Source organism: Apium graveolens, chromosome 2 (genome assembly GCF_009905375.1).
Source record: "Apium graveolens cultivar Ventura chromosome 2, ASM990537v1, whole genome shotgun sequence".
Lineage (NCBI taxonomy): Eukaryota > Viridiplantae > Streptophyta > Magnoliopsida > Apiales > Apiaceae > Apium > Apium graveolens.
The window spans coordinates 12,270,614-12,405,560 of record NC_133648.1 but is presented as its reverse complement, the minus strand read 5'-3'; the positions used below and the strand labels follow the sequence as shown (position 1 = coordinate 12,405,560).

General features: G+C 35.5%; 5 protein-coding genes across 12 annotated transcripts; 2 read left to right on the top strand and 3 right to left on the bottom strand.

Annotated features, from left to right (window-relative positions):
• Positions 1 to 28,891: 28,891 nt before the first annotated feature.
• Positions 28,892 to 62,219, bottom strand: LOC141706971 (polycomb group protein FIE1-like). 4 transcript variants are annotated; one of them, XM_074509896.1, is made up of 14 exons: positions 62,017 to 62,219; positions 59,915 to 59,980; positions 59,665 to 59,787; positions 58,582 to 58,662; positions 58,393 to 58,485; positions 58,181 to 58,256; positions 56,301 to 56,380; positions 56,140 to 56,211; positions 55,982 to 56,041; positions 55,774 to 55,870; positions 55,612 to 55,675; positions 55,451 to 55,510; positions 55,254 to 55,326; positions 28,892 to 29,345 (listed from the first exon to the last, which is right to left on the bottom strand). In XM_074509896.1, exons 1-13 carry the CDS (start codon positions 62,182 to 62,184, stop codon positions 55,263 to 55,265), a joined length of 1,104 nt encoding a protein of 367 aa, XP_074365997.1. In that variant the 5' UTR covers positions 62,185 to 62,219; the 3' UTR covers positions 28,892 to 29,345; positions 55,254 to 55,262. The 4 variants fall into 4 exon arrangements, with proteins under 4 accessions (XP_074365997.1, XP_074365995.1, XP_074365996.1 ...); XM_074509894.1 differs by lacking the exon at positions 28,892 to 29,345 and adding an exon at positions 54,757 to 55,069; XM_074509895.1 differs by lacking the exon at positions 28,892 to 29,345 and adding an exon at positions 54,757 to 55,034.
• LOC141685557 (uncharacterized) lies at positions 35,972 to 37,561 on the bottom strand. Its single transcript, XM_074490654.1, has one exon. It carries the CDS (start codon positions 37,559 to 37,561, stop codon positions 35,972 to 35,974), a length of 1,590 nt encoding a protein of 529 aa, XP_074346755.1.
• Positions 62,220 to 70,871: 8,652 nt separating the features above from the next.
• On the bottom strand, positions 70,872 to 78,594 carry LOC141706970 (putative U3 small nucleolar RNA-associated protein 7). The gene is made up of 9 exons (XM_074509892.1): positions 78,449 to 78,594; positions 77,434 to 77,516; positions 76,931 to 76,996; positions 76,755 to 76,844; positions 75,755 to 75,887; positions 74,882 to 75,000; positions 73,730 to 73,797; positions 72,352 to 72,400; positions 70,872 to 72,135 (listed from the first exon to the last, which is right to left on the bottom strand). The coding sequence occupies exons 2-9, from the start codon at positions 77,488 to 77,490 to the stop codon at positions 71,104 to 71,106; spliced, it is 1,614 nt and encodes a 537-aa protein (XP_074365993.1). The 5' UTR covers positions 77,491 to 77,516; positions 78,449 to 78,594; the 3' UTR covers positions 70,872 to 71,103.
• A 13,254-nt stretch (positions 78,595 to 91,848) lies between these two features.
• On the top strand, positions 91,849 to 98,661 carry LOC141706969 (nifU-like protein 4, mitochondrial). Of its 2 annotated transcripts, none has more exons than XM_074509889.1 (7): positions 91,849 to 92,123; positions 94,637 to 94,798; positions 96,441 to 96,616; positions 96,882 to 96,985; positions 97,077 to 97,188; positions 98,008 to 98,075; positions 98,333 to 98,661. In XM_074509889.1, exons 1-7 carry the CDS (start codon positions 91,916 to 91,918, stop codon positions 98,361 to 98,363), a joined length of 861 nt encoding a protein of 286 aa, XP_074365990.1. In that variant the 5' UTR covers positions 91,849 to 91,915; the 3' UTR covers positions 98,364 to 98,661. The 2 variants fall into 2 exon arrangements, with proteins under 2 accessions (XP_074365990.1, XP_074365991.1); XM_074509890.1 differs by having other exon boundaries at positions 98,224 to 98,661.
• An 837-nt stretch (positions 98,662 to 99,498) lies between these two features.
• Positions 99,499 to 110,500, top strand: LOC141706967 (kinesin-like protein KIN-4C). 4 transcript variants are annotated; one of them, XM_074509888.1, is made up of 29 exons: positions 99,499 to 99,613; positions 100,042 to 100,170; positions 100,301 to 100,447; positions 100,621 to 100,773; positions 100,875 to 101,116; positions 101,739 to 101,914; positions 102,075 to 102,199; positions 102,349 to 102,385; positions 102,518 to 102,609; positions 102,704 to 102,820; positions 102,954 to 103,067; positions 103,170 to 103,253; positions 103,340 to 103,526; positions 103,802 to 103,902; positions 104,855 to 104,953; positions 105,099 to 105,212; positions 105,282 to 105,398; positions 105,485 to 105,565; positions 106,205 to 106,276; positions 106,361 to 106,454; positions 107,007 to 107,038; positions 107,344 to 107,429; positions 107,902 to 107,973; positions 108,129 to 108,356; positions 108,516 to 108,651; positions 108,894 to 108,992; positions 109,094 to 109,670; positions 109,755 to 109,822; positions 109,921 to 110,500. In XM_074509888.1, exons 2-29 carry the CDS (start codon positions 100,051 to 100,053, stop codon positions 110,239 to 110,241), a joined length of 3,891 nt encoding a protein of 1,296 aa, XP_074365989.1. In that variant the 5' UTR covers positions 99,499 to 99,613; positions 100,042 to 100,050; the 3' UTR covers positions 110,242 to 110,500. The 4 variants fall into 4 exon arrangements, with proteins under 4 accessions (XP_074365989.1, XP_074365988.1, XP_074365986.1 ...); XM_074509887.1 differs by having other exon boundaries at positions 109,746 to 109,822; XM_074509885.1 differs by having other exon boundaries at positions 109,094 to 109,822.
• Positions 110,501 to 134,947: the final 24,447 nt, after the last annotated feature.

Below are 134,947 nucleotides of genomic sequence, written 5' to 3'. Positions count from 1 at the left end.
GGTCACTACCGGAAGTTCGTTCAAGTTTGTAAAGATAGTAACCCCTTTAACGCGGCTTACTCGTAAGACTGAGAAGTTCGAATGGACAGAGAAATGTGAGAACAGCTTTCAAGAACTGAAGCAGAGGTTGGTGATGGCCCTTATGCTGGCATTGCCGGATGGAAAAGGAGATTTTGTGATTTGTAAGTGACGCTTCGCATAAGGAATTAGGGTGCTTCTTAGCACAGCAAGATAATCGCGTCTGCGTCAAGACAATTAAGGTAATATGAAATTCGATATCCCCGCCCATGAGCTTAGGCTCGTGGCAATAGTTTTACCCTAAAGATTGGAGGCACTACTTGTATGGAGAGAAGTGCGAGAATTACCTAAGCCATAAGTGCTCTAGTACATTTTCACGTAGAAAGAGCTTAACATATGCCAGAGGAGGCAGTTAGAGCTAATCAAGAATAATGATTGGGAGATTCTTTATCATTCGGGGAAAGCCAATGTGGTGGCTGATGCTCTTAGTAAAAAGGAGAGACTCAAGATGATAATGTCTTTGGGAGAGTTTATAAGAGATTTTGGAAATAGTAGTGAAGGTAACCGGAGCCGGTACCGAAAAGCTGTTTGAGATTGCAATAGAGACCGAATTATTGGAAAAGAGTATACGGTGCCAGAGAAGGATGATAAGGGAATAATGAGGTATTCCTACAGAATTTGGGTTCCAAATGTTCAAGAGCTTAAAGATGAGATCTTAGATGAAAGCTAGTTTGAGGAATAAGATTTAGAGCAAACCCTGAATGTGATAGTCAGGGAGGACGCCATCAAGATAGAAGGAACCCATAACATAATGAAGTGGAAAATGAGGATTTTAACGTATAAGATAACCCCAAGTATGGGGAGTAGGAAGAAATATTTTGACTGAGAAAACAAAAGTCGAGCGAGATAAGGAGACCCGAGACGGTACTCCTATACGGAAATTCATGGACCTGTCTAAAAAGAACTTAGACTATTATCCCCAACCACCACCTTGAGGAAACAATGCGGTAGGAAATTCTTTCATGACCTTTAAGTCGCTAAGCTCTCAGAGTTCCAAGGAACAGGTTGACCCAGTCGAGGCAAGAGCCTGGCTAAAGGAAATAGAGGAATCATTTGAGATTCTAAATGATTGACGAATCACAAAAGACTATTTTTATCACTTACCCTCCTAAGAGAGAGGCCACCCGCTGGTGAAAGACCAAGGAAGGCACGGAGCAAGAGATTATAATAAACTGATTTAAGTTCAGTCAATTGTTTTCAGGAAAGTACTTCCCAAGGTTATAGAGATAGAGTAAAAGCTTTAGAGCCAGAACAAAGGCAGACGAGTATGATGAATTGTGAATTTAAGTTGTAAAAGTTGTCAAGATTCGTTCTGAAGACACGAATCCAGAATGACGGAATGTTTGGAATCAATGCTTATGTTGTGTTGGTTCATGAAATAATGATAAGAGAAAGGAATATAACGGCAATAGAGTTTGAGGTATGATAAGGGAGTTGGGTATGAGGAAACCCTAACGACTCGTAGCAATAGAAATAGAAAAGTATGTAATCGTCAGGATGATGATGATCCACCATGAGTTAAAATTGATGGTTGAAGGCATAAGAGATACATATATTGTACCCTCTTTAAGTTGGGAGGATTCGAGGAAACCTTGAGATAGTTCGAAGGATAAATAATGAGACGCGGATAGACTGAGGAGACAAGAAAGTAAGAAATTAAGAAAATTGGAGGAAGGAAGTGACCTTCAAGAATGGGAAATGTAAGACCGGTGGCTTGATACCCAGAACGGGAGACGCCAGGTATGAAAGATATCCCAACATTGAGGTGACTGTTGAGATAAACAACAAAAGTAAATAAGGAATTATTAAGAAGAAGTTCACGTTGAACACGACCAATATCTTCCAGAACATCCTTGTTATCGTTACCAAATTAGGCAAGAAAAGCGGATAACCGTTGTTATCTTTTGGAGGCCATATTGATTGACCTCATTTTGAATACAGATGTTATTGTGAAATTAGGCATATACTATCGAGGTGGGAATGATTGAATAAGACACCCTTATCAGGGATATATGACTTGATTTATCCATGGAAGGATGCAGGTACCTTTTAAAGGTGGAATTAAGGATAGAACACTGGTAACTTAAAATGAATCCTAGGGGACTGCATAAAGGTTGGCATGTCACCCTTAATAGGGACAGTATGAGTTTTGACAGTATGATTGGGAAAGGGTTAAGGTAACAACAACCTTTAAGAATCAGTGGAGAAATTTTGCAGAAGTATATAGACAATGGTTCTACTATTAGTAAATGGTATTGTGATATGCCCTGTATCTAGGGAATACAGGAGGAACGATTGAAGGATAACCTTAGAGGTTTTATAAGGAAAAAGGTAATATTCAAAATTCTCAAGAATAAAAATGTTGATAAAAGGAAATATGACATGATTATAATGATGCCAAGTGGGGCACGTGTTAAACCACGAGAAAGTATGGATCGAACCAGTAAAGGTTAAAATTGTTCTAGGCAATTAGGACTTAAGATAAAAGATGTTCTAAGTATAATTGAGAGTCAGTCGTGACGGTGATTAACCTCTAAAGACTGAGGCAATAACTTATGGAAAAATGGTGATTTTTTTTTTTACTCATCAGATTTTAAGGAAAGCATTTTCACATAAGCTGTGATTGAAATAAGGTAGAAAATTTATTTGGAAATGGTTAAAGTGACATTGACTGTAAGGAAATTTTACTATCAGGAAAGGCCAAAGAGGTGGCCGACACTTTAAAGGTAAGAGGATAATTATAGGCGCTTGTGCCAAAAGAATACAGTGTTAATGGTTAAAACTGTGAAGGTTGTATTATGGTTTGGAAGATTGACATTCCTTCTGATGACTGTGCAATACCCAGCCGTAATAGTAGTTGGTAAAGGTTTAATTCGTGTAATCGCCATGAGCGGGCTATCTATCTTAGAAGGTACTATCTTGAGAATAATCCAGGACCATGTTTCATAAAGGACTAAACGAACCTTTGAATTAAGTCTTCTATTTAAGGCATATGATTAAAAATGGTATTAACCTGCTATCGTTGCTTTGATTGAAACTCTTCTGCAATTTTATCTGCTTCATGACATGAAAGTACGTCAGAGTTTGGAGTGTTCTTCATGAATCAGAAATGGTGATTATGTTACCTCCTTAGAAGGATTTGATACGACATGTATGGACTCCGTATGGTTAGCTAATAAGATTTCATGGAAAGTGAATGATGACAGTGGGTCAGTGGTGGACCATAGCAAGGCAGCAATGATTCTGCGAGTAGGGAGCTGATTACAATCGTGAGAGTTGTATTGGAATGGGTGTTGAGATTGAGTACCACTAATCGGGTCGTGGTAGTGTATAAGTTATCATTGATAGACTAATTAAGTGGAGTATCTACCTATCGAATATTTATTCCCTCTTATGAAAAGAGAGTCTTATTACTATATGAGGAAGGTTGCAGTGCAAGCATAGAACTCTAGTAACGATGATGTCTAGAATGAGATCCCAGATTCGATTTTCGATGTCGAGGGAGTTTCAAAGGTAATTGTGTATAAGCTCGAGGAAGAGCATGGGTCCATAGAATGATGGACGGGATAGCGAAAATATTTAGGCACGTGAAATGCGATGCTATAATACTTGATGTTGATATAAATACGTATATGTTTTGTTCTCCTATGACAAACCTCTATAATTCAGAGGTAGGTTCCAAGCCAGATATTTTGTGGCAGTATATATATATTTTTTTTATATATACAATTCTCTTCAGTTCGTTCTTTTCTCTTCTTTTCATTTCATGTAATCTGAGAAGAACAACCCTTCCAGAAGGGGAGGTATTGCCGAATGACTATCTATCTGTGTGATAGAAGCCTAGTAGGATACCATCTATTGTTTAATTGCTTGTCAAGTACTAAAGGCTGGCCACCTTCTGTACTAACTATGCAATATAACAAGTGTTCATGATCATAGTGATCTCTCAACAAATTCCTTTACTTCTATATGATTGATCAAGCTTCCAAAGATAGAAACAACTGAAAAAGGAGTAATAAAGTGGTGGTAGTATGCGGAATGGGAACACGTTCGTGATACTAAGGTTGACGTGGTTATTAAAAGGTTATAGAACGCTAACGAGCAAAAGTATAACCAGTATAATATTAGGAACGGAAGGTAGTAGCGATTACGAACTCGAAAAGAGTGGGTATTGAGAAGCAAAAGTTCTAATGCTAAAAGCTATAATGAGAGTCTGTGCAATAGACTTGAAAGAATTTGGAATGATCATTTAACGTGGTTGAGTTTTCTTACGATAATAGATCATATGTCAGTATTGAGGTATCGCCTTATGAGATCCTTGAGGGAAGACAATGTCGATCTCCCTTATGTTAGGATGAAGTTGTAGAGCGCAAGATGCTCGGACCCGCAGTAGTCCAAAGGACCAAGGATATGATAGATCTAATCAGAGGACGGCTGGTAGTAGCCCAAGATGGTCATGATAAGTATGTTGATTTGACACGAAAGGATAAAGAGTATGAAATAGGGGACCTAGTAATGTTATAGGTATCCCTTGGAAAGGATTAATGAGGTTCGGAAAGAAAGGAAAGCTAAGTCTATAATTTGTTGGACCCTTGGATATATTAAGACGTTTGGGAAGTTAGCATATGAGCTAGCCCTAACCCAGAACATGTAGCAGGTCGTAACGTGTTTCACGTATCAATGTTAAGGAAGTGTAATTCAGATGCCAGATAAATAGAGGCATATGAGCGCATAGATATGCAACCCGACGTAACCTATATGGAGCAACCAGGAAGGGTTATAGAGTGAAAAGGAACAAGTGCTTAGGAGAAGGATTATCAAACTAGGCAGAGTTTGGTGGTAGAACCACAATGTGGGAAAATTGACTCGAGAGTTAGAAAGTGCAATGCTAAGAGAGTATCCCTATTTATTTTCAATTTGATTCCGGGACGGAATCCTTTTAAGGAGGGGAGACTGTAATAACCCCAATTTTTGGAAATTTTTGAAACCCTTATGAATAGTGTTTTTGCTGAATGAGAAAACTGTTCATGCCACGCTATGTAGGGGTTCTGTTATTGATCTTATGGGATATTATTAGTACTCTAGGTGGTATATAAGTGTATGTAAAGATCGTCAGAATCCAATTCCGAACACTTTGATTTTTCCCGGAAATCCACAATATACGGAGAGAATTGAGTATAAGGTAACAGGATAAAAAGGATTTAAATTAAAGGATTATAAGAGAGGATCATAAAAGGAATACAATGTATTGAGAAAGGTTAAGGGGACCTAAGTAATAAGATCCCGGGTATGATCCTTCAAACGATAAATGAAAGCGAAAGTTAAGCGAACCGTACAACAGATCAGCGGTCATTAGGCAACGATTAGGAAGTTAATCAAAGGGATTAATGGGAATGATGTCATCCAACCAATAGAAAGAAGACAAGGAAGGAAGGATGACATCATGAGGATGAGGTAAGCATGACATGGGAAGGAAGGAGGTGTGGTTGAATAAGAACCACACAAATTCAAGGGCAAGGTAGTAATTTGCTAAATCAAATACAAATCAAGTCAACCAAGCCAAGTAAAAAATCATTTCCATCAAAAAATCAAAACAACCAAGGCATGAGTTCATCTTGCTCACGGCTTTTTAGCATTTTCAAAGCATAGATTTTTCAAAATCAAAGATCAAAGCTTCCTAAATTGGTAAGAAAATTCCCTAATCATCTTCATGCTTAGTTATGGCTATATCATGAGTTTAAGCCATTAATTCTTTCTCTAACTTCTTCATTTAATCAATGAAGAAGACAATGAATAGTGTTTTCAAGATTTTTAACTTGAAGTTTGTCTTGTTTTCTTGAAGATCCAAGCTTTCTTAAAACTTCTCCAAGCTTCTTAAGGCTTCCTAGCTCCACCCACCACTTCAAGGAAGGTATACCATTTCCAAACCCTAGGTTCATATATATTATAAGGTGATTTTGATGAGTAGGATGTTATTGTAGCTTGTTGTTATGATTTAGAGTTTGAGATTTGGTATGGTAGTGAAATGGAATGGTAATTATTGTGGTTTTGATTTAAAAGAACTTAAGAATGATTAAAGTAAAGTTTAAGCATAAGTATGAATGGTTAAATTGAATTGGTTGGGGTTGTTATGATGTGATAAGGATGGAGGATGGTTGTATGTTGGATTTGAGGTTGATTTGGGTTGTTTGTGAATGGGTTAAAATTTGGAAATCACGTAAACATAGCCGTCGTAACGTCCGATTTTCTTTGGACTGTTTTTGTGCATAGCATTAGGACCCGAGAACCCCCTGCTAGATTGTGACCACTGCCATGTTTAGATAGATCATGTTACGAGCTTCGTTTTGATATGTAGTTCGTCCGATTCCGATTTACGGTTTAGGAGAAACGACCGTTTCAAGTAACGGCGTTTCACGGACGAAACTTTTTCCCTCGCCTTACTTTGGAATGTAGGTTAAAGACCAAAAAGGGTGAATTAATGTATGAAACATTTATGGTAAGTGTGTTAGGCAGTTGGTAAGTCATTCGCGAAGGAATCGCTTTAAAACTCGTAAAGGTTAAATTATTAAAAATGGTGGAGCCGAGGGTACCCGAGTGACTTAAGCGAATCAGTGAGCGCAAAACAAGCGTTAGAGTCTAAGTTAGTTAAAGTATAGATTTACAAGTGACTTTGGTTTAATTCTAACTTACTTGTTGTTTATAGGTTACCAGACTCGTCCCGAGCCATTCGTAACCCAAGTCGCTCAGGCAAGTATTCTATCCGTTATACTGTTGTTGTGATGAATACACTTGTATATGCATTATCTTGGGATAGATGCATGTTGGTTATTTAGCAAATTCTTGCGATATATTGTAGCATGTGATATGGTATATATGCATGCCTGTTTCATATTCTTGAAATATATATCTGTTGGTTCAGTTGATAATACCTATGCTAGAGGATAGCGGTATCTTGCATATACCCTTAGTATAGGGACCCAAAGGTGAAAATATTTTCTAAAACCGGGAGTCGAGGATCCCGAGTAATCTTGTATATATGGATATGGATATATATATATATATATATATATTTATATATATATATATGGTTATAGTTTTCCAAACTATTAATCGAATAAGGTTTATTCGATAACTTTAAACTTTATTTTATTATTGAATATTATTTCGAATATTATTCGAGGGCTTATGACTCTTTTATATTATTTATTGAATATTATTTGAATATTCATTTGAGGATGTATGACTCCTTTATTTTATTTAATGAATACTATTTATAATATTCATTCGAGGTATTATGACTCAGCTTATTTTATTTATTGAATATTATTTGAATATTCATTTGAGGATCTATGACTCCGATTATTTGCTGAGATATATTCTTTATTTTATTAAAGAATAAGATGTCAATAATCAAACTTATTTTCGATTATTCAAATGAAGATAATACTTTCATATAAGTATATCTTTGGTTATTTAATACTCGTTTCAAGTATAAATTTTAATACTTCTACTTCAATTATTTTTATAAAGATTATTCTTTATGGGAATATTATTTAATTAATAATATTCAGATATTTTCTAATATTCTGGGGACTGATTTACTTCATTAAATCAGCCTTACTCCAAACACTCTTTAAAGTGTTTTCGAGTCTTCAAAATGATTTTTAAAAGTCAGAGCGGATCCCAAAACTCATTTTTATATTTAAGATCTTCCTTTTAAAGGGGATTTAAATACTCGCTCAAAACCTGGGGAATCCGGCTCTGTGGTGTATTTTATATTCGCAACGAGGTTGCAGATTTGGTAAATGAATTGATTACTTGCCCAACGTTCGGGAAGTAAGCCCATCTCATTGAGTCGGCATAAGCGACAGGCCGGGGTACGGTCTATTATTGTGTAAGTGGCTGGGTGGCAGTCCATCAACGCGTGAGGGACCGGGGTACGGTCGAGCGCGAGGTCCTAATGCGGCCAGGGTGATGACCGGTGAGGAATTCATCCATCTACAGTAGAAAAGGTTACTTATTGGTATCTTTGCCTGATCAGCGAGATATCGGGTTTATGCCAAAATTCTTTTCCTTTCCAAAATTCATTGGATGTTTCAAACTCTGTTCATACTTTGCATAACAGAGATTCCAGGAAATGTTTAAAGGGATATATATATGTGGATATATATATATCGGGACTAAATAAAGTATCTCATAACTTTTTCATTCAATAATATTTCAAAGATTGAATCTATTCAAGTCTTATCTTGTGGTCTCATCAGTGGGATGAACTTTTGAAACTGATTATAACTTGAATGGTGGTAGTTCAAGTAGTATTGGGAAAGATATAAGTATATTGGGGTATTTGGTAACCTCATCTTTTAAACTTATATCTAATTAATAATTGTCTTATGAATGACAAAGATTTTCAGAAAAACGTTGAGACAAGGTTAGATATATGAGATCACCTTGCAACGATATTTTTATACAGTTATACACTGGGATTTTGTGTATATTATGCATGGAAGAGGACTTCCAATATTTTGAAAAGTATATATGTATATATATACTGAATATTTTGCGACTTCATCGCATTAAGATATCAAACTTGGTTCATTTCTTTTGACCAAGACTTTCATGAGTACTATGAGAAGGCTCATATACTAGTAAGTATATACTAGTAATTATCTTACACACGATAAAAGATTCTAGTAAGTATCCATTTAGATACTTATATTATTGTTATCACTATATATTATCTTGCGAGCTGTAAGGCTCACTCTTGCTTTATTTCTTCATCACACAACAACAGTTAGGAAAGATGGCCAGACTCCAGCAGACCCAGCACAAGCGCGTGGGAAGCGTCCCGCGTCTTCCCGATGATGTTGTGGCTGCTATAGCTGCAGAGGTAGATCTATTGGTAGATCAGGCATTCTATTTTTGAGAATCAATTATGTATAATTATAACTTGTGGCAGATAATGGCAATTAACTGTAAATTTATCAAGTAATCATTTTGGGTTGTAATAATTTTAAATTGTGGATTCAAAGACTTGTACTTATTTCAATTTCATCTCTGAGACTATAACGGGTTGTGGTGTGTGTTAGTGTGGGGTCACAGCATAAGGTTATTATTATTAATTAAGTGAAGTGATATTGTGGAAAGAAAGACCGTGACGACCCGGATCCCCGACCCCGGATCTGGGGGTGTTACATCTATCTTGGCTGGATCTACTTTAATTCCTTCTTTATTGACTAAATGTCCAAGAAATTGTACTTCCTTTAGCCAAAACTCACACTTCGAAAACTTGGCATTTAACCTTTCTTTTCTCAAAATTTCCAAGGAAATTCTCAAATGCTTTATATGATCTTCCTCCATCTTGGAATAAATCAATATATCATCAATAAACACTATAACAAACTTATCCAAATATTTCTTGAACACTCTATTCATAAGATCCATAAATGCGGTTGTCGCATTCGTCAAACCAAACGCCATCACAAAAAACTCGTAGTGTCCATATCTTGTTTGAAACGCCGTCTTGGGTATATCCTCCGCTTTAATCTTTAGCTGATGATACCCAGATCTTAAATCAATCTTGGAGAAACACGTAGCTCCTTTTAACTGATCAAACAAGTCATCGATTCACGGTAGAGGGTACTTATTCTTAATCGTCAACTTATTCAATTCATGATAATCAATGCACAACCTCATACTTCCATCTTTCTTCTTTACAAATAGCACCGGTGCACCCCACGGGGATACACTCGGGCGTATTACTCCTTTTTCCAATAATTCTTGCAACTGCGCTGCTAATTCCTTCATCTCGAATGGTGCCATATGATAGGGAACATTCGATACTGGTTCCGTTCCCGGAGCCAAATTAATTGTAAACTCAATCTCTCTATCTGGAGGTAGTCCAGGTAATTCATCTGAAAACACATCGGGAAAATATCTTACTACCGGAATATCTTCAATCCTTATGGATTCTCTCTCTACATCCTTGACATGAGCCAAATAAGCTTCACATCCTTGACGTAATAATCTTCTCGTCTGAATAGCCGTTAGAAATTTCCTCTTTTGTCTTTTCCCCTTGAATATCACTTCGATACCATCTTTGGTCTTTAACTTCACCTTCTTGCTTTTACACTCTATTTGCGCCTCGTGGTTTGACAACCAATCCATTCCTAATATAACATCGAATTCTCCTAACTTAAAAGGGATTAAGTCAGCAGAAAAGTGCCGACCTTCTATAACCACATCACAATCGGGACAAACCTTATTAACAATGACTTTCTCTTGGTTTGCTACCTCTATAATCAAGTTGGGCCCAAGAGGGTATGCAACACAATTCAGTCTATCAAGAACACTTTCAGAAATAAAAGATCTAGTTGCTTCAGAATCCATCAATACTTTTACTTCTACTGATTTAATAACAAGCATACCTGCCACCACATCTACATCTTGCACATCATCTTTCATTGTCATATTGAAGGTTCTAGCTCTGGGTTGAGCTGTTGGTGCTGGGAGAGGCTAGGGCTGAGCATAAAAACCGAAATGCTACCGAAACCGAACCGAAACCGCTAGAAACCGACAAAAACCGAGCCGATAAAAAACGAGCCGAATTAAAACCGAAAAACTGAAATACCGAACCGTTACAAGCGGTTAGGTTTCGGTTTTGGACTAAAATCGAACCGGAAAAAACCGAACCGAACCGACAATTATAATAAATTATAATTTAATATATATTTATTATATTATATAATTTTTTTAAAATAAATAAATATATATATATGTTATAAATGTAAGTTATAGTCAGCAGTACATAAAAAATAATATGAGATATGTGTTTGATTAATTGGGTCGGCCCTCCTTAGTCCTTACAAGGCCCATGACCAGTACTCCAGTAGGCACTAGTTCACGATCCAAATAGACAATTGTGTATATTTTTAATTTTATGTCATACAATACACATCTCTTTTCTAGGTTTCAATTTTAAAGGTCAAGCTCGGTGTTGAATCCGCCAAAGCTGTACTACGGTGTTATAATCATGTCTGCCGAGCAAACTCAACAACAAGTAACAACCGATGTAGTGGTATGATACAACAATCTTGTGACTTTTATGTTTATATTGTTTGCTAGTGTACTTCTTTTTTAACTTTTTGTTTGGATACAATTTGCTCGTTTCCTGTTAATTTTCTAGAACTAGTTGTTAATTTGTTATTATTAAGTGTAGCTTATTTCTTGTTTTGATTCTTTTGGCATAGTTGTTTACTACTGTTTTTAAATATATAAGACACATATGTGCATATATAGGAACAAGTGAACTTGGTAGAAGATGAAGAAGTGAAAATTGATGATAAACAGGAGGATAAGGAGGCCAAGAACGGTAAAAAGATTTCACAAGCATGGGATTTTTTTGATGAAATAAAAGGGGGTCCAGTAGGTTTTGAGAAAGCAATATGCAAATTATGTAAAGTGCAGATTGGTTGTAATAGTTTTCGAAATGGTACAGCTGGTATGATGAACCATCTGAAAAATGTGTGTCCTAAATAACCGCTGGTCAACAACCTTGATAAACTGCTGAAAACTTTGCAGTTTGAAAAATTGTCCAAAGATGATAAATTTAATACTCTTAAGGCCCATACATTTAATCAAGAGAGGTTAAGGAAGAAGGTTGCTTTAATGTGCATCAAAGATAACCAACCTTTTAGGATTGTTGAGCACGAAGGGTTTAGAGAATTGTTGAATGAAGCGGAGCCGAAGTTTAAGATGCCAAGTAGATGAACGGTTGCAAGGGACTGTCTAAAGATATACGGTCAAGAATAACAGAGGCACTGGTTTGTAGTAAAGACTGGTTAAGCAATTATGGAAATTTGATTGATCTCAGAGGTGAACCAGAGGAGTACCTGCAAATTGAGAAAATGGAAGATGGTAAATTATTTTACTCATTACATTTTTTTATGTTTGTCCTATATTTATTGGTAGTCTGAAGTGTCTGTTTAGAGGTGTCGTGTTATGTTTCTGTTCTGGTTTTTATTTGTCCTTTCTAAAACATGGATATTACGCATTATTGTTATCCAAATGTTTTCTAATTTACAGCTGAACTCAAAATTGTTGGAAACCTGATGGAAAAGTTGGACATAGATAACTGAAGGATCAGAGGTACCTATATATGATATTCAGTCGGTAAGTTACTCAACTCTGATGCTCATCAGTGTCTTATAATAGTGTATGCAGAACTGTAATTCCACACAACTAATTGTCTGCTTGGAATATAATATAACTAATTATTCTGTACTAGTTTCAATATAATAAGGATAATTACAAAAAAATAGGACCATAGTTAAAAGTCTATTTACATTGAACTATCTAATTCTAATTTTTTTGGATGTACTAGTTTTAGCAGCTATTTACATACTTTTATACTTTTTAACAAAAGGAAACAGAACTGGTGAATATGCTAGTCCAACTTGTATTTATTTTTTGTTCATGTTTAGGTCTTTACCTTGTAATATATAATCCTATACTGGTAGTGCTTTTGTAGAGTGACTCCTTTTATCTTACAACTTCAGGATTTCCAAGTTATAATTTTTATTTTGCTCTCATGTTATTTAACAGGGACTCAGGAAGTGAATTTGGTGAAGGCTCAACCAAGAATTTTCTACAGGAAGTGCTCAAGTTGCTTTCAGATGACATTTACATGGTTGAATTTGTGTAACTTGTGTAACTTGAATGATATATTTTCCCTCTTTTTAATTAAGTAAATTTTGTGTATTCAAGTTGTAATATTAATTTTTTCATATTAGGTTTTAAAACCAAAACCGGGCCGATTACAACCGAACCGAAGCTTTTGAAACCGAAACCGAAACCAATAGTTCGGATACGGTTGCGGTTTTTGATTTTTAAAACCGAAGATACATGGTTCCGGTTTCGGTTTTAGCTAAAAACCGAGCCGAACCGAACCGTGCTCTCCCCTAGGAGAGGCGGCGGTCCAACAATCCTAAGAACATTGGCCTTCTGAACATACTCCTTGCAGTTTCTGGCCATATGGCCCACCTTTCCACATTTGAAACAGGTTAAATCAGGCTTCTTTGCTCCATTTGGGCACTCTGATGAGTAATGCCCTTTCTGGTTACACTTAAAACAAGTTACATCCAACTTGCTGCACCTTCCCGGGTGTTTCTTCCCACAAACTTTGCACTCTTGAATCTGGGGTCTACTATCCTTTCCCGGTTGTCCTGCCTTCTGGAAACGGTTCTTCTTAGCTCCGTTACCGGATTTAAACTTCTGAAACTTTTGATTTTGACCTCCTCCATTGTTTCCAAACTTTCCTCTGAATTTTGAACTTCCTTGCTCTTGCTCCGAGCTTTCAAACTTTCTTTTCCTACTTACATTTTCTCTTCTTGCAGCTTCACGCTCTCCTTCCACTATCATTGTCTTTTGTACTAGTGCAGCATAACTCTTGATCTCCAACAACGCCACTTGACTTCGAATCCATGGCCTAAGTCCCTGTTGGAACCTTTTGGCCTTCTTCGCCTCCGTATTTACATACTCGGGTACAAATCTAGACAATTCCGAAAATTTCACTTCGTATTCTGCTACCGACATATCTTCTTGTTTAAGGTCCAAAAACTTCATCTCCAACTGATCTTGCATATAACTTGGCAAATACTTATCCAGAAACATTTCAGTAAATTTCTCCCATAATACATCCTTTCCTTCAAGCAAAGCCTTCGAAGATTCCCACCAGAAACTCGCCTCATCTTTAAGGTAATAACTCGCATACTGAGCTTTCTTTTCATCCTTAACTTCTGCTAACTCAAACGCTTTCTCCATTTCTCTTAACCACGACTGAGCTTTTATTGGGTCGGGCAAACCTAAGAACTCCGGGGGATGAACAGATTGAAAGTGTTTGAAGTTTCCAACTTTAGGGGCTACGGATTGTTGCAAAACCTGAGCAAGTCGGCTCATCATAGTGGTTTCTTGATTTATTTTCGGGTCTTGGGTTTGGATTTCTTCTTCTTGGTGATCTGGTGAGTTGGCCATTTCTTACAAACCTGATTGAGCAATTATTTAGCAATACGATAGCATGACATTGATATATATAACAACATTTATTACGAAATCGCTTTTGCGGGTTTTAAACTTTACCCAATTTTGCACATGTAATCCTTTTCTATATAATTTCTCATATCAGTGTTGTTTTCTCATGGCACAGGGTATGATTTTACGAAATTTTTAAACACGGTTGTATGAAACATGGTACACAAAACAATTTATAAAGATTTCCAGGGTGCACAATAGGAAACAAGATATATGATTGATTCAACAAGCCAAAGGTACATAGATAAAAGTCTTATTATAACAAGTTCTGGAATAAGCTACAATAATATAACAGGGCTAAACAGAGGAAAAACTGGAAAATATCCCCCTATCTACCCCGAACTTCTAATAACTACTACTACAAAGTTCTGTGTACAATACAACAAATGAAAAGAGATCTCGACATCTGACCAAGTATCCTAAAGCCTACCGGCGCTGAAAACAACAACTACGGGCTCCACCAAAAGTCCCGCCTGACCAACACTAATCTCTAATCATTCAAAATCTCTCTCAACACAACCAACATCCAGCGAACGATCTTATGCAGCCTCCGGGCCTCAGCATCAGCATCACTAGTGGATGGTCCCTCATCCAATCTCTTCCAGGCTACCTGCTCCACCATCTTAATCCGAACTCTCCACTCATCATCCATAACTGAAGAGCTCTGCCTAGACTCTCGAGCTAGCCTATCCACCAAAGCTCCCAACTCAGGAATACGGGAGTAAACAAAGTCTCGATCCTAGGCTAACTTGCCACCAACACTGACATGCACAATCTTAGGCATCTCAGACTCTGGCTCAGGGGCTGGGGTCTCTGACTCTGGCCTCAAGGGTGATATCTGCATAGGAATCTCACTACTCTCAGATGGATCCTCCTCTGGATCTGAACTAACATACACAGGCTCCATACTTTCTAAAAACAACTATTCACAATCATTTTAATCAACAAAAATCAACTTAATTTCTTTTAGAATCAAAAACCCATTCGGTTTTAAACAAAACACCACATACAACTACAGAAAATCAAGTTTATGAATGTTAGAGCTCAGTTAGAACATCATCACTCACCACCGGTTCACCAGAGTTCATCACCGGTGGCGGTGGCTTCACGGTGGTGCCCCCACTCGGGGATTTCCAACCTTCAACCACCAATTTTCACAACAAATTCACACATGCAAGCACATATTATCACTTCAAATCATTTAAAAAAATTAAAACCCTTTTTGTCCTCATATGAACCGAATCAAAACCACCAACTTTAACTTCGGATTTTTCAATAACCTTAGAGATAGCAATATACATCTATATATCTAGATAGATGAAGCAAAATCTCACGTAATCATGGTCTTACAATCGAAAATAATGAAGAATCAAGGGAAGGGTTGAAGAGAGAGAGAGAGTACCGGGAGTGAGAGAGAGAAGACCTGAGAGAGAGAAAAAGAAATGAGAGAATGAGAGAAAAAGAGAGAGGTCGGGGTGAGGAAAGAAAATAAAGGGGGTGGGTGGGGTTTATATATTACCAAGGAAGGGTAGTTTAGTAATTAGGCAATTATATCACCAAATCATTCTTTATTCCTTTCCAAAAATGAATTTAATTAGTAAATATCTCTCTCGGAAAAGATGGAATTGGTACGATTAATAATTTTAGAATGTAGATCTCGAAATTAGATTTTCATCCATATTTTCAGAATAATTTTTGAGTGTACGGTTTATTTAATACGAATTTTACAAGATGGCACGCAAAATAGAATTTTAACCCGATAAAATCATTTTAAAATGCACCGGTCACGAAATAAATCCGTCTATCATTTTTAGAAAGTCTCTAGGACTATTTTGAAGATAAAAAACAAATTCCACGCTTTGACCTTACTCGAATAATTTTATAAAAATGTATAAAGGTTCAATAAACCTTATTTAAATTCGAATAAATCCCTTAAATCCTTTTAAAAAAATCAACAAATCACGTAATCATGCATATAGACAAGCAAGCACATATATTTACACATCACAACTCATGTATGATCATGAAATTTCCCTTTGTATTATTATTCCTCTTTTTGCGTAACGGGTTACTTTCTGCATGACGGCCCGACGCTAAGCGTTTCAATTACGCTTTACAATTATCTTTACCAACCGACACGTCACTAGAACATAATACTCACTTAAACATTCCATTTCACATATCAACACCTAGTTTACATTTGAACACTTTAATCCCTTTTAAAACGGGTTCCGTTCTATTTGACGGCCCGACAACACAGCTTAACTCCTAAGCCGACTCTTTAAATTGGAACGCATCTTTCTACGCTCCCAGATACTAATATACAACAAGGACAAATAACCACAAAATTATTTAATCACTTAATTTATAATTACACATCAAAAATCATACTTTATTCACTTAATTATGTCGCGAAATTTCCAGTCGTTACACCAAAACCAACTACAAAATGTACAAGGAGTAAAGCTTACTTCAGTATCTTCAGATAACTGATAGCTGTTTCCAGAAAGTTTTTCAATCTTTCTTCCTCGTCTTGTAGGACTTTAACAAGCTTTTTCTTCAATTCTCTCTTCTCTTTAGTGTCTTCTCCAAGCTGATAGATGGCTGATCTTAATTTAGAAATTGAGCTTTTATTTATCTCAAGATCACCAATCAACATAAAGCTTAAACTGACATCTTCATGATCATGACCGAAAGATAACTAAGGACTATTGAGAAAAACTTTTCGAACTACAACTCCCTTTTCCATCTTCATTTCTTGACCAATATAAGTTCTGTACATAGGAACATAATCACCATTGTATTTATCATCTTTTGTCATGACTCTTCTTATGATGACTTCAAGTATCATAGAAGACCAATTTCTGGTGACACTGTTCTCAACTCTAAGAGGATAGTGAATGTATTTCAATTCTGTCACAGTCTTCATTAAGAGTTGATGCAGTGTAAAGCTCTTTACTTTACCATCCCTCAAGAAGTACAGAATCTCTTCTCTGACATTATTATCATTTATCTTTTTATAAACAATCTTCACAACTTCAACTTTCTCATGATGTGAAGGAGAAACTGTTTCACCAAGATTTTCAGTCAGAGTATTTGGATCCAGCAGATCAGATCTTAGAATCTCCATTTCAGAATGACCAATGCCTCCTCTGGTTCGAGATTTGACAAGTTTCAGTTTTTCATTATATTCCACCCAAGAAGGTTTCTTGATGGACTTATCAACATCTTCCTGTTCTGAAATAGAATCCCTTAACCCTGCTGACACAAATTCAAAATGCTTGAACCCTTTAGGATAATCAAATGTATAAATGTCTTTCCATCTTTTATCCTTCTTGATGAGAGGAACATAACTTGTAGAGAAATCATGAATCTTCCCTTTTGCTTTATGACATAGCTCTCTCTTTGATTTTAAAACTCTCTGCACAAAATCTTTGCATGCTTGATCAGGTTTCCTTCTGTCAACTTTTTCTTTTTCATCAACCTATGAAATATGAGGAGTGACTACTGTAGTAAGAGCTGAATCATTTAATTCTTCGATCACTTTTTCATCAGAGTCAAAATCAGTTATCAGGTTCACAGCATCAGGATCTGCTTTTACCTCAGGATTTGTGTCTGCTTCAGGAGTTATATTCTGATTTGCTATATCAGCTTGATCAATGTCAGTGGTTGATCTTTTCTTCCTTTGAATAATCAACTCTTCTGGCTTCTGAACTTCTTCAGCTCCTTCATGTCCTTGTACAGGAACATAACCTTCTCTGGATAGAACATTTAGAAATGCAGAATTAAATGCAGTCACTTGACTTGGTTAAGAAATCCTTCCTCTTCCTCCTCTTCCTCTAGCTCTTGTTGATCTTCCACCTCTTTTTCCTCTTCCTTTAAAAGTGTTAGCTTCAGCTTCAATTTGAGCCATTAATTCCTTTTGTTGCATAACTGCTTCTTCAGCTGTTAGATCAGGAAATTCTTCAGTTATAGACCTAAGAGCACTCCTAGCATTCTTTTGCTCAAACCTCTTGTCTTTGTAGTACAAGATAATCTCTTCACCTGTTTCCTTATGTCTGTAAGGAAAGAATAACCCTTTAGCATCTGCTAAATTAGAGATTGTAACATCATCATCCTCAGGAGTATCAGTAGTAGTCTTGTGTTTAACTTTATGAGCACCAGTAGACTTCCCTTGTCCTGGAGAACCAGTCTTCTTGGAATGTTGAGATTGTTGAGGAGTGTAAGCAATTTGAACGTCTGTAACTGGATTCTTATCATCATCATCATCAATAACTTTATCCTTTATCTGAATAGAATCAGATGTACATTTTGTAGCAACTATCTTCTCCTCCTTTTTGGCATCAGTATTTGGAAGAAGAGAAAATAGAGCATCTAGTTTGTCAGCTATAGAAGAGACCTTATCTTCCAAGGAGGAAAGTCCAGAGTCTATGTTGTGTTGAGATTGAACAACACCTTTAATAGTAATTTTCACACTCGTGATTTCAGCCGAGGTAGGTGTGTGAAGCATAAATCCATCAATTTTGTCCTTGACAGCAGCATGGGACTTCTTCATATCATCAAGGTCAGAGTGAATTCCTTTAACAGAAATAGTAGAGGCCTTAAGATGCAACTTCAGATCAGGAGTTTGAATTTCATCATAGGCATGATGAATATGTTGCAGGCCAACAACAGATGAGATAGAAGTATTTGCAAGTCTCCATTTATAATCCCATTCTATTTGTCGAAAATGCTCAACATCAGCATTGTAATAAGAAGGATTTTCATTGAAGTGTGAAGAAGAACCAACATTGGACTTCTTAGATGCATCAATTGCAGTCTTAAGCTGAGCTGTGTCAGAATCATCCTTATCACTGTCATTATCAAAATCAGATAAACCCTCAGAAGAATTTGCAGAATTAGGCAGAATTGCCCTGCCTTTACAGAAATCCTTTACAATAGGTGCCTGTGGCTGATGAGATCCTGAAACAGAAACATGGTAACACCTAAATCTCTATTTTCTTTTCAAGTGATCTCATCACTTCTCACACAATATATTACTTTTAAGAGTAATATGGTAACTTTATAAGAGAAATTTTTTTTTATAAGATTCTTATCTCAAAGCTACCTCTCCTTTTGCCAGTATAGGAGACTGCCACTCAAAAATTTAATTTTCTCACATGATATTTTCGCACAGTCTCACAGAAATGCTCAATCACACATTTAGCAAAGAAATAGGAGATGGCTGAGAAGAGTAGTATGCTTGACATATAAATAGAGGTAACCTCAAAGAAGAGACTATTTATAATCATACAAACATGAGAACATATGAGAAAGTTAGCAATACCTTAAGGTGAGTCCTCAAGTGGAAGTGATGATAGTGGAGGAACAAACAACACATCAGGATGCTTTTGCAAACTAGCAATCAGTAGGGGATCATCAATAGTAGCTAGCTCAGTTGAAAGATGAAACTCAGTAGGAGCTAATATAACATCAGGATTTGACCTGTCAAAAGGAGGTGAAAGACCAACATCAGTACTTTGAACTGATGGTTCTTGTGGAGTCTGAGAAATGTGAGCTGCCTCAGCAATGCTTGGTGAAGGTTCTTGTGTGCTCTTCTCAAAAATAGGATCATTGATGATTGCATCCACCTTTGACAGTACCTCCTGATGAGCTTTATTTTCCTGTAATAGTTGAATAGAGTCAGCAAGAAGATCACTCTGAGCAATATCAACAATGACTTGTGCAGCCTCTTTGTCTGCATCTTCCCTTTGAGAAGATGGTTCTTGTGTGACTGAATGTGTTGCAGTTGCTAAATCCCTTTGAGACTTAGGTTCTTGTATAATGACATCCTTCGCAGGAGACTGAGTATTTTTCTTCTTTCTGATGTACCCAACTACTTCTTCACTTTTTCTTTTCAACTTGCTCTTTTCAATTATCTTGAGCACAGCAGTTGCTTTGATCACTGGAAGCTTTTCGAGTAGAGCACTAGCATCAGTAGTTGGCTCCTTGGTTCTGGTAGTGTCAACAGAGTCATCAGGATGTGGAAAAGTGGATTTCTTGGTTTTCGACAAAGACCCTGTTGGCATCTGGTCATCGGAGTTAAAATCTTCTTGCATGATTAGTCTTCTTTTCCTAACTGGAAAGCATTCTTCTTTCTTCCCACTATCACACAATGATGCTTGTTTAGCTTTCTGTCCAGATGTGACAGATTTCTTAACTAGCCTTTTTTGTTACAACTGATGTCTTTTGAGAGACAGCAGAGGAGGCTAATTTAGAAGTTGGGTGTGTTTGTTGTTTGGAAGAAGAAATGCTTGGGTTAGAAACAAGATGGGTAGTTTATTGATTCTCAGCATCAGGAACTGTGACAGAGGTGCCAACATCAGGATTTACAGGCACTTGTGTGGGAGGAGGTCTATTTCTTAACAGAATTGACTAACCTCTCTAAGCAGAAAGGGAGGTCCTGAAAATTTATTCTTTTCATCCCTTTTAATGTGATCAGTGATTGCTTTTTCAGAAATTTGAAAAACATGAAGTAATTCATCATCATCAAAAATAGCATTAGGGCATAGAAAATTGAAAATCAGTTGTAGAAATCTAGTATACCCTATAACTCTTGAAGCATATGCTCTTCTAGCAATTATGAATTGCAATATTGTATTACCATAATCAAAATTAACAGGAAATTATTTATCCTAACTAACCATTCCAAGCTCATTGACAAGCTTTGTAAATGTTGCTTCAGGTAATGGCTTTGTGAAGATGTTAGTCAGCTGCTGATCAGTAGGAACAAAATAGAGCTCAATGGTTCCTTCCATGACATGCTCTCTTATAAAATGATATCTGATACTGATATATTTAGTGAGAGAGTGTTGCACTGGATTCCCTGTCATAGCAATAGTACTTTGATTATCACAGTAAATAGGAATTTTAGAAAATGATAATCCATAGTCCATGAGTTGGTTTCTCATCCATAATAGCTGAACACAGCAGCTTCCAGCTGTAATATATTTAGCTTCAGCAGTTGAAGTAGAAATGGATTTCTGCTTCTTACTGAACCAGGAGACTACTCTTCCTCCCAAAAACTGACAATTGCCAGAGGTGCTCATCCTGTCTATTTTACATCCAACAAAGTCAGCATCTGAATATCCACACAGTTCAAAATCAGCTTCTCTTGCATACCATAGACCAAGTGATGTTGTGCCCCTGAGATATCGAAAGATTCTCTTAACTGCAATAAGATGTGGCTCCCTAGGATTTTCCTGGAATCTTGCACACAAAAAAGTGGCAAACATAATGTCTGGCCTTCTAGCAGTAGGTATAAAAGAGAACCAATCATACCTCTATAGCTTTTGACATCAACTGTTGTACCTTCATGAGGATCAAGTTTTGTAGCAGTTGCCATAGGAGTACTTGCAGTTGCACTTTCTTGCATATTAAACCTCTTCAGCAGATTCTTTGTGTACTTGGATTGATTAATGTAGATGTCATTATCAGTCTGTTTAATTTGCAAGCCTAAGAAGTAGCTCATCTCTCCCATCATACTCATTTGATATCTCGATTGCATCAACTTTGAAAACTTATCACACAGTGTTTGATCAGTTGATCCAAAAATGATATCATCCACATAAATTTGAACTAAAAACAAATCTTTACCTCTATTCAGATAAAATAAGGTTTTATCTATTGTACCTCTTTTGAATCCACTTTCAAGTAAAAACTGAGCGAGGGTCTCATACCATACTCTAGGTGCTTGCTTCAGTCCATAGAGTATTTTGTCAAGTCTATAAACATAGTCAGGATGTTTAGGATCCACAAATCCTGGTGGCTGTTCAACATAGACTTCTTCTTCAAGTTCTCCATTGAGAAATGCACTCTTGACATCCATCTGGAAGACTTTGAATTTTTTGTGTGCAGCATATGCCAAGAATATTCTGATTGCTTCCAGCCTAGCAACAGGAGCAAATGTCTCATCATAATCAATGTCTTCCTGTTGAGAATAACCCTTAGCCACTAACCGAGCCTTGTTTCTGACAATGGTTCCATCAGAATCAGTATTATTTCTAAAGACCCACTTTGTGCCTATAATTGACCTGTTTTTAGGTCTAGGCACCAGCTTCTATACTTCATTTCTTTCAAACTCATTCAACTCTTCTTGCATAGCCATGACCCAGCCTACATCCTTGAGTGCATCTTCTACTTTCTTTGGTTCTTCTTTTGAAAGTAGATAATGATAAAGACATTCATTTTAAGTTGCACTCCTTGTCTGTACACCTTCATCAGGATTTTCAATGATTAGATCAGGAGTGTGATCTTTGGTCTATTTTCTGGCATGAGGAAATATTCTTCTGGAGCTAGATGCCCCCCTGAATCATGTGCCTCATCAAATGCATTTGAGGCTCCCCCTGAGTCAGTGCTGTTATCTCCTGATGAAGTGTTAACACTTGACTCATGCTCTCCTGATATTGTGTCAACATTGGATTATGTTTGATCAGATTGGGAAGAACCTTGAGTTGATTCTTCTGTGTTGGTACCATCAGTTGAACCTTGATGTTGCTCCCCCTCAACATGTGCAGGTTCATCGGTACATTGATCATCTTCAAGATTTAAAGGAGTATCAGGACTTAAATCATCAGTGATTGATGATTTATTGGAGTCTGATGCAGAGTCCAACAGTGCATTTTCATTCTCAAAAATCAATCTTTCATGAGAGTCTTCTTCAAATCCAGGAATCTTTCTATCATCAAAAGACACATTGATGGATATAACTATAGTATTTGTTCTCAGATTGAAAACTTTATATGCTCTTGATGACGCATATCCAACAAAGATTCCTTTATCAGCTTTTGATTCAAATTTTCCTAGCTGATCAGTGTGAGTCCTTAGAACAAAGCACTTACATCCAAATATATGGAGATGTTTCGGACTTGGCTTCTTTTCTTTCAGCATCTGATAAGGAGTTACACCATGTCTGTTTATCAGAGTGATGTTCTGAGTGTAACAGGTTGTGTTTACTGCTTCAGCCCAGAAGTAAGTTATTTTTCCTCTCAACACACCATTTTGTTGAGGTGTACCATGAGCTGAGAATTGTTGTTGTATACCTTTGTACTTGCAAACTTCGTCTATCTTTGAATTCTTGAACTCAGTGCCATTATGACTTCTCAGAATTTTCACTTTGAATTTTGTTCCATTTTCAATTTGCTTTACATGATCCAAAAGAATTTCTGGAGTCTCATCCTTCCTGTGTAGAAAATACACCCAAGCATATCTAGTGAAATCATCAACAATTACAAGTGTGTACCTTTTCTTGTTGATTGACATTATGTTCACTGGTCCAAAGAGATCCAAGTGTAGCATGTGATATGGTTCGGTGATGGAGAACTCTGTTTTACTTTTGAAGGATACTCTTCTTTGTTTGGAATTTTGGCAGGCATCACAAAGACCATCAGATGAATATAGCATATTTGGTGTAACTCCTTCTTAACAAGTTCGTTTATAGAATTGAAGTTGAGATGTGAGAGCTTCTTATGCCAATTCCAGCTTTCATCTACCGATGCCTTAGAGATAAGGCAAGTAGCTTCCTTCTCAAGACTTTCATGCAGTATAGCTTCATATCTGTTACCATGTCTATATCATTTCAAGACAACACTCTTTGTCTTGATGTGAACAACTTCACAGTGAGAGTCATAGAACAGCACATGGTAACCTTTGTCAGTGATCTGACTAATGCTCAGTAGATTGTGTTTCAATCCTTCTACCAATGCCACATTTTCTATTACCACCTTTCCAATTATCAAGTTGCCATATCCCAGAGTGTGTCCAATGTTTCCATCCTGTTATTCCCTAACAATACAACAAGAATTACAGAAGGGGGGTTGAATGTAATTCTGGCTTCTTTTTGAGATTTTTTAAAACTGTTCTAACTCAATAATATATAAGTGTTTGATTTGCAAAGTACGGAATGAAAGAATTATATAAATCAAAACATAAGTAATAAAAACACAGGTCTTTAAAACTTTCTGGTGGATTTGAATGTATCCACCAGAGATATATATATATATCGAGAGAACCCTGTGAAGCTTGAATAGCTCACAACTGCTTTTACAAGTGAACAAACAAACTACAGAGAAATTCTTAACAGTTACAGCTTTTTCTATTTCTCATCTAAAATGTGTTTGCTTTTTTTTGTTCTACTAGCTATACTTGGTTTATATATCACCAAGTTTACATGGTAAAAGGACAGGATAATAAAACAAAACCTATCAAGTCTAACTCCATGTTGCTTCACTACTCTATTCCAGCATCTTTGAAAATCTTCATAACTTGCATGGAAATGGTAATGCTTCTTTGTTCTCATTTTCCTGCTAAACAGGCTGCCACATTCCTTTTGCAAACACCCAATGCATGTGACTGTGTTGTCACTGTCAATAGATATTTGAATTGATCATCCGTCGGGTACTTTTTTGACATCCGTCGGGTAGCTTTGTTGCTCATCCGTCGGGTAGCTTTGTTGATCATCCGTCGGGTAGCTATGTGACACTTGACTTCATTTCACTTATGCAGAATTACAAGACATCTTATATTTACAATTAATCAACCTATTCTGCATATCTACTAGTAGTCAACATGACACATATGCTACTACAGAATCTACACAAAGTTGTGTGCAGAAATGTGTTGCTATACTTATTCTTACATAAGCTACTCACTCGATGGATATCAAATCATCATCCGCCGGGACTATATTGAATCATCCGTCGGGACTGTATTTGATCATTCGTCGAGTGCTATAAAATTCACTACGTTAAATCTACTAAGGTGTTTTGTTTAGCTTATGATCAAGTACACAACATATTCCTAACACATCCCCATAAGATACATCTGGGCCAGCCTTCCTCTCAAATTTTGACAGCAGGGTTTTATTTCCAGTCATGTGTCCAGAACATCCATTGTCCAAGACAATAATGTTCTTCCTGTAACCCTGCAACCAGAGAGATGATTAATTAGAAGGATTTTTAAGGACCCACACTTGTTGGGCCCTTGTTTTGAACAAATTAAGTTTATGTGATTCAGAATCAATTCTGATAGGTTTTTCTTTGATAGATTTTGCATTATCAGAAGCAGATTTAGTAGAACTTGCAGAATTGAACACATAAGCAGTTTTATTAAATTTAGGCAAAGGTTCATAGAAATTGTGATACAGCTTATAATAAGAACTACAAGTGTAAATTTAATGCCAGCTACTACCACAATGAAAAAAAGGATTTTGTGGTTTATAAAATGCTAATCTACCCCTAACATCAGACTCAAGAATAGCATATTTCTTTTTCTTACTCCTCCTGCAATCAATAGCATGCTGATTAGTATTTCCCCAGTTAAAACAAGTTTTTCTGGGAGCATTGGGAGCAACCTTATAGTTGGAATCCTTAGACACACCTTGTTTACCATTCCTATTTCTTTTTGGACTTTTTATCTGAGGTTTATCAGTAACTTCAGATAATTTCTTTTTCAGTTGTCCTTTAGACAAAAGTCCTATGTTCTTTTCTTTCTTGAAAGTCTTAATGGTTTCTTTTTTTCCTCAGTTTGATTTTTATCATTTTCTTTCTTTTCCTGATATGTAGATGTTGAACCATTTTCAAAGGTTGATTTGGGTTCATTGTTTTCTGAAGAGATAAACTTAACATGAGTCTTAAGGGTAATTTTATTTTCAGTGTCAACATCTTTAATTCCATCTTTATGTCCAATGGATTCTTTCCAGTTTTTCTTTGAGATCATCTCATGAACCTTTTTGCCTGAATCAGTCCAGGCTTTAAGGCTTTTTCTCTCATTTTCTAAATCTTTTTCTAACATACTGTATCTAGCCTCAAGGATCTTTACTATATGTTTAGCTCTTTCACATTCTTTCTTAAGTTCAATCTGATTTATTAAGTCAGACTCTAACTGTTCATTCCTAGATTTTAAGATCTCAATTTCAGTTATAAGTCTATCATTTTCTAGAGTCTTATTCTTAAAATTACCATGCAAAGATTTAAGAATAGATTTCAATTCAGATATATCCTCAGTATCAAAAGAAAAATAGGATGTTAATACCTTAGAATCAGGAGAAGCAGGACTATCAAAACTAGCCATCAGTACATAGTTTGTTCCTTCAGCTTCAGAGTCAGTAGAGTCCATCCAGTCTTTTCTTGATGTGATCAAGTCTTTGTTCTTCCCTTTGTCATTTCTTGACTTCCTGTATTCAGTAGCAAAGTGGTCAGGTTCATCACAGTTGTAGCACTTGATCTTTGATCTGTCTACTTTTCCAGCTTTCACATCTTTTCCTTCTCTTCTTTCAGAAGGCTTCCTTTCCCCTCCAGTAAACTTCTTCCCGAAGCTTCTATTCTTTTGAGACTTCCTGAATTGCATCCTCTAAAGCTGATTTTGCCTTGATATTTTTCCTCTGTTTCCCTTGCTGAACTTCCAAGTCACGAGTCTTCAGCATGCCATGGATTTATCCAGAGTGACTTTTTCCAGATCATACTGGTGTCGTATGATTGAGGTCTGTGTCTCTTATTCCTCACTCAGAGCTCTCAGAAACTTTGTGTTTGAATCTTCAAGATCATACACCTTTTCCGCCAAAGATAGGTCGTTGATCAGAGTAAGAAACCTATCATAGATGTCTGTGAGACTCTCATCAGTCTTTGCCTCGAAATGTTCATATTCTTGAACTAAGACAACCCTTCTGTTCTTCTTGATGGCTGTGGTTCCTTGGCATTGAGTTTCAAGGGCATCCCAGATTTCTTTAGCAGTCTTGTCGGCTATAACCCTGTTTGACATCACAGAATCAAGACTATTATGCAAATATTTCTTACCTTTGCATCTTTCAGTACATCGACTTTCTCTTCAGGTGTCCATTCACTTTTCTCCTTCAGTTGGAGATGTTCATCAACAGTAGGAGTTGCAGGTACCAATTTTGTTGGCTTGTAAGGTCCATCATTGATTACATCGAGATAGTCTGGATCTGTAGCTTCCAACTGCATGAGCATCTTCACTTTCCATGTAGGATATTCAGCCTTCTTCAGAATGGGAATTTTGATATTTTCATACTTGTTCGGAGACATGTTTAGATCGATTATGATAATGAATTATTAGTCTGCTCTGATACCAACTATTGCCCAGTAAAGATACAAGTGTTTAAGGGGGTTGGATACAATTGTATAAATGTTTCGAACAAGTAATAAAATATAACAGCTTTTTATATTTCTGATAAAAACTGTTACAAAACTCTCTCAAGAAATACTGATGTTCTTGATAGCTGCTAGGTCGTATAATGCTCGAGTTTTTTCACTATGTAATGACCTAAATTGTGTTTATATACTACACAGATATAACTAAACAATCTAGGATATGCATTATCAAAAGCTAACCAAAACTGATACATATCTTCAACTGAATAGATAAAGTCCTATAACTCAGACGTAAAAGATATTTATTCCACAATACAAGGAATAGAACAAATCTTCTAAGCTGACTGTCTCCAGATACTAATGACATCCAAATCTTGATGATGTGTCAAATCCTGACGATACATCAAATACTGATGACACCCGAACAGCCAGATCCTGAGCTTCTTTTGATCATTGAGAATCAGTACGTAACAGTTTATTTCCCTGTGAGATGGAGATCCCTGTAAGATGGAATTTGGTGTAGCTCCTTCTTAACAAGTTCGTTTATAAAATTGAAGTTGAGATGTGAGAGCTTCTTATGCCAATTCCAGCTTTCATCTACCGATGCCTTAGAGATAAGGCAAGTAGCTTCCTTCTCAAGACTTTCATGCAGTATAGCTTCATATCTGTTACCATGTCTATATCATTTCAAGACAACACTCTTTGTCTTGATGTGAACAACTTCACAGTGAGAGTCATAGAACAGCACATGGTAACCTTTGTCAGTGATCTGACTAATGCTCAGTAGATTGTGTTTCAATTCTTCTACCAATGCCACATTTTCTATTACCACCTTTCCAATTATCAAGTTGCCATATCCCAGAGTGTGTCCAATGTTTCCATCCTGTTATTCCCTAACAATACAACAAGAATTACAGAAGGGGGGTTGAATGTAATTCTGGCTTCTTTTTGAGATTTTTTAAAACTGTTCTAACTCAATAATATATAAGTGTTTGATTTGCAAAGTACGGAATGAAAGAATTATATAAATCAAAACATAAGTAATAAAAACACAGGTCTTTAAAACTTTCTGGTGGATTTGAATGTATCCACCAGAGATATATATATATATATCGAGAGAACCCTGTGAAGCTTGAATAGCTCACAACTGCTTTTACAAGTGAACAAACAAACTACAGAGAAATTCTTAACAGTTACAGCTTTTTCTATTTCTCATCTAAAATGTGTTTGCTTTTTTTTTGTTCTACTAGCTATACTTGGTTTATATATCACCAAGTTTACATGGTAAAAGGACAGGATAATAAAACAAAATCTATCAAGTCTAACTCCATGTTGCTTCACTACTCTATTCCAGCATCTTTGAAAATCTTCATAACTTGCATGGAAATGGTAATGCTTCTTTGTTCTCATTTTCCTGCTAAACAGGCTGCCACATTCCTTTTGCAAACACCCAATGCATGTGACTGTGTTGTCACTGTCAATAGATATTTGAATTGATCATCCGTCGGGTACTTTCTTGACATCCGTCGGGTAGCTTTGTTGCTCATCCGTCGGGTAGCTTTGTTGATCATCCGTCGGGTAGCTATGTGACACTTGACTTCATTTCACTTATGCAGAATTACAAGACATCTTATATTTACAATTAATCAACCTATTCTGCATATCTACTAGTAGTCAACATGACTCATATGCTACTACAGAATCTACACAAAGTTGTGTGCAGAAATGTGTTGCTATACTTATTCTTACATAAGCTACTCACTCGATGGATATCAAATCATCATCCGCCGGGACTATATTGAATCATCCGTCGGGACTGTATTTGATCATTCGTCGAGTGCTATAAAATTCACTACGTTAAATCTACTAAGGTGTTTTGTTTAGCTTATCATCAAGTACACAACATATTCCTAACACATCCCCATAAGATACATCTGGGCCAGCCTTCCTCTCAAATTTTGACAGCAGGGTTTTATTTCCAGTCATGTGTCCAGAACATCCATTGTCCAAGACAATAATGTTCTTCCTGTAACCCTGCAACCAGAGAGATGATTAATTAGAAGGATTTTTAAGGACCCACACTTGCTGGGCCCTTGTTTTGAACAAATTAAGTTTATGTGATTCAGAATCAATTCTGATAGGTTTTTCTTTGATAGATTTTGCATTATCAGAAGCAGATTTAGTAGAACTTGCAGAATTGAACACATAAGCAGTTTTATTAAATTTAGGCAAAGGTTCATAGAAATTGTGATACAGCTTATGATAAGAACTACAAGTGTAAATTTAATGCCAGCTACTACCACAATGAAAAAAAGGATTTTGTGGTTTATAAAATGCTAATCTACCCCTAACATCAGACTCAAGAATAGCATATTTCTTTTTCTTACTCCTCCTGCAATCAATAGCAAGCTGATTAGTATTTCCCCAGTTAAAACAAGTTTTTCTGGGAGCATTGGGAGCAACCTTATAGTTGGAATCCTTAGACACACCTTGTTTACCATTCCTATTTCTTTTTGGACTTTTTATCTGAGGTTTATCAGTAACTTCAGATAATTTCTTTTTCAGTTGTCCTTTAGACAAAAGTCCTATGTTCTTTTCTTTTTTGAAAGTCTTAATGGTTTCTTTTTTTTCCTCAGTTTGATTTTTATCATTTTCTTTCTTTTCCTGATATGTAGATGTTGAACCATTTTCAAAGGTTGATTTGGGTTCATTGTTTTCTGAAGAGATAAACTTAACAGGAGTCTTAAGGGTAATTTTATTTTCAGTATCAACATCTTTAATTCCATCTTTATGTCCAATGGATTCTTTCCAGTTTTTCTTTGAGATCATCTCATGAACCTTTTTGCCTGAATCAGTCCAGGCTTTAAGGCTTTTTCTCTCATTTTCTAAATCTTTTTCTAACATACTGTATCTAGCCTCAAGGATCTTTACTATATGTTTAGCTCTTTCACATTCTTTCTTAAGTTCAATCTGATTTATTAAGTCAGACTCTAACTGTTCATTCCTAGATTTTAAGATCTCAATTTCAGTTATAAGTCTATCATTTTCTAGAGTCTTATTCTTAAAATTACCATGCAAAGATTTAAGAATAGATTTCAATTCAGATATATCCTCAGTATCAAAAGAAAAATAGGATGTTAATACCTTAGAATCAGGAGAAGCAGGACTATCAAAACTAGCCATCAGTACATAGTTTGTTCCTTCAGCTTCAGAGTCAGTAGAGTCCATCCAGTCTTTTCTTGATGTGATCAAGTCTTTGTTCTTCCCTTTGTCATTTCTTGACTTCCTGTATTCAGTAGCAAAGTGGTCAGGTTCATCACAGTTGTAGCACTTGATCTTTGATCTGTCTACTTTTCCAGCTTTCACATCTTTTCCTTCTATTCTTTCAGAAGGCTTCCTTTCCCCTCCAGTAAACTTCTTCCCGAAGCTTCTATTCTTTTGAGACTTCCTGAATTGCATCCTCTAAAGCTGATTTTGCCTTGATGTTTTTCCTCTGTTTCCCTTACTGAACTTCCAAGTCACGAGTCTTCAGCATGCCATGGATTTATCCAGAGTGACTTTTTCCAGATCATACTGGTGTCGTATGATTGAGGTCTGTGTCTCTTATTCCTCACTCAGAGCTCTCAGAAACTTTGTGTTTGAATCTTCAAGATCATACACCTTTTCTGCCAAAGATAGGTCGTTGATCAGAGTAAGAAACCTATCATAGATGTCTGTGAGACTCTCATCAGTCTTTGCCTCGAAATGTTCATATTCTTGAACTAAGACAACCCTTCTGTTCTTCTTGATGGCTGTGGTTCCTTGGCATTGAGTTTCAAGGGCATCCCAGATTTCTTTAGCAGTCTTGTCGGCTATAACCCTGTTTGACATCACAGAATCAAGACTATTATGCAAATATTTCTTACCTTTGCATCTTTCAGTACATCGACTTTCTCTTCAGGTGTCCATTCACTTTTCTCCTTCAGTTGGAGATGTTCATCAACAGTAGGAGTTGCAGGTACCAATTTTGTTGGCTTGTAAGGTCCATCATTGATTACATCGAGATAGTCTGGATCTGTAGCTTCCAAGTGCATGAGCATCTTCACTTTCCATGTAGGATATTCAACCTTCTTCAGAATGGGAATTTTGATATTTTCATACTTGTTCGGAGACATGTTTAGATCGATTATGATAATGAATTATTAGTCTGCTCTGATACCAATTATTGCCCAGTAAAGATACAAGTGTTTAAGGGGGTTGGATACAATCGTATAAATGTTTCGAACAAGTAATAAAATATAACAGCTTTTTATATTTCTGATAAAAACTGTTACAAAACTCTCTCAAGAAATACTGATGTTCTTGATAGCTGCTAGGTCGTATAATGCTCGAGTTTTTTCACTATGTAATGACCTAAATTGTGTTTATATACTACACAGATACAACTAAACAATCTAGGATATGCATTATCAAAAGCTAACCAAAACTGATACATATCTTCAACTGAATAGATAAAGTCCTATAACTCAGACGTAAAAGATATTTATTCCACAATACAAGGAATATAACAAATCTTCTAAGCTGACTGTCTCCAGATACTAATGACATCCAAATCTTGATGATGTGTCAAATCCTGACGATACATCAAATACTGATGACACCCGAACAGCCAGATCCTGAGCTTCTTTTGATCATTGAGAATCAGTACGTAACAGTTTATTTCCCTGTGAGATGGAGATCCCACCTCAATAGGAAGCATTGTTTCGTGCCATAAGCTAGATTGAATGGAGTCTCTCTGGTGCTTGTCCTGGGGCTTGTCCTGTAAGACCATAGTACGCTTGCTAGTTCTTCTAGCCATTTTCTCTTGCTTTCTTTGAGTCTCTTCTCAATACCCCAGAGCAGGATTCTGTTGGTTATATCTACTTGTCCATTTCCTTGGGGATATGCTATTGATGACTTTTTGTGCTTGATCCCGCGCTCTTGGAGGTAGGACTCGAATTCTAATCCGATGAACTGTGGTCCGCTATCTGATACTAGGACTCTTGGAATCCTGAACCTCATCAAAATATTGTCCATAAACTTTATATAGTCCTGCTGGTTTATGGTCCTCATTGCTTTCGCTTCAACCCATTTGGTCATGTAATCAATTGAGACTAACAAGTATCTGAGATCTCCTTTGGCCCGGGAAAAGGGTCCCATTATGTCAATGCCCCAGACGGCAAAGGGGATTGGAGATAGGACTGAGGAAGGTAGGATTGGGCTAATACGGGACACATTGCTGAAGAGCTAGCATTCCTTGCATTTTTTCACGAACTCTATCATATCCTGGTGAATAGTTGGCCAGTGGTAGCCTTGCCTTATGATCTTATGAGCTAGGGCCTTTGCGGACATGTGATTTCCGCATATCCCGTCATGGACTTCCATTAAACAATACGTAGCTTCTTCTGGGCCGATACATTTTAGAATAGGAGAGGAGAAGGTCATGCGGTAAAGTTGTCCTTCTTCAAGGAAATATTTGGCTGCTTTGGCTTTCAGTCTTTGAGCCTTGCCTTTATCTTCTGAGAGCTCTCCTTTATCTAAGTAATTCATGAAGGGAGTCATCCAGTTTTGGTTGTTTTCTATCTCCAAGATTTCTTCGAATTCAATGGAGGGTTTTTGGAGTTCTTTGAAGTAGACTGAGCAGTCCAGATATGATGAGTTCCGGACTAACTTGGATAGAAAATCAGCTTCTTCGTTTTCTTCTCTACATATCTGTAGGACTTGATGCTTCGGGATTGCAGCTAGGTAACTTTGAACCAGTGCTTGATACTTTGCTAGGATAGGGTCATTTGCTATGTATCTTTATTTGTTTGCTTGACCACTATCTGGGAGTCGCTGTAGATTTTCAAGTCCTGGACCTTCAGAGTCCTGGAGAGCTTTAGTCCTGCAATCAATGCTTCATATTATGCCTGGTTGTTTGTTGTGGGAAAGCCGAAGGATATAGCTGTTTGTATCATGAATCCCTCAGGACTTGTTAGGATGAGTCCGGCTCCCGACCTCTCGCTTGTTAATGAACCATCTACCTTCAGGGTCCAGGCTCCAGGATTTGTAGATTGGTCTGTGTCTGGATCTATGTTCATTGGCACTGGTTCTTCTTCCGGGAAGTTGCATTCGATTATGAAATCTGAAAGTGCTTGAGCTTTAATGGTAGTCCTGGGAATGAAGCTTAAGTTGAACTAGCTTAACTCCACAGCCCAATTGACAGCCTTCTTGAGACATCTGGCTTGTGAATTATCTTTCATAGAGGCTAATTCGTGACCACTCTGATTTCTCTTCCTTAGAAGTAGTGCCTGAGTTTTCTTGACGTTGTGACTAAGGCAAATGCAAACTTATCTAGTCTTGAGTATCTAGTTTCGGCGTCTTTAAGTACTTGGATTTCATAGTAAACTGGTTGTTGTCTTCCATTTTCTTCCCTGATTAAGGCAGCTCCGACTGCTTGTGCTCCCGTTGATAAGTATAGGTAGAGAGGTTCTCCTGGTTAAGCTTTAGTTAGGACTAGTGGCTGAGAGAGGTAGGACTTGATTTCCTCAAATGCCATTTGGCACTCTGGACTCCAGTTTACCTATTTCTTATTATTTTCTCCCTTGATTAAATCGAAGAATGGTAAGCACCTCTCTGCTAGCTTTGAGACAAATCTCCTGAGTGCTTCTAGGGATCCTGCTAGCTTCTGCACATCTTTTTGGGTCCTGGTAGCCCTCATCTCCTGGATTGCTTTTATCTTCTCAGGATTAGCTTCTATTCCTCGGTTGCTGATCATGGACCCTAAGAACTTTCCTGCTCCCACTCTGAAGGTACATTTCTTCGAATTCAGTTTGAGTTGGTTCTTCCTCAGGTTGTCAAAACACTCCTTCAGATCTTCTACGTGTCCTGGGATGGTTGTTGATTTGGCAATCATGTCATTGACATAGGACTCCAAGTTTCTCCCGATCTGGGACTTGAATATCTTTTTTATGGCTCTTTGGTAAGTGGATCCTGCGTTTGTCAGTCCAAATGGTAACATCACATAAGCACCAATTTACTAGCCTTCCCGAAACATCCGGCTTATGAATTATCTTCCTTAGAGGCTGATTTGTGACCACTATGATTTCTCTTCCTTGGAAGTAGTGCCTAAGATTTCTTGATGTCGTGACCAAGGAGAAGGCAAATTTCTCTAAACTTGGGTACCCGGTATCTGTATCCTTGAGTACTTAGCTTACATAGTAAACTGGTTGTTGTTTTCCATTCTCTTCCCGGATTAAGGCAGCTCATACTGCTTGTGCTCCCGCTGATAAGTATAGGTAGAGAGGCTCTCCTGGTTGGGCCTTAGTTAGGACTGGTGGCTGGGAGAGGTAGGACTTGATCTCCTCAAATACCTTCTGGCACTCCGGAGTCCAGTTATCTTCTTTCTTATTATTTGCTCATTTGAGTAGATCAAAGAATGATAAGCACCTCTCTGCTAGCTTGGAAACAAATCTTCTAAGTGCTGCTAGTGATCCCGCTAGCTTCTGTATATCTCTCTGGGTCCTGGGAGCCTTCATTTCCTGGATTGCTCTTATTTTCTCCGAATTGGCTTCTATTCCCCGGTTGCTGATCATGAACCCCAAGAAATTGCCTGCTCCTACTCCGAAGGTACATTTTTCTGGATTCAGTTTGAGTTCATGCTTCCTCAGATTGTCAAAGCACTCCTTCAGATCTTCTATGTGTCCTGGGATGGTTGTTGATTTGGCAATCTTTTCATCGTCATAGGACTCCAAGTTTATCCCGATCTGAGACTTGAATATCTTGTTCATGGCTCTTTGGTAAGTGGATCCTGCGTTTGTCAGTCCAAATGGTAACATCACATAAGTATAGACTGATCTGTGAGTTATGAATGCTATCTTGGGTATGTCTTTCGGGTTCATCTTGATCTGGTTGTATCCAGAGAAGCCGTCCATGAAACTTAAGATGACGTGTCCGGAGGTGGCATCTATCAACTGATCAATATTGGGGAGAGGGTATGGGCCCTTCGGGCATGCATCATTCAAATCAGTGTAGTCCACACACATTATCCATTTGTCATTCGACTTCTTTACCATGATAACATTAGCTAACCACTCCGGGTATTTCATTTCTTTGATGACTCCTGCTTTGAGTAACTTCTCTACCTCTTCGTCTATCGCCTTCTGCCTCTCCGGGGTGAAGTTTCTTCGCTTTTGCTTGACTGGTTTTCTGTTAGGATTGACATCCAAGATGTGCATTGCTAAGGACTTATGTAGTCCGGGCATGTCTCTCGGACTCCAGGCAAACACATTTTTGCACTCCCGGAGCAAGGACACTAGTCTTTCTCTGAAGGACTCTTCGAGTCCTGACCCAACTTTAACCTTTTTGTTAGGACTGCTTTCATCAACCTGGACTTCCTCTGTTTTGACTACAGCTTCGATTTTTGCTTGTTCCTTGGTTGAGACCATTTGATGAATTCAGGATTCGGAATTCTTCTTCAAGTAGAAGTTTACTTGTTTAGATCCTTTGTCTTTGGTTGCTTGCATGATAGGGCTAGTTTGGTCTAGGACCTGATTTGCCTTGTCGGCCATTATGACTTGGTTGCTTGTCGGTCCCTCCGGACTTTGTATGTTTGCTTCTGGGTCTGGACTTAATTCAATGAGTTGTACTTCTTTTGTTGTTTCTTACCTTGGTCGGGGTCGGTGCTTCTTTATACTTTGCTGTTTGCGAAGGACTGTGGCCTTCCTTTTGTTGTCCTGGTGGGTTTCTGCCATGACTAACCCCTGGTTGTAACATGTTTCAGCAACTCCATAATCTCCCTTTATTTCTCTGACTCCTGTCAGTGTTGGGAACTTGATCTTGAGATGGGAGATTAAAGTTATTGCTTGCATCATAGTTAGAGCTGACCTGCCAATGATTCCATTATATGATGAAGGAGTGTTGATGACATAGAACTTAATGACATAAGTTACTTGGTTAGGAGCAGTTCCAAAAATGACAGACAGATACAAGGTCCCTTGGATCGGGACTAAGTTGTGTCTGAACCCATAGAGTGAATCCTCCCGACAGTCATTTGAGCGGACGCTCCCTAACTGCATTTGATCCACTGTGTGCTTGAAGAGAATATTTACCGAGAAACCATTGTCTATCAGCATTCTTCTTACTTCATTATTAAATATGTCCAAGGTGACAACTAAAGCTGCATTATGGTGGGGGTTGACTCTTTCATAGTCCTTACTGCTGAAGGATATCACCGGATCTGGGAGTGATTGGATTGAGAGCACTTCTTCGCCGAAGTCCGGGCTTCGTGGTAGGGAGTGGGATCCACCTAAGACTACATTAACTACATTCTTTCCTCTCTTCTGCGCTTCTCCTCTATTGTTGTTATCCCGGACCAAGTACTTGTTCAGGTTTCCTTTCTTTACTTGGTCCTCGATGAAGTACTTGAGTGATAAGTAGTTCTCCGTCTTGTGCCCATGTGTCTTGTGATAATCGCACTGCCTATTATAAGGCCTCCTCTCCGGAGGAGTTTGCATTGGCTTCAGAGGATAATATAAAGGTTTGTCTTTTACCTCCTTCAAGATTTCCTCCCGGGTCATGTTGAGAGAAGTCCAGTCTGGCTCATGTTTTGGCTCCCGGGACTGCTTCGTGGGTCCTGGATCGCTCTTGGACTCCGACTTAGGACCGAGCCTCTGAAAAACTGGTGTAGTTTGTCTTTCTTGATTCTGTTGGATTTGCTTGAACTTCTTGTCCTGATGGTAACCCCCTTTCGGTCGGTCATCAGAATTCTTACTCCTGGATCCTCCAATCTGGGTCATCCTTATTGCCTGGAGTACATCAGTTTCCTTTATGAATCTGGCAGCCATGGAGTAAGCTGTTGCTAGATTTTGTGGCTCCTTATTGATCAGTTCTACTATGTATCTCTCATGTGTCTTGTTTGCACAGAACCTCTTGAGGAATGCTGCGCGAAACTCCTTCCAACTGTGGATGCTTTGGGAGGTGATCCTGCTGAACCATCTCTGGGCCCCTCCCTTAAAAGTTGATGTGAAGAACCGGGACTTTGTCAAATTATTGTAGTAGTATATTTGCGTAATATGTTCAAAGTAATTCAAGTGTTCTTCTGGGTCTCCCAGTCCATCAAAAGAATCAAAATTGTAGTGCTTCAGGTCCCGCTGCCGGGGAATAGCCTCCAAGGAGTTGCTGAAAGGAGTTAAATTTTCCCCAATTTCTACTCCCGAGTCTTTGTCCACCTTCATTTGCAATTCATAGATCATATCTTTTAGGTCTTTATGTTTCTCCTCTTCTTCGTCATCAGAACTCAGCTCCAGAGTGGGATCCCTCCGGGCTCTTTTGGTACTGGACTTGGCCAGTAGCTTTTCTTCTTCTAACTGCAATATTTTCTGGATCTTTAGTTCGAGATTTGCTTCTTCTTCCTTTCTGATTTATTCCTGCATTTCTTCAAAAAAAAATTCTTGGCCGCTTCTGTTTCTTTCTTGTTTCCCTGATCCTTTTCGTTTTTCTTCCCCTTAGCTCCAATTCGATCAAAGACAGATCTCTTATATTTCTAGGAGTCCCCAGACTCCTCCAGTTCTTCCTCAAGTTCGGCTTCTTCTTGAAGTCGGGTTTGCTCCTGCCTGTAGAGCCGGATTGCTTCTGCCAACTCATTACTTGTGAGGTTGGCCATGTGCTCGTCAGCCACCAGGACATTAGTGTACTTGTATTGGTTCAATTCAATGAGGGTTCTGGCGTCCCGAGTGCTGACAATCATCTCCATAACTGAAGTGTGTTGCAATGGTTGCTCTTGGAGTATTTCTTGGTCAGTTCCCAGATCCTGAGCCTGGGAGTGGTCTGGCTTCTGGACCTGAGTGCTAGCAGAGGGTCTCCCATAAGAATGCTTTCCTGCTCTTGCCTTTGTCTCGAAAATACCAACAACAACTAACAAAAATTTCCTACTAACAATATCAATCTAAGGTTGTTTTTTGAAAATTGCAAAAACTATCCAGAACAATAATAAAGAGCTTTCTGGGACTAGTTCAAACAAACTTCTGGGACTACTTAATAATGTGGTAGAATAAGTGCAGATGGGTTCTAGAACACAAAGGCAATATGCAAACTAGAGCAAAATCGGGGTTCTAAAATAATCAACACTAATAATAGCACACACAAATGTGGCTTAAATCAACGAAACAGGGCACACAAATGTGGCTTAAATCAACGAAACAGGGACCCGGGGGTTCGGATCCCGCGGCGCCTCATGTGTGAGAGTAAGAACTCGCTTTTGGGGAAGATGAAGATAGAAAGGAATGCAAGGTGGTTTTGTGTGTATGAGTGTAAGAGAGTAATTAATCCCAAAACATTTCCTCCTTGGGCTATTTATAGCCCAAGGGTAGGGTTTTGGGGTTGGTACCTTTTAATCGTAGTTGTTTCTAGGAGCGGATGACACCTGACTGGAGTGGATGATTTACACGTGTCGGGACGGGAATGGTTGGGGAATGTTATGAGGATCCTCTGACACGTGCCTTGATTATTCCCATGATTGATAGGTGACATTTGTCCCTATTATGTGTTTTGGCATCTGCCTCACGTGCTGGGACCTCTCAAGGTTGGGCTTGCGGGACTGGGTCAGTTAGGACTAGTGGTGTGCGGGACTGGATGGAGTTAGGAGTCCAGGTCTGGCTTTTGCAGGAGCTACATGTACTATCAGACATACTTTATCATGATGTTTATTCTGGGGAGCATACATGTAAGTCATTCGGCAGGAAATAACATACTAAGATAAATCAGAATGGAAATAGTAGTAATTGTGTTGTATATATCTGATGATTGATGAACACCTTTTAAGATGAATACCTTTTGAGACAGTGTTAGATTGAGCAATTAAGCCATTAAAATGCATAAGTTATAAGATGAAGCTTGAAGAAAGAGAAATTAAACTTTGTGTATTGAATCTTAAATACGAGAATTAGAGCATCTCCAACCTCATGTAGCCCTTAGCAAAAACTCAAACCTGATAGCCAAACAGTACAGATTATAGCTAACTTGTTCAAAATTGTCATCTCCAAAGTATGATTCCCCTTAGCTTAAAATATAGCCACCCACATATGGTTGGCTATATATGTTGAAGCTCTACAGATCTGTAGAGGAGTTTCCACGTCATCTCTGACTACTTTCTTTCTTTGCCCCTGTTTTTTTTCTTCTTTTCTTCCCTCATGCGCCGTTTGACTTTATTTTTATCACCTGTATTGTTGTTAGTTATATTCAATAATTAATTATGTTTCTGATTTAAAATTTAGAAAATATGACCACATTTAAAATCAGTATTGATATTTGATAGATTTTTAATTTTAATTTCTGAAAATATATGACCACAATTTCAGATCATTTAGCATTAGTATTAATTTATTTAAATATGCTATGTATAGAAAAAGTATTATTTAAAATCATTATATAATATAATTCGAAATCTTGCTAATTATATAGCCAACCCCATTGGAGTTCAATCTCTTACAAGTTCAGCAAATTATAGATAATCATTATTTTATATTAATATAGCCAACCAATTTAGCCAATCCAATTGGAGATGCTCTTACTTCCTTTTATGTTGGTATAATAATATATACATTATAAAGTAATACTTGCCACACGCTAACAGATAAATTTGCTGGTCAGGTCAACATCATTTCATAACATAATGATAAAAGTAAACATTTGCAACTCGTGCAGGTTATAAATTAATATTATTTTTTCTTGTAGTTGTCACATTTAAAAAAAAAATATATATATATATATATATATATCCATATTAAAAAAATAAAGTATATAACTTGTTTATATGTATACCCCAAATTATTATATTATATATAATGAGTTAGATGTTGACTTTTTTCACGTATCTTTAAGAGTTTTCAAAATATTGTCAGGTTTAAAAAATTTCAAATTTTCTTTTTCTTTATTAAAATTTAACATATATATTTTAATTCAGAAAAACAAACAATTAAAAATAATTAATTTAACTTGTTATAGGGAGAATTTCGTATAACAGTATTGTGGAGGTTTATGGGCGGAATAAGGATCAAGGACGGTGTTTGAAGGTGGAGGAAGGTTATGTATGGTGGTGGCTGAGCTTGTATGTTGATTCCTTAAGAAAGAATAGGGTTTGTTATTCTCTATCAAGTGTCGACTCCTGTCTCATACAAGTGCCTACGTACCCTATTTATAGGGATCAAGCCTCACGTAGTTCTTGGGGAACAAGTCACACAGGCTAGGGTTAGGGTTCTCCAACCCGTGCAGCCCAAGCCCATGATAAAGTCAGGCCTTCAGCCAATTAGTCACGTAAATCTTGACCGGCTCCACACGCTTCTTACAATCTCGCGACATCTCCGCATTTCTTCCCGTAATTGTAGGAATAACCCGTGTCGGCCCCGAAATCTACGAGCAACTCAGTCATCTATGAGTCACTTTCCATGTTGCACACAAAGTCCTTTGATGCGGGCCGGCCTAGTCACCTCGGCCCACCCCGTCTTCCTTTACAATTAATAAATAAAATGTTACCTCTGTTTTCATAAGATATGGGCTCATGGGCCCAACCCGCGTGTGGGCAGCTGAGCCCAGCCCGCGTGTGGGCACCTGAGCCCACCTCGCGTGATGGTACCTGAGCCCACCTCGCGTGAAGGCACCTGAGCCCACCTCGCGTGTGGACAACCGAGCCCAACTCGCGTATGAGAGCCCAGATGGCAAATGTAAGCCCACCTTACATATGTGAGCCCATCTCACATGTCTGAGCCCAACTCGCATGTCAGGAGCCCAGCTCACATGTCATGAGCCCAGCTCACATGTCATGAGCCCAGCTCACATATCATGAGCCCAGCTCGCATGTGTGAGCCCAAATCGCATGTTAGGATCCCAGCTCACATGTCATGAGCCCAGTTATTCAATGCGCCCATGGGGACCTGTTTAGGGCCCATGACTGAAAGTGGGCATAACAACTACCCCCAATATTCCTGGTCGCATCTTGAGGCTAGGAATTTTTCCAACATTAGCTTTTTATGGCCCCGAAAGCGCGAGCCCGCGAGGTCGCACCAAACCACCTCGCATTCCTCGCCTCGCATGCCTTTCAATGATCATGTGTTTGAACACATGACAGCGGTTGGACAGCTGGCGTAGGGATTCGTGCCGTCTCTTGAGATGGTGACACGCGTCCCTTGTCCTTTCTCTCTCTTATCCCCTATAAATATGTGGGATTTCAATTCATTTCTCACATTTCCAAGAACACTTCTCGAATTGCTGCTCATTTTGCTCAAGGATCTACCACGGCGAAAATCATCATCACCACAAGAACCGTCTACCGGCGGCGGTATTCTCCGGGACCAGATTCATCAGGATCATCCTACACTTCACCTACAGGTATTCCTTTGATCTTCAATCTTCCATATCCATTCATGTTTGTTCATATGCACCATGCGAGCACACACCACATGTTCGATGCGAGCTCACACATAATCACAACATGCGATACGAGCCCGTCTGCTCGCTTGGATACTTAGGTGCGATCCCGTGTGAGATATGAGGACACTTAGGTGTGACCCCATACTTGTTTTTACTTTCTTTTTAGGGCCACACACTAATCCTCACCATCTTTTACAAATGTCGAGTGCGTCTTCAGCCCGCTCTTACGGATCGTCTCGCTCTTCCTCGAGCCCGGCTCGCTCCTCTGCCAGCCCGGTTCGCTCTTCAGCCACTCCGTCTCCATTAAATCAATATCCACCAGAGCAACGAGGCTCAAAGGACTTGCAACGCGAGCTGACTTCCCTCTCTGGCCGTCTCAGCCAACCTATTTCCCCTGCTTCTGCTATCACCCCTCAAGGGGCCTTGAACATTGCTAGAGTTGAGAACTCAATGCGAGCAGCTGGCTCCGGCTCGCTGGATATTCACCTCGACCCTAACCCTGAAGACTAGACCGGGGAGAAGAATATTTATGATTGGAGAAACAGGCCCGTGGACATCTCAAATATACCAGCTTCCATTGGGGTGGAAGAGCTCCTAAACCGCGAGCCCGCTCCTTTGGACAAAGAGCGAGCTGAGGAGATTTTAAGAGAAATGGTTGAGGAAAGGGCGGCCCGCCTTAGGCAAGCTGCAGCCAATGACCTCGACCCCATTCAGGTCGACTCGGAGTCTACTGACAGCAACCTGGGGAGTATCTATTATGACACCAAGAAAAGAAAGGAACCTGTAGCCGCAGAATATCCCATCTTGGGGCTCGAGGGTGAAGAAGACAGCTCGCATTGGTCTTATGGCTCCCCTCAAAGCGAGGAGGTGGCAGATGTTACTAGTCAGTATAAAATCTGTAATTATAACTATGTCCCCGCGGCCTCTCCTGAGCCCTATGTGCCCCCTGATCAGCCCGAGCTTGAGGGTGAAATTATTTTTAAGAAGCGGATCACCCCGGATGGGGAAGAGAGCTCAACTGCAGCCGAGGAGGTAAAGGTGCTCGCTTGTCGCGATCTGCCCACTTCGCTTACTCAGAATCACTTGGTCGAGCACATCGAGCAGTTCCAGCTCGAGGGTCGTGTTGTTTTGCCCCTGCCTCACATGAGATGTTATAGGTTCAACCATCCGGAAAATGGAGGCAGGGTGCCTCGCATGGTCTTGTCCACCTTCCTACTAAGGCTAGGAATCTCCTCTCCCCTTCATCCCTTCATCAAAGATGTTTGCGAGTACTACCAGCTCGCGCCCCTTCAGATCAATCCAAATGGGTACCGGGCCGCCCTCGCATTGTACATCATGTACCATAAATGCGGGTTTCCTCCTCTAACTGCGAGGCAGCTGAGCTACTTCCTAAATTTAAAGCATTCTCCCAACGACTTTGGGTATTTCTACCTCCCCGTCTGGCCATGCTTCAACAAAAAGAACCTCATCCACAACGGACCGAGCAACTCAGGGAAGTGGAAGAGCCCCTATTTCTATATCCACGAGGTGGCTCGAGTCCAGACCCACTTCTATTATAATCCATGTAAGTCTTCCCTGGCCGCATTCCTTTCCTTTATAATAGTTCTTTCTTTTAACACGAATGTTTTTTATCTCATCTCCAGCCACCCCGCCTCGCACTGTCCTTGCTGGACAGGAAAAGATAAACGCGGATAGCCTTCTAGGACTTCCTTAGGCGAACAGGGATATCTGTAAACTCATAACGACCTCGAATCTGGTCGCATGTGGGTTTTTGAAGGAAGGAGTGAGGCCGACTCCTCAAAAGAAGAAGTCTAAGAAGAGGGACATAAAGGGTGAGAATATCGGGCCCGCATATGCGAGCTCGTGTTGCGCTCGCCTCTTTTAAATTTCCTGCACGATCTCACTCCACATTGCACTTTAATTTTCTGCATTTATTATCTGCTCGCATCTCTTCTTTCCTTTATATTTTGTTTGTGACTAATACATCACTTTATTATTTTCTTTTCAGAAATGGCCATCTTCCCTATCCCCTTTATGGAAGAGGCTGAGCAAGCTGCGGCCTCGGGCCCAGTTCAACCCGCTGCTGCGACCACAAGGGCTCGCTCTCAGGCCAACCCTCCAGCCCACATGACTACTCTTTCCGAGCATATCAAGGGCTCAGGGCCTTCTCCTCGGCTGAAAAGGCATAGAGGCCATAAGGAGGGAAAAACTGGCGAGCCTGACCCAAAGAAGACCGCTCTATCTGATGCCCCTCTCCCAACTTCTTCTTCAGTCAACACTGTCGCGACCACATTTGGCCGGCTTGCTCAAGCTAACATCAGCGACCAGGATGTGAAGAATTGGTCCTCTTCTTCTCTCGAGGCCAACCAGGACGCACTGACCCGGGCCGCAGCTGAGGTGTATTACCGTCAGCTGTCTAAAGCTCGAGAGATGCGAGCCCTCAGCCAGACCAACACAAAGCTCGACTCTAAGGTCAAGTCTCTTCAGAGCAAGGTCGCCGAGCATGGGCAGGAAAAAGTTACGCTAGTGAATAGCTATAATCAGAATATGCTTAACCTGAATGTTGCTCATGAGAAGGCATTAAGGGAACAAAAGGAGGCTCATGACAAAGCCGCGGAAGTGTGGAAGAAGGAGAAGGATGACCTCGGGGAGAGGGTGCTCGAGCTGGAGGGGTCAGTTTCTGCCCTGACAGAGGGCCGCGAGGCCGCCCTCGCTGATGTCAGGAACCTGGGGGCCAGGAACTTCATGAAAATCTTCATCAGTAAGGTTCCTGACTTCGATTGGGCGGCTCTGGGTGCGAGCACAGCTAGGCACGCTGTGAAGCTGAAGCTGGAGATGGAAAGGGATGCTCAAATTGCTAAGGAGGCCCGCAGCTGAGCAGGCCCGGGTCGCGGCTGATGAGGCTCGCAAGGAAACGGAGGCTGATAACCCTTAGTTTAATTTTATTTAGGAACTATACTTTTGACTGGGTAAGCGGGCACCCTTCTCGCCTCGCATTTATATTTGAAATATTCTGCCTTGGGGCATAACTTATTTACAACTTACTTGTACAAAATATCAAGTCTTTTGTGCCCGCGTATGTCTTTATTGTGCTAGCTGTTTTTCTTTATTTTGTGTAAACTTACCATGCCCCTACTGACCAAAAGCTGTCATAGCCCTGGCCGTGTATGGCGGGTATTACACCTTCGCAACGATCCAAGCTCATCAGCTCGCATTCATGTTCAATTAATTAAAAATCAATGATAATTTAAGTAGAGCAGGCTCGGATCATTACTAACTCACAAGTGTTGTAGGTGTACTCGCCTTAGCGGGTCGGGCCTAGGGGCTCACATCTTGTTCCTGTATCTTCTTCTAGCATAATGCGACCCTGGCCATGTACACATGATAGCGGGCTGGGCTCCCCGGCCCGCCTTGATATGGGTTCGCATCGCGGCTATCCTTAACTTTTAAGTTAGTTTGTGGTCACCTCTCTCTATCTTCATCTTTAATCTGCTTTGTGCTTATTATTTTCCCAAGCGGGCCGGGGCCCAGCATATTTCATAGACTTGTTGTGAAGCGGGCCAGGGCCCAGCTTGACTTATGATTTTAACATGTTAATAAAATAATTATTTTGTCCTCGCATGGGCTCCCAAGGATGGGCTCCCCAGCTGGGTATTTTAATCTATTAACAGGAGTTAAAATATCAAGGGCACAAATAGATATTAATCGTTTATTCATAGATAATGAAAAGTGAAAGGAGTACATGCTTGTGGTCTCAGGGAGGCACCTATATGGCACTACCCCCGAGACTTAGGAATATTTTAAGATAATACTAAGTCTGAGAAGAAATAATATTACTGATAATACTTGCGGAGGTGTTCCACATTCCAGGCTCTCGGGATCAACTTGTCTTGCATCTCATTGAGGTGGTAGGTTCCCTCCCAGAGCACTGATTTTATCTTGTAGGGGCCTTCCCAATTTGCCCCAAAGACTCCGTGGCTCACCACCTTGGTGTTTGGCATGACCCGGCGCAGAACCAAATCTCCCACCTTGAAAGTCCGGGCTCGAACCTTACTGTTGTAGTGCCTAGCTATCCTCTGCTGATATGCTGCTATCCTGATCTGAGCATCTTCTCGAGTTTCTTCGATCATGTCCAAATAGAGCTGATGGTTGACCTCATTTGCCTCTGACTCATAGTTGTCCCTCCGAAAAGAACCTGCCCCTACCTCAACGGGCACCATAGCTTCACACCCATACACCAAAGAGAAAGGGGTCTCTCCAGTTATAGTTCGAGGAGTCGTGTTGTAAGACCACAATACCTGGGCGAGCTCCTCCGGCCATGTCCCTTTCTTCTCTTCAAGCTTCGCCTTCAAGGTGTGCTTAATGATTTTATTAACAGCCTCCTTCTGCCCGTTGCTTTGTGGGTGGCAAACTACACTAAAACTCTTCTGAATCCCCAACTGCTCACAAAATTCTCGCATTTTCTTGCTATCAAACTGTTTCCCGTTGTGAGATTTCAACTTGTAAGGGATGCCATAGCGACACACAATATTACTGTGCACAAATTCCTTGAGCTTTTCTGCCGTGATAGTGGCTAGAGGCTCGGCCTCTGCCCACTTAGTGAAGTAATCAACCGCAACAACCGCATATTTGGCTCCTCCCTTGGCCTTCGGGAGTTCTCCAATCACATCAATTCCCCACATAGAGAAGGGCCAAGGTCTTATTAGGGATGTGAGGGGAGCCACGGAGCTGTTATAGTAATTGGCATATCATTGGCACTTATCACAGGCCTGGGAAAATTCAAAGGCATCTTTTTTCATCGTTGGCCAATAGTAACCTTGACGGAGGATTTTCTGAGCAAGAGAGCTACCCCCAGAATGATTGCCACAAATGCCTTCGTGTACTTCCCTAAGGATTTAATTGCAGTCCTCCCCATCTATACAATTGAGGAGGGGCACATTGAACCCTCTTCTGTATAGGACCCCATCATATATAACGTAGCGGGCTGCCTTATATCTTATCCTCCTTGCCTCATTCTTTTCGTCCGGGAGTGAACCTTCTTTTATGTAGGCTAAGATAGGTGTCATCCACGTGGGGTCGAGGTTATCACTGAGGCTGCCTAACTCGTGTTCGGGCACACTAGGTTGCCTCTGTATGTCAAGGGGCACGACCCCTAGCAGAGTGGCCTCGCGGCGTGAGCTGAGTTTAGGTAGCTCGTTCGCGCCTTCATTCTGCCCGCGCGGGATTAGTTCCACCCTCACCTCGTTGAACCTTGCGATTATCCTCTGCGCACACTTCAGGTAAAGATCCGTTCTCGGCCCCTTAGCTTGATACCCCCCCCCCGTTTATCCGATATACCACAATCATGGAGTCACTAAACACTTTCAAATTATTCACCTTCATTTCCAAAGCTAGCTTGAGACCGTTGATCAGGGCCTCATATTCAGCATCATTGTTGGTTGCATGAAAGGCCAGATGGGTCGTGCGTCTAATCTTGTGCGCCTTCGGGCTGATTAACTCAATTCCAGCTCCTGCACCATCCCCATTAGAGGCTCCATCCATAAATAGGCTCCACTATGGGGCACTATTTTGGCTTTCCAGCCCGACTTCTTCTGTGCTAGGTATGACAACAAGGGCTCCCGGCTCCACTTCTTGATGTGGAGGAAATTCTAGCACAAAATCAGTCAGGGCTTGGACTTTGATTGCGGTCCTTGGCTTATAATCCACCTTGAATTGACCGAGCTCAACCGTCCACTTCAGCATTCAACCAGAAGACTTCGGTTTGTGCATTACTTGCCTAAGGGGGTAGGAAGTTCGCACTTCTACCCTGTGCGCCTGAAAATAGGGCATGAGCTTTCGGGAGGCCAGGATCAGAGCATATGCTAATTTCTCGAGGCTCGTGTACCGAGTCTCCGCGTCAGCCAGCCTTTTACTCACATAATATACCGGGAGCTGGATATCATCCTCCTCTCGAACCAATACCGCACTTACTGCAAAGTCGGAGACGAACAAGTATAGGACCAGAGTCTCACCTTCCTTTGGGTTGGACAACATCGGAGGGCTGCTGAGATGCTTTTTTATGTTCTGAAAGTCTTCTTCACACTTTTCTGTCCACTCAAAATTCCTCCTCACTTCTTTCGCTTTGAAGAACTCCTGGCATTTGTCGGAGGACTTTAAGATGAAGCGGTTTAAGGCAGCCACTCGCCCCGTTAAGCTTTGGACGTCCTTCACCCGTAGGGGGGATCTCATCTCAAGTAGGGCTCGTATCTTGCGGGGTTGGCCTCAATGCCTCTATGGTTGACAATAAATCCCAAAAACTTCCCCGATTCGACCCCAAACACACATTTCTGGGGGTTGAGCTTCATCCTGTATTCCTAACTGGAACATTTCTGATAGGTGACGGACATGATTCTTTGCTTTCTTTGGCTTCACAAGCATATCATCTACGTAGGCCTCCATGGTTTTTCCTAACTGATGTTTGAACATCTTGTTCACCAGCCTTTGATACATTGCTCCTGATCTGGCCCATACATGAGAATTTGGTTATATCCCGAATAAGCATCCATAAAGCTAAGCAGTGCGTGCCCAGCCGTGGAATCAACCAGCTGGTCGATTCGGGGTAGAGGAAAACTATCCTTCGGGCAAGCTTTTTTTAGGTCGGTGAAGTCCACACATGTCCTCCACTTTCCATTTGGTTTCTTGACAAGTACTGGGTTGGCCAGCCACATGGGGTAGAAGGCTTCCCTTACAAGCCCTGCCTTCATCAGTCTATCCACCTCTTCTCTGAGGGCCTCTGCCCTCTCTCCACTAATCGGCCGCCTCTTCTGTCTGACCCCCTTCTTTTTTGGGTCCAAGTTGAGCCGGTGGCACATGACATTTGGGTTAATCCCTATCATATCAGAGTGTGACCATGCAAAGACATCCAAATTTCCTCTCAGGAATCGGGCTAGATCTTCCCTCACGTTAGGACTTAAGTTATAGCCTATCCTGAGTACCTTGGAGGGATCATTCGGGTCTACCAAGATCGGGATCGTGTCATTTGCGGCCCCAGCCCTCTCAACCATTGGGGGCATTCTCGGGTCTAAGTCTACTCGAGCCTCACTATATTCTCCCACTTCCGTGATTGTCAAACCTTTCGTATCCTCGAGCTCAGGCTGGTGAGCTCGGGCCGGATTTATCACGCGTTCCGAGGTCGTAGTGACAGTGCGAGTGATTCCGTTGGGCAGATCCATAGTTGTTGTCGTTTCTTCGTGTGCCCATTTACCTTTCCTGAGTCTTGCAGCGATTTGTTCTGGGTTCTCTTCTTCATTACTTGTCTCTTCCACAATCCCTTCTTGTATCAACATGATGGGCTGAGAGGCTTCCATCAGCAAGGCCCCTGGGCGCGGTTCCACCTGAATCCCCATGTGCTCGAAATAGTTCTCGGGCAACTCCCCAATTGAAATCAGATTACAATTCTCGTGTCCTTCATGACGTACTCTCTTCCTACCCTCTGCCTCTTCCATGAGGACATCGCCTTCACCCGGTTCGTCCATCTCCTTTGACGCATTTCCCGACTCGGCCGCCCTGAGTGCCTAGTTGTAGCAGACCCTCGATTCATATTGACAGCTCTTCAAGAAGCCTACCCCGTGGGGGTTGGGAAAATTACCGTCATGTGATGTATCGAGGTCACCATCCTCATTTCCCTCATGAGTGGTCTGCCCACTATAACATTATAGGCACAAGGCTGATCTACAACCGTAAACATAGCGATCTGGGTGGCCACATAGGGCTCTTCTCCTATGGTCACCGGGAGCCGAATTGTCCCTTTCACTCCGGTCGAGTTTCCCGTGAACCCGCACAGGTGTCCACCTGTCGAGGTTAATTCTCTATCCAACAATCCCAGCTTCTTGTAGGCATCATAAGTCAAAACGTTAGTCGAGCTCCCGGTATCCACCATTTCTCGGTGAACAGTCACCGTTCCAATCTTCATTTTTATAACCAGGGCATCTGTATGAGGGTAATGTACCCATTTGGCATCGTTCTCCCTAAACACGATGTCATCCGCCTCCCTTTCAAAGAGCTCTGGGGGCCTTTGGCTCAGATGGTTGACGTTGGTGAGGGGCTTGTCCTTTGATTCTCGGGAATAACTGTACATCGCCTTTCGGCTGTCTCCGCCAATGTGAGACCCGCCTAGAATAATATGAATGCTTTCGGCCTGAGGTACCCTCTCTTTATCTTCTGGGGGTGGAGGAGGGACGGTATGATAATCAGTTATGTGCCTTCGAACCTCCTTGACAACCCATTCTGTAAGCTTCCCTTGCCTTATCAACGTCTCGATTTCATCCTTCTAGTATCTGTAATCAGCTGTATCGTGCCCCGTGGCCTCATGGTATGCGCAATACTTCGAAGTGTCCCTCTTGTTATAGTCTGTGAGAGGGGCTGCCTTCCTGAATACCTCCTTCCCAGCATAGGTAGCATATATGTGGTCGATAGAGGATACCAGAGGGGTGTGCGTCTGCCATTTGCTTGTATAAGGTCTCCCTGAATCTTTGTTTGTCTCTTTACCTCGGGCAGACTTTTTGGGGCTTGAGCTACGCCGATACGTATTTCTCCTCTCATCAGGGCTCGAAGACCGGTCTCTCTTATCTCGATAGTTCTCGCTGATTTTCAGCTCTCTCATCGACTTCTCTACCCTCTTAAAGGGTTCAGCTTGCTCATTGAACTCGGCCAAGGTTCTCGGCTCACTCGCCTGGAGGCTCTTCCAGAATTTCGACCCTTCTTTCAACCCTGCAATCAAGAAATTATTGATGGTCTCCTCACTGGCTCCCCTCGCCTTGGGAACTTCGGCGTTGAACCGACGAAAGTATTCTACCAGGGGCTCCCCCTCCCTTTGCTTGATGTTGGTTAACGTGGCCACAGGAGGTGAGTAGTAGAGGGTGGACTGAAATTGTCTGACGAACAGGTCCTCCAATTTCCGCCATGTCCTTATGCTAGCAGGCCCCAACTTGGAGAACCATGGTTGGGCACTACCTCTGAGTGATGTCATGAAGAGTCTACAGCGGGTCATCTCCGACACCTGATAGACTTCCATCTCAGTGTTAAATTATATAAGGTATTCCGCCGGGTCGGCTTCACCGTTGAATAGAAGGTCGGGGTTGTGCCTAAATACTCGAGGCAGGGGGGATGATCGGATGGCAGCCGTGAACGGAGAAGGGGCAGCCGAGGTTGGGGGTCCCCTCTTCTCTCGCTCCATCTCATCTAAGATCCTCCTCAGGTCTCTTACTCTAACAACTTCTCCTTCTCTGTCACCACCCGCGTTACTCGAATAGTGTGAGCCTTGAGGTCGCTCGCGGCGTCCCCCTCCTCCAGCTCGCACTTGCGGCTCCTCTTCATGATTGTCTATGCGCCTACATCGCTCCTCCCTCCTGGGCGAAGTGCATTGACGTCTTTCTGGAGGGGTCGATGTACGCTTTCTTTTTGAGCCTCTCTGATCCACGGGCTCTTTCTCTTCTCTCTCCTTCTTGCAATTCTCTAACTTAAGCCTGAGGTCATGCTCACTTAGCTTTTTACCCACACGGTCAAGCACGCTAGTCGACCTTGCCTCAGACGAAGCTCGCTTCTACCCCGATCTCTTAGAGATCTGGCTGCCCCGCTCATCATGACCTTGGGGTATGTCTTCCTCTTCATGCGATGCCTCTTTCTTCTGCTTGGTCTTAGTTGTCGCGTCATCAAAATCATGGATCAGCCTCTTTTAAGGACCTTTGCCCTTCCAGCTACGCTGAGAGACCTTGAGGCGGCGTGTCTTACGCTTGGCGTTTCGGCCCGAGCTTTTCTCTACCCGTGACATCCGTGCGTTAATCTCGTTCATCTGATCGGCTAGCCCTTCGAGATACGTCATGACCGCCTGCCCATCCACGGTTGCGATTGGTAGAGGTGGCGCCTGATTCTCTGGGGGCGTGTGCTCGACCTCGTTCTGGTCCTTCTTCTTGCCCCCGCTTCCTGGTGTCGCCGCTTGTTTGCCTTCTTTGGTCATCTCTTCTCCCTAAGATAAAAATCCCCTCCTTCTAGCGCCAATTATTATAGGGAGAATTTCGTATAACAGTATTGTGGAGGTTTATGGGCGGAACAAGGATCAAGGATGGTGTTTGAAGGCGGAGGAAGGTTATGTATGGTGGTGGTTGAGCTTGTATGTTGACTCCTTAAGAAAGAATAGGGTTTGTTATTCTCTATCAAGTGTCGACTCATGTCTCATACAAGTGCCTACGTACCCTGTATATAGGGATCAAGCCTCACATAGTTCTTGGGGAACAAGTCACACAGGCTAGGGTTAGGGTTCTCCAACCCGTGCAGCCCAAGCCCATGATAAAGTCAGGCCTTCAGCCAATTAGTCACGTAAATCTCGACCGGCTCCACACCCTTCCTATAATCTCGCGGCATCTCCGCATTTCTTCCCGTAATTGTAGGAATAACCCGTGTCGGCCCCGAAATCTGCGAGCAACTCAGTCATCTATGAGTCACTTTCCATGTTGCACACAAAGTCCTTTGATGCGGGTCGGCCTGGTCACCTCGGCCCGCCCCGTCTTCCTTTTCAATTAATAAATATAATGTTACCTCTGTTTTCATAAGATGTGGGCTCATGGCCCCAGCCCGCGTGTGGGCACTTGAGCCCAGCCCGCTTTTGGGCACCTGAGCCCACCTCGCGTGAAGGTACCTGAGCCCACCTCGCGTGAAGGTACCTGAGCCCACCTCGCGTGAAGGAACCTGAGTCACCTCGCGTGTGGACAACCGAGCCCAACTCGCGTATGAGAGCCCAGATGACAAATGTGAGCCCAGCTCGCATGTGTGAGCCCAGCTCGCATGTAGGAGCCCAGCTCGCATGTCATGAGCCAAGTTATTCAATGCATTCATGGGTACCTGTTTAGGGCCATGACCGAAAGCCGGCATAACATAACTATGCATTTAAAATATATTAAAACGTGTGTATTTATAAAATATGAAATATGCTCATGGGCCATGCTAGTAGTTTGACAACTATATGTAAATTCAGTTATAGAAAAGCTGCTCTTCATTAGCATCTTATTATGCTCATGGGTTTCGCAACTATATCTAAACTCAATGTTCTTCAAGTTTCAAGAGTATTTTTAACAGGCTCCCTACAGGTTTTTTAAATTAAAATATATTAAGTATGACGAAATATAGAGTTCCAACAAGACTTCTAATGACTTTTAATTTTTTAAGAGACTTTTCTCTTTGTTTATTTAAAATTCACTAAATAGCTTTTAACCTATTTTTATTACTAATAAAATATTCACTTGCATTTATTTCAATTCAAATCCTTGTTATGGTAAAATAAGAAATATGAATATTATATATATAAATTATAACAAGTCCTCCAACCTCTCTAAGTGATGTCCGAGCTTCTATTATAAGAAATTCGTCATGAAATGATACTCCAAAAGTGTATTAGCACTGGCAGTATCTTAGAGCATCTCAATAGCTTCTTTGTTAATTGGCTAAATTTAATATAAAATATTGGATCATAACAAATTAAGACATTATATTTATTCTCACCTCCAATAACATTTTATATATCCATTCCTTATATAATAATTTATCATTGAAAGGTATTATTATTAAAAAAATGAAGAAAGAGAAAAAAAAAAGAGAAAATGCTTCATTTAAATATATATTATAAAATAAAAATTAGAAGAGGAGAGAGATTAGTTAAATATAAGAAATTCAAAGAAGATCTTAATGAATTTTAGTGATTTAAGAAATCATTAGGATACTGTTGCAGTAATTTTTTTTCTCATATCTCTTATATTATACGTAAGACTTTAGATAGCTAAGTTCTTGAAATTAATCACTAAAACATGCTTCTTATCATGCCTTATTGATAAGGTACTATTAGTCATCTATTATCTCATTTTTATCAATAAAAAAATATTTCTCTTGCTTTATTTGACTTCTTTTCTCCCTCTTTCTTCCCCATTTTGTCAATCTCTTTCCAAATTTATTATTATCATTATTTGTATTTATACTCTAATACTAGTTTATAACCCGTGCGATGCACGGACGGATTATAATATTTGTAATTTTATTATTTTATATTTATAAATTATAAATAGTAATAATTATATATTATTGAGATTAGTGAAATAAAAAAATTTACGTATTATTTTGTATGTATCATTTTATTGAAGTATTTAAAATTTTGATAGTTAAAATCTTAAAATATCATCCAATTACAGCAAATAGGTCATTTTGTTGTACGGGTGGAAAGCTTATTAGAAAGTAAGAGTCTTGAAAAGCAGTGGTGTATGTGGATAATTTGGTATTGTTTTTTAATATTATTTTTTTAATTTTTTCTTGATCTAGTAATTTTTTGTTATACAATAATTTAAAAAATATTAAAATGATTTTTGAAAGTGTTTGATTCACTACAAAAGAGGTAAGAAAGAAATTGACTGCAATTAGAAATTAAGTTAAATAATAATTCATAGAGTTTGTAGTTATATTATATATGTGATTCAATTTCTTTAACAAAATTATATGTGTTTAAATTTTATTTTGGAAAGTGTTAATATACTTTTTAAGGAAGCTGTTAATCAACCGACCAAACGAAACCATGTTTCGCTTCTAAAATTATAATATTTGCTTATTATATTAAAGATATTACTCTCTTCGTCCTTTTCAATTGTTTACATTTCCGAGGAAGTGTCCGACACGCATTTTAAGATGCATAAAAATTATAGTTATGTAACTTATTTTTATAATTTTCTTTTTCTGAATAGAAGTTAAGTTAAATGGTTTAATTTTTTTCAGAAAAACAAAATTATAAAAAAAATTACAGAACTATACATAATATGCACCTTAAAATGCGTGTCGGACACTCTCTAAAAAATGTAAACAATTGAAAGGGACGGAGGGAGTATATGATTGGATAAACAAAATTTTAAAATTATTTGAATATTAACAAACTCGTGCGAACGGAATTTAAGCTAGTAATAATAAGTAGTGAGTATAAAGATTATTGTTACGGTTAAAATAAAAAATAATATCATACATCACTAATATTTATTATTTTATTATATTTATAAAGGTCCAACTAAAATATTGTTGAACTTGCTCTAGGAGTCAAAATAAAGAATATTATTAGAATTGACACATAAATGTATGTACTAACTTGATAAGAATAGTTTTCAAAACAAAACTTGCTAAGAATCATATTATTTATATTATATTTAGAAGCGAAACAGAAGACCGGGGGAGATGATATAAGGTAGCAAGGCCTCCTACTTGCAGATTGAATGATTGATTACCTCGGGCCCTCTGTCTAAGCTGTTATGCGGCAAGGGGTGTAAGATAAATTTAGCCTATTTTTACACAAAATTAATAAAAATGATTAATTTCTGAAAAGTTGGTCAACTTTAACTGATGGGATACCCAACTGTCAGTGGGTATTCACTTTATATGAGATACCAACTATCAGTGGAGTATCCCATATATGAAATACCCAACTACTAGTGCAGTATCTGATATGGTATCTCAAAGTAATACCAGGAGAGCCTATGAAGTTGCGACTACATCCCAACGCCAAATTGTTCCATCTTCACAGCAGCTGAGGATTGTGCTGAATTAAACAAGTGCAGACACTTAACAGTGAGCTAAGATGATGATATGTTAATTCATTTTGTAAGACTTGTATCTCACTAATATTTTAGAACGCAGTTCAAGGAGAGCTGCATATCACTTACCTTCCATCAAAGGACATTGCAGTCTGCCTAATAGGAGATTTTGATTGTCCATGAGACAACCTGATAATCACATATGCTATCAGATACCTAAACTTATTGCTACTAAATAAGTTTCTCAAATATATGCTATATCAAAGAAGCTATAACAATTTTATTTTAACCTCGCAATGATAACAGGGGGGCTAGACTGCAAATCCCAAACAAAAATCTTCCCCTCTCTATTTCCTGGCAAACAGGTTATATACTCAATAATTCTGATATAGCTGTGTTTTAAAGATGTGTAGGAAAAACATGGGAGTTTATAAACTTGTTTTAGTATTGACCTATAGCAGCAGCATTGTAATGGAAATCACATGAAAACTTGATAAACCATATGTCACATTCTGGAACAGGGTATTTTTGGAGGATGTCAACAGAACCCTACACAGAATGAACTAAAAGCATTTAAAACAATAAAATTTTATGTAGTACAAATGTCATGGATTCACTTCTGCTAAATAAAAGAGAAAATAACAATTATAAGCGTCTAACCTCCCCTGGTGACTGATCTTTCATTATTGGCTCCCATAATACAATTTCATTGTCAACACTCTGTAATGACATGTAAGAAAGTTCGTAATCGAAACTACTTGATACCCTCAAACTTCAAAATTATGAACTTGCAATATGAAATAGAACTAGAATTGCACCTTGGACATGATAAAATCGCCAAGCCACCTATTGCAGTCAACATAGTTTGTATGTATTGAGGCTATAAACACCTGGAACAATAAAATGACCTCAGATTTGTTTTAGTGAACATCTTGATGTGGGTTGGGGAAGGAAAAAAAGGATAGAAAGAGAAGCATACTGGAAACTGCACATATTTAGTAGGGAACTTTGATGGAAGGTCGGTCCATGTGAAAGATTTCTCCACATAAGTCCAGAACTCTACATAAAGATAAATTCATGCATGGAAAGCGCTAATCAACAGATAATTGATAATAAAAATAAATATTCATCTACGAATCATGATATGTTAAGAATCTTGTATGATTATTTCATCATCTGTGGAGTAGGTAAACTTTCAGCTTTATCTTTTGAATGATTGTTAATCCTCTGGACGAAACTTCTACTATTTACCCAAAATCATAAGGATGTAGACAACCACTTCGATTCATTTTGAAAGTACATTACTATCTTTGTGTCCCTTCAATTAGGTTTGGACATGCCTGTAACGATTATGCTTGTGCTCAACACCAACAACCTATGTAAAAATTGCAAATTCAGCAATACCATGTGAACATGACACAGACAGTGAGAACCATCAAGTTAAGGAGTACTCAGAATTATATGAGTAAAATCGTGTCTAGGTACGGATTTATTTTCTTGCAAGTTTGTCTAGCAGACAAATCACCCACAACTGTTTCATACTACTTTGTTTCCTATTTGCCAAATTCCTTTATTACTTTCTTAATGTCCCTTTGGACTCGACAAAAGTCATTCAATTTTCCTTGTTTGATTGTATATATTTACCGCTAGTACCGTCAATGCATATTTAGATATCCAATATTCAAATATTTGTCCCAATACTTTAAGGGAGGACATTTTCATTTATAAGATTATAGGTATATATTTAAACCTTTAGGTAGCTTACTGGGAAGATGTTAAAGCATGACTTATGAATAATAAAATGAGTTAATGATGAAAAAAACATCTGATGTGGGATATAAATTTTTCCCGGTGAAAATATGAAGTTTATAGTTTAAAAATTAACACACTTTGATATGTCGACAGCATACACGTATATGTTGCAACACATATACCTGCACATAGATCTATCTTCTATACATACTAAATATAATCTATAATTTTATTTAACAAGCAAAACACTGTTTCGGAGTAATACCATGGTACCAACGTACCAAATTTTGGTCATCACTTTATAATTTAATTAGTTAGTTTCACTTCAAGCTCGGGTTTGAATCCCTGCATAATTATACAAGACCTGTATATTAATTTAACTTCTTTGGTTTCATTGTTTCACCAGGTTCGATTCTTTATCACTACAAATACATATTTGTTATCGACTTTCATCCTAATTTGAAGTTCAATTCTCTTCAACTACCTATTTAAATAAAACTATTAATTATATTTAACTTCGGCAATTTAAAATTTAAATTTTTTAACTATTAATATTTTAATCTTGGGTTATCGGCTAGTATACTATTATTGGTGAACCGGAGATCTTCAATCATAGGCCGTGCATACGTTGGACATATAAGCCACTTTAAATTATTCAGCTAAAATAGCTGGCTTACAAAATAAATATGAAATTTTTATAGTATGAGTATAGATTCTAGATGGAGTTGATTTCAAAGGGATGTATTACTCTAAATATAATTCTAGAGAGTATAATTTTTATTTTGGGTTAAAGAAATGTAAACTTCTAAAACTTAGGAGTCTGTAGAAGAAAAAAGGAATTTGGGTAACATATATATTTGGATATCAAAAACTGAGTTCTTTCTACATAGAATTTTAGATTTGTAAATTTTTTATTATTTGACATGTATTAGTTATTGATAGGTTACAAAATATATATTCTTCTATATATTTTTGATATGCAAGGTTGTATCTTGCGGACTCTATGTGTGCATGTATGTAAATAAGAGAGAACCTCCTGTAAAGAGATGTTTGATATTCTGACATATTATAATGTGATAATGATGAAACAGTAACATGATGACTTGCCTTTCATCGACCAAATTTTGACAGTATTGTCCATACCGCAGCTTGCAATGCGATATATATCTGAAGGATGAAAGTCCTGAAATTATAGCACCAGACCAACCATACGTTAATCAAAAGACATCTCTCACAAGGCAATATATAGGTTCAATAAAGGATAGTGACGTGTAATTCAAATTTGTTGAGACTAAAAGTCGTTGCATTTCCCACAATACCACACTCAAGACTTCATTTCGATGCCCTCCAGCTCCAGCAAATATTAAAATGCATATTCCAGTATGGACATTCCATAGCCGAACAGATTCATCCTATTCCAAAGTATCAGACATGACATTTATGAGAACTATTTAGAAGGTGTTAAAAGATAGAAAAATAGAAAAGAGGACAACAGTCACAATGCTTACTTTGCTTGCAGACAACACAAGTGATGGTTTCAACATCTGGGTTCTGATTTCATTTATTGAGTCTCCATGACCGACAAAGGACTGCATGTGGGTGAAAATTCACATATAAACAAGCATGTCAAACAAAGGGCTTGTGTCAAGAAATAGGATCTCTTCTTTTATTACTAAATAAAATGGGATGAAGATTACCTGTCTCTCCCCTCTTCGGGTAGATGTGCAGAAACTATACTAGTATCGAAATTCTAACACCTAACAGATTCCTCTTGACATATTTCCATGTGCCAAACAAATTGGGCCTGTTTGGCGCGCTCCTTTTAAGTTATTTATGACTTATAAGTCCGTAATAACTAATCGACGAGTGTATGTCGACCCAACTTATAAGTCGAATTTATAACTTATAAGCCGATAAGTTAAATGTTAGTAACGACGTACTTTTTTTCAACTTATTTTGATTTTTCGCTTTTTTATTAACATTAGTTTTCAAATATATGTTTTTAAATGTTAATCTAATTTAGATATCATAAATTAAGATAATAATATTTAAAATTTATTTATTTATTTATTTAAATTCATTTAAGTAAGAAAAATTCTGATTTATAAGTAAAATTATCCAAACACTTATATAACTTATAAGTATTCATCTACTTATCACTTATAAGTCACTTATTCATTTTAAGTTATAAGTTACTTATTTTAAGATTTCCCAAACGAGCACATTATAAGGGTACAAAAATGTCCAAAATATGATAGCCTGTCTACACTCCTCTGTGTTAAATACTAGTTCAGTCCCAAGATAGAAGTCCCCATAGATCTCTTATGGTCATAATACGAAATAATCGTGGGAAGGATGAAACATTTATTGGGCCTGCTAAGTTAAAATCTCGCCAGATTACTTTCTTAAACGAAAAAAGCAAATAATTAAAACAGGGGATTTTTTTTCTTTGGCAATACAAAAATAGTTTAAACTTTGGGGCTTTAGGGTTTAGGTAATGCTAATTTAGTAGGTAAATAGCAAATGCAGGTTTCTATACACTAGTAGAACTATAAGTCTATAATATTAAGAGAAAATATATATGTACATACCTTGTGTATCTTCTCATTGCCAACATCGATGACTCGAATTATACCATTTATTCCTCCAGCAACCAATAATGGTGCCCCATCAAGGGTACAAGCCCAGGTTACTGTGTAAAAAGATTCATCCTTCTACTCAACAAAGCAAGTTAATTACTTAGAACTTTCACACTAGAACATAATCGGATGCATGCACTAAGGACATATAAACATGTGCTACAAAATATAAACCTTGATAATTTAACGTCTAATTACTTACATCATCGTCAACATATGACTGGAGAACAGCAATAACACCCCCTTCAAGGCATTGGTAAACAGTCACCTATCAAAGAAAAGTATAAGTTACAAAAAAAGCCAAGAATAAATAATTAGAAAAGAAGCTAACCGAAGAGTATATCATTACATTTTCAGAATCTCAGGTTTTGAATTTATTTGCTGCTGATCTTTCGGTTGTAGTTGTTAATTTATATAAAGGAAAAGTGTGACTCATAAAGATTAATATTTAAAATTCACTCTCATACAAATTTACTCTCCAATTTCTTTTACCATGCTGTCAATTTCAGAATTGAGTTTTTCATAAAATTCTGAGCTGAATTAACAACTGTACAAACATGTAGCGAAAATTTTCTACAAGAGTAGTTTACGTGTAGGTCAACAAAAAAAAATTAAATATAAGTAAGATACAAAAGTAGAAGAAATCCTCCATCTTATTTAAGTGAATAAAATGAGAGAGACAAGTGTTACGGGAACACAAGTTATTCTAGTATGTTTACATGGAAAGCTATCTCAACTGGATACGTATATTAGATACACCGGATGATTTGAAAAGAGACTGTTAATAGTTAATTTTTCCAATTCCGAAACATAGTACGACATCATGTTGCCGCCTTGGCTCGATAACAATAGGTTTGTTTTTTTTCTCTGGTTTGTTGCTAAAATTGGTCTCTTATTCTTCCTTCCGCATTTTAAACCTTTTTCAGAGTGTTGTATCAAATCTCATGTTGCTGGCCTCAAAATCTTCATCGTCTTTCTCTCTTTTGGATAACTTTTTGGTGTGCTCACTCGCTTTCTTTAATATTTATGGGTCGAATTAGATTGTGTTCCACAGTGAAAGTGAATCACGCTGGCATGACTACCAAACAATGATCTTCATCGTAAGAAGACTTAATGAAGATTTCAATGATACCCTTGAATTTTGATGATCACACATTGTCAGCAAACCAATAGCTTGTAAATCTGTCTTGTTGGCATGCTGTTTATCTATATGTTATATTGTGCTAACTTACTCTTGCAGGCTACTTATGAATACATATCACTAGTCTTGTCACTAAGTTAATAACGATATTACAGGTCATCATAAGAAGATAACACTCTCAGCTCAGATTTAATTCAAAATCAAGTTCATATCCAATTTTCATGGAGAAATTATAGGATTGAGTTTTACAAGGACTCTAATATAGTTATTTATATCTATCTATACTATAATATAAAAACCGGAATAGGGTATTTTGGTTCAATGGTTATCCCCTTATTTTGGTTATTAAAAATAAAAATTAATAGTGTTACACATGCTAAACTACTAAATTGCTAAATTACTAGAAATAGTCTCCTTATACCGCTAAACTACGAGCAAAACTTATCCTACTAAACTACGAAATTACGATCACAACTCCTTCTTAATTCTTTCATTGTTTTTATTATAAATCTATAATTATTATATATTTTATATAAATATATTAAATTTAATATTAAATTAATATAGTTAAATATTAACGGAACCCGTGCATCGCACGGGATTTAAGGTAGTATAAGTAATAGTCCCTCCGTCTCAAGATACAAGCATCTTTGACTTTTTACGCGTATTTTAAGGTGAATAAAAAGGATAGCTCCACAAATCATTTTTCAAAATTTCTTTTTCTAAATAAAAGTACACATATTAAATTTTAATTCAAGAAAAGAAATTTTAGAAAAAATTAAGCACGGCTATGACTTTTATACACTTTAAAGTACGTTGTACGTGTAAAAAGTCAAAGAGACTCGTACTCGCTAACTGATTCAACTAATGGAGTTAATAAATGTAAGGTTTAAAAATGAAAATGTAATGTTTGGAATCGTAATCAGCAACTTAACATTTACGTCCGGTCCAGCGTTCATCAAAGTATAAAAAGTGTAAATTGTGAGTGGTCATTAGCCAATAATGGATATTAGAATTTTCCGAAACATAAAAAATCCCCTAAGCCTAGCCTACTCGTATAGTTATATACGAGTTCTTGAGAAAACAAAGTTCTTAGAAAGATAGAGGGAGCGAGAGAGAGAGAGAAGGAGGGAGAGAGAGAGAGAGAGATAGATAGATATTACCCGATTGCCGCCAACAGTTGCGAAGAGATTGAAATAACGAGAGTCGAGGAAGTTAAAAACGACGGCGTATAGAGGTCTCTTACCCTCCTGAAGTCTGTTAGTAACTCTGTATTCTTTCTTCTTCGAAGATGTCAAGCTTCCCGCCACCGCCTCACATCCAACAGCCATCCCCCTTTCGTGTCACTACAAACTTAACAATACAAACTTTTTATATTTTCAAACAATTATATAATGTTTTAATTTCCGTGCATCAATGTACGGGATATTTTAATTATACTTAGTCTCATATTTAGAAAAAATGACAAAAATATCTCTTTTTTTAGAGTTTGTGATAAAATATCTCTTTTTAAAATTTTGGCCAAAAATACCTGTTTAATTGTATTTTTCAATTGAGTATTACTAATACGCATTTTAAAAATGAGTCATTCGTATTAACAAAAGTTCAAAAAAAAATAAAAGATAAATAAAAAAAGAGACACGCATTCACAAAATGCCATTTGATTCTGGTGATACGTATTTGTGACATGCGTATCATATGTTCTGTTTTTTTAATTTTTTTTAATTTTTTATGTAATATCCATTTTTCAGATGCTTAATAGATTTACCCATTTTTAAAATGCGTATTAAAAGGGTATTTTTGGTCATATACTGCAAAAAGTGGTATTCTTGTTACAACTTTTAAAAAAGGTATTTTTGGTCATCACCCTATGTAATTAATTATTTATAATTATTTTTTTTTAATATGGTTTAATAGATTAATTTTGTTTTAGTCTAGATAGATAGTAGATATAATTTTGTTTTAAATGATCGAATTATATAATTTTATTTTAATTTAAATCAATTGTATTATATTTTTTAGATTTAATAAATATTATATGTTATTTTTTAGTCCGATTCAATTATTTAATTTTGTAGCCGAATTAGTTATATTAATAATTTTGTCTTGTCCCGAGTCACGTTATAGCAACTCAATCAAACTTAATATATTCGGTTTACTTTAAATTTTTTGAAATCTTTATTATTATAATTTATATTGCAGTCAACTTGTTCGACTAATTTATTTTTTATTTAATTAAATTCTAAAATAAACTTTATTATAACAATTATTGGTTGAGTAAGTTAACTTTAATACTAATTAGAATCAAAATTGACCGGGCTCCGTCCAAATATGGCACATATTTTTTCTGGTTCTTGATACCCAGAAGAAGTGGCGTTTATCAGATAATTTCTCTTTTTTTTATTTTTTTCTTTTTCTCCCCGTTTTGACCTGTGTTTTTTTATTTTGCTAGGAAAAAAAATCAGCATATTTTGAACTCTCATATTAAATTAAGAAAAAATTATTTTGGTTTCATTTTTTTTGTTGCATAGTTATGTAAACATATTTTTATTGTATATTTTTTATTTTAATTAAAAAGTTGTATATATATGACTTTTGTTGCTAAAAAAGGGTATCGAGACGAGTGTGCATTTATTACGTGAGTATATGTTTTGGAACGCTCATATTTAATTCACAAAATATTATTTTGGTTTCATTTTTTTTGTTGGGTAGTTATGAAAACCTATTTTTAGTGTATATTTTTTACTGTAATTTTTTTATGGTTTTAGTTGCTTGAAAAAGGTATCATGGAGAATATTTTTTCTGGTTACATGGCCTCATAATCAAGAATTATAAAAGTGTAGTTCTACGTAATATATAAAATGTTATTTGTTTGATATAATTATTTAAAAAAAAAACTAAAAAATATTATTTAGCATTTTTCCATTTTATTTTTTTATGTTTCCATTGATGTATTAATCATGTTTTATGTTGTAGAGATGTTAAGTTATTTTCAGGATGTTGGAAATCTTGACTAATGCAAAATAATTTTTAGAATGTACAAATTGCAATGTTTTATAGTTTTACAAAATATTGAAATGTGTTAGTTTGATTTAAAATATTTTTGAATAGATAATTTCATTTTTGCACATGCTAAAGTGTAGGTATAATATATTTATTTCATTTATTCTATTATACTATTATGATAGCTAATAATTTGTATAACAAACACAATTGATAACTAATTAAGAAATTGAATTATAAATATGTATTCTTAAATTATATAAAATATTAATAAAAGTATTATATATACATACATACATATATATATATAAAACAAGCAATAATTATCTTAATAAAAATAGATATTATGTGAACTATAATTATATATTTTTATTTGATATAAAATAATATTAAAATTATTATGCTATATATATAATATAAGAAACAATTTAATTTAAAATATTTATGAATAAATAATTTTTATTTTTATTTTATAAAAAAATAAAGCTAGGAAGCTACGTAACACCACACATATGTTGTTTTTTTTGTCGGTAACACCATACATATGTTAATAAACCTAAAACTAATATAAAAAAGGTACAAATATAATATGTAAATATTCAATACATTTATAGATAATTAAATATTTTTGAAATAAATAATAATAATAATAATTTTAAGTTTTTTAAATGTAAATATGTTACGTCCTATAAGGAAGTTAATATGACACCATTGTATAATTCGGTCATCATGACTAATGTTATTTCAGAGGTCATATAAAACTCCTCCACCCAAAAAGTAATTTTCACAACAAACTCTAATTGTTTCTAATACATTTATAATACGTAAGTATTAACAATAAAGAGAAAGTAATTAAAGTTAAAATATTATTTTGTATCAAAATATTAATATAATATAGCACATGAATCCTATAAAACTTAGAAACAAGGAAAAAATATATTAATAAAAACTATTACAGTTCAAAACTGAAATACAAATTTAATAAAATACATTATAAATAGAGCACATTAATCCTATAAAACAAAAAAATTAGGAAGAAATATAATAATAATATAAAAAAATTACAATTCAAAATTGAAATATAAAGCTAATAAAATATATTTAATAGTACTATGACAATTAAGTATAAAATAATTTTTTCAAAATCATTACTAGAATCGAAAAATTATAAAATATTATTACAAACGCCGCAAAATGCGAATCCCAAACAACTTTCCAAAGATTAAGGAAAAAAATATATATAAATAAAAGAAAATTAATTACGTAAACATATTATATGATATGATTAAAATATTCTATTTACAAAATTATAATGTGAGAAAAAAAAATCAAAAAATTGAAGAAATAAAATAAATTATTATACCTATGTTATATTTAGGTTATCAATGTCAAATATAATAATATAATAATAACTAATTATATAAGTACAAAAAGTATATTTTTTTGAAAAATACATTATTCATTAAGAACATAAAATATATTTAAAAAACAAAATTATTAGATAAAGAATAAATAGTCAAAAAAATTATAAAGACATGATAATCATCCTGTGTATGTATAAAGCTAGTTTTATTTTTAATGCTCACAACACACTAAATGTAAGTCAATTTCAAATAAATAATTTTTTCATATATTACGTAGAATTACACTTTTATATTTCTTAATTATGAGGTCTCGTAAAGAAAAAAAAATATTTCCCCATGATACCCATTTTCAAACAACTAAAACCATTAAAAATTATTTAAAATTAAAATAAAAAAAACACACTAAAATAGGTTTACATAACAACCCAACAAAAATAATGAAACAAAATAATATTTTGTGAATTAAATATGAGCGTTCCAAAATATGCACTCACTCACGTAACAAATGCACACCCGCCTCACATATAACATTTTTTGTAGCAACAAAAGTCATATATATACAATTTTTTAATTAAAATAAAAAATTATACACTAAAAATATGTTTACATAACTACCTAACAAAAAAAATGAAAGCAAAATAAATTTTTCTTAATTTAATATGAGAGTTCAAAATATGTCCTTCACATGATATTTTTTCCTAGTAAAACAAAAAAAAAATACAAGTCAGAAACGAGGAGGAAAAGAAAAAAAAGTAAAAAAAAAAAAGGAAATCACCGCCAGTTCTTCTTGGTAACACTGGCAGAAGGCCAGAAGCCGACCAATCAACCAACCCGTCAACCGAAATTTTTGATGTTAACTCTTAAAATGATGATATCATAATTAACAACTAAGAATTTGATGAAATTTGAGAATCCACAAACTCGATCGATGCACGCGTACCTAATTATTTGAATACAATGCTTACATAGATTTTGTCTAATGTGATTTATGTCGGAGCAGTAGGTAAATTGGTACAAATTAGTTTTGTAATGGATTTTAATTAATTGATTAAATTAATTCAAGGATTTGATTTTAGTATAGATTAGGGAGTGTATTTAGTTGGGATTTTGAAGTATTTTTATGAATTTTAGAAATTATGGGGTATTCAATTTGTATTTTAGATAATCCTTTAAAATTTGAATGTATTCAACAAGAATTGAAAAAAGTCTTTTAAAATCTGAGTGTATTCAATTTAAATTTTAAAAAGTCAATCAAAATTTGGTGATATTCAATTTGGATTTTAAAAAAGACATCAAAATCTGATGTTATTCAAAAGTACATGGATTTTCTTTTATTTAAAAAAATTGTGGATTTTGATGGATTTGCTAGTACATTTTTAATATATTCTTTTCAAAATATATGAGATTTTAATGAATTTCTAAAAAACTCAAATTTACAAGACTCTACAAGAATATGGATCAACTTCATCAAAATCCACGAAAGAATTAAAATCAGCGAAAATCTTTTAAAATCCATGGATTATTAAAAAAAATTTAAAATCTGAAATGAATACACCCCTTAGAATGATTAATTTTAATGTTAATTTGGAATTGTAATATTGGTAAAAAAAGGTAACATATTTTAGTTAGAAAATAATATGAATAATATAAAACTAAGATTTAAGATATTTAAAAACAACTGAGGTTGCCGAAAAAAATAAGATTCAACCCGGTGCTTCGGCATGGCGTCGGGTAGAGCTTGTTACTTTCCAATGTTACATAAGAATCACTAATCAATCAAAAGTAGATTACGATTTTTATATAATTTGAATTAGAATTTAATTTATGTTAAATAAGGACAATTAATTAATTTCAACAAGTACCGACTGATAACTACCAAATTTTTAATATTTCATATATTATAATATAGTATAGAAATGCAAATAATATATTATAATTTGTTAAAGATATTAAGCATTAAAAATAATATTTATTAGATTCCTTTAATTATATAAATTATTTTATTATGCATATATATTGTTTTGTTTTTATTTTATAGTTATACATTTATATGTAATTTTTTAATTTGTATAATACTACAAAAATCTAATTTAAAGTTTATGAATATAAAATAAAACTAAAATAATTAAACAGTGAATAACTTGAGTCAATTAATCCTGAGTTTGGACTTTCGAGAGCGAAGGGAGCGGCGCGGACGTAAGGGGAAGATTTACGAAAAAATGACAAAAAAACCTTTTTTTTATAGAATTTGTGACAAAAATATCACTTTTGAAAAAGTTAGGCAAAAATATCCGTTAGGTATCACTAATACGTATTTAATAAACGGATAATTTGTCTAAAAATATATAAAAAATAAATAAAAATATATAATGGAGAAGAGCATTTAGGAAATGCGGATCACCACTTGACTTTTGGTGATAAACATTTGGGAAATGCGTGTCTTGTCTTTTTTTTTTTTTTTACGTATACCCATTTCTCAAATACGTATTAGACCCGGGTATTTTTTGCTATAAACTTCAAACAGTGATATTCTTGATACAATTTTTTTTAAAATAGGTATTTTTGGCTATTACCCGAAATATACACAAGAATTTGTATGTATTTATGATGCTGTGGGTGATATGTATCTATTTTTAGGGTGTTTTGTTTTGTTTAAGAAGCTGTTTTATCCCGACAAATGTAATAAAATGAAAAAACGATCAAAATATTTTTTAGTGGATTTTTTGTCCAAAATACTCGTTCTAAAATAAGGTATCCTAAATATTTATTAGATTTTTATTTTATCAAATTTAAATCAAATTTCATTAATAAACTGAAAGAGACTAAACCGGGATAAAACCCATCATACAATTAGGTTGAAAAATAAACAAACGAGCTAAATAATTACCGGTTTTGTTTCCGGACTGGTTAAGTAATTGAAGCCAATTATTCTGAAAAATTAAAAATGAAAATTATATTTTTTCAGAGCAATCCATCCTTCATCTCACCTAAAATCAGTATCTTCACAACTGACCCTCACATTGATTTCATGAATCGTGTAATGTTCGGAATACTCGGTTGGCCTCTTATTATGAACAAATATTTTTTTTTGTGTGAGGTGAGCACATGCGATTTTCACTACCGTTTAAATGGACCCCGACAATCTATTTGTTGAACACCAGCTAGACAATACAAAAAACGTTGTTGATCTCCCAATACATCATAAAATTGATTTTCAACACAATCATCACATCGCATAAAGCTAGATATATCGCATAAAGCGAAACAATCAAACACACAAATAACTCAAACAAAACGAAACGAAAAGTCCAAAATTCAAATATCTCGTAATAACACCAAATTATAATATGTTGCCAGTCCAGAGATTTTTAATCCAAAAACTGAATTTTATTATAAAATCAGAATTTTTACCTTAGTAAATCTGAAAACAGAAGTGTAGAAATTATATGAGTTCTTCGAATTTTGTAAAACAAGATTCGATTTTATTGAAAAATAAGCCAATAAAATAAGAAAAAGAATTGAGATTGAAAAAAGTGAATATAAATAAAGATGGAAGTGGAGATATGGGGTGGAAAAGAACAAGGAAGATGGGTAGCCAACTCTCTCGAAAAAGAGGTTTTCACGGGCATATCATTATTAATAAGCAAACGGAGTTTCATTAAATACAATACTATTAATGAACTATTAAGATGATAGGGCACTATAAGTGAGTGCTACATTGGAGTATCACGGGTGATCTGAAGTATCATTTTTAAACCTGATAATTCGTTCGTATCGTATATTTTCGTATCGTATATTTTCATGTTTCGTGTATTTTAAGGTCAAATACAAAAGCGGCAATTTTATGATTCGTGTACTTTCGTGTTCTTATATTTTCGTTTCGTGTCATTTTATGTCGTGGTTTTCGTGTAAAATTGAATATTAATATTAATTAAAATAAAATATAAAAATATAAGATTTTTAGGTAATTTTTTTTTATGAAACATATATTTAGATCACATTTATTTACATATATAAAATTAAGTAATTATTTTAAAAATAAATATGCTTATATAAATATACATTTATTCATTACAAATATTAATATTTAATTATGATATATATTTATGTTGTATACTTTGTGTCATATCGTGTACTCGAAAAGAAAATACAAAACTGACACTGAATAGTCTGAATAGTCGTGTACTTTCGTGTTCGCGTATTTTCGTGTCATGTACTGAAAAGACAAACACAAACACAAGTCATTTCATGTCGTGTCCTAAATTATCGGGTCTATTCATTCTTGATACTCCTTTCCCAGTCCACTGCTAGTAGTATTATGTATTTTTTATTTTTTAAAAAATAAATTATTTATTTAATAATTTCATTATTAAAACATCTACAATATTTTACATTTTTTAATATTTTAGGGTTAAACAATTTATCATCTAGGGTTTAGAAATATTTAAAAAAATGAATTAAAAAAAAACGATTTAGGATTTAAGGTCCCCTAAACCCTAGAGCCTAAATCTCAATTAAAGTGTGGACCTTAAGTTAATAATTTTAAAAATTTAAAATTTTACTTCACTGACAAAATAGTATTTGATGACAAAGGAGTATATGGGATATTTCATTCAAAAAGTAATATCATACATGATACTCCTCTAACAAACAAATATCATCCTGATATTTCTATGTTACTCTATGTTAGTGGATTATCAAAGTGTTACTCTATCTAAAATGGAGTATTTGATGGATTTTTTGGATAATTAAAATTATGGTGGGTATACTTGGATAGTATAAAATTTTGATGGATAGTTTAGGCAATTATTATTAAAATGTTGCTATTTAACGCCTTCACCCCGGGATAAAAGTTTAGAATAGCATTACAGAATTTATTTTTGATTTTGATGCCTTTAGAGTTGGTTTCATTTATTTATTTATTTATTTATCTATCTATTGGATATATGTATATTTAGATGTTATAATTTTAGAAAAGTATAGAATAGGAATAAATTATGTATTATCTTAGTATACCTTCTACAGCTGTTTTTTCCTATATATACATATTTCAAAATTTTCAGATAGATATTGGGTATTCATTTTTTTTCGAGATTTCAGTGTTGGAAAGGATCTTCCGGAAAATATCTACTACCAAGGAGTTTTGACCAAGGAGTTTTGAAGGGGACAGAAATTTCTAGCTGAGTTTGTTGGCAAACTGGGCAAAGTTCAACTGAGTTTCAGCCAAACTGACCAGTGGCTACTAGAATATTGGGTATACGTTACTCCCTCTGTCTCAATTTATTTGTCATGTTTGAATTTGACTTTTTATGGTCAAATTAACTCAACTTTGACCGTAAATTAAACATCAATCTTTCATTATTTTGAAAAAACGAAGAATACGTATTAAAGTAGATTATGTGTACTTTCTAAGGATATAATTTTTATAATTTTTTTCGATTATATATTATATGAAATTTTCAGTCAAAAATTGATCAATTTGAACGCAAAAAGTCAAACATGACAGATAAATTGGGACGGTGGGAGTATTAACTTGTTTAATCCATCCTTTCTTTTTAAGCGAAAATCCATTCGGTACATACTTTAGCATGACTTTTATTTTATGGAATATGCCTGTAGATTATTTTACAGTCAATAACAACAAACTAAGATGAATCAGAATGGAAAGAGTGATTATTGTTTTGTATATTTAGATATATGATGATTGATAAACACCTTTTAAAATGGCAACGAGATAACATCAAATATGCTACAAAAAGAATTAGATGTTTCATCAGATTACAACAATACATCTTGAACAAGGTCAAAATTTTGTTTTAATAAGACTAATAAAATTGCCAAACACAAGGCAGGCATGTAAAAGTAAAAAAAGCAAGAGATAAATTATGTTGCCGGTTTCTTGCGAGCAAACCGCTGGAGTGATTTTGGTAGCTCGTCTACTACGCCCTCTATCTTCATTTTCTTTTTTGCAGGATTTTCCTCCTCCATCTGTTTTTCCAAAAAAGGCCTCTTGGCTCTATCAACGGCTTCGTATTTCTTCTTCAGCTTCTTACTTGGTTTATTCTTTCCCTTCGTTTTGTTCTTCAGTGGAATGCTCTTAGCAGCAGCAACAGCGGCTTCTAATTCAGCTTCTCGCTCGAGCTTAGTTGGTTTGTTTTTCTTCCTTGTAGGCCTCACTGTACCGATTTTTGATGGGTCTAGCATTACTGATTCTGGTGGAAGCTTATCAAGTAGAGAACGGATCTCTTTCTCTCTTCTCTGTTTAGTTGTTTCATATGGATTAGCCACCCAAGTATCAAAGTTGGGTTCCCCGGCTCCTGGAACGAGGATAGAAGACCAACCCATAGAATGCCCTATGCCCAGAACATCCTCGTATGGCCGGAATACTACTTCCTGTATCTGATAACCTTTTGCCATGGAATGATTCATATATCGACTGTACTTGTTGGATCCATTCATATCTCCCAATATCTGCACAAAAGAACCAGTTGCAGCAGCCAGCAAACCTTTCTGACTGAAATTCATCGTCTTGGCATGGCCGGGCAATTGTTGGAGAACCTCGAATTTTCTCAAGTCCCATAATTTTATTTTCTTATCCATACCAGCTGTCGCCATGAGATGGCCGTTCGGATGAAATGCCAAAGACGTGACAGGTCCTTGATGACACAGCATCTTAACAAGCGGAGCACCCGAGGTAGGTTTCCACATATTAACTGTACCACCAGAATGGCCTGAAGCAACCACCCCATTGAAAGGATTTACCTGCATAACATCACATTTTCCTAGACCAGTTCGATAACTACCAATCATCAGCCCAGTGGTAACATCCTGATAGCGTAGCTGCCCAAATTTGTTCATAGTTGCCAAGAGAAAGTGGTTCTTGAGAAATTGAAGCTTTACAACTGGGCCATGTTCCTGAAACAATCAAAAATATGTTTTCAATTTATAAATTAGATGCTTAGATTTACCACAATTAAACTTTTGGAGTTCAATCTATAATATTTCTTGGCATTGCATGTTTGTTGTTCACAAGAGCTGGAAAGGAAATCTCATGTGGACATAATCTGCATCTTTAGAAAGCAACATATGGTGGAGGATGACAGAAAGTTGCATACAGACAAGCTGACTAACCTTTAGACAATGGAGTTCTGTACCCTCCCGGTTGTAAATATATGTATACCTGTCCAAGGAAGATTACAATTAGTTTTGATTCTATTCTTCCAACGTGGATCTGAACAGTTGCAAGATTCTCTGTTTTCATGGCTAAAAGAACTAAAGAATTACAAAAATCTTTGCTTATAATAGAATATTAACTAGACAAGGGAAAACAAAGTAATTGGATTTAAATCTGTTTTGGACAACAAAATTTAAAAGAATCAGGCCATCAAATTTTTCCCACACAACTGAACGTGATTTACATGTATTGCACATGCTACTGCCTTAAGAATCAACATATATCTTGAACATCATCACAGTTCAAGGTAAACTCAAAACTATTGAAAAAGGAAGCCTGTAGAGAAATTAAAAGAGCTGGGATAGGATGTCCTTGGTGAATGGAATTATGGAAGTAATATTGTGTAACTAATAAATTACAATGATACTAAAATAAGCCAGATAAGCCAGAGTTCATCCAAGAGTATAAAGATCACTGGTTGGTGCTTATAATTACGAATCACAAAATAGAAAAGACGCGGAAACTTTTCGGCCTGAATTTTGACTTAATAGCCACCCAAGTAACTAGCCAGAAAAAGGACAAGAAAACAGAAACTGAATGGAGTGGCTAATTAAAAGTATAACAAATAAGTTGCACTGTTCTCATATCTATGGCGAGACTAATAATTTCATTCTGGTTACACCTAGCAAATTAGAAAATAGATAATAGTACATAAATTGTCAAATACAGAAAAATAGCCTTAGTTAGAACACTTTAACTCCAACAACTAAGAACTAACCGTTCAATTATACAATTAGCCATTATTTAATTAAGCTATCACATTTTCCAATCTAGTTGTTACCAATTTATCTCTTCCAAGACATGCTACAAATAATGATTTGGGATTCTTTGGTTGATCAACTTTAACCCGTATTCCCATGCAATCACGTATCCAATACTTGGATATTCACAATCCAAACAATAATTTGTACTTTAATAAAGGCTCTAATGTTTTTCATCACTTCTACAAAAATAACGATTCTGAATGAAATTATAATGTATTAGATTATGATATGCATTTGTTTCACTTACCATACATTGCTTAGTTTTGTTGATGGGTTCTATCATTCATCACATTAAATATAAATTTATAATATTATTATGCATGCCATATCCCCCCGAACCCCCATATTTTCATAATTGCTGAATTCATGTATCCCTATACTACGCACCGTCTCCTAACTTCTTAGCCTGTGAACTTATAGAACTATGCACTATATATAGAAGGCAATTTAAAATTAAATTATAAAGGTATTCGATAATAAATGAATGCATTCTATTGATTGAAGGACTTACTTCTTCTGGGCAGCAGCGAAAAACAGTTCATTGTGCAAGAAAACAACATCCCGAACCGTCTCACGAACCTATTAAAATAATAAATTACCATACATCTCAATATTTGCTTAAAGCAAATTAATATGTAACTGCCACTCTTAAGCACCAGTCAAGCATAATATATTAGCTAATTAATACATTCAACATAAAATAAACTGATGAAAGATTTATCTGAGCACAGTATGACCAGCACTATTAACACGTAACTTCAAATGCTAACACTTAACACTGAACACTATGTTAAATTACATATTATATATATATAGCTGTAATTTACTACGCGATGTCGGAGAAAAGGTCCATGAGATACCATTTACACAGTAGGTTCAGAATTAAACCTATACAGATACTGACATCCTGATCCTGGAGAGCTTACACAATTGTACATGAGCTTGACTTTGAATTTGCAGACTCCGTAGTGGGCACATGGTTAATATTTGTTGTATGCAAATGGAACTGTGAGTCGTTATTTAAAACTAGCAACTACACATGATGTACAGCCACTACAATGTACTGAAGTTGAATAGAATGCATTCACATACTTAAAAAAGAAAAAAGGAGTAAAGCTGAGAGGAGAAAGAGAGGTTCATAAGTAGCTTTCTAGTTGTTATAGTTGGCTAAAACTTTAGCAAAGGATTTAAGCAACCATCCAACTGAATTGGATAATAATAAATATTTTCAGTTGTCATACCTCTTACTCTCTTTTTTGGAATACAAAAAATTTAAAAATCTGAAGTGGATGCTAGATATTGCAAAACAATTTTGTAGGTCATCAGTGAAATTCTCATAAATTTATTAAACATAGACCCCATAGCATAACAGTGTATATCAATTTATAATATTTTTATATAAAGAAAGCCAGGAGACAATGTACATTACTGAATATGAAAACCCCATCATGTGCATATCTTATTTAATAATTTGCGGGCAACCACTAAAATATGGGAACTAAAATTATTAAGTGGAGTAGACACTTCGTGTTAAAAAAAATTTGACAGATAGTACACTATAGTTATTTAATGATGAAACACGAATTGAAGAATAATGGAACACTGTAGTTATTCTAATACACCAAAAAAATTTAACTAGAGGCAAATGAAAGATGTGACACACCTGTATTTCTCTGATAACATCCATGCTTTTTACATCGATAATCGCCAGATGACCCTTCCGTCCTGCTAACGCCATGTATCGCCCACTTGACGTATAATCAAGAGAGTAAGGACCAAGCTCTGCTTGTGCAAGTACATAAAATTTGTATAAATAAAGATTACCAAGATAAATATGAGAGAGTAATCAAATACTTGACGGTTTGAATCAATCTCATGCTGCAACAAGAAAAAACTTCATGACACCGATACAATGTAAAGAAATAATACTGAATATCTATTACAACCAGAGAGCTTTTATTAGTAGAAATAGATCTAAGCTATTGACTAAACGGCGGAATCATGAGTGCCTTTTGTCTCGGGAGAAATGCATCCACATAACAAGTCTGTTTCTAGTAATATCAAGATAAAATTTACTAGCGCAACAACTACTGAGCTTCTCAAATGATACGAAAACAAAAGAGAATAAAAATGTTCCACTGGTCTAGTAAAACGCCATGTTGACAGTTCTGTCTTTAATAACATATCACTGGACACTATTCACAAAATGCATAGAAATTAGAAACTCGTCAAATCTTCAAAAGGCAGTTTTTCAAAGAGATGAATACAATATTTTCCTATATTTTATCTTGGCATCATCTTTCACATTATTTTATTAGTGTTTCCTGAGACAAGATTGTGAGCATTGATATAAGTGTCAACACCTAACTCTGTGCTTGAAAAATATTAGATACGTTTATAAGTGAAGGTATTATACCAGCAAGTTTCTAAAAACTTACATCACAATATAAATTAAAATAAAGGCGCCTAAGCAATTAGATTATGTACAATTCACAATGTGAAGAAAAATTGTAAAATATTTTACTAATATATTAACCTGGTAGGACGATATCATATTGATTCTTTGAACTAGAGATATCTACTTCGCTAGCAATGGTCTCCTGCTTAATCTGCCATGTCTTCTCTATACCTTCAGGTTCCAGATAACCCGCCTCAGTAGGCATAAGCCACTACAAACATTTGCAAACATATTTAAGAAGATCATGCACATTCCAAAAAAAAGCAATTGATAATATATTACTACAGATAACAGTGCTCAACAATGTGAACAAATTTCAATACAATGACACTCTAATTCAGCAGACACATATATTCACATGTACATTTGTATTTATTATGACAGGACACTTGAAACATCAAATTAGCATAGACAATGAAGCACCTTTATCTCAATCTTGCAGAAGGGTTCTGTGTTGTGTTGTCATGGAGAGGAAAAAAAAGCCCAAACCTTACAGAGATACAATAGTTTATACTAGAACATGATAAACTTTTATGTATTAACTTCATTACTATGATAAAGCAACTAGCAGAGTAAGAAGTCAGTCTGGGAGTTTGGTAATGTTCAGATACAACTTTGTTAACTACAAAGTGTCCTGAATTTGAGAGATCACAATTAGGTACAGAGGAGAAAGTAATCACCTACAGGGTCAAGTTTTCATTTATGTAGATAATACAGTGTCAATATCTATGTGCAGCACAGTCCCCGTGTGGTGTATATATGCTTCCTCTCATGCTGCAATTATAAGCTAGAGAGAGGTAGAAAGTGGCAGAGAGAGGGGAACAGAGAAAGGAGAGGGAAAAGGAGGGAGAAGGGGGGGGGGTATCTGATACAGCTCTCCAATCCCTAAAAAGATAGGAGGAATAGAAGAGCAACAACAAGTATAGGTGCGATGCATAATAAAACACAGACATGCATAATAAAACACAGACAACGTTCTTGACAAATACAAAGCACAGCATAAATGTATAAAATGAAAGGTCAAGTGTTTAAGTACCAAGCGAAGCAGTCAACTTATTCTGCATAAACAAAACAGTACCTTCTCAGCTTTTAAAGCCGCCATTGCAGACTTGTCATATAATTTTTCTCTGGCCGCAAGTTGTCCCTTCAATTTTTTATCTTTTAAAACCTGAAATTATCAAATAACTGTCAAACTTCCAATATTATTATGGAAAATTCCAACAGTTCAAATCCAATGCAAAGTAATATTTATACCTCTAAGTTAGCCCCTTCACCTCTAAGATACTTCTTCTTTTTTGTTTCCATCTCCTCCGAGATTTCCTACAACAACAATTATTTTTTAACAATCTTGCGAGAAAAGTACATAGGATGTTCAAAAGCTTTGACAGACATCAAAACTCAAACATAAAGGCGGTAGCAAAAAGGAATAAAATATGCTATTTCAACTCATATAAAGTACACTGAGCACTTGGAAACAAGTATGAGCTAGAAGTACCATCAAAATATAATATATTAAAAAAATATCTTATCAATCCTAAAGAAAAAATGTACAAGGGTAACATGAGTTTGCATAGTCTCATATAGTCATATGCCTAGTCCCACTGAATTTTACATTATGATGGTAAACATATATAATGCTAAAAGCACATATGGATATGGTAGAGAACCTTCAAATTTAGCCATAATATAATCAAATCATCCAAACGTAACAATCATAATAACAATGCATACTATCACATAAAACATTCTGTAAGTACCTCTTCAATAGCGGGGCGTAATTTTTCAGGATCACCTTTCTCTTGTTCCACCGCCATATTGTAAGACCCTGTATATTACAAATCTACAAAGAAAAGGCTAGAATAAGAGAAATTATTACATTGCAGTACATTCTATAATCATTAAAGATTATATAAACTGATGCTATCTTACATTACTAATTACTGGTGAGAGATTCAAACCAATGACCATCAAAAGCCAGAGATAAGGAAAAAAGAACGAACATCAATTTGTAACAGTAGAAATCACCACAAACAAGATAAAATCCTAAAACTTGGAGAATCCGCTACCAAAATCAACACTAATCTACTAGCACAATTAATGACGGAACAACTATTGCAAGACTTCACTACATTTAAATGATATAATAGATAAAACATGGAACTATCCGTTTAGCATCAATCACAAACAATAGCAAGCCTTGCTTCAGCACCTATAAAAATGTTACGGTTCCACTTTTTTAATTCCTGTCTTAACAAGAATCCATTTAAAAAGAAATCAAAACGCATCCTTTGAATCCATACATACGAAAATAGTATAAAAACAGCTCAAGCAAGCTGCATAATTATATGAAACTTACAAATTTTCACATATTATTTACTGTTGGAAACTTTGAACTCGGCTTATATCCATTAAAGTATAACAATTCAGTTTCGACTTAAATGAGGTACTCTTATCACCACTAGCCAGCTTAGGCACACTACAAATATTCAAAAACCACTCAGTAATACACACACACATATATACAAATAGTTCTCAGAGGACTTTCATCAAACACCTAACAGCATTACTCAAACCCTTGCTTAAAATCGATCAATCATCGAAAATAAAAAGTGGGTATCACTATTTACATACTCAACAGCAGCAAAATACAAAAAAAAAATTAAAGAATTAGCCATCCTAATAGATGAATTGAAGAACAATAAAACAGAAAAAAGTGCTTTAATTATAAAATTAAGATGCATATAACTCGAACTAAAGGAGATGGGGCGTTACTTAAGTTGGGTTGCACTTAAGAGCTTGTGCAGCAGCAGAGAAACTTTGTTAAGAGGGGGCTGGAGGTTGTGCGTGTTTCTGACGGTGTTTTAGTGTGTGTGAGAACGCATAAAATCCTGATTAAACCCTAGCAGAGGGTTTTAAAATACAAATGAACCATCCTTTGTTTCTTTTTAATAAAAATTGTTTTCTTGAAAACAATCTTTTTTTAATGAAAATGATATTAACATTACTTAAATTTTGATATTTTGATTTATATTTTATAAATAGAGTTGAGTTAGGATAGGATAAAACGTCATTTTGAAGCTAAAAATGTTAATTTCAAAAGTCATGATCTAATTTGATTTATACAAAATTTAATATTTTTCTTAATTTATTATGTACCAAATGTTCTATTTTAGTTATTTTATTATTGTTATATTAATGACTTTGTAAACAATATGTACTTATGATTAATAAACAATGTAAATACTCGGTAATAAAAAAATAATAGTTATTATGTACAATTTTTTATATATTATAGTCAATATTTTAAGATTTTGGAGTTTTACTTTAAGATAATAACTTAAATCTTTTACAATACACATATACTTTTATTATCTCCTTTCAAGTATTTAAAAATTTAATTTTGGTATATTAGTAATTATAACAAAAATTCTCGTCAAACTTGATTTTATAACTAGGTACATATTTAAATTAAATACTATACATGATTAAGTTAAAATAAGAAATTCATGTATGATAATTATAATGATAGGTTAAGTTTGTGTTTTAACTTGTTAGGCCCGATATATTATCCTCAAATTTTGTTTTGGCCTTTAGCCAAAATTTCTAATTTATGTTCATTTGACTTCTACTTGGTACCGATCAACGAAAAAGTTAATCGATGTTGAAATTTTATTTTGGTCAGACTCATGATATACATTAATTTGCAATCGAGCCTCCCTAATCCTATAAACGAATACTATATTATTTTAATATATTAGTATAAATATTTACTTTTGTTTTAGTCCAAATCATAATACATATTAATTTTTTTAGCCGGCTAGAAACATTATAGACCAAATAATTATCCAACTTGACTATAATTTTATTTTATCTCACATTCATAATATACATTAATCTTGTTTTAACCCCAATATTATGTTATAGACATATAAGTTAGACGAGGCGGTCTAAAAATCGAACCGGACCGAACATAATAGATATGGTCCTCGATTCTTAAAAAAACATCATATTTGGGTGTGCTCGGGAAAAATATAATATAATGCACATGAATTCATAAATATAATTATCTTTACTCTACTTTTCAAATAAAAGTTAAACATTTATGCATATTATATTTTAATTATACAAATTAATATATTCTAAATAACTAAATTTTGTACTTCACGGTGATATTCATATAATTAAATATTAATATTTATTTTTAAAATAATAAAATCTACTTACTTTTAATTTTATTATATTACAAAGTAACATAACCTTTTTGTATTAAATTTGAAACAAACATAAAAATTAATTAATTAGCCACGGGCTACGCCTATCACTAGTTTTACGGGCGTATCAATAGTTTTACGGGCGTACACACATGCATATATGTAACTATACACACTTGCATATATGCATTCCATCGAATACGCATATTACAAAGTTGTGCCTAATTCAACAGTGGATCTGACAGATAGGCCATCACTAAACCTTAGTTGTATTCAGGTAATACGAATAGAACAAATTCGCATAAATGTGTTGGTAAGGCGGGACGAAGCTAGTAGAAATTCGAATAAGGGGTCTTCTCAAATCACTAGTCAATTTTTATGATTAAAACTAGCATAATAATACGTGCGAGGCAGGTTATTTTCTAGAGTTTTTTATGCATACAATTATAATATTTTTAGTTATATTCTTATTTGTAAATGTTGTATAATATTTAACGTATTTATCTGTGTATCATTTCATACAAGACATTACTAAATTACACAACGTTTCCAAAATAGTTTATTAAAAAAAAATATATGTATTCTTATTTGTGTTGTATAAATTGTATTTAATGAATGAATATAAACAAGATAATTAGTGTACGTTTAAAATGAAACAAATATGGGAGGGCGAATTTCAAATGTAACAGATTTGGAGGGAGAAAATCAGGGAGTAGATAATGTTATTGTGGACCTAAAAAGGCGTCGTACTGACAGCGGGAGTGTGAGAAATGATAATGGGCCGGATAATATGCAAACAGATGGGCTTGAAATAGTTGAGCAGGTCAAGGAAAATAAGGATACAAAAAACGAAATGAGGGTGGGCTCTGGAGACCAGGCCCACCTGGAATTATGAGTCTCCTTTGTTGGAACTGTCGTGGAATGGGCAATCCACGAGCAGTTAGGTTCCTTAAGGAACTGGTTCTGAAGAATAAGCTCAGTCTGATTTTTCTTTCGGAAACTTTAGCAAATAAAAGTAGAATAGAAGAGTTTTGTAAACAAATTCATTACGCTGGTTGTTTTGTGGTCGAGATGCAGGGACAAGGGGGAGGGTTGGCTTTGTTTTGGAAGAATGAAGGGGGAGTAGCGATAAAAGGTAGTTGTCAAAATTATATAGATTTTGAGGTTGAGAATGATCAAATAGGCAAGTGGAGATATACTGGTTTCTATGGTTGCCCGGAGAGGTTTCGTCGCCAGGATTCATGGAATATAATTCGTGATCTTGCAGAAAGCTCAAATCTTCCATGGTGTATGGTGGGAGATTACAATGATATGATGTTTAGTTATGAGAAGTGTGGAGGTCGTCCGCACCCAAGATGGTTGTTAGAAGGTTTCAGTAAGGTAATTGATGAGTGTGGCTTAGAAGACTTGGGTTTCACAGGAAGCTTATTTACCTGGGAGAAATCGAGAGGGACAAACAATTGGATTCAAGAACGGCTGGATAGAGGGTGTGCAAATATAGAGTGGAAAACTCTGTTTCCGCGAGCAGAGGTTGTAGTCATCGAGGTATCCACGTCCGACCATTTGCCTTTGTTACTTCAATTAAATTCACAGGTGTATGTGCCAAAGGTCAAGAGATTCAGGTTTGAAAACGTATGGCTTCGAGAGGCAGAGTGTGTGAATATTGTGAAAGACAGCTGGGCAAATAATGAAGCAAGTAGTATCATGGGAAAAATTGAGTTTTGTTGTCTTAAGTTGGAAGAATGGGGAGGGGGAAAGAGTAAGGAGCTTAGTCAAAAAATTAAAGAGTGTCGAAGGCTTCTTAGTAAATTACGGTCGAGGAGAGATGGGGTTGGGGTTAAAAGATATAGTGAAGTTAGGGAGGAGTTCTTAAATCTACTGGAAAAGCAAGAAGTGTACTGGAAACAGCGGGCGAAACAATTTTGGCTTCAACAGGGTGATCAAAACACGCGTTTTTTCCATAACTTTGCGTCAGGGAGGAGAAGGAATAATCAAATTAGTAGGCTTCAAGATAAGAATGGGGAATGGAAAGACAGTGAGAAGGATATACAAGGAATAATCACAGAGTATTTTAATGAGCTTTTCAAATCATCTCACGTTGAAGAGAGGTTATCCGACAGAGATAAGGTGCAATGTATTACAGATGAGCAGAATGCAAATTTGGTGCAACCAATAACAAATGAAGAAGTGAAAGTTGCTGTCTTTGCAATGCATCCAGAAAAAGCTCCAGGGTATGATGGTTTGAACCCGGCTTTCTATCAGGCGTTTTGGAAAATTGTAGAGAAAGATGTGGTGGGTTTCTGCAAGCATTTTTTCGATACAGGGGAATTACCAATGGAGTTTAACAGAACTATGGTCTGTCTAATTCTGAAGGTGAAACAACCGAAACAAATGTCTGATTTACGGCCAATTTCTCTGTGCAATGTTCTCTTTAGGGTGTTATCCAAAGTCCTAGCTAACAGGTTGAAGGCCTGCTTACCAACTTTAATATCTCCAAACCAGAGTGCGTTTGTAGAAGGTAGGCTATTAACGGATAACGCATTGGTAGCCTTTGAAGTAAACCACTATATTAAGAGACGCACTCAAGGGAAGAAGGGGGTGGCTGCTTTGAAAATTGATGTATCCAAAGCTTATGACAGGTTGGAGTGGGATTTTATTGAGCATATGCTGGTAAAGTTTGGTTTTCAGGATAAATGGAGAGAAAGGGTTATGACCTGCATTAAGACAGTCTCGTATAGTTTTGTGCAGCAAGGGGCAGTTTTTGGAGAAATTTTTCCGGAAAGGGGAATTAGGCAGGGGGATCCAATATCCCCATACTTGTATATCATGTGTGCTGAGGGTCTTAGTTCTCTGATTAGAAGAAATGAAGAAGTAGGGCTTATTCATGGGTGTAGTATTGCTCGGGGTGCCCCTCCTGTTTCACATTTACTGTTTGCTGACGACTGCTACTTGTTTTTCAAAGCTACAGAACCGGAAGCAAGGGTGTTGAAAGGGATTCTGAAAAGGTATGAGGGTTTATCTGGGCAAGCTATTAATTTTAATAAGTCAAGCATTACATTTAGCCCAAACACATTAGCAAACACTAGGAGAAGTATATGTGATGTAATGGGTGTGGAAGAGTTTGCAGTTCCAGGAAAATACTTGGGCTTGCCAATGACAGTAGGTAGAAAGAAGAATGAAGCTTTTAATTTTCTGTGTGATCGTGTGAAGCAGAAATTACAAGGTTGGAGGGGTACTACTATGTCAAAGGCTGGAAAATGTGTTTTGTTGAGAACAGCGGCACAGTCAATCCCGAACTTTTGGATGAATTTGCTACTTATTCCAAACGAGGTCTGTAACTCAATTTAAACGCAGATGAATAGTTTTTGGTGGGGGGGAGGAAGTAATAGGAGAGGTATTCGGTGGATGTCATGGACAAGGATGTGTACGGTAAAGGATGCAGGGGGGCTAGGGTTCAAGGATTTGAAATCGTTTAACATTGCCATGTTAGCTAAGCAAGCCTGGAGGTTGATAAATAATTCAAATCCGTTTGTTACGAATATTATGATGGCGAGGTACTATCCAAGAAGTGATTTTTTAAATGCAAAGCTGGGAGATAACCCGAGTTACATGTGGAGGAGTATCTTTACAGCTCAAGAAGTAGTAAAACAGGGTTGTCGAAGGAAGATTGGCACTGGAAGCGATACGAATGTGTGGAAAATCCCATGGTTACCAAGTAAGGAAAATGGTTTTATAACAACGGAGATGCCAGGCGAATTGGAGAATATTACGGTGTACAACTTAATGCAGGAGAATGATAAAAAGTGGGATGAGGAAATTTTGAGTGATCTTTTTAATAATAGGGATGTTCAATTGATAAAGCAGATCCCTATATCTATCATTGAGAGGCAGGATTCATGGATGTGGCTGCATGATGAAAAAGGTGACTTCACTGTTAAAAGCTGCTATCGTAATTTGGTTGGGGAATATGATACAACAGATGCAGGGTTTTGGCGGAAGGTCTGGGCATTGAAAATACCAAAGAAAATCACCTTCTTTCTATGGAGAGTATGCAAGTTGTGTTTACCAACAGCCAAGGCACTAATCGAGAAGCGAGTTGCCATTGATGGGAGGTGTGCGTGGTGTCATCTGGCAATGGAGGATGCAATGCATATCTTATTTGAATGTTCTTTTGCGCGACTGGTCTGGGAGGATTTGGGTTTTACAGGATGGCTTCAAGTGATACAAGGTGGTTCCATTTTGGCTACTTTTAAACACTTGTTTAGTACTGGAACTATGGAGCAGTGCATTCTAGTTGTAGTTGTGTGTTGGAGTTTGTGGAACAGGCGTAACAAGTGGGTGTGGAGTAAAGTAGAGATGTCGGTTTTTGGTACGAAATCAGCTGCTGTTAACTTGCTTGCGGATTGGAGGAGAGCTCAACAGGACAAATTGAAAGCTACACAGGTAATGGGTTCGAATAGCAAGGTCTGGCAAAAACCTCAGGTGGGTTGGGTGAAAATCAACATGGATGCAGCGCTTTTTACTTCCTCAAATTCGATTGGGGTTGGAGGAGTAATTAGAGATGCGGATGGTGGTTTTGTGAGTGCCATGTGTAAACCAGTAGCAGGTATATGGATGCCTAGAGAGGCAGAGGCGATTAGTCTTAAGGAAGTCTTGTCTTGGACGAAGCAGCAGAGGTATACACGATGTGTGTTTGAGACCGACTCGAAAATTCTTGCAGATGCGTATAATGGGAGGAGGGGAAATTCTTATTTTCATACTATTGTTAATGATTGTCTTGAGTTAAGTAAGCACTTTGAGAATGTATTAGTGCAATTTGTGCATAGGTCTGCGAATGGAGTGGCTCATTTGTTAGCTAGGGCTTCTCATTCTGAGTCAGGCTTACGGGAGTGGAGTTGTGTTGCTCCAGACTTCCTTATGGATGTAATCACATTTGATTCAATTTAATGCAAGTACTTTTGCTTCAAAAAAAAAAAATGAAACAAATAAACTTAATATGTAGAATGTCGTTGTTATGTTTACAAAGAAAAAATTAAAAACTACGATGTTGAATACAGAGTTGACCAAAATTTTTGAATTTCATTTAAATAAATTATATAATTAGTCTATATTATTACTGAGTTCTCTACTAACTTACAACTAACTTACTCAATTTAAAAAGATAAAAAATAATAACTGAATTCAGAACTACGTGCAATCATAATATAAAATAATATAAAATTTACACTATTGTTAATATAAAAGTCGATTTTAATGAAAAATATTAGTTTTTGAAATTTAACGTATGTATATTTGGAAAAATGTTAGTTTTACACTACTCTTAACAAAATAAGATTAAGTTATATGTTTCTATGTTAACATGTGAATTATCGTATGTTTCATTTCTTAGAAAATTACGATGGTTTCAATTATTTATATGCTAAATATCTTATTTATGTACATGTAAAATCATTATTAATATCTAGTGAGACAATTGATTACTTAAATAACATGTATTTATAATTATTCAAAAATTAAAAATATGTAATAAATAAATTGCAATAATTTATATATGTTATTCACATTATCACTGACAAACAATCCATATCTGTTTTTTACGCGACCGAGTATCAATCATGTAACATAAAAATAAATTATATATTGTAAGACTTATCATTGATGTTCATGATTTTTTTCAAGAATTTGAAGGAAAAATTGTAATTATATTGTTATTTAAACTATTTTTAAGTTTCTTTTATTACAACTCTAATATTTCTTCATATAATAATTTGATAATATTGTATACTATTTTTCTAAAATTAAATATTTTTCAATTCGATAAAGTTTTATAAATATTAGTTGAACTGGTTAATTACTTCAAATTATTGAACAATATATATATTTTTTAAATAGTGTAAAATGTATTGAATCAAATGCTACAATATAGTATAGATATAACTTTTATTTGAATAATTTAAAATATTAAAATAATTCAAAATATTTGTACAAGTATTGTTTATCTAAAAGAATTCTTTTTAAAATACTAGTTTTTTAAAGTGAAAAATGAAAAAATAAATTTATTTAATATATCATCGTAGTTTTAAAAAATCTCGTCACATCTCATATCAAATATTTTTAAAATCGGGACAAGTCCCAAAACACTATTGCGCTATTAGTGAATTTAGTAATTTTAATACAAATAATCAATTTACTTGATTCTATAAATACCTCAAACACATTAATTTATATTAATATAAGATATCAAAAAAATTCACATTATTGGTAAAATATTCTCGTCGAACTTGTAATTTAAATTTACAAAACGTAGAATGTGACCATGTTTTTTCGGCTAGTCATGTAGTCAAATTTCGAGTATTTTTTGAACAATGGGCCAAATTCTGATTTTAAATTCAAAATAAACTAAAATTCAATGACTCATTATAATTCGAACTTATCTAAATATTTAACACCAATCTAGATTATTTATATATAGGCGATTCTATTTTCAATATTTTCCTTAAAAATTATATATATACATTTTAATTACTTTTTATAATAAAAAATTGTTAAAAGTATATGAGATATATTTTCAAACTAAAAAATAATAATAAATAAAATAATAATTCATTTATGTATTATGCCTAACTTTATATCTCGATTCAGTTCTTTAAAATTAATTGTACAAATATTTAAGTAACTATAATTTTTTTTGCGGAATTCAAGTAGCTATTTTTAAAGTTAAATAAAGTATTCCTTTAACACACTTACATATTATGTGAATATATGATAAAAAGCACATGTGACAATATGGTGTGGTGTTACGAGGTTGTATAGAAAAATGAAGCAACCCGAGTTCGATTCCCACAAAGCACAACTTTTATATAAATATTAAACTTTTTTAAATGATTCAACCATAATTAATGTATATAAGTGTACTTTTCCTAATTACTACTTAATGTTGCTGATTGCGTAGATTAATAATTAGACTTAATATTCATATAAAACAATATTTGATATTATATTTTATAAATATTTAACTTTTTATAAAATAATTCATCATATCAATTTTTATTGAAACTATAACACATCAAATTTAAAATATTCATTGAATATCATTAATTTTTTTATATTTAATATCAATTATTTTCATTTTTCTTATATAATATCAATTATAAAATATGATTTTTTTATAGAAATTGTTCTCAAAATATACTTATTTTAAAAAAATTAAAATATATTTTAAATTGAAATACTAATTAATTAATTATATAATTTGTTCTTATTTTAAATACACAATAATAATATTTAAAATATACTTGTTAACTAATTTGCAAGTATTTATTTATAATCTTTTTAATAATATGCATAAAGGTCTCAGGTGACGGAGGTGTTACCTCCAGTGGATCAGCTCGAGCAGGACCACTAATTCATAAATATTTATTTGTATATCTCTTAAATTTATTAATCAAGACTAAATACATTACATAATTTAATTAATTTATAATATACATATATATATATATTTATTAATTTAATGTTGTATCTTAATTCTACTCGGGAAAAAAAAAGGTGTCAAAACATATATGCATTTTGAAAAAATTATTTTATATTTAATGGAGATTGCATAGATTACAAAATATGCAGAAAACTAAAATTTATTTTTTTTAAAAAATAAAAATAAAACAAATGGTGTGAAAACACTACACTTATTATAAATTAGTTGAAAAAAGATAAAACAAATACTGTGAAAACATTATTGTGTCTTACATTACATGCATGTATTAGTAACTATTTAGTATATATATATATATATATATATATATATATATATAAATTAGTTAAAAATTAACTACAACACATATTTATAAGTAGTGACTAAAAAATGACATAAAAATAAAGTTATATATTAATTTAGTACATATTATACAAATTTTCCAAGAAAAAAAGAGTACCATCAAAAGGGTATAAATTAGCTAAAAAATTAACTACAATATATATTTATAATCGTGACTAGTAAATGATATAAATATAAAGTTATCTATTAATTTTAACAATATTATACAAATTTTTCAAGAAAAAGATATTACCATTAAAAGAGCATAAGTTAGTTAAATATTAACTAGAACACATATTTACAATTAATTATTAACAATGGAAATAAAGATAAAGTTATTTATTAATTTAACACATATTATATAGATTTCTCAATGAAAAACAACAATATCATTAAAAAGATTAAAAAAATATGAAGTTTGTTGTGTATTAGAAAATTGGACAAGACGTGGGAAAAAAATGGACAAAATCTTTAAGTCACATTAGTTAAGTATGATGAAGCTCTCTTTTTGCTAGCGGTTAAATGATAGATTGAAGATGATGATGAAGGGGTGAGTGACCAAAATACCCATAATTTGGGGAGATTTACCCAAAATACCCACCAGCGGGAAAAATACCCAAAATACCGACGAAATACGCATTATCATCTTGTGTATTCTGATTTTTAAAATTTTTACAAAGAATACGCATGTCTGACATGCGTATTCACTGTCAGAATACGCATGTCAGACATGCGTACTCTTTGTAAAAAAAATAAAAATCAGAATACGCATCTCTAAAATGCGTATTTCGTCGGTATTTTGGACACTTTTCCCGCCGGTGGGTATTTTGGGCACTTGAAACTAGAAAGTGGTGTATTTTGGACATTCTTTCATGATGAAGCTCTCTTCTTACTCCCGGGTCACATGGATTGAAAATGAGCACCGGTAAGATATATTTTAAAGAGAGATATAAATAAAAAAGTAATAGTTAGAGCTGAGATAGAATATGAAAATTATATGAGATTAATTGTATAATGTGTAAAATATAAGTTCATTGTATTATTAAGTGTATTGTAAATATAAGTTAATATGAAATTTTTATCAGATTAAATGTATTATGTGTAAAATATAAGTTTAATAGGCACAAAAAAAAACCAGTAGGGTCATTTGGGTAATATACTTGAACTGAATTTTGTAATCTTGACCTGCATTCAGAAACTACGGTGGTGCCAAATCCAGGTAACTTTTGAAAAATACAGTTTGGTTAGATTACGTTAAAGTCTCTCGTGCTCAATAAATGATTCAATTCTAATTAATGTATACATGTGTATTTTTCGTGATTACTACTTAATGTTGCTGATTGCTAAGTAAATTAATAATTAGATTTAATATTCATATAAAACAATATATGATATTATATGTTATAAATATTTAACTTTTTATAAAATAATTCATCATGTCAATTTTTATTGAAAATATAACAAATCAAATTTAAAATATTCATTGAATATCATTAATTTTTTTAATATTTAATATCAATTATTTTCATTTTTCTTATATAATATCAATTATAAAATATGATTTTTTTATGGAAATTGTTCTCAAAGTATACTTATTTAAAAAAAATTAAAATATATCATAAAAGCAATTTTTTAATTTTAACATACAATTTTCAATTGTTTTCTAGCGAAAACCTGCTCTTGCTGTTAAAGACCGCTAAACAGGCCCTTAATATATGACTTAAACATATTTTGCTTCAATTTCCGGATTTTATTACCGGTGGCTTTTGCTTCAATTTAGTGCATAATGAAAACCAATCTAATACCAAGCTACTATTATAGTTTTGTAGCCATAAAAGATTAGTGAATCATGAACCTTAATAATAATAGTAAGTACAAATAAATATTACACATGAATAAATGTTTTTTGGTTAACGGTCAATTAAATAGAATATATACGATATGCTCGTGTCTAACAAAAATTTAAACAAGAGAATTAGTTTTATCAATTTGCTACAAATAATATAATACTTGTAGTGTTCACTAATGACACAATATTATTAAACTACTAGAACTTCAATAATCAATTATTTTTGTGAGAGTAATTTCAATAATCAATTGATAAAGGTGTATAACAACAAAAACATAAATTATAATTCTTTTGACAGGTTAAATTTTAGTTGAATTATGTAGTTTTTATAATAAAAATATTAGAATTATAACAAATATAAGTTATATTTTAGAAAAATATTAAATAAATAGAAAATCATAACAAAGAAAAATATAACACACGTCACTTTTATCAAATCAAACTATACAAATTAAAGTTAATTGCACTTTGCATGCTCAACTTTGATAAAAAACAAATATGTACTATAAATTTGGGAAAATCAAATTGCACTGTTTAACTTATATTTTGGCATTCATTATGCACACATTTCCAGAATTTTGTTGAATTGGGCGGGGGCAAAATGGTAAATTAAGCAAAAAAATTAGTAAATTAAATTTTACATCTTTCAAATAATATTAAAAAATAAATATTCATACAAAATTGTAAATTTTAAAATTTTAACTAAAACTAGTAATTTCATTTTTGATTTTCATTCTCTAGTATTAATGTTAATATTTTATAATTCTACTACACAATTTTAATAATTAGTATGATTGTATACTTAAATTTAATGGTAGGAGAATGTAAAAATTTTGAAATTAATATTATAAAAATGAATATCAAAACTGGAATTAATAGTATTATCTGAAAATTCTAAATTTATTATTTTATAGCCGGTATAAAGAAAAATACAATTTTTAATAATATTTAAAAAATATAAAATTTATTTTGATAAAATATATTATTAAATTTTCGTTTTACTCCTACCCAATTAAACAAAATTCTGAAAAGTGGTGTATAATGAATTTACGAAGTGCAATTTAAGTTTCTCATAATTCTAATACAAATTTATTTTGAAAATATAGATTGGTAAAAGTGCATTTAAGCCTACAAATTAAAAGAAAATTAGAGCATTTCCAAATCAATTGTTAGGTAAAAAGGGAGGTGGCAACATAATATAGATATAGATATTAGTTAAAAACTATACACTTTCAACCATGACATATGTTATCAATAATTTTAGATAGACTATATTATATCTTCTATAGTATTATATCTTCTATATCCGTTGATCATATGTCTGCTTTCTTGCTTTATTTAAACCATAAACTACTATACACATTAATATGTATGTTTATATTACATTTAATACATATATGTTAAAATTCTTATTTTATATTTAATATTTTAAATTTTAATATATTTATTTTAATGTACATTGTATATTTGTATTAATACAAATAAATATAATATAATTATATCTTTTAATATAGATATATAAATAATGTTTATAAATTATGTTTGGTTATATTTAAATATGTTACTATATTTCAATAATAATATATATTAAATTGCTATCATATTTAATATATTATTTATATTTTCACTTGTATTTAACTTATATATATTAAATTTATTTTAACATATAAAATTTATATATATAATAAAATAATTTTATTGAATATAGCCATTATAACTAATATCATCGGAGTAAAAACTTTTACAGATTCAACAAATTTTTAGATAATGATAATTTAGCTAACCATTTTAAATCGTATAGCTCCTGGCTTGGCCGAGGCTATGGGTATTAAAGAAGCTTTGAGTTGGATCAAATATAATATAAAGCAACTGGCGATAGTGGAGACTGATTGTTTAGCAGTGGTACAAGCAATTCAGTACTCTTCAATTCATCTGTGTTACTAGGCAGAGTTATATAGGAGTGTAGGTATTTAATTTCAGAGTTAAATCATTGTATGGTGACGTTAATTTTTGTTAAACGATCCGCCAACAAAGTGACTCACTTCTTAACGAGACACAATAGTTCTGTAGCTGATCGTATATGGGGTGGGAATTGTGTTTACCCAAACTCTATCATATACCGAACAAGGATTTGGTTTGTTAATGAAACATTTTTTTTGGCAAAAAAAAAGCAAATATTTTAAATAATAATAGTTTAGCTAACCATTTTAACTATTAGTGTAGATATGTTTTTACAAATCATGCTCTATACAAATTTTATAATCAAATATTTAACAAAAATATATACCAAAAAAAGAAATCAAAATAACACAATCAAGAATTGAAAGTAGTAAACCATTCTACACGCATTTTGAGAAATCATCAGAATGAAGAGGAGCTTGGGAAAATTGTTTGGGCGAGGAGGCTTTGTTTGCAAAATCTTGGAACCCCATGTCACCAAAAATAGATACAATACTTGTATACATACTCGTTTCTTGTATGTTTCTTCAAGAAAATCTACTGGGTCGGCTTCAAATCCGAGTTCTTTCAAATCTCTACCTCTTTTTCAGCAATCCCCATGGACCACTTTTGCAGGTTTGTCTAATTCTTGATACTAGTTTGTAAAAATTCAATCTTTTTTGATTTTATGTTATAGTTTGCTTGGTTTTTTTAATTTTTGTGTGTTTTGGGTAGCTTGTAATTTTGTTTCTTTGTTTTCCAATAAATGGTAATTTGTAACTGTCTGTTTATGAATTGGTGAATAAAAGTAATTGTAAAGTACTAATCTTTGAAATTGTATGTTGGTTTTGTTGTTGAGTTCTGTGTATTGGATAGTGTTGATTGCTATTGTTTCGGTTGCTGTTGTGATTGAGGCAAGTGGTTTTGTTTTGGTTGTTCCTTTTCAATGCTTTAAAGAGCTTTTTGAACTTTGTTTTTTACTTCTGAATCTGCTGCCGTTTGGTTTTCTGTTCCAGAACCTTATATTGCTTAATGTAGACGAAACTTGAGGATTAGATGAAATTGTACATGATTCTTTTACTTTGTTCCACACTTCCGATCACATATGCTTCTAACTTAACAAAATTATTTCCACATTTTTTACCAGCACAGACCGTACTTCTAGCCTACACAATTAGCATATGACCATACTTCAGAAGTTTATAATTTTATAGAGGCCTTTTGTGCTTATCAGTGAATCCAATTTGAGTCGGAGCAGTAGTAGTCATGTGTTTGAGTCTCATTAAATACAGTAAAACCTCTATCATTAATACGACCGGGACTGGAAAATTTTATTAATTTATTGATGTTATTAATTCATTGAGGTTAAATATTTGTTGTTGCTATATATGTCCCAAAATTTCTGTATTGAAATGATTAATTTATCATTGTTTTACTGTAGTTATTATTTGCTTCCTTAGCAGTGAACTCCTGTTCGCTTTGCAGTTGATGTAAATTATAATTTTCTTTGGCCCCTCTTTTTTGTCGAGGACTTTGTTCATGCAGGAGTGATGATTTCACGTGCTTCTCATAAGTCATAGCTTCACTCCTATGTTCTTTTTTAGTAGACCGTAGCAGCACAGTATGCTGTTCCTGCTTCTAAGCTGCATTGTTTTTTTTCTCCAGTTTATATGCTGACTACCAAATTTATATTCCAGGATTGCCATGAATTTTAGCCCGGGTTTTGAATACATCTTTCTCTGTTTTTTTGTGCTGTCTTCCTTTTTCTCCATTGGCCCACTGAGTTTTTTCATATTGATTAAGGAGTTTTGCTAGGAATTCTGCACCTGAGAAGATTATGTCACTGCATGTATAATTTCTCAAAATCTGCAGATCACTAATGAATATAAACAAAATAACAGGATCGTATCTCAATATAATTATATCAATCAAATATTCGAACAAAGAGGAGTAAAATACACGCCACTTTCATCACGCACAACTATACACAAGCTAAAATAAACATTCAGAAGATTTCTACACCAATTTTATAACTTCTTAGCCCTAAAAACATAATTTTATTAACCAAATATATAATAAAAATACTATGAAATTTCCAAATATGAATTTTAAAATATGAAAAAAAGGTAATCATAATATCATGATAAAGATTTGGAGTGTACAATTTTAAGCAATCACTCTATAAGCTATTATACCATTCTACACGTATTTTGAGAAATCATCAGTAATGAAGAGGAGTTTGGGAAAATTTGTTTGGGTGGGAAGGCTTTGTTTGCAAATTCTTGGAACCCCATGTTAACACATATAGATACACATTACAATACTTGTATAGATACTCGTTTTTATCTTCAAGAAATCCTATTGGGTTGGCTATAAATTTGAGTTAATTTAAATCTTTACCTCTTTTACAACAATCCCCATGGACCCATTTTGGAAGTTTGTCAAATTTATGACACAAGTTTGTGAAAATTCAATATTTGTTGATTTTATGTTACAGTTTTTTTTTTAACTTTGCGTGTTTGGGTAGCTTGTAATTTTGTTTATTTGATTTTGACTAAATGGCAATTTTATTTGGATTTTCTTAAATGGTAAATAATAGTAATCGTCAAGTATAATATTTAAAATTAAATGTTGGTTTGATTGTTAATTTTTGTGTATTAGGTAGCCAAGTAATTGTTATTGTAAATTTAAATCTTTAATTTGAAGAAATGATGGGTTTTATTGTATTTGACAACTGTGTGATTGTTGTGGGAGCTACTATTTTGGTTTGTTTGTAGTAGTGAGTGATATGAGTTTGATGCCATTCATCTCTCAGGGATAATGTCATGATCCTATGGTTGAAAGTATTGGATTTGCACTTACAACTTCATATAATAAAAAGACATTATTCATTTTTATGATAATTCTGGTGCTTCTTAGCGCCAAAGATGTGGATAAATAGTTGAGCTAAGCTGAATTTTTACCAAACAATAATAGTAAGCAGAAGCATAATTGAAGATCAAAAGATGTTAACCCAATCACATAAAATATGGACTACTGGTGTGCTGAAGCTTGGGCTGACAGTTTATATGTTGGTGAAATTTTCCTGTCTATATGTTTTATGGAGTTTTAGATGATTCTATGGTCTTATTTTGACTTTCTGTTAACAGGGCAGAGAAGAAACATGTTTATTCAAACACAATCAACTCCAAATCCTTTATCACTCATGTTTTATCCTGGAAAACCTGTTATGGAAGTTGGGAGCTCTGACTTTCCTAATGCTCGTTCAGCAATGAATGCACCACTTGCAAAGGCCTTGTATGGAATTGACGGTTAGCATGAATCAAATTATGATGTATTGTGATTTGCTCAAACTATTTTTTGCAAAAAATTACTCTCTCAATCCCAGCGAGATGTATACATTAGGAGACGGGGGCTCGGCACACATTTTCACGCGCCTTTATAGTATAGTTCCATAAATTATTTTACAATTTTTTTTTCTAAATAAAAATTTAATATTTAAAGTTTAATACAAAAAAAGAAAATTTTAAAAATAAATTATGGAGGTATACCTTATAATTTATATTCACCTTAAAATGTGTGTCGGAGATAGAAAAAAAATGTATAGAATTGAATGGGACGGAGGGAGTAGTGTTTAAAGTTTTGGTGTTTCAGTAAACTTATGTCTAGTATGCTTCCAGTGGTTCATAATGGACACCACACACTTTCCTGACCTTTCTTTTGATGCATGGGGTGCTCTGTCTTTAGTGAATTGGTTATACGTTATAGAGTCTTCTGTTATTTTTTGACGCTTTTCGCAATAAAGTTTAGACTTCTTTGTGGTTTTTACATGATACTGTCATGGCCAATGATGTATATAACAACTTATATGGTTCAACTTTTAAATAAATAGGAAACGGTCTAGAAAATTTAAGTATGGTTATATATTACGAATCTTTGGGGATTATTTATGCATCTATTTACAGTATGTATATTTTTTTTCTGTGTAACAATGTTTGACATGCTGTTATACAATTCAATTAAAGATTACTAGGATAATCTGTCTCGTAAGTCTTAATACTTGGAATTCGTCAAACAGTTTTAGGTTGGTCATTGGTGCGCCAATTTAATGTTTTTGGGAAAGGAAAGCAGGATTTTTGTAGAGATCTCCTACCCTTACTTGCTCACACACATCTCCACTTAGACTTGAACCCTCAACCTCCCTCTCGAGTGAGAGGGTGTGAGATACCGTGGAAGCATAGCCCCTTAGGTTTAGCATTGGAAGCCAGTAACTTCATTGTTGATAAAGAGGTTCAAACTCTCAAGTCTCAATCTTATGATGAACAAGTAAGAATATAACAGAACAGCTAATCCCAATTCTAAGCTTAAAGCAATAGAATATTAATCATTTGAATACTGCTCTATCAAATGAGGGACTTAGTTTATCTGTCATGTCCACTTATGAGAGATTAGTTTGTAATCCTTTGTCTGATGATGTAGAGTTTGCTTTATATTTTGATTTAAGGATTGCTTCAAGTAGCTTGTTTCTTTTTAGTTTAATTTTATGGTTTTTTTTTTTTTTGGGGGGGGGGTTATCTTGAAGATTACAGAAGTGTATGTGATCGGAACACCTGTGTCCTCTATGTCATGTATAATTTTAGTCATTTAAGGGATCCCTTTGCCACCTACCTCTTACCTCTTAGAAACTGGGGATGCATGGACTAAGGTGGTAGTCGCGGCTCTTAGAAAAATTGGCTAATGTCTAGCGGCGTCTGGTACACTTAGGTTTTCGTAGTCATGTATATTTCACTTGGCCAGATGCACTTCTGATTGCTAATCTACTGTTTTTGATTTTGGTCAGTCATTTAGTTACCTAACTATCAATGTGTTTGTGCTTGGAACATCTGTGTGTGTGTGTGTAAATCAATTTGAAAAATATATTTATGTGTATATTAAAAAAGAATGATTTTACAGGAGTTACTCGGGTTTTCTTTGGGTCAGATTTTGTAACTGTAACAAAATCAGAAGACGCTTCATGGGATTTTCTGAAACCGGAAATCTTTGCTGCTATCATGGATTTCTATTCTTCTGGCCAGCCTTTATTTCTTGACTCAGCTGCTGCTGCTGCCAAAGACACTGCTATTCATGAAGTATGTTGCCAAATCTTAGCATTTTCTGCTACAATTTTGTAATTATTTCATTTGCATTGTTAAAAGGAGCACTGACAGCTTAGCAGTTTAATGAACATAGTATTAGATAGGATCACACACACACACATATATATATAACACACACACACACACATATATATATAACACACACACACACACACATATATATATATATGTATACATCTGATGTGCCAGAATGGCCTTCTAACCTCTGGTATGACCACTGGCGTATTTGATTTTCCAGGATGATACAGAAACTGTTGCAATGATCAAAGAACTATTAGAAACCAGAATTCGACCATCTGTACAAGATGATGGTGGAGACATTGAGTACATAGGTTTTGATCCGTAAGTCTACTTTCCTCTGGTTGATAGTGTATAAATAGATAGTCGGTATAGGATTGTATATATAATTTTTATATTTGCTTCCCATTTTCAGAGAATCTGGAGTAGTTAAACTAAGAATGCAAGGAGCTTGTAGCGGTTGTCCCAGCTCATCTGTCACGCTGAAGTCTGGCATTGAGAACATGTTGATGCATTATGTACCTGAGGTAAAGTGTTGAAGTAATCTTTGTAGCACTAGCACCCATGATTATATATTGTTATATATCATGGCACTATATTGAAAGTTAAAACCGATTAAGGTAAGATTATAATATGATTTAAATTGGCGTAACAGTTCATTTACAATCATAATGTAACAGTTCATTTACAATCATAATATGTCAAAACTTATTAGAAAGTTCTACATGTCGTGCAATTTGCAGAAAAAAGAAAGAGAGTTATGAAAAACACAAAGCATTGATCACAAAAAACTTTTAACATTTAGTAAAAGAGAATATGATGTGTGGAGGCAAAACCACTGTATACATGATCTCGTTTCTGTTTAATATGATATTTAGCATAGATAACTGATGTCTTTAGGTCTTATTTTGTTCCACTCAAATGAGCACCAAAGCATGTTAATTCGACTAGTCGAACCCTTCTGGCCTGATTTTGTACATTTTCCATCAGGGTAAAGTGTACATGAAAGGCAAAGTTTTAGTTGATGCTTTATCGAGGTTTAAAGTGTATTTAAGTTTTTAAATTATTTTTTTTTTAATTTTTTAAAAATTTATCATCTTTATATTTCCTGTCTGCTTCTTAAAATAAATAGAAGGCCTGATTTTTAATAGACCCAGGACATATAAAAACTTAGACTCCTAATTTGTTGTTCGGTTGTCAGGCAGGTAATCGTGCAATCTACTATGCTTCTATGCTAAAATTTCATTATTTATCTAACCAGAAGTTCTGATACTCGACCTTTTCTCCTTTTGTTTTTTTTTTAATTTTACTGAAGTAAATTTGTTACATAAATTTGTATATTCAAGGTCAAAGCCGTGGAGCAAGAATTTGATGCTGAGGATGAAGGCGCAGAAGAAACTGCGAGGACAGAATAGTTGAGTTAGTTTCTTACAGTTTTGATTTAGCTACCAGTTACATAAGGAATCATCTAGCTCCACTTTTGAAGAAGAAAAATGTTATATTTTATGGAGTGAAAGTTCATTAACATGTATTAAACTTTTCCAGAGTGATTTATGTACCAGGTTATATGTGCTATATTTTTGTAACGTGGGATACCAACAACAATAATTACCTAAGATACACAAAAGAGAAGAATTGAAATAAACTGATACAGCAGTAGTGTGGTTTCAGTATCCAAATTCAAGATGGTATGCAAAAGTGAACTGGAACTGAGTTGGCTATCTCCACTGCATTTACAGCATCCGTTTGACATGTTAGAAGTACAACTATTTACCTAGATTCAAGGTTTACAGTCGTGACAATCATTAGAATTTTGTAATCTGGAATAGGAGTTTGTATTCAGGATTGTCGTTTTCGAAACATTTATGTGACGCTGTTGTTTTTGAACTAGACTTCTCAGCATGTAGTCAATAGTCGATACCATTGATATTCTTGCTGCAATAAAGAGATGTTTCACGATGTCTTACCGGGTTTAAAATATGCGATTAACAATTTTTATAGAGAGTATATATAACCTTGCTATCCTTGGTGATCGAATTTTCAGCAATATATGTTACCGTTTAGCTAAGTGTTTGTATGCCTTGAATTAACTGATTTTTGTATAACCACAGTATCCAGAGAATTGTCAAACAAATCTTTATCTATGCTTGAGTGCTTGGTGCATCCAAAATTTTGACAAAATATTGTTTTTTTTTAAATTTAAAATGTGTAATTTATGATCTACTGTAACTCAAAATTTAATCAATTCATGACATTTCTAACAGAAACAAAATTAAGATTACCGATGTATATAATAAAGCAAATTATATTAGTAACGTCAAAGTCTTATCAAATTTTATTGCATTATTTTAGAGAATGATTTTTTTAAATAAAAAGCCTTTTGATTTAAGTATCTCCTGCATGATTGCGGAACTCGAAAATCGGAATTATTTAGTTGAGCTATCTATCTACGATTTATCAGATGATTTTTAAAAAAAATCGAATGACTTATCGATAATTTATCAAAAATTGATCAAATTGAACAAATATTTTAAACCAATTTTTCAGTAATTAATCGATAATTTTTAAAAAATCTGCCAATTTATATCCCATGGTCTCTTGTATTAAAACTTCTACTCCTACTTCACTGATTTGGAAGGAGGATTTGTCTGGGCCTTGCGGTTAAAACTAAAAATAGATTAGAACAGTTACCAAAGTGAGTTCATTTTATGAGGCTGGGCCCCCACCCATCCAAAGCCCACAATAGCTAACGTCTAGTGAGCACTCGCAACTCACGTGATGCACATTTGAATTTATTTGGAACTGAGCGCCTTTTATTCAATTTCAATTTCGATTTAGATCGTTGCCCCTCTCTCTCTCTCTCTCTCTCTCTCTCTCTCTCTCTTAACTACAAATATACACACACGAACTGTGTCTATATTCTGACGACTCTCCATCTCTCTCAATTCTCAGGTACTAGTCTTCTCTCTCTCTCTCTCTCTCTCTCTCTCCATCTCTCTCAACTCTCAGGTACTAGTCTTCTCTCTCTCTCTCTCTCTCTCCATCTCTCTCAACTCTTAGGTACTAGTCTTCTCTGTCTCTCTCTCTCTCTCTCTCTCTCTCTCCCTCTCGCTCCCTCCCTCTCCCTCTCCCTCTCTCCCTCTCCCTATCTGGTCAAAATTGGTCAGTTACTCTACTTTATAATATCGCAATCTCAAAATCTCGTAATTTTAATTTCACTATTTATGCCCTAATTGTATATATATGTATGTAATTGAACTCTACTGTGCTTTATTATATATAAATACGAGTTGAAATGGATGTAATTGCACTCTATTTGTTGTATTATTTGATTTAAATGTAAATGTAATGGATGTAAATTAGGGCTACATTATTTATAGGTTAGTGTAATGGAGACATCGGAGACGAAGGATTGTGTGAGAGTTGCGGTGAATATTAGGCCTCTCGTAACAGGTGAACTAGCTGTCGGTTGTACCGATTGCATTTCTGTTCCTCCCGGTGAACCGCAGGTAAGATTGGACTTGATGGTGTATATGTGTGTATATTGGGTGTGTGAGGAGAAGAAAGTTAATTGCTTTGTATATCGGTTTTTGTAGAAGGTTAATTGACTGACTATTTGGTGTGATGTGTGTTTAATAGGTTCAAATAGGATCTCATTCGTTCACATTTGATTATGTTTTTGGAAGCTCGGGGAAACATTCCTCACGAATTTATGAGGAATGTGTTGCTCCCCTTGTTGATGCACTTTGTCAGGGATACAATGGCACTGTTCTTGCGTATGGCCAGGTAGCGAACTTTTTTACTTTGTGTTTTTTGTTTTTTTGGTTACTGTATATATTTATAGAATTTAGTGGTCTGTTAATATTTACATCCATGGTATATTATTATGTTTCCTTTGCTTTTACCGTAGCAATATGGTCATGTTTCTTTCTTTATATGCATCTTTCCTAATTTCGCAGACGGGATCAGGAAAAACATACACGATGGGGACAAATTATAATGGCGAAGGGCAGAATGACGGGGTTATTCCTCATGTGATGGAAACAATTTTTTCAAGAGTGGAAGCAGCTAAAGAATCCACAGAATTTTTGATTAGAGTATCGTTTATTGAGGTACATAAAAGTCATTTATATTTCTCGGTACTGGTCATAATGTTGTATGCATACCTGATATAGTCAATATAATTATCTATATATGATAATGTTCTTCCTAGATATTTAAGGAGGAGGTATATGATCTGCTAGATCCAAATCCAGTACCTTTCGCTAAAGGTGAAGCAAAGCCTGCTGGTCCGGCCAGAGTTCCGATTCATATCAGAGAAACTGCAAATGGAGGAATAACACTTGCTGGAGTAACTGAGGCTGAAGTCAGGACGAAGGAAGAAATGGCTTCTTTTCTCTTGCGTGGTTCTTTTTGTCGTGCTACTGGGAGCACAAATATGAATAGCAAATCCAGGTGCAACTCATCTCTATTTACCGCCTTATAGTGGAAAGGAACAGCATATCTATTGAAATATTAAACTTTTATGAGTAACACTATTTTGTGTTTAATTTGGAATGCAACATTAAACTTCATATATACCTCAACAATCATTTTTTGTGTACTTTGAACACTAGCATTACTTGCAAGGAAATACTGAACTTCCTAAATATTTTTTATCTATGAATAAATGTATTATATTAGAAGGCAGGATGCTTGATGCTTAAACCAGGCAATGCTTTGTTTAGTGGCTTCAAGGAAACAATGAATTAGTCTAACCAGCACAAGAAGCTTGTGGCCTGGGCTCTTGCATCCTTATAAAATGTAATTTACAAGTCAATGCATTATTGTTTTCTTATTTTTTGTAATTTTATATTTTTGTGAACATAATATCTGAAATGAAATTTATGCATCATTCATCTACCTGTTGTGCTGAGCACGCTAATACTATGATGAAAGTGGAGTGAAAAAATTACCAGCTTATCTAAAATTTTATCATCTTTTCCTCTTCCCGCTTTTTATGAGTTTTCAGAAGAGTCTTTCTTGCAAATATTCCAAATTAAGACTGGCTTTTAACATGGTCTATTTTATGTTGCAGTCGATCGCATGCAATATTTACAATTTCAATGGAGCAAAAGAGGCTTTCTTCTTCAGCTGGCGGAGATATGCCTGATGCCAATGGGGATATTTTATGTGCGAAACTCCATTTAGTTGACCTTGCTGGTTCTGAAAGAGCGAAGCGAACTGGGGCAGATGGGTTGCGTTTACGAGAAGGTTTGCTTACCAATTAACACTGATAATATAGTATTAAACTGTGTAAGAAAATGCCTTGTTGCTGGTGGCATTAACAAATGGATCTCTTTTCATTTTACCATTTTTGTCAGATTTAATAGTAACATCCTGTTTAGAAGTTTATGAAAATTTATTTTTCTAGGAATTCATATAAACAAGGGTCTACTTGCTCTCGGTAATGTTATAAGTGCTTTGGGTGATGAGAAGAAGCGTAAAGAAGGAGGACATGTTCCGTACCGAGATAGCAAATTAACTCGTCTGTTGCAGGCAAGTTTTAAATTGAACAATTCAACCTTTTCTAAAATGTTTTGAATCATTATTGACGTTTCTTTAGTTTTAAGTTTTAAATTCTATTTTGTACTGCTACATGAATACCGCCATAAATATTTCCTGATTGCCAACAATTAATATTCTAGGACTCTCTTGGGGGAAACAGCAAAACCGTCATGATAGGTATGCTTTCTATACATTTTCTCCGTGCTTGATTAATAAAAAATACATCGATTTTATTTATATCAAACATTTCATGTCATGATATGTACGTTTAAGTTTTTCATGTTTCATTTTTTTCATGTATGGATGCAGCTTGTGTAAGTCCTGCAGACACAAATGCAGAGGAGACACTGAATACTTTAAAATATGCAAATCGAGCCCGTAACATCCAAAACAAAGCTATTGTGAGTAATTTTCTTTCTCCATCCAGTAAGTTTTTCAAGCGATTCGTATGTGCTAACGTTGCTCTTTTGAATCTCATGTTTTTGGAAATTGAAGGTCAACCGTGATCCAGTTGCAGCACAGATGCATAGAATGCAGAATCAAATTGAGCAATTGCAGGCTGAGCTCCTTTATGTTCGTGGAGATGCTGGTACACCATTTGAGGAAATCCAGGTAGAGTAATTTGATTAAAAAGTCAATAATGACTGTGATCCGTTAAATTTTATGCTGTTTTCATTTTCATTTTGCGTTATTTGAAGCTACAATTTTAATTTTGAGTTTATTGTTATTATTATATTTGTTCCAGATGTTAAAGCACAAGATCTCTTTGCTCGAGGCAAGTAATGGAGAGCTACAGAGGGAGCTTCAAGAACGAAGGATGAGCTGTGAGCATCTTGCAAAACGAGCTATTGATGCTCAGGTATGGATCATAGTTATTTTTGCTTCTCAATAGTTCCAGGGCATGAATTTTTACACCCTATGTGAGAGTATTGTGTGTCATATGAGTTGGTTTATATTTCAGGTAGAAAAAGATAAGCTAATCATGAAACTTGAATCAGCTCGAAGCGGTAAATCTTGGGAGGAGATTGACACTGATTCAATTCAAGTATGGGTTGCCAGTTGCTGTCAACTGTCAGGGGTTCTATTTATGTTTTTTAGCTTCTCTGATCTATGCTTAATGTGTTTGAGCAGGATATCGGGCTTGTTAAAAATTATGTTAAAAAGATCCAAGAACTGGAAAATGAAGTGCTTCAACTACAAAACTCGACGAATATTTCAAAACACAATGAACAGGATTACCTTGAATTGGATGCTGTTGGGTTTGCTACAAAAAATATATTGTTTGCTGAATCTGATATGGTAGCTGCAGATATTGAAGGTAACTTCTTCCGTTTTTCTTCAGTCCCTGGGTAAAAAGTTAATGAATTCCGCGAGTTATGCTGACTGATTGATTTCGTGTCGGTATAAAGCCACCGATTTTTTTTTGTTTACACGGCGGTTAATGCTTAATTATGATTATTTTCTAAATGCATTAAAAGTTTGATATTTAGCATCTTAAAAAGTAATTTCCTTCATTTCATGCTGTGCAATTATGTCCTACATTTCTATATCATAGTCATTTTTTTCACATAGAAGTTTTTTTTTTAATTGTAGGTGAAGCTGAAGTTGGAGTAAAAGAACTAGAACATTCTAGTATTCAGGAAAAACTGGATATGGAGCTTAAAGAGTTGGACAAGAAACTTGAAGAGAAAGAGGTATATGTTTGTTGTAAAACTATATGAATGTAACTTGGGTCGTACATCGTGTCCGCCTACCTGCTTCAATCACTATATTTTATGATTATCATTAGTAATTGAATGGCCTCTTTTTAGGTCTTTCTCTAGATGGAGACATCCAATAAAGAAAGACAATATGTGATTGTGAATTCTGCTTGCTTAAAGACTAAACCAACATCACGATTCACGAGGCTCATTGTGATCAGTTTTCTACTTTATGACCCAATCATTCTACTTACTCTGATGGTTGGTTCATGTTTAGTTTTTGTTGCTGTGATTCCTTATATCACAATATTCTCATTTCATAAGTTACCCGTAATGGGAGGGCCCACAAATTATGACCATTGGGGGCTAGACTTTACTAAGCAAAAAAAACACAAAATCAAAAAAGGCCATGTTTAACACTAATATTTCAATACCGATCAAACTCAGTACATAAATGTTAGTTGCGTAGGTATTCCTACTTTCAGTTTCAGAGATTACTGATTAAAGCAGAGGATAGATGCTATGAATGGAACTATAGATATAGAGGAGTTAGTTATTTATTTCTTTATTTGAGAAAAGGAATTGTGTTAGCAAATAAAGTGTGGGGTACAAAAAACCTGCAACTCTTCCTTTCTCTTCCAGCCACCCATAAGGCAGCCCTGATAGGGCCTTATATACTGTAGGGCCGCCTCTGGATATACCCTAATCAGTATACTCTGTACTCAGTACTACTTAAGTGATTGAATTACAATGTTTATGAAGCTTTATAAGTTGAAAAAATTAAAATCTTCTATTTCTAATTTACAAATTTGTTTCCCGTACTCTATAATATAGTGTCCAGGTACAACTACTTGATTCATTGTAATCTAGAATCTGGCTGGGTTAAAAGGCTTCTTGTTAATAAGTGATGCTAAATTTGTTTTGCCTTTGTCATTTCTCATCCAAGGCTGAAATGAAGCGGTTTGCGGGTGTTGATACATCAGTTCTTAAACTACATTATGAGAAGAAAGTTCTGGACTTGGAACAAGAAAAGAAAACTCTGCAGGTTACAGTGAAACCTTATATTTATTTTCCACATCTTTTTTAGTAATGTTTTGTTACTTACATATAGTCAATATGCAGAATGTTTTGTTACTTACATATAGTCAATATGCAGAATGTTTTGTTACTTACATATAGTCAATATGCAGAAAGAGATCGAACAACTGAGGTGTAATCTTTCAAATATATCATCCACATCTGATGACAGTACTCAAAAGCTGAAAGAAAATTATCTTCAAAAGTTAACTAGTCTCGAAACACAGGTAAATTATTCTTCATTGTTATCCAGGTCCATTTTACAGTCAGGGTATTTACAGTTTATTCCTTATCAGGTTGCTGAATTGAAGAAGAAACAGGATGCTCAAGCACAGCTGTTAAGGCAAAAGCAGAAGAGTGATGAGGCTGCAAAACGTTTACAGGATGACATCCAGAGGATTAAGACCCAAAAGGTGGTAATTTCGTTCTTTTAACTTGGAATTAATTTTTATTGAACCTAATTCACTACAAACTCTTTGTGACAACTTCAATCATATAGGTTCAACTGCAACAAAAGATCAAGCAAGAATCTGAACAGTTCAGACTGTGGAAGGCTTCACGTGAAAAAGAAGTTCTTCAGGTGTGTTTACTGTTACTTTTTACACGAATCAGTCAATTGACGATGAAGCAATCTTCAGAGATTTGTTCGTGTGAAATTACCCATGTTTGTCTTCAGGCTCTAAAAGTAGATGTCTTTATAAATTCCTTTCAGATTATGTACTACACAAGTGCAAGCTGTGTTTGTGAAAATATATTGTTTTACTCATTCGTTTAAAAGGATCTGAACTTGTGATGACCTTCTGCCACAAAAACATGGGGGTGAGAGAGAATAGAAGAAGAATAGATAGTTAAAAATTCTGACACATGCGACTTCTAGCCGAATTAATGCGTTTGAGCCAAAAAAAACGTTGTTGATAAATTTTAATCGGATGTTTTAGGTACTCTTTGGTACTTCTGTGATTTGTATTTAATACTAGGTAAATTTTTAGTTGAAAATGAAAAGTCTGCTATATTAACTGAACTGAAACTTGAAAGTATCCAGCACGGATATGTGTTTAAGTGTTGGACTTGGTGATATTCTAATATGTATATTTGTTTTAGATATGTTTTCTTAAATTTGGATCTCTAAAAATTTTCCGGTGAGCAGGATCATATAGCTCCCATAATTATGTTTTCCTCAGATCATAAGTAATTTGTATATATTTTGCTTATAAAACAGCTTAAGAAAGAGGGACGGAGGAACGAGTATGAGATGCATAAGCTATTAGCTTTGAATCAAAGGCAGAAAATGGTAAATTATTGTTTTCGGGGCGTGTTAATTTCTGGCTTGTGTAAATGTAACTATTACTAACAGAGTATGCATTTGTTTTCCCAGGTTCTGCAAAGGAAGACAGAAGAAGCATCCATGGCTACAAAACGATTGAAAGAGCTATTAGAATCTCGAAAGGCTTCATCACGTGGACCATATGGTATTGATATTTTAAAGTCTCTCAACATAATTATCTTATACTAGCTGATAACCAGTGCGAAGTACGGGACGGGATTAAAATATTAAATCAAATAAATTATTAGTTATATTATTCGGTCCTAGCATTTAATTATTAGTAATAAATCTTATCTAATTATTGTACTTATGGGAAATCAAACCCGAAAAGTTAAATTGAAATAAGTATTATTTAAATCTGTTGTTATAGGGAATCAAAAATGAGTTGGAGTGGAATCAATTATTATATTATTATGTAGTTATATGGAATCGAACTAGGGTTAAAGTGAAACCAATTTATTAAAATTAGGTTGAAATCCAAGAAGTTAAATTAAAACAAGTATCATTTAAATCTGTTGTTATAGGGAATCAAAAATGATTTGGAGTGGAATCAATTATTATTTAATTATGTAGTTATATGGAATCGAACTAGGGTTAAAGTGAAATCAATTTATTAATTTATATAGTGATAACCAAAATTTGGTACAATGAGTATTGATTGGCTTTGTATTTATCTTCTTTTTCTTCTATTTCGCAGGCGATGCAAGTCGCAATGGTCCTGGCATTCAGGTAAATGTTACATCATCGGAAAGAGATGTTTGTTTGTATATTTGTGCTGTTTTTGAACTAGTAATAAAAATATAGTAGCACGCTTCAAGTCCAGAAGATAACTACTTCGATATCTCTAACTCTGGAGCTACTTATCTGAAAATGGATTGCCCCGCATTTACTATACTCTATATCATTCTTGTCTTCCTAATAAATTTGATAAGATTTGACGCGTCAAAAGATTATAACAGAAATAGGAGATTTTATTGCTGTTATTGATTTCCAGGGTTCTTTGTTAGTAACTAATGACACCCTTTTACGCATAGGCATTGATGCATGCAATTGAGCACGAGATTGAAGTGACTAAACGAGTACATGAAGTGCGTTCCGAGTATGAGCGTCAAATGGCAGAGTAAGTTTCACTGTTTATGCTTTTTTATGGACAGAATGCTTGATATCTATTAATAGGAATTTTTTACAAGATTAAATTACCGCTGAGCAACTTTTGTGTTGTGGTTGATCTTCCAATTTATGGATACATTTCGTTAGTGGTATGCTCAAGTTTACTAATGCTGGTAGTCATTTGGATTCAATATTTCTTTCCATGTTACAGTTTGAAACATATTTACACACATGAATGTACTCGTATAAGTAATGTGCAACTTTTAAAAATATTTGGTTTGAATAGAGAGACTAACTTCATGCTTAGCATAGTGAGATTAAATTACAATCTGTAAACTTTCATATATGCAAAAACTGCAAAATAAATTTAAGATTTTATAAATATATTCCTATTATTTTGTTTACGTCCACAATGTTCTTTAGTGTTTTCTTTAAGTAGTCCATAATGCTCTAATTTTTCTTAAAAATTCTTTGATTTTTAGGAGGGCTAAAATGGCTAAGGAGGTGGCAGAACTGAAGGAAGAAGCACAAACTCTTAAGCGAAGTACAATCAGGTCTGTAATGTTATTGCCATAAAAGATAATCATTCTGTGCCATATAGCCCTTTTTCCCTTTTTCATATCTATTGTATTTTTGTAGATGTTAACGTATACTTTTGAAGTTCTGATACCGATATACCTCAATAACCTGGTTTGTTTTTGCCATCCAGTGATTGTCCTCAGGCAATGTCACCTGGTGCCAGAAATTCAAGGATCTACGCTCTTGAGAACATGCTCTCAACAACATCGAAAACCCTTGTCTCTATGGCATCTCAATTATCGGAAGCTGAAGAGCGAGAACGGGCCTTTAATGGCTCTGGCAGATGGAATCAAGTTCGATCCCTTCCTGATGCAAAGACAATTTTGAACTTTCTATTTAACATAGCATCCTCCGCAAGGTAAAAATTGCTTCCGTAGTTGCAAAATTGTAGAAAAATACTTAGCTGTTGATTATCTTTAAATTCTCCGCAAGGTGAAAAGTGATCTCCTAATTACAATTAAAAGATAATTCATAGCTGTTAATTACTTCTATTTATGATCTGTGAATGATTTTGAAGGTGCTCATTATGGGATAAAGAAGTAAACTGCAGAGAGAAGGATTGCGAAATCAGAGATCTGAAGGAAAAAGTGGTACATCTAATTAGGCAACTGGAAATGCAGAAAGCAGAATTTATTCATCAAGAAAAGTTGTGGGTTCGTATTTCTGTGATACGATGCTATAAACCATATGTTACTTCCGAATAAATAAGTTCACTTTAATTTGGATCTGATAGATCCTTCTTGGCTTGTTCGACTTGTTATTTTAAAAGGATACTTTTAGCATAGCCATTATAATGATCCACTTTGATGGTTTAATGGTAGAATGCTGATCTTCATCTGTATTAAATATGTTTCCTTCGATATAGTATGCCTTACAAAAGTACATTTGGTAACAGAAATCTGCTCTGAAGAAACCTATTAAGCTAAATGAATCAAACTCTGGGATGTCCACACAAAATAGTGACGAATTACATGCATATGACTTGCGGATGAAGGTAGTCACTTTATTCCTAATTTATTTAGCAAGCAACTACAGATTTTTGGGGTGATTTCCGCCGATATTGATTTACTTATTGGCTGCTTTTTCTTATTTCAGGGATCTCGGAAGTCAATGCTATACAATGGTGGGGGAAACTTTGTTGAGTTACTGGAAGTGGAAGACATGGATACTTCTGAGTCGGAGCATTCTAACTGTGAAGTTGATGATGATGTTGACTGGAAATACTCTAGTTTAGATGAAGGGGATGAGAGTGGTTGGGCTCATGCTGAAGCGAAAGGGAGAAGACGCAAAACAAAGAGAAAAATGTCTAAACCTGGAAGACATTCAGTTGCACAGTCAAATTTAAATTATTCTGATGACCCAGAGACAATGGAAATGATGCCTGCAGTTGAGCAAGATACTATATTGCAAAAAATGTTAGATGCGAGCTGTTGTTCATGTAGCAAATGGTCCTTTTGCAAGACAGCTAAATGTGAGTGTCGAGCTGCGGGGGGTAATTGTGGTATTTCATGTGGCTGTAATCCTAATAAGTGCAGCAATAGGGAAGTTAAGATCAAGGATTTGGGTGCTCAGTCTCAATTAGAAGTGCTTGAAGGCACGGGAAATGTTTCAAGCGTTGATGAAAAAGAGAGAAGCCGTGCTCCGCCTCAGTTAGAACTGCTTGAAGGCACAGGTAATGTCTCAAGCTCTGATGAAATAGAGAGAAGCCGCAGTCTTGTTTCTCATGGTGCAATGTTACTTAATACAGCACTTTCAGAAATTTCAGCTGGGACTAAGGACCCTGCAGCGAAGAGAAAACCACTATCTGACATTGGGAACACAAAGGTACTTTCACTTGCTTATCAATATGAAGTCTTGGTGGCTGTAATATTTGTAAATTCTTTATGTTTGTGTTTGCTAATTGAGAACTTCAACTACTCCAGGTATCCTCAGATGCGCCTAAGCCTGAACAGAGGAAGAAATGGCGAAAACCACCAACTTATAAAGTAGTTCCAAATGCTCAACTTTCTTCGCAAACAGAGTGTCCTGAAGTTCTTAAAAATCCACAGAGCACTGCAGCCGAATCTGATGTTCCTCTGAAATTACCAAGAGCTATGAGATCTATGTCTTCAGATACCACCTTAAAAGAAAATAACTCTGACCAGCCCAAAGATCCTGTCACTAGCAAGGAGGTTGAAACTCTTGTTCCAAGAAGTTCGGGCCAACAAGCAAAACCAGCAGATGACAAGGAAAATGACCATTAAGGGGAACACAGTTATCCACAATATTTTTTTGCTTAAATATATGCTCAAAAGGAAAGTTCAGTGTGCTGGTAAGGAGATTAATCAATCTCCGGCATCCCATCTTTGCAGCAGATTTTTCACCTTGCAATTTAATTAAACAGCAGTTATCTTTGCTTCCATTGTTTAGCCAGAACTAGTTATGTTATATGCTGCCATTGTCTAGCCAGAACCAGTTTTCCTATTTTGGGACCTGAGGGGAATAAAATTTTCCTTTTACATGTTTCTCGAGTTCTTAATTACAGTTATTATCAATATCGATAAAAGCATGAGCTGACATCTGCAGAAAAGATATTATATATCACTGTTTAGAGCAGATCAAACCAGAGGTAAAAATAGAATGTGTTAAATCCTTTAGAAAAAGAAATTTATATGCAGGTCTTATATACTGGACAAGCACTCCTGTTCCTGCTGTTTAAAAGTTATTTAGTCTTTCACTTGAATTTGCCAGATTCGATTCACTTCTCTGTCCAGTCAAAGATCTTTGAGAAATTGCACAGCCTGATAAAGTTTAATATTGTATATGACCGGGGTGAATAAAATGTAATGAAATGAGATTTTAAGGGAAAAATTATTAAATATTTTTAAAATTTTATTCTCTCGCCCATTTTATTTCTAACCACCTAAATTATAATTAAACACCGTCAATTTGAGATGAAATCCTCCATTCCTTAATAACCCCATTCTTATTACAATTCTTAACATAAAAATTGTGTCTATCTAATTTTTTTTTCACCATAACCAAATACAACTTAAGACTGAAAAAATGACAAATTTTTTAAATAAAAATGACTATTTTTGAGAAATGCGTATTTTGCTAAAATTTCTTAACTAATACGGTACCGTGTTTTTTTTTGTTCAAACTCGATGAGATCAAATTGAGTGTTGAAAGGACATTACCGCGTGGTGTGTCCATTATGATGTAAAGGGGAAACCTATATTCATACTAGTATTGATACCCGCTTCGCCTGGAGTAGTATTATAAAAGTTAGAAGGCAAAGATTTGAATACATAAAAGATGATTACTTAAAACACAAATAATATTACATTAACCGAATAATGGATTACTCAATAATATGTCTACTAATAAGTCAAAAGGAGTAATATAAAACATGATTTAAAGAAATATCATAACTTTAGATTACATAAATCCGTTTTGTTAAACCGGGAACAATGATTATAGTGCATATGTGTTGTGCTCCACAACTTCTATCCCAGTATTTGAATCGTGCAAGGTCTTCCATTTTGTTATCCAACTCTGAATCCATAACTTCAGGTTCCAAAATTCACATAAGCTCAAACAATCAAAACCAAAACCATCAATGCAACACACAGACCCTTAAACATCCAAACACTAAAATCACCAAAATTGATAGCATCTATCTGATCAGCTACTCTGACAACATTGTTCATTGCTGCTGGCTTGTTGGTGAGCTGAAATTGAGATTGGATAGTGCATCTATATGATATGAAGATGTTGGAGCTGTTGCCTACGTAAATAAGTTAATTGATTAAACCTAAGCATCATATAGTTAACTATTGAAATGGAAAATTGGAAATATCAAATGACCCGAGTTGTTCCTTGTTCAGTTGTTGTTTGCTCACATGTCTCTTCTCCGGGAAGACAGAATCCCCTGCATATGTATTTTGCAACATAATTGTAGCACTGTTGAGCACATTAACTTTCTTCACCATAAACTGTAGAGTGGTTTCAGTTTTTTCCAAATTCTTAAATTGCAGTGAGAAACCACCAATTCCGCTTTGCTTTTGTTTGGGAATAAGAGTAATGAAAACATCAATTTTGAAAATGCCTGAAATAGTATAAAACGGTGTCACAGTTTTCATTAATGTTATATACTTTTATACCTCCTTGTATACAACATGTGCTCTCTTGCCAAGTAATGTTCTTACTTCACAATCCTTCAACCAAACTTCAATCACTCTGGTGTCATCAGAGGCCAAAATGGAGAGTTTATACCTAGGTAAATGCTTGATATAAAGTAAATCATATCAAAACTTAGAATTTGTTATATTTAATTAAATGATGTAATGGATGTAACATCTTTTTTCTAGTTCTGGTATTCTTATGTTGCAGATATTGCACATGTACTTGTTGTGATCTTTTTCAAAAGTTTTTTTGCATCCCATGCATATTCCATAGTACCATATATCTTTGTCGTCGACATAACGAATGATTGCATGGGCAACAACGCGTGTCTGTGTGGAGTTGAGGAATGAAACATGGCTGTAATAGTAATTCAGTAGAAATGTTGTTGTACATAACTCAATTTCTTCCTTTCCTAAGTTTTTCAGTTCTCCTAATTTCATTAGCTGTGGTTTTTTAGGGTCTTTCCTAATTTTAGAGAGAAATATGGATTGGAGATCCTGTAAATATGTTAATATATTTGGTTAGGAAAATTTGTGGTTGTAAATGAAAAATTGAAATGCAATGAAATGTATTATACATTTTTCTTATTTGTTTGACACTGTGATGTTTATGGTTGAGGTAGTAAGTAGTAGCTCCCACATTTACAACTACATGTTCGTCTGGTATGAAAAGATGATTACAATACAATCTAAATTAAATGTAAAAGGATGATTTTTAAAGTAACCTAACTTCAGTACTTACCGTTCAAAAGACCAATCTTTGCTGCAGTTATTATAATAATGATCGGTTCCAAAGACCAATCTTCTTGTTTGCCATTCCCTTCAACTCGCTGTGATCGTAGAAATCAAAAGCTTCTGTAGGAATGGATGATCCGTGTTCATCTACATCCTTTACCTTTGTGTCCGAAGAGAAGATCAGATGGTAATCATTAACCACACATATGTATTTGTCTTCCTTTTTGTGAGCCTTAACTTCAAAATTAGTAATGGTGCAAATATTTCCTGTCCTGAGCTTGAGGTAGTTGTCATCAACGCATTTTACAGGAACAAAAACATGTATCTTGTTTACATTTATACATTTATTTCCTCAATTGAAAAAAATTACAGTATGTGGTACCTTGTTGTCCATTAGGAATAAGTTGAAGCTCTTGTATTGCTCTCCAAGCAAGGTGGACACTCTCCGGTTATGCAAAACTCTAACTTTAATTTTCCAGTCTGTGGACTTTGCTTTGAGTTCATAAATATCATTATATTTCCTAGAGTTCATTTTGTATAATATTTTAAAAATTGGAGAGTTGAAATGCAGTGTTTGTATTGTCTCTAAAAATATATGTGCTTTATGTTACAATTATCTACAAATGGAGGGTGAAGCAATTTAATACAGAAGTGTTCAATATCTTACCTAACTCAAACAATCACAGTTGTAATTACAATTTTAAAATCAAAGATGTACAACAAACAAACTCATAATATAAGTTGGTACATTAGTCAGTTGATAATAAATTGAAATTTCAGCCTTACAAATTGGAAAATATAACCCAAATGTTCATGACCACCTTCATTTGTACATACATCAAAAAAGCAAAGCAAAAGTCCAATTTTTTTTTTCTGGTTAATTATTTTTCCACCAAAATATGTAACATCTGCAACATAGATCATTTAGTATATAACGTATTCTACTCAAAAGTTATTCTGAAATTTTTCATGAATTGTTCTTACACATTACATCTTTACTCATGTTTTTTTAGACTTTGCTTGCTCCCTTCCTCCCTGACTAATCCAGCGCGAACTTGTTCTTCTCGGCTCTAATTTTCTTAGGTTTGGATTTTGCTGTCTCTGGTGTATTTCGGTCAATATTTGTTACTGCTGTTTCCTGTTAAAGTGAGGAAATGTAACTGGGATTGTTACTTCCAATGGTAGTTGGATAGTGTACACAATTTAACATAAAAAAGTGCATAACCTCTGTGATTGACATGTCGTTTGGTAGACTATTAGGTTGTGCGGGAGGTGAAAATTCGGCTGAACTTTCATATGCATTACCAACTTCATCTGCTTCATACACGGTTGAACCATTTTTAAGATTTTCTTCATTTAGGAGCAGGGTTACCATGAATTTCTTATGCTTCAATTCTTTAAGGACATCAGAAAATGGGTCAACAACCGGTTCCTGTAATTTACTGGTAAATTACTTATAATTGTTTGATTAACTTATGGTAATTTATAAAATATGGAAGGTGCTAACATTGGGATTGAGTTACAGACATTCCTTACCTCAACATATTGAGCTTAAATATCGAATACCGTGGTTTGAGTAATTCTCCTAAGTCTGTTTCAGGGAACACAATTCCAATACTGCCTGTTTTGTCCGAGCATAGAGTGAACACCCTAAATCTGCAACCAATTGTTCTAAATTATGAACAATCATTGGGGCTTAAAGAATTTTTCTATGAAATCTCATGTAATTACCTCTTATCCGGATGAGGTATAAATACGCTTATATTATGAACATTTGTATAAATTTTGGTGTTTGAAAACCTCAATTTTACGCTTTCCACATCTTGCATAGTACCAACTTGTATTTTTATCTTCTCTTTTCACAGTAATGTTGACTGAAACCTTCTTCTGATATATTATAAATGTTTGCTAAATGTTAGGGCTCATTTGTTAAATATGAACAATATATGATACAATTTCTAATGAATAGCTAATCTGAACTGAATAAGTAATGTCCGTTTGATATATTGTATTAAATTTTATGAATGAAAAAAGTTCCAATTTTTTTGACATTAAAATTTATCATTTATTTTTGTAGTGTTTCACCAAATTTAATTTAATTAATTACCCGAATATAAATTATTATAATATATTATAATAAAACAAACATTCCATATTTAGTAATTTAAAGTATATATACATTACACGGTATAATAAAATAATATTATGTCAAAGAATATATGCATATTTTTATTAAAATTACACATGAGAAGTTATTGCAAGACAATATATTTAATTTTAAATTAGTAAAATTACTATCAATAAAAGTAGTATAATAAAGTGATGGCATGCCACCCTAACCTTTTCAACAAAAAAAGTGAAGGCATCATGTGGGGCGGTGAAAGCCTAAGGAATGATTCAGGTGAAATTTTTAGGATGATGGGTTCGGAACTCGTCCATATAAAAATGAATCATCCAAAAGAACATAAGTTTTATCAAACAGTCTGAAAAATTAAACTATTACATTATTACTCATCCAGTTCAGGGGAATCATTCACCCACTAACAAATGGGCCCTTAGTTACACAATTTTTTACTTTAAATTGGAAATCATAATACACATACCTTTTGAAACTCCCCTCCCAAATTCAGTAGTTCAGTAATGCGGATTTTCTGTGGTAGTTCCTCTTCTTCGTCGCTAGAGATGTTGACCATTGGCCTGTCAATGTAACTGGAGAATTAATAATTATGTTAAAATATTTGTCAAATAATAAATTTGATACGTTAACTTTAAAAAAACAACCTTTTCTTATAGCATCAATGGGGTGTAGTGATCTGGATTAACATGCACTCTTGTAGCTGGGTAATTCATGAGGTTTACAGAAGCTGATGAAGGACTACATTCATATCCAATTTATAATAAAAAAGTTAAATGACACAATTATTTCATAAAGGAATGACATTCATTTACCTTCAAAGGAACCTACTTTGGCATCACATATAATTACTACCTTAGTTAATTTGTAAGCTTCGCGTAAGGCATCTTCCCATGACTCTCCAAAGTCATTGAATAATTTAATTTTAACAATGGAGCAGAAGATTCTTATATTAGTACAATTTTTACACAAATAAGTACGCAAGGTATTAGATTTATTAAACAAACCTGCCATCGGTAATTTCAAACATTAGTCTCCTCGTCTGATCATCATTTTTAATGGTGGAAACCATAGGCCCTAAATTCTGCACAATTCTACCAACATATATTTGTTGTCATTGTTAGTACTAATTAGAAAATAAGTTATTAGTTTGTCAGTTTATTGAGTAATTACCTATCAAGAATCTGTTGTCGCATGAAGTTCTATCGACTTCCTCCAAAGCTAAGAGATCAAACCCGTATGGTTCAATTTACAACCCTTCATTTATGTCTTTAACATATTTCATGTATTCTGTAAAATAAATATGTTTGCCATTTCTGATAGCACGATAAGTTTCATCTCCCAAATATTGTTTTACTTGGAAATTAGATAAAACATAAATTCCCCCCCTCAACCACTGGTTATTCTAGGTTTTGAATGTAATTGTTGTTGATGAAAGCGTGTACTTTATCATTCGACAGAATAATGGCAACAATGCTTTAGCAATGTAATATACAAACCATTTAGGCAATTTAAATTTGTTTAAAATATTAACATAATGAATCATCTAGGAAAACGATGTTTAGGCCGAAGCATTTATGAGTTTCTCTCCTTACCCCTTTCCAAACAGTTTGTGCTCGTACCCTGCAGCGCCATTTAAAGGTGGCTGTGTTCAACTCTGAGATCATGTCGTATGTAATTAATCCCATTGCTCTGATTTGCTTAAAAAAAATACAATTGCAGTTATTAAATCACATACTGCTGCGAGTTATCACTGGAGTTTTAAAGGATCTATACCTGATAGTTGTGTTAGATAACCTGAGCTCTCTTCTTCAAGAAATGGGTAGTAGTTGTGTCTTTAATGTTTCTTTGTTGTCTCTGGAGTAGTATGACAGAAGTAGTAGACTGAAGTACAGTCAATTTGTAGTAGATTTGTAGGGTATTATGATTACTTCACTTGACAGTAGGGGTGTACGCGGTCCGGATCAGATCGGTTTTGGGGTAAAAGTCGAACCAAACCGTGAAGAGCGATTTTAGAAAGTTGTCATCCGCAACCACATTTGCGGTTGCGGTTAACCGCGTCAATTGCGGTAGCGAATTTGCGGTTATTGCGGATCGATTTGCGATTCAACCACTTATTTTAAAATAATTAATAATTTACAAAAAAATAAATTCAGAATATTAATAAATTCAAGTTTAAGTTATGTAATAAATTTATATTCAAAAATAAAATACAAACTAATGCTCCGTGTGGAGAAAAGATATTAAAAACATAGAAAAAAATAGGGAGGCGAGAGAAAAGAAAAAAAATGATAAAAATAAATAAATTACATGTTGATTACATTTTCCATTTGTTTGGTTATATATCTTATAATGATTGTGAATCTTATTAACGAAGTCTTAACATTAACTTAAGATTAGTTAATAAATGTGTATACGTATTAATTTATATGATAACTACATTTTTGGAAATATATTTTATTATAAATATATGTTGCGAGTTGCGATTTTCAAGAATTTAAAACCGCATCCAAACCGTGAATGAGCGGTTTTTAAAATTTAAATCCACAACCAACCCGCGTTTCGCGATTATCCGTAATATGCGGTTCGGTTGCGAGTGGTTGGATGTGGTTGAGCGGTTCGTTTGTACACCCCTACTTGACAGTAAGGTTGTAAAAAATAGTAAATCTTTTTCCTTTAATTTGAACGATTTGCCATAGTCATGATTTATATTTAATTGCATTGTACTTAGACCCAATAATTATGGACCCGACACGACTTAAATGACACGAACCGACACGAAAATTTATTGTTGGTGTTTGCATTTTTAGTAGAAGACACGATATTACACGAACTCGAAAGTACACGGTTGAGATTTAGTGTATGTTTTTTGTTTAACCGTTTCAGTACACAACACGACACGACACAAAGTATACGACATAAATAATTTTATAATGGACTTTTAAACTTTTTAAAAAATAATATATGTAGAATTATAATAAATGTATGCATAATTAATTTTAAAAGCTTATTTCATTTCATTATATTGTATACAATTGAGATCTAAAATGTTATTTAAATTCATTATATTGTACCCCATCAGTCCCACTGGATTGTTTACGTAACATTTTTTAACGCTTTTCAAAAATCGATTAAATCTTATTTCCTTAACACTTTTTTTAAATTTTTGGGGCGTCGGTGGTATACCACATTTACACTATACGTTAAATGCCGGATGATTAACTTTGTTTTTTATTTGTTAAAAAAATTTGAACATTTTTTTATTCGACACTTACTATTCATTGAATTTAAGTTTTAACATTTGTACTAATAAGTGCAATGTCGTTTCATACATTGTAAGTTTTGTTTTATTGAATATTGTTTTTCCCCATTTTAATGTTATATATGACATGATATTATGATTATGATGTGAATTTATCAATATTTTTTGAATCAATATTTATATAGAAAGGAGATCTAAAATTTTATTTGATTTCATTATATTGTACTCCCTCAATTCCATTGGATTGTTTATGTAACATTTTTGTACGATTTTGAATACTCGTTTAAAGTTTATTTGATTTAAAAATTTATAAATTTTTTGGGTCGCCGGTTGTAGAGCACATTCACCCTATACATTAAATACTGGATGAATTATTTGTTTTTTTCTTCGCTAAAGTTTTTGGAAAATTTAATTCTTTATTACTTACTATTCATTGAATTTAAATTCGTGCGATTGTAGTAATAATTGTAATGGTGTTTTAATGTAATGTATGGCATAATTATTTTATTGTTACGCGAATTGATCAATATTATTTTTATTGTAGTTTTACAATGCCACATTAAAGTAATCTGCATATATGTTAAATTTAAATAATTTTCTCTGGGAATTTTAGTGTACTAAATTAATTTGGATTGACAGTTTTATACCCAATTTAGAGTAAACGTTAGATTTTAGAAACTTTACCCTCTAATTTTTAGTATGTGGATTTGAGAATGTAAAGCTATATTGGAAAAAATGTCTATATTTTATTTTAGTTTTAAATTAATCATAAAATATTATAGTACAAACAATTGTATTTCAGTGATTGAGTACTAAGATTACACAAATGTAAGGTTTCAAATAGTAACTTAATTAAACTCTTTCTTGAAACATAAAGAGTGAAATATGTAGTTGATAGGGATAAATAAATCATGATTGTGTAAATTAAATATTACATTAATTATACATGATTTGGGCTGCTAGGCCCAATAAGAAGATGTATGATATTCAGACCAAAAAGGTTAACACATTGATCGGGCCTGATAGACCAGATCAGGTCTGATTGAACAAAGAAGTCCCAAAACCCTGAATATTAATTAATTTCGTAATTAATTAATAAGGGAGAAAAACAACTATTAAGATAAGTCCTAGTGGGGATATAAATCCTTGTAGATTGGCCTCCAAGGAACCTCATGGGGTAAGGAATCAGCTTCCTACTTTTTAGGACTCCAAAGTCTATTCTAATTCAGAGACTTGACCACCAAGTCTCCTATACCAAGTCCACTTCAAGGACCACCAACATCTATATAAGGGGCCTCACCCCACAAATCAGAACTACATTTTTTAACTTGATCCTTAGCAATCAGTAAGGTACGTAGGCATCTTGTTAAGGCAGATTGAGTCACGAAACACAAGAGCAGATAAATCGAGCCTCGTAGCTCACGTTCCTTAATAATAAATACAAAAATTATATATCTTAGTTTTTAATCCATAACATTTGGCGCCGTCTGTGGGAATCGACAACAACAACCATGGCGAAATCACGGAGAACAGTTAGAGCCCTTGAAGGAGGAACACCAACGGGGACAACCCAAGTAATTTCGTCAACTGTGGAGGTACCTTCTCATTCGACTTATGCAGCCACACAAGGAGAAGCCCATATAGGGGCAACTGAACCTCAGCTACAAGGGACGATTCCCTCGGCTACTTAAGGTACGAATCTCCAAGTTCAACAACTACATGCACATGTGAATTCTCGACCCATTGGGTACGAGTATTCAACTGTTGTGACTACTAACCCCCCTTATGGGATGCCCCTTTATCCTGAGGTTGGAGGAAGTGGACATGCTGGACGGAGTGAAGCACGGAGGCGATCTCCCCCTACATACGAGGTATGATCAGGAATTTTCTGGTCCTTACACTGAGAGAGACTCTGAATCTTCGGATGATGAAGTAGCCCCAAGAAAGAGACGTGCTGGAAAAGAGCCGATGGCTGATGGTAGCCAACGTTCTAAGAGCACCCAAGGGACGAATCTCCAAGAAGTGCAGGAAATGATCAGGGCTCACGAGGCTGAGATCCAAAGGCTGAGGCGCGACTTGGAGGCGCACCAGTCCACCAGACCCCCATTACCTCCTAGGGGGAGAAATCCTCCTCCTGTCATAGACCTGGATGGTCCAGTACAGAGAAGGGATGTTGTCCCAAGGGCTGATCCAAGCAATCTTCTTCCCCTTAGAGATCCTGATGATCCTACTCCGCCCTTTACTGAAGAAATAATGAATGCCCATATCTCAAGGAAGTTCAAGATGCCAACTATCAAAGCTTATGATGGCACAGGAGATCCCGCTAATCATGTTTGGACATTCTCTAATGAACTGCTGTTGCAGCCCGTGAATGATGCTATTAAGTGTCGGGCCTTTCCTCAAACCCTGTCGGGTATGGCTCAAAGGTGGTATAGTCGTTTTCCCCCGAACTCTATTGGGTTGTTCAGAGAATTAAGTCAGGCTTTTATTAAGTAATTCATCAGCGGGAGAGTACATGAGAAAAGTTCAGCATCTCTTATGAGTATTGTGTAGGGAACAAAGGAATCCTTGAGAGACTACCTGAATCGTTTCACAAAGGAGGCTTTAAAAGTCCCAGACCTTGATGATAATGTAGCCATGATAGCACCGCAACAAGGAACTAGGGACGAGTTTTTCAAGATGTCCTTAGCCAAACGCCCCCCTGAAAGCATTTTGCAGCTCCAGGATAGGGCAGGGAAGTACATCAAGGTGGAAGAGAGCATCAGGAAGACCATAGTGAGTAATGAGCCCACTGGAGGCAAGAAGCGGAAAACTGATCTGGAGTATATCACTAAGGAAAACTATCCTAGAACCGAGCAAAACCCTGATTCAACCCCCAAGAAGGGAGGACTTGGGCAAAAGTTCACCGAATACGCTAAGATGAATGCTCCTAGAAGCCAAATCTTGATGGAAATCGAGAAAGATCGAGATATTCGTTGGCCTAAGCCCTTGAAGGCTGATCCCGCCAAACTAGATAAGAGCAAGTATTGCAGATTTCACAAAGATGTTGGTCATGACACCGATGAGTGTAGGCAGCTGAAAGATGAAATTGAGTTCCTCATTCGAAAAGGAAGATTGAACAAATACACCGGAGAAGGAGGGGATAGGAATAACAATGGATGAAAGAACTTTGAAGATCGTAGGAGGGATCAAGACGATCAGGGGCGGAACCCCAGCCTAGAGGACCGGTTAAAAATACAATCTTCGGAGGACCACGACCCCGAGGGCCTGTGATAAACATAATTTTTGGAGGACCAACTGCTGTTGGGTTATCCAAGAAGAAGTTATGCATATTGTTGGGAAGCCTCGAAGAGGGCCAGGATAGGAGTAACAATGTCTTTTGATGATTCTGATCTGGAGGGTGTGAAATTTCCCCATGACGACCCGTTGTTTATAACCCCGATAATAGGGAATAGCCCAGTGAGAAGGGTCCTTGTGGATAATGGTGCTTCAGTGGATATCTTGCTCCATGACACCTTTTTGAGGATAGGATATAATGACTCCCAATTGACCCCAACCGACATGCCAATATATGGGTTTGCAGGAGTGGAGTGCCCCGTAGAAGGGATAATCAAGTTGCCAACAACCATAGGACAGGAACCAAGGCAAGCAACTCAAATGTTGGACATCGTGGTGATGAAGGCTAGTTCGACTTACAACGCTATCGTGGGAAGAATAGGGATACACACCTTCAAGGCAGTCCCTTCTTCCTACCATTCAGTTATGAAGTTTCCTACCCGGGATGGGATCGGAGAAGAGAGAGGAGACCAAAAAATGGCTAGGGCAGATGGAGTTGGGGGGCAGGTTCTTTCTATTGAAGATCTGGATATCCAAGAGAATGATGAGAAAAGAGGAAAGCCAGCAAAAGACTTGGTTTCAATTCTTTTAGCCCCCGAAGATCGTGAGAAGGTGACTTTTATTGGAGCAACGCTCGAGGAGCCCCTTAGATGGAAGTTGGTGAATTTTTTGCAAGAAAATAGTGACGTATTTGCATGGTCAGCAGCTGATATGCCAGACATAGACCCGGAACTGATTACTCACAAGCTGAATGTGGACCCAAATCGGAAGACAGTGAAACAAAATAAAAGAAGTTTTGCTCCAGAAAGGCAAGAAGCTATAAAACAGGAAGTAGAGAAGCTCTTAGAGGCTGGTTTCATTGAGGAGATTCAATTTCCAGAGTGGTTATTAAACCTTGTAATGGTGAAGAAGGCCAATAGAAAATGGAGGATGTGTGTGGACTTTACTGATCTAAATGATGCCTGTCCTAAGGACTGTTTCCCGTTACCAAGGATCGATACTTTGATAGATGCCACTGCTGGGCATGAAATGCTGAGATTCATGGATGGATTTAGTGGATACAATCAGATTAAGATGCACAAGGATGACATTCCAAAGGTATCGTTCATCACTGACTTTGGTGTTTATTGTTATCTTGTTATGGCATTTGGTCTTAAGAATGCAGGAGCCACCTATCAAAGGTTGGTAAATAAAATTTTTAAGGATATTATTGGAAAGACTATGGAAGTCTATGTTGATGACATGTTAGTCAAGAGTCTAGTAAAGACTGATCATATAACCCATTTGAGGGAAGCTTTTGAGGTCTTGAGGTACCACAAGATGATGTTCAATCCTACGAAGTGTGCTTTCGGAGTAGGATCTGGAATTTTTTTGGGATTGATGGTCTCCAAGAGAGGGATCGAGGCCAACCCCGATAAAATAAAGGCAATCCTGGATATGGAACCACCAAAGACTGTCAAGGATGTTCGGAAGCTCACATGAAGGGTTGCTGCGCTGGGACGATTCATCTCCAAGTCAGGAGACAAGTGCTTGTCATTCTTTAAGTCACCAAAAAACAATAAAGACTTTGTATGGAGTGAGGAAAACCAGAAGGCATTTGAGGAATTAAAGAAATATATGGTCCAGGCCCCGTTGTTGGCCAAGCCAGCTTTGAATGAAGTTTTGTACTTGTACTTAGCCGTTTCAGAAAGTGCCTTGAGCGCTGTATTGGTTAAGGAGGAACTGAAAATCCAGAAACCCGTATACTATGTCAGCAAAATTCTGCACGGTGCTGAGTTGAATTATTCAACTATTGAGAAATTTGCTCTAGCCTTGGTAATGGCTTCAAGAAAGTTATGTCCTTACTTTCAGGCTCATCAAATTGAGGTGCTAACAAATCAGCCCCTGCGAAATATCATACATAGTCCCAAGGCTAGTGGGAGGTTGATCAAGTGGGCAATAGAGCTGGGAGAGTTCGACATCAAGTATAAGCCATAGACGGCAATAAAAGCCCAGGCATTAGCTAACTTCGTGGTGGAATGTACCATACCCAACCAAGAAGTCGGGGGGCAGGAAGATACCATACCTCAAGACAAGGAAGTTGATAAGGGGGACAAAGAAAAGGATTATAAGGAGAAAGAATATTGGGTTCTCTATTTTGATGGAGCATAAAAAACAAACTCAAGTGGAGCAGGTTTGGTTTTACAAAGCCCTGATGGGTTCTTAATTGAGTATGCCATGAAGTTAAACTTCCCAACCATAAACAATGAGGCAGAATATGAAGCTCTGATAGCTGGCCTCGGCCTAACAGGAACACTTAGAGTCAAGAACTTAAAAGTTCGTGGAGACTCGAAGCTAATCGTATCCCAGGTAAATGGAGAGTTTGAGGCAAGGGATGATACGATGGCTAAGTATGTCCGCCTGGTAAGGGCTGTGATGACCCAATTCGATGAATGCAATGTTGAGCACATTCCAAATGAGGAAAATGCTAAGGCAGATGCATTATCAAAGTTTGCCTCATCTGAGATAGAAGAAAGTTCAGGAAGTGTATACTTCCGCGTTTTGAAGACACGGAGCATCGATGTTAAGCTTGTAGCTCCTATAGGCCTGAGGACGTCATGGATAGATCCCATTAAGGCCCACATTCAAACTGGTTGGTTGCCAAATGATCCTACTGAAGCACGGAAGTTAGCTGTTCGAGCACTAAGGTACTCTTTGATAGATGTGATTCTGTATAAAAGATCTTTCGTGGTTCCTTACTTAAGGTGTCTCAGGCCCGATGAGGCACGCTTGGCTCTTGAAGAAGTATATGAAGGTATTTGTGGGCAACACTTGGGGGGGGGGCAGGGCCTTAGCTCATAAGATAACCCGTTTAGGCTTCTGTTGGCCAGAAATGATGGCTGATGCCAAAAAATATGTGAAGAAGTGTGACCCCTGTCAGAAGCATGTACCGGTCGTTAGATAACCCCCCGAGATGCTGACCTCTATCAAATCGCCCATCCCCTTTGCTATGTGGGGAATGGATATTTTTGGGCCTTTTCCCATGGCCACGTCACAAAGGAAATTCCTGATTATAGCCATTGATTATTTCACCAAGTGGATTGAAGCCAAACCCTTGGCCAAAATCACAACTAAGCAGGTTGCACAATTCCTTTGGGAAAATATTATGTGCCAGTATGGAATTCCCCGCATCCTAGTCATTGACAATGGAACACAATTCAACAATGAGGAATTCAAGGAGTATTGTGAGGAGAATGAAATTGAGTTGCGATTCACCTCTGTGGCTCACCCGCAAGCCAATGGGCAAGCAGAAGTGGCGAATCGAATAATCCTGGATGGACTAAAGAAGAGGATCGAGAAATCAAGGAATAACTGGGTGGATGAAATACTCCCAATACTATGGGCCTATAGGACTACCTGTAGAATCATGACTGGAGCAACTCCCTTCATGTTAGCATATGGGGCAGAAGCAGTTGTTCCAGTGGAGATATCACATTCCTCTCTAAGGATTCAAGCTTTCAATGCTGAGGAGAATGAGGAAGGGCAAAGGTTAGCCCTGGATTTAATTGATGAAGTGCGAGATGAGGCACATGCGAAGATAGTGGAATATCAGAAAAAGGCTTCATTCTACTACAACCTAAGGGTTAAAAAAAGGTTTTTCAAACAAGATGATTTAGTCTTGAGGAAGACAGAAGCTTCTGGTGTAGGACAAAAAGGGAAGCTTGCCCCAAACTGGGAAGGGCCATACAAGGTCAAGAGTGTTCAAGGTAGAGGAACCTACAAGCTGGAGACTATGGACGGTTTTGAAGTCCCGAGAACTTGGCATGCACAAAACCTGAAGGTTTACTATGTGTAAGGCGATTGAATGCGATTCTCATTTTTCAAGATGACAAGAAGGTTGAAAAGCACCTTGAAGCTTTGCTTGATTAGGATTTATATGTTTTAGTTTTCTTTTGAGGTTTGTTAAGACTTGTGTAAGGGATGAATCCCAAACAATTTATGAAGTTCAGAAAGTTTTCGAAATATATTTGAATCTCTGCGGCAAGACAAGTAAGCTAAATGCATGAAAGGCAAACATAAAATGAGATGAATAGGAATGGATCAAATAAATATTACAAAATTATGATAAAAAAGTCTTGAAAATAAGATAAAGTAAATAAGCCACGCAGGGCTGTAAAAGCTCTAAGGAGCTGAGGTGCCCTCGGCATCCATGTCGTCATCCCCTCCGCTCTTGCTAGAAGTCTCTGTCGTCTCAGAGGAGGAGAAAGAGCTGTCACCCCCTGCAGGTCTGAAAGAAGACTCGGAAGGAGGAAGAAGCGGGTCTTGAGGGATGCGATCCGAGACAACTACTCGGGTACGAAACCTCTGCAGCAAAGACTCATCATCAGGGCAAACATAGTCCGCCGGGTTAATATCAGGACAAGCCTCGTTCACGGTCCCAAGGGCCGAGTCCCAACCAGTCCTGAAAAACCCTGGAAAGACTCAGTCATCCCTTACCCTCATGGACAGGGTAAACTCCTCCAAGTCCAGATAATTATCTATCGCCTTATCTTTCTCGGCCTAAAGCACCACCAGCTCGGCGTTAGATTCTCCGAGTTCTTCCTCCTTACGCTTGAACTTCTTCTCTAGAGCAGCATACTTCTTTTGTTGCCTCCTGAGGGCATTGTCAGCCTTGTCAGAAGCCCTCTTCCATGAATCGGCTTGCCTCACAGCGCCTTGAAAATAGGCGTTAGACTGAAATGAAACAATAAACAAAATGTAAGGCAAGTGAATGCTACAAACAAGAAAGATAAAGAAAAGGTCATATCGAGGCCAGGGATTGAGCTCCCATGAGCTTTATCCTCTCCAGGTCAAGGGTGGCGACCACGTTAGTGAAATCTTTGGGAGTTACGTCGTGGTAGGACTAATCCCAAGCATGCTTCGTGGATCCAACCACGGTATCCCCTCGGCGGAATCCCCAGAGAGGCTGGAAAGCGCCCGTAGCAGGAGGGGCAGGAGCAGCAATAATAATAAGAACACTAGGGGTTTCGGCTCCCTCAGATGAAGCCTCCCCCATGGGCTCTTTGTGCTTCCGTAAGAAGATAGGCTCCGTGGCCTTTCCTCGAGTGTCTAGGCCTGCAAGCCGAGCTTTCTTCATCCTAGAAGTCTCTTCAATAGGAGGCACGTTATCCTCGTTGATCTCCTTAGCAGCTGCAAAACAAGATAAAAAACAAAATAAGTGGTGTCAATAATGCATGAAATGAAGTAAAATTGAGAAGGGAAGAAAAATACCCTGTTGAGAAATAGAGGATAGCCCCACATGGATGAGGGAGAACTCCTTTAAAAAAGTTCAGCTGGTAGTAGTGCCTTCTCCCGAGTAAGCTCATTGTAAATAATAGTTTCCTCGGGAGTTAAGTGAATGGATTTGAGTCTACCATCACGAACCTTCCCGAAGGAAGATCTGAAGAGTGTGCCCCAATCGCCATTCTCCCACCGTAACACGACAAAACTATTCCTCCAATTTTGGTTATTATCGGGAATGAAGGCGCTGTTAAAGATATGCTTACATTTGGGCCTTTGTTTAACATAGACCCAACCACAAATACTGGAAGAGCTGTTATAACACTGAAAAATCTTCCTAAAAATAGCTACAGACAGGGGAAAACCTTCCCTAAGGCAGCAAACCATAAAACATAAAATATTCCTCCAAGCGTTTGGAGGAAGCTGACACAGGTTTATTTGTAAATCAGCTAGAAGGTGAGGAATGAAGGGATGAAAAGGGAACCTAAGCCCAACATTAAGGGCATCTGTGTAAATAAAGAGGGTGTCAGGTTTCTAGTGGCTAGTACGGTCGCCACCAGAAACTGGAACTAATCTCAGAGGAGGAAGAACATTATAACATGCATTTAATTTATCGAAATCTATGTTATGCCAAGTATTACAATGATTTAAAGAGTCGAGATGTGTAGTGGAGGGATATTCGTCCCCCCTAGTGTTAATCATATCGATCAAAGACATGTATGAAGAACAAATCTCAATATCCTTACCTCGTTTTGAAGCCGAGGCTATCTTAGCCGCTCTCTCAGAATTCTTGTCAGCCATTTAGTGAAGCTTGGAAAAACTTGGAAACCTTGGAAGGAAGGGTAACTAAAGGAAGAGAAGTGTTGAGAGGGAGAGAATTGAAGATTGAGTGAAGAGGTGAAATGAGAAGTGTGAGGAAATCACACTCTCATCCCACCTTTATATAGCCAAGGAAGAGGCAATTTGGGCCTTAAAAAGCCCATTTGGGCCCAAAAATGAGAAGATTCTGGAATTATCCAAGAAATTCCTGGAAAAATCAAGTGAAAAATTTAAATATTTGAAGATTCTTTCAGAAAAAACCTTAGAAGAACCTGGAATTTGGGCCCAGAGATAAGGCCCAATTCTAGAAAAATCTTGAAAAATCCAAGTGTTTAGGGCTAAAAAGGTCCAGAGCCAAGGCCCAGGTACAAAAGGCCCTGTTTGAGGTCCAAATATCTTTTTAAGAAGAAAGAGGGGTAGAAAAGAAGCTCAGTTAAAAGCAATGGGCCCAAAGATCAGCCCAATAAAACCAGCCCAGAAAAGGGCCCAATTAGTTGAAAATCAAAGGCCCAAAAGGAAAAACCCAGATTTAAGAAATGGGCCCAGGATTAAAACCCACTAAAGGGTTGGCCCAAGAAAATCCAGGCCCAAATCAGGAGCCCAAGGGGATCCAGCCCAAATTTAGGGCCCAGATCAAATGGATGGATTTAAAAAAATATATATTCTGAACTCTTGACCCCATTCGATCAGGATTCATATCATGTGCCTAGTCGAATGACTTAAGATCGAAATGGCTGCGACCAGGGCTGAATAAAAGGTTTAATTCGACCAGAAGTTAAACCTATTCGACTAGGAAGCATGCTAAAATCCTGGTCGAATGGATCCTGCTCGAAGTAGCTTCGACCAAGGCAAGAAATTATGGCTAATTCGGTCCCATAAAACCAGCCCAGAAAAGGGCCCAATTAGTTGAAAATCAAAGGCCCAAAAGGAAAAGCCCAGATTTAAGAAATGGGCCCAGGATTAAAACCCACTAAAGGGTTGGCCCAAGAAAATCCAGGCCCAAATCAGGAGCCCAAGGGGATCCAGCCCAAATTTAGGGCCCAGATCAAATGGATGGAGTTAAAAATATATATATTCTGAACTCTTGACCCCATTCGATCAGGATTCATATCATGTTCCTAGTCAAATGACTTAAGATCGAAATGGCTGCGACCAGGGCTGAATAAAAGGTTTAATTCGACCAGAAGTTAAACCTATTCGACTAGGAAGCATGCCAAAATCCTGGTCGAATGGATCCTGCTCGAAGTAGCTTCGACCAAGGCAAGAAATTATGGCTAATTCGGTCAAGGCAAGAAATTCTGACCCTTTTTCTTAACCCTGAGAAGTTTGTCGACCAGAAAGCAAGGCATAATCCTGGTCGAATGGATCCTGCCCGAATTTCCATCGACCTGGGCAACCAAGGGAAGTTAATTCTGTCAAAACTAGGGCTTCTGACCGAAATCCTGACCGAAATTGAAATTTCCTGCTCGAAAAAAAAAGAGGTAAAAATCCTGGCCGAAATTCGACTAGGGATTGAGGTCGAATGCACCCTGCTCGAAACCTTACGACCAGGAAGCAAAGAAAGACACAAAATTCGACCAAAATCCAGGACGAAGATTCGACTAGGATCCTGGTCGAAATCCAGGTCGTGGATCCTAGTCGAAATCCTTCGACCAGGATTGAAAGGCTGGCCTAAAATTCGACTAGGATCCAGGTCGAAATTTCGACTAGGATCCTGGTCGAAAAAGGGCTGAAAATTTGAAAATATTTGTGAAAAATTGCAGAAAATTTGAAAAAATCTCGGAAAAAGGGAAAATTCCTGAAAAATACCAGAAAATTCCTAAAAATAGGGAAAAGGTAATAAAATAAAAGGGAAGTTTTTAAACGACCCTGAAGCCGCGTACAAGGAAAATCGTTGTAAACGTGTAGGTCGCTCCACACTTTACGCAAAACGATACCCTGAAAGGGAATGAACGAACTTAACTTTTGCGAAATCTTATACGGTTTCCCAAAAGTAGGGGGGTAAATGATAGGGATAAATAAATCATGATTGTGTAAATAAAATATTACATTAATTATACATTATTTGGGCTGCTAGGCCTAATAAGAAGATGTATGATATTCAGACCAAAAAGGTTAACACATTGATCGGGCCTGATAGACCAGATCAGGCCTGATGGAACAAAGAAGACCCAAAACCCTGAATATTAATTAATTTCGTAATTAATTAATAAGGGAGAAAAACAGCTATTAAGATAAGTCCTAGCGGGGATATAAATCCTTGTAGATTGGCCTCCCAGGAACCTCATGGGATAATGAATCAGCTTCCTACTTTCTAGGACTCCAAAGTCCATTCTAATTCAGAGACTTGACCACCAAGTCTCCTATACCAAGTCCAATTCAAGGACCACCAACATCTATATAAGGGGCCTCACCCCACAAATCAGAACTACATTTTTTGACTTGATCCTTAGCAATCAATAAGGTACGTAGGCATCTTGTTAAGGCAGATTGAGTCACGAAATACAAGAGCAGTCAAATCGAGACTCGAAACTCACATTCCTTAGTAATAAATACAATAATTATATATTTTAGTTTTTAATCCATAACAATAGTTAACTAATTTGGATTGCTGGTAGTAAACGAAAATTATACTATATGTTAAATGTCGAATGATTAACTTTTATGATGTTGTATATACATTTGAAAATGTAAAGCTATATCGGTCAATAATCATAAACTTTATTATTATATAAATTGAGTAGTAAATTATTATTATACAAATCATTGTATTTATATGATTTACCACTAATATTCCTTTATTTAATGGTAGAAAATTAAACCTTAATTGAACTCTATCTTAAACACTATAAAGTTGAAATACGTATTTTATTATTTTCTAGTTGTTCAAATTTACAAATGGGTTTAGATAAAATTGTTTTCGGTCACCGGTTGTAGACCACATTGACAATATATATTAAATGCTGGATGAATAACTTGTTTTTTCTTCGGTAAAGGTTTATGAAAATTTAATTCTTCATCACTTACTATTCATTGACTTTAAGTTCCTGCGATTGCTCTAATAAGTGCAATGTCGTTTTAATGTAATGTATGACATTAGTCTTTATTCTGACAGGGATTTATCAATATTCATTTTATTGTAGTTTTACTGTTCCACACTAAACTAATCTGCATATATGCTAGATTTAATTAAATTACTCTGGGAATTTTAATGTACTAAATTAATTTGGATTTGCAATTTTATACCCAATTTATAGTAAACGTTAAATTTTAGAAACTTTACCCTTTAACTTTTAGTATGTGGAATTGAGAAGGTAAACATCTATCGAAAAAATTTATACAATTTTATTCAATTTTAAATTAATCGTCAAATATTATGATACAAATCACTATATTTCAATAATTTAGTACTAATATTCCACAAATTTAAGGTTTCAAATTTTAACTTAATTGAATTATGTCCTGAAACATAAAGAGTGAAATATGTAGTTAACTAATTTCGATTGTTGGTAATATACAAAAGTTATACAAATGTCAAATGATTAACTTTTATGATTTAGTATATACATTTTAAAAGGTTGGGCTATATTGGTCAATAATCACAAACTTTATAATTATATAAATTAATCATAAATTATTATTGTACAAATCATTGTATTTAAGTTTCTCGATTATAATAATTAGTGCAATGTTATTCATACATTGTAGCTTTGGTATAAAATTAAAGATATTAATAATGGAAAAGGTGTCCAACACAAAAAGAAAATTTTTTTCGGGACGGAGGGAGCTGAAATTTTTGTAAGAAATACGTTTATTTTTTTTTACATAATAGACATAATTAGCAATTTAATAATATTAAACATTATAATCTTGACATACTACAAAATATATATGTAAAACATTGTCAGTGTGTAATAAAAAGTAAATCTATGCGAAAGACTTTATTTTGATATAAAATTCTTTGGACAAAATTATGGGACATATTATGGTATTTATGTGATTTAGTAAAAAAATTCTAGAAATGTAAAGATTAAGGTAATACCTCAATAATTTTAAATTTACTAATTATTTGAAGAATTACTTGTTCTATTTGATATACTTTTCTAAATATTTATAGTGCAACAAAATCATTTTTTTAAAAAAATAATTATGCACGGTAGCTTCACTTTTACGAATTGTGAACTGAAAGGTTTTTTAGTAATTTTTGTTAGGTAATGAATCACACACAGGGGGGGGGCTGAATGTGTTTTTCTGATTTTAGGCTTTTCTTGAAAGATAATGGTTGAACAAAGTAATTAAATCTTGTATAGAAAAGTGTTCATTCAGAAATTAAACTTGCACAAAATAAAGAACACAGATCTTCAAAACTCACTTAATTTTTGTATTAAAAATTAAGATGTTTTGCTACAAAATTTCTAAGCTCTTCGAAGTTAAAGAGCTCAGCTTCTTCTCGAGAGTGTTACAAGAATTTTTGATCTAAATTGTTACTTCTAACTAGAGGACCAGTGTTAACTTTATAGCTCAGTTAACTGCTGGTTTACACAGTGGATAATAAACATGCTATTAGCTTTTCTAAACTGTCACTTTTCATTTCTATTTATAGAAAAGCAAATCTTCCGTTTCTGGCTTAACATATCTTTAGCATCCCGTGTTTAATTTAATCTTCCTCTGTCAGTTAATCTTTGCCATTGATCTTGCACAAACTTTAAACTGCTTTTTGTAGACTTGTCAATCCAGTTGTTGGATTGTTTATCTTGGATATTAAATTGATCTGCAATTCTGTACTTTGAGACTGTACCTCGAGATCTCCAGTTTGAATTAATAGAACACTTGATATCTCGATAAGTACAAAGGCTTATCGAGATCTCTAGTACTCCATATTGAGTTTGGCTTGTAGAGGTCTTCAGCTCATCAAGATCTCTAGTCTTCATAACTTCACTTGACTTGTAGATATCTATGAGTTCTCGAATGGATATAGACTTGTCGATAACTCTGAGTTCTCTAGTGAAAGAATGACTTGTAGATATCTTTTTGAGTTCTCGAGTAGCTTTCCTGACTTCTCTACTCCCGGCGGATATTGCTTATCCGTTGAGTAGATATATAGCTCATCCATCGAGTAGATATATAGCTCATCCATCGTGTAGATATATAGCTTATCCGTCGAGTAGATATTGCTCATCCGTCGAGTAGATATTGCTTATCCGTCAGGTACTCTCTGAAGTTTGAATGACTTCTCGATAAGTCATTCTGGAGTTCTCGAATGACTTCTCTATAACATTAAATCTGTGACTTGTAGAGATCTTGATTTAGAATATTTTTCTCCAAAACAGATTTATTCAACTCCAAGCTTCTTCAAAATTCTTCTGAGGCATGATCTTCTTGATCTTCTTCCAGATAGAATCCTTAGGCTTGATACTGTTTTAGGAAAAAGACTCCAGTCTGCTCCTTTGCATTTTTATAGACTTTAAGTGTTATAAGTACAGAATACAAATTTAGATAACAATACAACTAACTTAGGGTTGGCCCCAAGCTTAACTGATTACTGAAAATAACTATTCATAAATCTTCTACTTAGATCATAGATGCTAATGACATTGTTAGCTCCAGTAATCTTTGACATCATCTATTATATATTACAATCTCCCCCAACTTGTTCATTATGAAATTATGCACAAGTTCTTATTGATGATGTCAAAACTTTATCTAAATGCAGAAACCAATCTTCCCCATATGATCTTCTTTTGTGAGTTGCATTTAGATTTACTCTTCCTTCTCCCCTATCAAGAAAAGAATATTATTATCTAGAAACATCCATTAGCTTTTTTGGCATTTAGATATATTCTCCCCCCTTTGACATTATCTTCAGGAAAAAGGATCCAGCTAGATGCACATTGTTCAAGCTTTTGTCAATGTTCATTTAGAACACTATCAACAACTTCAAGCTTTAGTGAAGTCTGTAGTGATGAGTTTATCAAGTAGAATAGAATAGGAAATTCCTAAGCTCTCTGTTCTTTTGAATAAGTAGTCTCACTACTTCTCACTGCACTAGCCTCATGACTTTTAGGAGTCAGAGTAACCTCACAAGGATTGATAAATCCAGACACTCATCTACCTCTCCTTTTGCCAGGAAGGATCCTGCCTCTCTTATTTTCTGTTATTCTCTCAATCTTTTCTCACATTCTCACATGAAAGGCTCAATTGTTGTTTATCCTACAGAAATAAGAGGTGGCTGAGAAGAGTTAATCAGTGATCATATGATTAGGGGAAATCCATATAGGTCTAATCATACTCATTTCACCAGAAGAGTGAGTGCATAAGCATCTGTGACTAGGGTCACAGTTTGACTCACATATTGCTCTGTGGTTATGACAGTGTGTTGTCCTCCACTTATAGTGGGAACCTCCAATTGAATTGGAGGGGATTTGACTGGGTTACTTCCATGTGTACCAGCCTCAAATCCTTGTATATCTTGCAACATACTGGCACTTGAATGTGCTATTCTTGCCTTTCTCATGACATTGTCATAAGCAATTATACTTCTAGCTCTTACTGCTAAGACAACTTTTTCTAGAGTTATGAGGGGAGTTGTTCCTTCTTGAGAAACCTCCAATTGAATTGGAGAGGATTTAGATAGCTCCCCCTCAGGAGTAATACCCTCAAACCTATCAGTCTGTTAAGACTGTTTTGCACATGAAAGTGCATTAGTGATATTCATAAAAAACGATAAGTTTCCATGTTTGTCCTTTTGTAAAATAGGTTCCTTTTGAGAGTTATCTGAGTGGGATTGTATTTGAGTTTGTGTTTGTGTTTGTGTTGTTGTGCCTAGGGAAACTGCAGTTTGGTTTTGAAATGTTTTAGCTGCAGTTTTAGCACTAATACCTGTAAATTGATTATTTGAATTCCCTGTTGATGTCTTGTATTAGACCTGTAATGCATTGAACAAATGTATCTTTTTGGAGTTTCATTAGACAAATACATTATAAGATATTTTAGTTGCAAGCATTATTGCAGAGAAGACAAAATTTAATACAGATATAAGCACATAGGAATCATTATACAAACAAGAGAATGCTTAGAGAAGAATTTGGATTTTCATTAATAATGGAAACAGAGTACATTACGACATAGATTCAACAAGTAAATCCTAATCCTAACAATTCTAGTTTGGGCTTTTTCTTCTCTGCCTCCAACCTCCTTGCCCTGCGCTGATAAGCTTGGACATGGAGTGTGCAAGAGAA

Excerpts from the sequence above, each read along its gene's own strand:
- LOC141685557 (XM_074490654.1), bottom strand. The coding sequence starts at position 37,561 with ATGATCTATGAATTGCAAATGAAGGTGGACAAAGACTCGGGAGTAGAA.
- LOC141706971 (XM_074509896.1), bottom strand. The coding sequence starts at position 62,184 with ATGGCTGTTGGATGTGAGGCGGTGGCGGGAAGCTTGACATCTTCGAAG. Across the intron at positions 56,381-58,180 it reads CAAAATTTGGTCGATGAAAG|AGTTCTGGACTTATGTGGAG; the intron begins GCAAGTCATCAT and ends ATCTTTATGTAG. Across the intron at positions 55,327-55,450 it reads GCAATGTCCTTTGATGGAAG|CACAATCCTCAGCTGCTGTG; the intron begins GTAAGTGATATG and ends TGTTTAATTCAG.
- LOC141706970 (XM_074509892.1), bottom strand. The coding sequence starts at position 77,490 with ATGGCGGTGGAACAAGAGAAAGGTGATCCTGAAAAATTACGCCCCGCT. Across the intron at positions 72,401-73,729 it reads TTCGCTGCTGCCCAGAAGAA|GTATACATATATTTACAACC; the intron begins GTAAGTCCTTCA and ends TTCCTTGGACAG. Across the intron at positions 72,136-72,351 it reads CAGAACTCCATTGTCTAAAG|GAACATGGCCCAGTTGTAAA; the intron begins GTTAGTCAGCTT and ends TGATTGTTTCAG.
- LOC141706969 (XM_074509889.1), top strand. The coding sequence starts at position 91,916 with ATGAAGAGGAGCTTGGGAAAATTGTTTGGGCGAGGAGGCTTTGTTTGC. Across the intron at positions 96,986-97,076 it reads GAGTACATAGGTTTTGATCC|AGAATCTGGAGTAGTTAAAC; the intron begins GTAAGTCTACTT and ends TCCCATTTTCAG. Across the intron at positions 97,189-98,007 it reads TGATGCATTATGTACCTGAG|GTCAAAGCCGTGGAGCAAGA; the intron begins GTAAAGTGTTGA and ends TGTATATTCAAG.
- LOC141706967 (XM_074509885.1), top strand. The coding sequence starts at position 100,051 with ATGGAGACATCGGAGACGAAGGATTGTGTGAGAGTTGCGGTGAATATT. Across the intron at positions 101,117-101,738 it reads AATATGAATAGCAAATCCAG|TCGATCGCATGCAATATTTA; the intron begins GTGCAACTCATC and ends TTTATGTTGCAG. Across the intron at positions 107,974-108,128 it reads CTTAAGCGAAGTACAATCAG|TGATTGTCCTCAGGCAATGT; the intron begins GTCTGTAATGTT and ends TTTGCCATCCAG.